Source organism: Primulina tabacum, chromosome 9 (assembly GCF_025594145.1).
Source record: "Primulina tabacum isolate GXHZ01 chromosome 9, ASM2559414v2, whole genome shotgun sequence".
Lineage (NCBI taxonomy): Eukaryota > Viridiplantae > Streptophyta > Magnoliopsida > Lamiales > Gesneriaceae > Primulina > Primulina tabacum.
The window spans coordinates 26,831,298-26,975,476 of NC_134558.1; the positions used below are offsets into that span (position 1 = coordinate 26,831,298).

Sequence of the window (144,179 nt, forward strand, 5' to 3'; positions counted from 1 at the left end):
AGTTGACGTTTCAGTTTCGATCTGTTAAGCTTCCCTACTTCATATGTGAACACCTATGTCAGTATCACATCGGCGTATATCAATATCATATCAAAAAATAATTAAAATTAAAAAAAAAAAAAGATAACAGACAAAGATGAATTTTAATAATATAGATTTTCAAAATATCAACTATTCAAATATAAAATATTAAAATGACAATTTTTATTAATATACAATATGGATAAATTTTAAAATTGAAAATTAAATAAACTGAGAGACAATTAACATGAACAAAATAATTCGATAATTATATATATATGTTTGTACAAATATACAGTATAAGAATGTAATTTTATTTTACTAATAAATAATGTAATTTTATATTTTCTTTAAAAACCATTTTAATATTTTTTTATTTTCTAAGCAAATAAAAATCTCAAATAAGCCGCTGTCAGCACTCAGGTGATAACCTAATTAGGATTTGATACAATAATATATTAACTTTTCTTCTGCAATTATATTCAAATTTATAACCAGAAGTGTAATTTGTTGGGCATGACTTATACTCATTTTCCGATAAACGAAATTAAAGAATTTAATTTTATTTAATTATACCCGTTTTTTGTTGTAGTTAATTAACTAATTGAGAATTATTAATAAACTTACTCAAAAAGAGCAATTCTACAAAGGGGGACAATTGTCAAATTATATTACAAAAATTAAAGGTGGAGTGCATTTAAGTTAAATTGGAGTATAATTATCATTCTTCTTATAAATATATTATTATCAATATGTATGTATCGTAGCAGTCAGGTTTAGACCTTTCTTAAATGACGCAATTTAATGCGGGGTCGAGTTTTAATCCGATCCATTATCATCCTAACAAAAACTCATGTCTCCATCAATATTATTAGGAGATTACAAAATAGATTCATTTGACTTGTTTCTTATGCTATTATTGATTTTTTTGTTGGTGAAAGGTTATTGAGTGCAATAATTATCTATGCTCGGTAGAGCGATCGAATCGTAGTGCTTGAGCTGCTGTGTGGTTTAAAGGATTCGAGCTGTACCATTACCACCAGCTATAGCTTTTGGTAAAACGACAAGCGCTCGGTCATATTATTGTGGCATCAGTTGAGCAGACCAATTGAGCTAGGGGTAGGCATCGGGTTTGGTTTCACGGGTTCGGGTAGTTCGGGTCGGATACCCAAAATTTTCGGGTAGCACATTTATGACCCGAACCCAAACTTTAATCGGTGCTATCCGATAGTTTGGGTACCCGATATTTTCTGGTATTGTCGGGTACCCGAAATTTATGTTAAAAATTTTGTTCTCTTTATCTCTCAATATATATATATATATAAATACATATTCTGCACAAAATAGCAAAACAACAATAATAAAAAGTTATAAGAAAACCATCAATCTAAATAAAACATATGACAATTAAAACAAAAGTAATTCAGCACAACAAAAAATCCATCACTTTAAACAATAATAACCCGATCACAAACGCCCACCCCTAAGTTGAGCAGACCAGAACTGACCTGGACCAGTTGAGCAGACCTGAACTGAACTCTGACAGCGAAACATCTGAAACTGAGAGCTCAAGCAGTTCAAGTGATGAAGAGGAGGTGAAACGACTCATAACTGATGATGATGAGCTGGAGTCCAGCAATGATCAGGTATTTGACTTTAGCTCAACTGATCTCACACGAGAAGAGCTTCTCTATACTGCATGATATGGTAAATGAGTACCGCAAGCTAGCTATCTCATTTGAGGAAGCTAAAGCTAAGCAAAATGATCCCTCAGCTGACACATCTGATAGTCTAAAATCAGTTGGGAGCTTAAATGTCAAAGAGGAGATTGCTAAGCTGATAGCTGAAAAGAGAGAAAGTAATCCGTTGAATCAGTAGCTGAGATTAGAAAACTCTAAAATGACTGAAGTAATTCAGGCTTGCAATAAATCGTCAGTTACACTGAATGAAATGCAAAGGTCGAAAAAACCAATTGAAGATAAAACTGGTATGGGCTTTAATGGTCAAAGATGAACCCTCAACCATTGGTACAATTACAAAACTTAATACGAGCAACGAAAAATATATTCACTTTGTTAAATCAGTAAGGGTACATGAGAATCCTAGTAAACGTTGTTGAAAAACCAGTTGAAAAATCATTTGAAAATATGAACAAAAGCGATATGGAATTGGGTACAGTCCCAAGAGTTCAACTGAATTGTGCAACTGGTCACCCAAGAAGTCCTGTCATGGTAAACGAAATTCAGTAAGAGGTTATTACAATTATTATAATAGAAAGCCTATTAAAAAACAATAGCAGATGAACAATAAGGATAAAAGAGCACAAACACATGTTATATCATCCTTACCGCACTCACATGTGACACCCAAATCTCAATATGTTAGTTGAAATGATTGTTTGTCCAAATTTTGTGATTATAAAAAAGGGGGAGGTTGTTTGAAAATTTGATTTTTGTAATCTTGATTTTGATGTTAACAAAACTTGTTATTTTGTTTTTAACATATTTACTCAAGTGTAAGTTACTAACTCAAGATGGAAGCTTAAACTCGAATCTAGCAAAACTAAAAATCTGGCAAGTTTCTGTATTTTAATGATATCTCACAACTCAGTAATACAAATGACCAGCTACCAAGACGACTGAATAGAAAACTCAATTTGGGACAAGTTGTATCACGTCTGTTGGGCTAAATCAAAAGTTATCTATGCCAAACTGATGGTTGAAAGACCAAATGAATTTCATGAAAACAGCAATCAGTTAGGCATGAGCAGTTGCAATATTTTGGTCAGCCTAATCAGCTCGGTTATCCAAACGAAACGATTCAGTGTGCGTTACGAAGCTAAGACCATGATCTATAAATCATATTCAAAAATAAAAGTCTGAATTGGAGTTTAAGATACTGTTAAATGATGACAAAACTACTGGTTCTGTGCAGGCTGAAATTCAGCATACCTAAAATAATAGAGTAATAAAAACGGTTCATAGCACCTGTTTTGTGAAAACCGATGTTAAAAATATTTAATATGACCAGTTTCTAAAATGCTCCTAATAGTGATATTAACAAGAGCAACTTGTAGCAGTAGTTTCTACAACCAATAATAAAAAGTATTCAGTAAGTATAATATTCAAATTAATCCTAAAAATAGAGCAATAAAAGCACTTCATAGCACCACTTTTTTGTAAATCATTGTTGAAAATATACAATACGAGCAGTTTCCAAAATGATCCTAATAGTTATATCAACAAGAACATTTTATAGCAGTGGTTAATAAAACCAAATGCTAAAAATATTTAATTGGTATAATTTTCAAACCAATCCAAAAAATAGAGCAGTAAAAGAGGTTCATAGAACCGGTTTTGTGAAAACGTTATTAAAAATATTCAATATGAGCAGTGTTCAAAATGCATTTAGTTGTTATAACAATAGGAGAGGTTTGTAGGAGAGTTTCATATAATCAATGCTAAAATTATTCAATAGGTACACTTTCTAAGCCTATCATAAAAAATAGAGCAATAAAAATCCACACACTGGTTCTGCGAAAGCCGTTATTACATTTCTTCAATATGAGCAGTTATAGAAGCGATTTATACAACCAATACTAAAAATATTCAATATGTATTGTTTTCAAACCAATCCTAAAAAATCAGAGCCATAAGAGTGGTCCACAACACTAGTTTTGTGAAAACCGCTGTTAAAAATATTCAATTAGAATAGTTTCCAAAATGCTCCTAATAATTAAATCAATAGGAGCAATTTATTGTAGTGGTTGATACAAATCGGTACTCAAAGTTGCGCAATGAAAGTGGTTATGAAACCTCTCATAATAGTAAGGCGATATAAATTGTATAAGTAAAATCGATTTTGTTATTCAATTTGCACGAGCAGTTTTAAAAGTTCTCTTAAAAATCGCTTCTAACAACACTTTTTGTAGTGTTAAATACTTAATAGGTCATAGAAACACACGATGCTAAATGTGAAGTAGATATTTAGAAATTTAGGAGGTCATATATTGTAATATCATTCATTCAAAGGTTCAATAGTTAAATTTTGTTAGAATATAAATCACTCTAAGTTTTAGAAATGACAATAACAACATCGAGCTATTTCTTGAGTTCAGCTTCCAATTTCTTTGTATCACAAGACTTCCGATCGCTGGACCAACTCAAGCTACTCAACATATTATCAAGAGCTCAAGCTGTAAAACATCATAAGATAATCTCAAAACTTGTTCAAATCAAACCACTTAAATGAACAATATCTAATCGTTCAAGTCTAAGTGGTTAGTCTTTAGCAGATCAAAGTGGATACTTTAACTCCAATCATTTAGAGACTACCAGTTAGAGTAATCAAAACATAAGTATCCGACCAACTCTCGATTGACAGAATATTTCCCAAAGTTTCAAAATTCAAATAAGCTTTTTCAGAAGCTGAGATCTAAAATTCTCAAAAACAAATAAGCATAAAGGAGAATTTAATGACGTCTACGATGATTGAAAGCGACAAAGAAATTTTGTAAGGAGATAGTACAGATGATAGTTGAAAAAAATTTCCGACCGTTGAAGCTTTTCTATTATAAATATGCAGACTCAAGACAGAAAATGTTTTAACAATTTTCAAGAATCAGCATGATTCCAGATATTCGAGTACTCTCAAACTATCATATATCAAGCTTTTAATCTAAGCACACACTTATGACATTATATCAGATCATCTAAGGATCAATTTTAATCACCCTACCAACTCAAGACATCAAAAGTTAACTGTTGGATTGCGTTGTTTTTTCTGGTGAATTGAAGGTTCTTAAATAGGCAGAACTTGTCATGTGACCACTAAGAGTTTTGAATTAGACAAGAATATGTCTTAGTTGAAGTAAGTTGTTAAAAAGTTATAAAACAAAGTATTTTAGTAAATTCTTTCCTAAGTTAAACAAAATGCGATGTAGGAGTATTAATCTCCGAACATCCATAAAATTATGTTTGTTTACCTTGCTCACTTTCTATTGCTTCCATGCATATCTAGTCGTTTTCTTCGACTAATTGTTGCTTACATCAAATATATTTTATCATTAGTTTAGCTAGACCGTTTACACATTTATTTATTTTTTGAGGTTTAGAAAAGTCTAACCATTCAAGAAAATTCCTTAAAAACTTAAAAATTGTTAAATAAAACTCGATTTTATCAAAAAATTTAAAAGAGTTTATTTCACACCCTTCTAAACTATGTTCCAATCCTGACAAATGGTATCAGAGCATATTTTCTTGGCTTTGAAATTTATATATTCATAATGGCATCTTTTAAAAACATTCAAATTTTTTCAAAAGTAGACATAATGATCGAAAAAGATGCATTCAGATACACTTAGTAGCTCAATATGATGACATGTGGTATTAATCAAAGACGGTCCAATGAAGATACTGATAGACAACATAAAAATCGCCATATTAGAGGATGTGCCTCAAAAGATTGAGAAGAACATATAAGAATGGACTACTGAGGATAAAAAAGAAAAAGAAAAAAGCATACTTAGATAACGTGGTCAATTACATTCAATACAATAACCTTGACAAGAACATGTTCAGCAAGATCAAGACATGTTCAACCACAAAAGAAATTTGAGAGAATTTGACCCAACTCTATGAGGGAAATTATCAAACCAAAGAAAACAAGCTTACTGTAGCTATCCAAAAGTTCTAGTAAAAAATATTCTCAACTAATATACATATTTAATAATTATCTTGTCATAGATAGTTTTATACTTACCCACAACCTTACATTTTGAGTTGTCTCCAAAATTGATTCTCGGTCCCTTCTCAGCTTGATATTGCATGTCATATGTCTAGAACATCCACTTTTCAAATATCAGACAAAATCTTTGAGAATCTTCTTCTTTGATACTTGCAGGCATTCAAATAAACCCTTTTGTGACCAACACTTGTATTAGCCTAACATGCTTACTAGTGTGTATATCCAACAGAGTGCGTGCTTGTGCAAAACCATGTGATGTGTAATGTTATCTCTCTCATAAGATGTTGTGCAAAACCATGTGATGTGTGATGTGTTATCTCTCTCATAAGATGTTGTTTAAGCCGTTCATCATTCCCATTCAGTATGTACCTCATTTGAACAAGTTTGTAGTTTTTGACAACGGCTAGATATTCCTTTTATTGAGTAATTTTTTGTTGGGCTTGACTTTTTGCGTGCAATTCGAGCCTGTGTAACGAGCTTCACTTTGTCTACACTTCAGCCATATCCGATTAGACTTAGAACTCTCCGGTTAAACATACCCGAGACTGCAATGCTTTGTCTTGTTTTCATAAGACACATTTCAGCTAGGTCGAATTTTTTGTCTTATAATGTTCATATATAGTCCTGAAATGAACGGAATTCATCATATTAGATTTGAACTTATCCAGACACAATTGAATGCAGGCATTAGAAGAATTGCACTCATTTTTTCCAAACCCTAAGCTAGTTTTGTCTCCGGTGATTTTTGCTACTCATGAATTTTTTCAATGGAAGCAGAAGTTTTATTATAAGAACTGAATAGATGGGCCAATCATTTATTTTCATTGATAGTGACCTGAAATACTCTAAGTGAGTCATCATTCTTTGTTGCTAAAAGATTCAATTTTACCCTCAGACTGACAAGTTCCTTTTATTGTGAGGAACTAGAGTTTCTTAAATTTTCTATTAGGCTTATGTTTTCTGCCTTCATTTCCTCGAATGACTGCGATAATATTTTAAACTCATCTACCATGTCATGCAGATATAGACAAGATCCTTTCGTGTGAATTCACTAGAGTTGAAGTCAAATACCAAGTCATCGGTAGTTTCCAGCTCAATTTATTCGGTTTCTGACTCAACATCCGCCATGAGGCACTGAACTTGTTCTTCTACACTCTCATTGAGAAGAAATCTCTTAGCTATAAGTTTCTGAATTTGTATTAGCTCATTCGCTCTTTCTTTTCTCAGCAACGAGCACCTTTTGGCCCTTCTTCTTATAATATCTTTTTTCATTTTTGGATAATCTCTTATCGAAGTTTTTTTTTAATCATATTTATGGGGGCCTATTGCAATCTATAATAAAATGCCCATTTTTCCCATAGTTAAAACAAGTCTGGTTATTATCAACTAGATCATTTTTGTGAAAAGAGTTAAATTTAGACTGATTTTTCCCATAAATTTGCTAAAAAAATTTAAAAAATAAAGACATGACATCATTGCTTATCTGATCAGTAAATTTCTTATTGGAAGATTCTTCACCAATAGTCAGAATTTTCTTCTTGGAAGCTTCTTCTCCCATATTTCTTTTATGGTTGAACAAACTTTGATCTTGCTGAATATGTTATTGTTGAGGGTTTTGTATATAATGTCCTTGGTCATGTTATCCCTAAACATGCTTCTTTTTGTGTGGTATAGCTCCGAACTTCAGTGTGAAACACAGTTTGCTTTCTTTTTTCCTCGACGGTCCACTCTGATATCTGCTTTTCAACCATTTGAGGCGCATACTCTGATATGGCTATTGCTATGTTGACTTTTAGTATCTTCATTGGACCTTCTTTGATGACATACAACATCATCATCTTGAACTGATAAGTGTTCCATATGTATATTTTGTATTCATCATAGTATTATTTTGAAAACATTTGAATCTTTCTTAACTATTAGAGTTCAAGAAAAACTCGCTTTGATACCACTTGTTTGTATTGGAACATAGTTTAGAAGGGGGTGAGTGTTGCGTATTTTTCGCTCGCAAGCGCACGGTTGTCAAGTTTTAATAAGTGAGAGTAAAGTACAGTTTCCACGAGTAGTGTGTATGTAAAAGTATACAGTGCATGTAATTAAAATAATCATGACTTTACTTATAAGAATCAATAAAAGATTTGGTCTATTTAACACGAATTAATTGCAAATAAATAGTAATCGAATCACCTAATTGTGAAATATCAATGAGAAAATATCTAGAGGAGTGATTTCACTAAGATTCCATGATAATTATTCCCGGTTGAATTTATATTCATGAATTCCAAGCATTTAATGGCCAAGAACACTTAATTTTTTTATTCCCCCTTTCCCAAATGACGAATAAATTGTATCATTCAACTTCGATCTAAACATTCCTAATAAAAATTTAAGTTTAAATGTTATATGCAAACGATGATCTTACCCAGGTCTCGCTAAAGTTATACGCCTTACGAACAATATAAACATTCAACGATGTGTCTCTAATGATCTATAATCCTAGTCTTTCCCTCGAGTTGTTGAATTAATCAGACAACAAACAACTTATGGCCAGTAAATTGCAGGCGACTAACAACAAAGAAACACAATTAAACCAAAAATAATTCAATCACATAAACAACCGAGTCAAATTATCGTATCAACGAAGCTACATCATCCTCTAGAATGTAAAATTAGTTCATAGCGGAATCTAACAAAAACAACGATTGTTCAAAGATTTAAACATCACAAACATAAGAAATTAAAGACGAAAGAATTAGATAACAAATCAGAAGTGGCGTCTCTGTCCCCATATTCGTTGTTCTTCGTCGTTGCTATCAATCCTTGCGCTCCAATTCTTCATCTAAGCGTTTTCTCCCTAAAACGGTCGTCCCCCCTCTGAAAACCTATTTTTCCTTTTATGCATCGTTAATCCCATGAGTTAAAGCTCATTTGTCTGATTCTCGCAGCCATTAGCGCCGCGGCGCTTGTTGTTCAGCGCCTAGTGCCCGTGTCTCGATTGTGTGGCACCACGGCGATTGTTGGTGAGCGCCTAGGCACTGCTGGTAAGTGCCTAGGCGCTTGTTACTTGGCATGATAGCGCTGCGGCGCCTGTCTCCCGCACACAGTAGCGCTATGGCTCTCGTCCATCAACCGTTCGACATCAAAATTTTCCCTAATCGTCATCAATCATCCAATAATGGTTTATCTCCTGCACAACACAAAAACAACAAATACCAAGCATAATTCTGTCTGAAACTAACCTAATTCAAATGGATTCTCATATAAATTAAGTGCAATTCTTGCATTTATCAGGGAATAAACTCTTTTAAAATATTTTCTAACGCCGAGCTTTCTTTAAACATTTGAAAGTAGTTAATGCATTTTCTTGAATGGCTAGACTTTGCTGAACCACTAAATATAAATAAGCGCATAAACGATCTAGCTAGACTAGTGATAAAATATATATTTGATGTAAGCAGCAGTTAATCAAAGAAAACGTTTAGATATGCAAGCAAGAAATAGAAAGTGTGTAAGGTAAGTAAGACGGAATTTTATTAATGTTTGGAGATTAATACTTTGTCGCCTCTTCTTCCACTTAGGAATAAATCCAATAAAAGACTTTGGTTTTACAACTTTCGTAACAACCCACTACGACTAGCACTTATCACTGTCTAAATCAAAATTCTTAGTGAACACACAACAACTTCTGGTTGTTTAAGAATCCTCAGCTCACCAAAAAAAAAAAAAAAAACAACACAATCTAACGGTTAGCTTTGATGACTTGAGTCAATAGAGTTGCACAAATTGATCCTTAGATTATATGATACAATCAGATAAGCGTGCTCTTAGATGAGCAATTTGACATATGATAGCTTGAAAGTGATAGAAGATCTTGGAATGATGCAAATTCTGAAATTGTTGTTTTTCTACTGTCTTGAGACTACATATTTATAATTGAAAATCTCCAACGATCAGAAATAATTTTCAACGTTCATTTGTACTCTCTCTCGATAGAATGATCTTGTCACTTTCAATCATCAGACATGTTAGGATCGGTTAAGGATAATGATGTGTTTAGAAGGGGGTGAATAAACACTTAGGTTTATGTAATCTTTTCGGATATAAATCAGTTCTTTAAGGAACTGTTTCAGAAATCTTGTGTGTCGATATCAATCAGTTAACTAATGATTTTAGCGCAGAAAAAAACTAAAAGATAGATTGAATATGTTTGGATAAGGTATTGAAAATAGAACGAATAGAATGATGAACACAAATAATTTATGGATGTTCGGAGTCTTCAACTGCTTCTACATCAATCCTTCTATCTCAAGGATATGATTTCACTAAAAGATTTTGATTGATTACAAAGATTTGTAATAACCCACTTCAGTTGGAGTTATACAATGACAAACTGAAACTCTTAGCTTATCTATTTACTTATCAGTCTGATAACTGAATAGTTCTTATAATTAGCCTGAATGCTACAACTACAACAATGAATCAAGAGTTAAATTGTTTGATTTGTAAACTGAATAAACTTGAAAGTAAATCGTAGATAATTGATAGTTGTTCTATAAATATTTCATTTCGTAACATTTATTCAACTGAACTCATCAGTTATAAATAGTTTTCGATTTCAATGGTCACACTGAATGCTTTTAATGGTTAACATTCAGTTGAATAGTTTTCTAGTCCATGTATACGACTTTATTTTGATAGAGGTACGATGTATCAGACTGTTCTGTTTCATCTGTTCTACTTTGGTATAGACTGTCAGTTTGTCTATTGAGTATTTCAAAATGCAGCTGATGACATGGCTAACTGATCAGGAGTCAAACTGGTCGACTGATCAATTCAGCTGGACCACATCAGTTATAACTGATGCCTTCTCAGTTTGAACACTTCAATTGAGTTAGGTCATTTCAGTTCATTTTTGAGAAGTCTTTGATAGGCTCGTAATAGTTTGCATTTTTGTTGTCATATCTCTCATTGTTACAACGTCCAACGTGCTTAATCGACATATTTTTTTGTAATTTTATTGTAGGAGAAAATTTTATGCGCTTGCGATAAATCTGGGCTAAAAATGGTGATTTTATATCAAAATTAAAGTTGCCGATATGATCTTAGTGAAAGAGTTGAAGCAGAAAAATTCAGAAGTGGCTTTTGGACAAGGCGTGATCACGCCTTGTGACAACTCTTCGGTTGCCTAGTGAGAAATAAGGAATTTTTATATCAAGAAATAAATAAAAGATAGAGTTTTTTAAGGAAAAAACTCTATATTCTTAGTAGATATTTCATGATATCTTTTAGGGATTATGTTTTTATTTTTAGATTAATGGGCTTTTCTCAAAATTGACCAAAAAAGAAAAAAGAAAAAAAGCCTACAACTCACGCGAATAAGGAAAGGAGGCGGAAGAATGAGATTTCTCAAAAGAAAATATCCTACCACCAAACACACGCACAATAGAAGAAACAAGAGGAGGAAAAGAAGCTCTCCTTTTCAACATGAAGAACAAGAAGAAGACCCAAGAATTTCTCATCTCCTCTCCACACCTTTAGGCTAAGTTTTATTTCTGATTTTGAGGATATTTTTACTATTTCAATTTATCACTGTGAGGACTTTTTGTGCTTCAATTTAATATTCGTGTTTTGTTCAAGTATTTGTTGATTTATATTTAATCCTATGAAAGCTATATCTCGGTTAATCTGACAATTTAATTCGGTATATAATTTTTATTGCTATCCATGAATTCAGTTATCTGTCATTGTCATGAATGATTGGTACATGAGTAGCGATAGATTATGTGTGTTGTGCTATCATAGCATATTTAATCTAAATAAATCAACGAAACTCGATCTATCAATTGCATCTATCTCGATTGTTAGATTTTATGATTAACTGTTTTCACAAAACGAAAATGATATTTTTAATTAATATGGAACGCTATCGTGCCCAGTTAGTTATTGATAAGTTTTGACTGGATGTTGAGTTTGGTCAATTAAATTAGGAAAACAAAAGGATTTTAGCGGCTATCCTTTAATTCTAAGGTTAATTACTTGTAACTGCATGAATAAATAATATGTTAGCCGATGAACAGTGACACAATTGAATAGTGAAAATCCCCTTGAATCAGAGTTTGGTAATTTAATTCTCGTTTAGATTTATTATTTTTTTATTGCTTTCTAATTTTAGTTGTAATATTTTATTTTGTTCTTATCCAAAATCCCCCGTGTATTTACATTTTACTCGAAAAAAATCATCATCTGTTCCCTGTGGATTCGACCTTGCTCACCATTACACTAACTTTATTTAGAGAGGGACTTTAAGTTTGGTGGCTCAACGACACAGCACACCAAATTTTGGCGCCGTTGCTGGGGAACTGTGCAAGGTTAGTTTTTTTTTGAATTTTGTTATTATTTTTTTTATGTCTCATTCTTCTTGTACATGTGATTTATCAAGAAAAGAAGAATTTGACAATTTTTTGTTGTGAATTACTTCGAGATGTTTCATCGACAAGTATTCACAAGTTTTGCCCAACAAACCGAAGAGCCATTCTACGCAGCATGGGAGAGATGCAATAATTTAGCAACAACATTCAGGAATCATGATTTTTCTAACTATGTTCTTATTCGAATTTTTCTTAAAGGTTTGGATGCAGTTACACTGAAGATGGGTATTTAATGGAGCTCTAACAGCTGGTAGTCCACCACTTAGTCGACGTGAAGACATTGTGATATATTTTCTAAATGATATGGCCGACTTTGACTACCATAAGTATTGGGATCCTTCGCTGCAGAGTTTGAGCCACCAATACACTCCAGAAATTAGCCAATCTAATTTTACAAACCAACCTTTTGAGCATCAAGAAGACGAGGGATATAGTCTTCAAATAATCATAAGTTGATTGAATGATATGGTAAACAAGCGCGTGACATTGAGTGAGGAAACTGTTGAGCCTCAGTCTGAAGAAGTTTTGGAAGAAATATCTAACGAATATGAGCCACTAATGAATTTGATAGATGAACAAGCTCCAGAGACTATCGATTTGAGCTCGTCAATAATATTATCATACATACATCTAGGAGATCCTTGTCTTTCTCCATTGTCAATTTCAACATATTTTGTTCTTCAAGATCCAACGATGATATTCTCATCACATGCTTATTATTTAAAGTCACGTTTTGTGAGGAGACGAGCTTACATTGCATACATCAAGCCAAACTTGAGGGCACATGGAACCAAGACCCATATGTGCTGTCATATGATACGTACTTTGGGCGTTAACCGCTCTTTGAATGAGTACTTTGAGAGTCAAGCTGACGACTAAAAATCAAGCGCTTTTGGAGGCAACCCAAATTTTTTGTTCTTATTATTTTTAATTTCTTTTATTTTTATTTTTTTTCAAATAGTACAATTTTTGTTACCTTTGTGCAGAAGATGTTTTCTAACAAGGCGTGATACGCCTTATAAGAAATCACTTCTGCATCCAAATTTTTTTCCCTAAACGCAGTAGATGTTTTCTAACAAGGCGTGATCATGCCTTGTGAGAAAACATCTTCTGATTTTGAAAATAAAAACAGAATTTACGTTTCTTTTATCTAACCTTATTTGTTCTCACTCTTTTCACATCTTCTCTCAGCCGCTTCCATCATCGATCCACCATTTCACCCGCCACAGCAATAGAAAGATTTACTCTACGATGCCCAACAAATTTCAGGGGAGTTCTCTAACTTCCCTCGCGTTTTTACTGTCGGCGTTGTGCATCTACTTTTTGTGTCATTGAGAATATTGCCACATATAGGTGTGGGGAGGGGGTACATAGCTTTATTTATAGTTTCAATTTCTATTTTCTCAATTTTTTGCATGTTTATTCGAAATTTTTTCTTAAGAAAAATTTTTTTTAAAAAAAAGGGAGAGAGAGTACCGATAGAGTGAAGTTGTTAGATCCATAAAGCATCTAGTGTTTATTCGTTATCTCTCTCATTTGAGTCTTGAATGTCTCTGATGCGAGTCTATCAAAAAACTGATGTTTTCTTTGTGTGGCAACTAATTTTGCATTCTTACTGCTACATTTATGAGTAGTTGCTCTTGATGATGTGTTGAAATGACAAGTGTAGGGGGTCTATAACACATACCGTTTTTCTTTGGTGAGCTTTGAGCCTATGAGCAATCATCATATCATGCTCCATTTCTTTGATTGTATGTTGGTCATGTATTGTTGGTTTTTCTAGAACTTGCATTGTTATACATTTCTTTGTTAACACCTTGTGATGGGTTAGGTGCACAAACAAAGTAAAGGGCATTAGGTTCAAACCGTTTTCTTTCGCATCATCAGTGCCGTTCTTTTGAGCCTACCCTGATTCATTTACCCCTAGTGAGCCAAGTTCGAGCCTGAGCCTATTCGTTGGAAAATAACCACATTACAAGCCATGATAAATCCATTTTTTGTTGGTTATCCCTCTATTTGAACCTTGAATTTGAGAATCATACAAACTTTTCGCATTTAGAATCGCTTTGAACCAAGAAAGTGCAAATTGTTAAGATCGAGTGATTCATGCTCGAAGTCGTTGTCTCAAAAACTTCTTATGCAAAAAAAAATTATGAAAAAAATATATATGAAAAAAAGAAAAAAAAGGGGAGTGAGAAGAAAAATAAGAGCAACGAAGAAGAAAAAATGTTCTTGTATGTTATAATAAGATTGAAAATGTTATTGTTAGCTGGATGCAATTGTCTTTGTGGAAAGTGTGTATGTGTTCTTCAGTTCCATAAAACATTGTTACTTCTTTCCTACCTTACCTCTAGCCACAGTAAAACCCATTTATAGCCCTTGTTTATGCATTTTAATTCATTCATTTGGTGGAGGATGTGATATATTTGCAAGCTTATGGAAAAAAATTTCAGTGTTTTGACATGAGAGCTCCTTGATACATACCTAGACACTTACGAGTGAAATGAGCGAATCCTGTGAGGAGTGTTTGAACCCGATGCATTTTTATTTCTACACATTTGGATGGAAGCAATTGCTCATGATGTTGGTAGTTAGATGCTTAACAATTAAATTGCTTTGGTGCATGAAAAAATATTTTACGGACAAGTAAATGAAGCATAAAGAGGATAATGAGTTGAGATAATGAATTGAGCTCTTTTATGATTGAGGACAAGCATGGTTTAGGTGTGAGAGATTTGATAGGCTCGTAATAGTTTGCATTTTTGTTGTCATATCTCTCATTATTACGACGTCCAACGTGCTTAATCGACACATTTTTGTGTGATTTTATTGTAGGAGGAAGTTTTCTGCGCTTGCGATAAATCTCGGCTAAAAAAGGTGATTTTATATCACAATTAAAGTTTTCGATATGATCTTAGTGGAAGAGTTGAAGTAGAAAAATTCTGAAGTGGTTTTTGGACTAGGTGTGATCACGCCTTGTGACTACTCTTCAGGCTGCCTAGTGAGAAATAAGGAATTTTTATATCAAGAATAAAAAAAAGATAGAGTTTTTTATGGAAAAAAACTCTATATTCTTAGTAGATATTTCATGATATCTTTTAGGGATTATGTTTTTATTTTTAGATTGATGTGCTTTTCTCAAAATTGACCAAAAAAGAAAAAAAATGCCTACAACTCACGTGAATAAGGAAAAGAGGCGGAAGAATGAGATTTCACAAAAGAAAATATCCTACCACCAAACGCACGCACAATAGAATTAAAAAGAGGAGGAAAAGAAGCTCTCCTTTTCAACAGTGAAGAACAAGAAGAAGACCCAAGAATTTTTCATCTTCTCTCCACACCTTTAGGCTAAGTTTTATTTCTGATTTTGAGAATATTTTCACTATTTCAATTTATCATTGTGAGGCTTTTTGTGCTTCAATTTAATATTCATGTTTTGTTTAAGTATTTGTTGATTTATATTTAATCCTATGAAAGCTGTATCTCGGTTAATCTGACAATTTAATTCGATATATAATTTTTATTGCTATCCATGAATTCAGTTATCCGTAATTGTCCTGAACGATTGGTACATGAGTAGCGATAGATTATGTGTGTTGTGATCTATCAATTGCATCTATTTCGGTTGTTAGATTTTATGATTAACTGTTTTCACAAAACAAAAATGCTATTTTTAATTAGTATGGAACGCTATCGTGCCCAGTTAGTTATTGATAAGTTTGACTGGATGCTGGGTTTGGTTAATTAAATTAGGAAAACACAGGATTTTAGCGGCTATCCCTATAATTCTAAGGTTAGTTACTTGTAACTGCATGAATAAATAATATGTTAGCCGATGAACAGTGACACGATTGAATAGTGAAAATCCCCTTAAGTCAGAGTTTGGTAATTTAATTCTCGTTTAGATTTATTATTTTTTATTGCTTTCTAATTTTAGTTTTAATATTTTATTTTGTTCTTATCTAAAATCTCCCGTGTATTTACATTTTACTCGAAAGAAATCATCATCCGTTCCCCGTGGATTCGACCTTGCTCACCATTACACTAACTTTATTTAGAGAGTAGGACTTTAAGTTTGGTAGCTCAACGACAGCACATCAGTCTTCAATTTTTATCTTCAATCTGTTTAACGAACTTCGAAACATCAATTTTAAGACTTATTTATTCTTATAAGAACTTTAGTCTAACAACTTCAGTTATTAATCCAATTAAGTCCAATAAGTCTTCTTTCAGTTATGGCCTCTCAGTTGCGTCAATTCAGTTTGGTTCTTCAGTTCTTTTCGAAATCTGAAACTCATAAATTTCAATAAACACATCATAAAATGTTCATTTAATGCTTCTTTGTTTTCGAGACTTTTAGCTCTTAGCTTATGAAAAAATCTAATTGAATTTAGATACTTGGGAGATATTCTACCAATTGAGAGTTGGTAAGATACAGTGTTGTAATATTTTAACTGATAGTCTCTGAATGATTGGAGTTAAAGTATCCACCTTGATCTACTAAAGTCTGACCGGTCGGATAAGTGTAAGTATTTGAATCATCTCAATGGTCCGGTCAGAGATAATGATATTATAAAGTTTCCAACTTGAATAACTGAAAATATGCTGATCAGCTTGAGTTGGTTCAACGTTCGGAAGTTGATATGAATCTGACCAGACATGATGTTTTAAATCTTGGAAGGATATTCAAACAACTGTGTTGTCTCGATCGTATAAACTTGATGATGATTAAAGATGAAGAATCAAACATATTCAAACGATTGAAGGAGCTCAAGAAAGCATTACACGAAGACAAATAAATTGTTGATGCTTAATGAGATATTATTATCATTTCGTGTCACTTATTATGTGATGAACGGTGAAATTGTTGATTACATGGAGAAAGAAACCATGGAGTTAGGGTTCCAAGTGGTGATGGAGCACGTAGATGATAGTACATACAGACTAGAGTTGGGAGATAAGCATGTTAATAATATAATCCTTGTTATTACTGACTTGCTTGGTTTTTATGTAGGTAGCCAAGATTTGAGGACAAATCTTTATGAAGAAGGAGAGTTTGATATGAATTTAACCGGACATGACGTGCTAAATCTTGGGAGGAGATTAAAACAACTGTGTTGTCTCGATCGTCCAAACTTGATGATGATTAAAGATGAAGAATCAAGCATATTCAAACGAGTTAAGGAGCTCAAAGAAGCATTCCATGAAGACGTGTCGAGCAACAAAGCATTCAAGTTCAAAATGACCCCTAAAGATAGTTGGAACGCGCCCCAGCGACTGAAAATCTCCGTTCCAGCGTGCCCCTGTACGAGGACAATACGTCCCAGTGGCGTGAAATTCCCGCCCCAACGCGCCGCAATGCAAAATATAATATGAAAACCCTAACTTGCAAGTTTTAATGAATCTTTACCATTCTTATATGTAAACAAGAGTTGTAAACTTGATAAAAGGAATTATTGAATAAATTTAGAGTTTTTCGCTTTACCAAAAGCTTTGGATTTGTTCTACACTTTGTGTAACGTACTGTATTTTGAACTTGAAATTTGCGGAAAAAATAAAAATTTTCTTAAATATAAAATAAACTTTCAAATTGTGATCATAAATAAACTGTCAACCAAAAGTATTTGCAATAAGATAGATCATATATAAAGTTTGCTAAAGAAAAATAATTGTTTAAACATCATAACCCAAAACGTAAAATAGGAGTAGTTGAAGCATCGCATAAAAACTTAAAAACATGGGTGGTCCTCGGGTTTAGCCTCCCGCTCAGTCCAAGCCAGCTCACTGGTCCCCACCTCTCGTCTCCTCAAATTCATCCTCACCTGCATCGATCATGTCTAGTGAGTCTAAAGACTCAATAAGTATAAACTGGGCATAACAAGTATTATGTAGTAAAACCACATCCAATCTTTAAAATAGAACGTACATACTTGAAACTTGAACATGCGTGTAAAAGCTTGAACTTACATACATAACATAGACGTGCTATAACGTGAAACTTTTCTGAAACATACTTGCAACATACATACTTGAACATACGTAAATTTCATCATTTTGCGTAGAGATATGTTTCAAAGCAAGTGACCCATACATAAATACGCTTGATCAGACTAAACCATAGTACTGGGCTGATAGGGAAGATCCACTGCCAAATACATGAGATCCCCGTTCATGCTTTAACGAGTGGATTTGTCCCTGGTCATGCATTACTACTTTCCAATCCTGATCTAAACCCGGTCATACATAATTTGGTCAAAAGACATTTAGCATACCTAAAAAACTTGAAATATTTTCTTTTGCACGTCGAACATACTTACTTACTTGGCGTTGAGGGATTCGTTGGATCTCGCTTGGGGTCACTGCTGCACATACTAACATGAGTTCAAATACTTACCTTGCATAAATTAGACATAATAGTCATGCTCACCCCCAAACTTGGTCATTTCCTTACGACGTCTAAATCTATCAGTGTCTCAACCTTGATTAATCATTGCACTAACTGAAGACCTCGAACCCCAAAGAAAACAATATATTAATTCCAAATATGCAAGACACGGACCCCGTGCACCCCTCGGGTCCGGGTCCGTGTAGGTACTGTATCTTCACTCTACGGAAATAACCAAGGCACGGACCCCGTGTAAGGGTCCGTCTACAGGTCCGTGTACCTATTGGATTTTGACACCTCAAAGAAACAAAGGCACGGACCCTGTGCCAGGGTCCGTGTACCTACTGTGAACGTAAACGAACGGGAATTCTTATACTCATGGCTTATTCCTCCTAACTTGATCATATCGACCGAGAACTGACACCTCGAGACCCATCCTAGGATACTATGGCACTGAATCGAGCCTATACCAACACCCCAAAACAACTATGCATCACAAACAACGCAAAAACCCGTGAACATGACAATTTACACCAAAGGCATTCCTACGACTTCTAATTCCACCCGGTGCCTAATGACACGAAACGAAACACCAACAATCATCCCAACATCATTCTCGACATACCTAAACACAGAAGCGATCACCCGTCGACCCCCAACGAAGCCTGCAACAATAAAACTTCAAGAACACATCAAGAACGTATTTTTCAGAAAACGCAGTTTGAGCAGTCCCACAAAAAATGGCCATAACTCACTCAATTCTTATCCAAATATTTTGAATTTTATATCAAATCGAAGGTATCAAAAAGTTCTACGTTTCATATGTTGAAAGTTTTCCAGAAAATCGACCGAAAAGTCGCAGTGATTAAAAAGACATCAAATTCGAGTTTTGAGATCCAAAAACCGTTTCAAAAGTGATCCAACCATATTTGCTCAAACTCTTACATAACATACACATGGTTTTCATACAATAAACATCAAAATATTTATTATGACAAGATCGATGCAGAAAAGAAAGAATATACATGCCTTTTGACGATTTGAAATACCGAAACGATGATACCGAAGCGGAAAGGATGCGAAAGACGATCCGGAACAACCGTGGAACGATTTTCTTGCAACAAAACCCACTAAAACTTGCTGGAAAAACGAAGGGAGAGGGGCGGCTGCTCTTTCTTTTCAAACCCTAGGTTTTCTCTCTCAAAAATCTGAAATAGAGTGTAAAGAATTGTGTGTGTGCAAATTGTATATGTGGTGTGTGTAAAAACATGTAAGTGTGTGTGAGTGTGTGTAACGTGTGTGTGTGATTAATTAGGGGTAATTAGATTGCTTAATGATAAGTAAAAATGTTAGTTAAAACTTAATCCCCTCTACTCTTACAAAATTCCCTAATTAACAAAATAAAATGCACAATGACTAAACTTTAAAAATTTTAAAATCTTAAAATCACCTAATAAATTAATTAGGCTTTTAAAATGCTAAAAATTAAATAAATAGTTTAAAATGCCCCAATCCTAACTTAAATAAAATACCGCGTTAAAATTGCCAAAATCGTCGCCGATCTCTTTTCCTCGATCCCGCATCTAATAATCGCCTGAAACTTGAAACTCAAGAAAACATTTAACGTGCATCACATAAACATAAATAATTAAAATAATGCGATTTAAATAGATCATGCATCGCTAAAAGTAAATTTTAAATTTAAATAAATGATTTAACAGTTAAATAAATGCATGAGATTTTACGTGTACTGATTTTGGGTTCTACAATTCCTCCCCCACTTATATAAATTTCGTCCTCGAAATTAAATCTTACCGAACAACTCCGTGTAGCGAATTCTCATATCTGCCTCGGTCTCCCAAGTGGCTTCCTCCACTGATTGATTTAAATACCGGACTTTGACCAGCTAGTTCACCTTGTTCTGAAGTCTCCGTTCCTATCGGTCTAGGATTTGGACAGGTCTTTCCTCATACGACAGATCTGGAGCAAGCTGCAATGGTCCATAGCTCAAAACATGCGAAGGATTCGCTAAGTACTTCCTTAGCATCGAGACGTGGAACACATTGTGTACACCAGCCAGATTCGACGGTAAGGCTACACGATAAGCTAGTGTCCCAACTCTGTCAAGAATCTCAAACGGTCCAATAAACCTCGGACTCAGTTTGCCTCTCTTCCCAAATCTCATAACACCCTTCATGGGTGCTATCTTCACGAAAACGTGATCGCCTACGGCAAACTCTAGATCCCTTCTCCTCTTGTCAGCATAGCTCTTTTGACGACTCTGGGCGGTCTTCATCCTGTCTCGGATCTTGACCACCACATCTGCAGTCTACTGAACACTCTCTGGTCCAAGTTCTGCTCTCTCACCGACTTCATCACAATGAATCGGCGATCTGCACTTCCTTCCATACAATGCCTCGTAGGGAGCCATACCTATAGATGATTGGAAACTATTGTTGTATGTAAACTCCACTAGAGGTAGCTTCGACTCCCAAGTTCCATGGAAGCCGATCATACAGGCTCGCAATAAATCCTCCAAAATCTGAATCACTCGCTCAGACTGGTCATCTGTCCTGAGGGTGAAAAGCTGTACTAAATAGCAACTTCGTCCCCATGGCTGCGTGCAAACTCTTCCAGAAGGACGATGTAAATCTCGTGTCCCTGTCGGACACAATAGAAATTGGGATCCCGTGTAATCGAACTATCTACCTGATATAGAGTTCCGCATACTGCGTCATGGAGAAAGTCGTCTTCATTGACAAGAAGTGTGCCGACTTAGTGAGTCGATCCACTATAACCCAAATAGCATTGGATCCTCTGACTGACATTGGCAAACCAACTACAAAGTCCATGCTGATATTCTCCCACTTCCACTCGGGGATAGGGAGTGGCTTAAGCATTCCTGCTGGTCTCTGATGCTCTGCCTTCACTTTTTGACAAGTGAGGCATTCAGACACAAATCGGCAGATGTCTCTCTTCATACCTGGCCACCAATATAGAACCTGCAAATCCTTGTACATCTTGGTACCTCCGGGATGGATAGAGTACGGAAATGCATGTGCCTCTGTCAGAATATCCTCTCTGATCGAATCAACACTAGGCACCCATATTCTACCTCTGTATCTCGCAATACCATCAGACACTGTGTAGAGTACACTGCCCTTGGCCTCATTCTTCAGTCTCCATTTCTGTAACTGCTCATCTGAAGACTGACCTGCTCGGATTCGGTCAAACAACGAAGACTGGATTGTCAGATTAGACAGCTTAGGAGCTATGCCCTTAGGATAAACCTCTAACCCAAATCTCTGAATCTCTGACTGAAGAGATTTCTATACTGACAGTTGTGCTACGACTGCAACTTTTCTGCTCAAGGCCTCTGCCACAACATTAGCTTTCTCCGGATGGTAGCTAATTTCACAATCGTAGTCTTTTACCAGCTCCAACCATCTTTTCTGTCTCATATTCAGCTCTTTCTGCGTGAAGAAATATTTTAGATTCTTGTGATCGGTAAATATCTGGCATTTCTCGCCGTACAAATAGTGTCTCCATATCTTCAACGCAAAGAAAACTGCAGCTAACTCAAGATCTTGAGTCGGGTAGTTCTTCTCATGCACTTTCAACTTCCTGGAGGTATAAGCTATAACCCGACCATGCTGCATCAACACTGCGCCTAACCCGAGCTTAGATGCATCGGTGTATAACACAAAATTTCCTTGCCCTGATGGCATGGCTAACACTGGCGCTGAAATGAGAGCTCGCTTCAAAGTATCAAAGCTCTTCTGGAACTCGCCACTCCAAATGAATTTCGCATTCTTATCGGTCAATGAAGTGAGTGGCACTGCTATTGAAGAAAATCCCTGAATAAATTTTCTGTAGTAGCCTGCTAAGATTAGGAAACTGCGGATCTCTGACGCATTCTTCGGCTCAACCCATTCCTTAACCGCTGCTACCTTAGCTGGATCCACCTCAATGCCACTGCTAGAAATTACACGACCCAAAAACGCTACCTTCCCCAACCAAAATTCACACTTACTGAATTTTGCAAACAACTTGTGTCTCTGCGAAATCTGCAACAGTTGTACTCAAATACTGAACGTGCTCCTCATGGCTCTTTGAGTAGATAAGAATGTCGTCAATGAACACTATGACGAACTGATCTAGGTAGGGCTGAAATACTCGGTTCATGAGGTCCATGAAAATTGCTCGAGCATTCGTCAGTCCGAACGGCATCACTAAGAACTCGGAATGCCCATATCTGGTTCTGAAGGTTGTCTTATGAACATCTGCATCTTTCACCTTCAGCTGGTGATACCCCGATCGAAGATCTATCTTAGAGAACATTGTAGCTCCCTGCAACTGATCGAACAAGTCCTCGATCCTTGGAAGTGGGTATTTATTCTTGATCGTTACCTTGTTCAGTTCTCAGTAATCGATACACAGCCTCATGCTCCCGTCTTTCTTCTTCACAAAGAGCACTGGTGCGCCCCATGGTGAGAAACTAGGGCGGATGAATTCTTTGTCTAGGATTTCCTGAATCTGCTGCTTGAGCTCTAACATCTCAGCTGGAGCTAACGGTACGGTGTCTTAGAGATTGGCACGGTGCTAGGTAAAAGATCAATTGAAAACTCCACCTCTCTCTCTGGTGGAAGTTCTGTGACGTCATCTGAAAAGACATCGGGAAAATCTCTGACCACTGGTACATCAGCCATTGGCGGAGTGGGTACGTCAGGTGCAGACACAATGCTGGCCAAGAAAGCCTGACAATCCTTGTGCACAAGTCTCCGCGCCTGCATGCACGAGATCATGTGAGGGAAACTCCTCCATCTAGCTAGGTCAAAGAGAAACTGCTCCATGCCCAAAGGCCTTACTAACACTGACCTTTTCTGAAAATCAATAAGAACTCTGTTCTTCGTCAGCCAGTCCATTGCCAAAATGATATCAAACTCTGGCATTGGCAGCACAATCAAATCAGCATACACTAGGTGGCCATGCAGTTCCAGATCGATGTCTCTGACAACACTAGTAGCTGATAATTCTTCCCCTGATGGGACTGTCACTGAATAGCTCACGTCGAATCCTAAAGACTTGACGTCCAGGTGACTAGCGAACGTCTCCGAAATAAAATAGTGGGTGGCCCCTGAATCTATCAAGGCCTTCGTGGCGACTTTTTTATAAAAATGTTCCCTGAGAGACATCAGCACCACACAAAACTTATATCCCAAAAATTCTAATCTTAACCTCAAGCACAATAGAAATTTATATCTCAAGTCACCAAAATATTAACTAGCACGCTAAAAATCCCAACATCAAATTCAAAACATGCATGGCAAAATAATACGGTACTTAACTAAATGAGTTTACCGGTCAATAATGTCGTGTCTGGGTTCGCCTCCTGAGCATGCATGGCGAATACCCTTTCCTGGGTCGGCTGCTTCCATTGTGGGCACTCCTTTAACATGTGATTGCTGGCTCCGCACTTAAAGCACTTGCCCGATCCATATAAACATTGTCCTGGATGCTGGAGGTGGCACTTCGGGCACACCGGGTACTCACCCAGCCTCTGGGAGCCTTCTGCTGTGGATCAGGACCCTTGCCCTTCGGTGGTCCCTGAAATAGCTTCTTCCCTGGCTTCCCCTGGAATGGCCTCTTGAACTGAGGTCGCTGCTGATGCTGTTGCGGCGGTGCCTGATAGGGCCTCTTGCCCTGCCTAGTCGATCTCAATGTTCTTTTGGTCCTGCTCTGCTGCCATGGCTCTAGATACTGTAACGGCATAAGTAGTCGGACCAGCAACCCTCACATCACGGCGCAGGATCGGCCGTAAACCGTCCATAAAATGCCTCAGCTTCCCTTGGGCATCATTAGCTATCAGGGCACAAAGTGACACCCCCTTTCAAACTTTCTGACAAAGTCTGTCACGCTACTGTCTCCCTGTCACAGAGTCATGAACCCTCTAGTCAAGATGGATCGTACTTCTTCAGTGAAGTACTTGGAGTAGAATACCTCTTTAAATCTATTCCATGTCAGTGTTTGCAAGTTCACTGACACCGATGCACTATCCCACCACAATCTGGCGTCCCCTGTCAGAAGGAATGTGGCACACCTGACCCAATCTTCATCTTGCAGCTCCATAAAAGCAAAAATCACCTCGATAGATTTAATCCATCCTTCAGCTGTCATCGGGTCAGTAGTCCCCGAGAACTCCTTAGGATTCATCCTCCTAAACCTTTCGTACACAGCCTCTGGTCTGGGCCTCGCCCCCGTGTCCACTGCCGCCTGGTTCCCCGCAAATTGTGTGAAGAACTGAGTCATACCTGCAAGCATCTGTGCCTGCATATCTGGCAGGTGGAGGAGGAGGAGCGTCACTCCCCTCCTCTCATCCCTCTCTGTCCTCATCCCTTGGTTCCCGGTTAATCATGCGTCTAGGAGGCATACTGTTCCAACAATTTTCCCAACACGTAAACCCAATGTGCATGAATATAATATCAATGGCATAAGATGCACGTAATTTGAACTTAAAACATGGACATGCTGAAATCATGACTTAATGCTTAATATATGGAATAATTCAAAACCTTAAAACTTACAGACTTGAGGTGTGGCTTCGTGAGCTTCTCGCAACTGGCAGTAGGCGTAACCCTTTACAAGAACACCGTTCTGATACCAACTGTAACGTACCGTATTTTGAACTACTTGAAATTTGCGGAAAAATAAAAATTTTCTTAAATATAAAATAAACTTTCAAATTGTGATCATAAATAAAATGTCCAACCAAAAGTATTTGCAATAAGACAGATCACATATAAAGTTTGCTAAAGAAAAATACTTGTTTAAACATTATAATCCAAAATGTAAAATCAGAGTAGTTGAAGCATCGCATAAAAACTTAAAAACATGGGTGGTCCTCGGGTTTAGCCTCCCGCTCAGTCCAAGCCAGCTCACTGGTCCCCACCTCTCGTCTCCTCAAATTCATCCTCACCTGCATCGATCAAGTCTATTGAGTCTAAATACTCAACATGTATAAACTAGGCATAACAAGTATTACGTAGTAAAACCACATCCAATCTTTAAAATATAACGTACATACTTGAAACGTGAACATGCGTGTAAAAGCTTGAACTTACATACATAACATAGACGTGCCTATAACGTGAAACTTTTCTGAAACATACTTGCAACATACATACTTGAACATATGTGAATTTCATCATTTTGCGTAGAGATATGTTTCAAAGCAAGTGACCCATACATAAATACGCATGATCAGACTAAACCACAGTACTATGCTGACAGGGAAGATCCACTGCCACATACATGAGATCCCCGTTCATGCTTTAACGGGTGGATTGGTCCCTGGTCATGCTTTACCGCTTTCCAATCCTGATCTAAATCCGGTCATGCTTTACCGGGGTGGATTGGTCTCTGGTCATGTTTTACCGCTTTCCAATCTCATACATAATTTGGTCACAGGACATTTAGCATACCTCAAAAACTTGAAATATTTTCTTTTGCATGTCGAACATACTTACTTACTTGGCGTTGAGGGATTCGTTGGATCTCGCTTGGGGTCACTGCTGCACATACTAACATGAGTTCAAATACTTACCTTGCATAACTTAGACATAATAGCCATGCTCACCCCCAAACTTGGTCATTTCCTTACAACGTCTAAATCTATCGTGTCTCGACCTTGATTAATCATCGCACTAACCGAAGACCTGGAACCCCAAAGCAAACAATATATTAATCCTCAAATATGTAAGACACGGACCCCGTGCACCCTTCCGGGTCCGGGTCCGTGTAGGTATTGTATCTTCACTCTACGGAAATAACCAAGGCACGCACCCCATGTAAGGGTCCATCTACAGGTTCGTGTACCTACTGGATTTTGACACCTCGAAGAAACAAAGGCACGGACCCCGTGCCAGGGTCCGTGTACCTACTGTGAACGTAAACGAACGGGAATTCTTATACTCATGGCTTATTCCTCCTAACTTGATCATATTGACCGAGAAATGACACCTCGAGACCCATCCTAGGATACCATGGCACTGAATCAAGCCTATAAAAACGCCCCAAAACAACTACGCATCACAAACAACGCAAAAACCCGTGAACACGACAATTTACACCAAAGGCATTCCTACGACTTCTAATTCCACCCGGTGCCTAATGACACGAAACGAAACACCAACAATCATCCCAACATCATTCTCGACATACCTAAACACAGAAGCGATCACCCGTCGACCCCCAACGAAGCCTGCAACAATAAAACTTCAAGAACACATCAAGAACGTATTTTTCAGAAAACGCAGTTTGAGCAGTCCCACAAAAAATGGCCATAACTCACTCAATTCTTATCCAAATATTTTGAATTTTATATCAAATCGAAGGCTATCAAAAAGTTCTACGTTTCATATGTTGAAAGTTTTCCAGAAAATCGACCGAAAAGTCGCAGTGATTAAAAAGACATCAAAATCGAGTTTTGAGATCCAAAAACCGTTTCAAAAGTGATCCAACCATATTTGCTCAAACTCTTACATAACATACACATGGTTTTCATACAATAAACATCAAAATATTTACTATGACAAGATCGATACAGAAACGAAAGAATATACATGCCTTTTGACGATTTGAAATACCGAAACGACGATACCGAAGCGGGAAGGATGCGAAAGACGATCCGGAACGACCGTGGAACGATTTTCTTGCAACAAAACCCACGAAAACTTGCTGGAAAAACGAAGGGAGAGGGGCGGCTGCTCTTTCTTTTAAAACCCTAGGTTTTCTCTCTCAAAAATCTGAAATAGAGTGTAAAGAATTGTGTGTGTGCAAATTGTATATGTGGTGTGTGTAAAAACATGTAAGTGTGTGTGAGTGTGTGTAACGTGTGTGTGTGATTAATTAGGGGTAATTAGATTGCTTAATGATAAGTAAAAATGTTAGTTAAAACTTAATCCCCTCTACTCTTACAAAATTCCCTAATTAACAAAATAAAATGCACAATGACTAAACTTTAAAAATTTTAAAATCTTAAAATCACCTAATAAATTAATTAGGCTTTTAAAATGCTAAAAATTAAATAAATCATTTAAAATGCCCCAATCCTAACTTAAATAAAATACCGCGTTAAAATTGCCAAAATCGTCGTCGGTCTCTTTTCCTCGATCCCGCATCGAATAATCGCCTGAAACTTGAAACTCAAGAAAACATTTAACGTGCATCACATAAACATAAATAATTAAAATAATGCGATTTAAATAGATCATGCATCGCTAAAAGTAAATTTTAAATTTAAATAAATGATTTAACAGTTAAATAAATGCATGAGATTTTACGTGTACTGATTTTGAGCACTACACTTTGTGTATCTTACAAAAATAAAACTTATCAAAGTTTAATTAATTTGTGGTGTTTGTCAATTGTTTTTCACTCGGATTGTCAAGGACAAGTTTTTGAAGACTTGTTTGATATAAATTTTTATTTATCATGTTAGTTATTACTAAAACACGTGATTTAGGGGTGAATACACGTTACTTGTTTTCAAATTTAAAGATCGAGGGTTAAAGAATCTTGTTGTTTATTGAATTCAGGACGCGACTGGTTTAGACCGTGTTTGACTTTTTTGCATAATCAGATGTAATACAAATAAATTGGCAGCTGGACTCCTGAAAACAACTCGATGCTCTTATTGTCATTACCAAAACTTAGAGTGATTTATATTCTTGGCAAAAACTTGTGTAAGACGATCTCACGGATCGTATTTTGTGAGCAAATCTATTATTTGGGTTATCCATGAAAAATATTACTTTTTATGCTAAGAGTATTACTTTTTATTGTGAATATCGGTAGGGTTAACCCGTCTCACAGATAAAGATTCGTGAAATCGTCTCACAAAAGACCTACTCTATATTCTTATAGTTACATTAATTGCAAATATTTTAGTGTACTTATTCTATACTTTTAGATACAAAGAATTTTCTAGTTTATTTTGTTGTTAGACATATTATAAAAAATCATGATATTTTTCATATAAAAATTTATTTAAATAAATGAAATTATTTTAGTTTTTATTATTTATTAATATTGAAAAATTATTGTTAAGCATTAATGAAAAATACTTGTTAATTAAATAAACATGTTAAATCGACATGAAGAATTGAAATTTAATTGTAATAAATTTAATATTTACTTATTTATCATTTTTTTAAATCAAATTGATAAGTTATTTATATTGATTGATGAAAATATTATAAATAAATAGAATTTTTTTCACGCTCAAGTGTCAGTTCAATGAAATAAATAAAAATTACATTCATAAATTACAAAATTCACAGAGTTTTATTAAAAAATGTATAAATATATATAAAAGTCTCACTAAATAAATCTTTAAGAGTTCGTGAAAATTTTTAGAATTTCGTGAGATTCTACAGACGTAAGTAAAAATCTAACAATTTCATAAAATTTTGTCATTTTAAAAAATCAACAAATTTTTATAATGAATACACCGTGACCCCTCCTAAAAGTCCACTGCAATTTTGGTTCAGTAGGTCTCGTATAAGATAAGTCGATCCGATCTATATTTACAACAAAAAATAATATTTTTGATAAAAAAAATCGAATCTGAGAACAATCTATGTAACACCGTAGTTTTCGTGACTTTGAATATTTTCAAACTCTTATAATATTTTTAAAGGTAATGATTGATTTTTTAAAATTTTAGTTTATTTTTTAATATCTATACTATTTTATTAAGTTTGAGACACTTAGAGTAACTAACTTTAATGTCATGGTCTGTTTTAATAATTATATATACTAAAAAAAGTTATATGTAGTTCAATGGATAGAGTTATTGTCTATTTTGGTTTATGTTATATGTTCAATTTTCAATGAAGTCATTTTTATTTTTTTATTTTTTAATTTATTTTTTTAATTAATTTTTTTAATTTATATATCAAAATTACAATGTAATTTTTATTATAATTATATTTTAATACTCATTTAAATATAAATCAAATAAATTATAAAAAATATTATACTAACGAATTATTATTATATAATGGTTGATTATTCAATCTTGATAATTTAAATACTTTCGTTCACTTTGGTAGAGCCGATGAATTCTCTCCAAAACTTTCCCTTTTCAATCAATTTTTCTCTGAAAATTTTACAGCGGAGATGATGGATGGCAGCCGAGGGAGAAGAGGACGGATCAATCCGCCGGTGCTGCCTTTACGCTCTTCCATTAGCCAACTCTCCAACACCGTCTCGTGCTGGTGAGTTAACCACACTAGCATTGATTTCGTTTACTTCTTGTAAATTTAACGCTGTTGTTTCTGATTATTTGATATTTTATAGGTATTGCGATTTCAAGTTTTTGATCCTCAATGACCCCCTTTTCCATTTCGGTCGACGATACTCTAGGTTGGAGTTGGGATTCTTTAATTTACGTTTCTTGAATGTTGTGTATTAATGCATGATATAAGTATTGTGATATAGAAATCGAGTCTCATTTTGGAATGGTGACAGGTGGTTTAGAGTGTGGTTCACCATGGGAATTGGGTTTGGTATAGCAACCCTTATTGGAGTTACAGTGGTCAGTGGCTTCAGCCTTCATTGCCCTACTTTGTTCTGGATACTTTTTCGTACTAATTACATGTAGTATATCTCATAATTGCTAAGAACTCCATCAATAAAAAAATATCTATTAACTCACGGTGTTTCAAATTTTGAGGACACAAGTCTTCATATTTTCAAATTTTGAGCACACATACCCTTGTCCGTAGTAGTTTTCAAGGATATGTGTTCTTAGGATTTGAAAAAGGAGGTAAAAGTAATAGAAGGTTTTCAACAATCTTGAGATAGGGGTAGAGTGTGTAATTAACCTTGCTTTTTTTTTTATGGTGAATTTTTATTTTCAGGTCCTTCTCTGTGAATTAGGTTCACTGCTTGTTTACCGAGGGAATACCTTCTTTGGACTTCCCTTTTTGGTCAGTACAGTGTTTTGCTTTGATCTCACCCTTTATTGCTTGTTGGTTCTAAGATAAAATATTGAGGTTACTACCATTTGTAGCTATGGTTGGGCATTGATATGATGCATGCCAACTCTTAAGTATGTGTTAATTTAATTGTAATAAGTTGGTGTATGAGTCGAAGAGCTGAGTTCCTTGTAGCGCATCCCAAATTGTGTGATTTGCAACTTGCGTGGTGCATTACAATGAGTGCCTTTGGATATAGAACTCTGATTGGGAAAAAACTATTTTCAGCAGAAGTGTTTTTTTTTTTAATTTTAAAATTCATGTTTTAATAAAGAATCTGTAATAAAAGAAGTGTTTCAAAAAGTTAAGCTAGAAAATGGGGCTCTTAGTGCTTAAGCTTAAGCTTCTCCTTAAGAAGCAAAATCGCATTTTGTTACTATTTTACTCAAACACATAGCTGCTTCCGCCTTTAGTTTTGGGAAAAAACACACCTGTAAGCTCTATGTAGTAAAAAAAAATGTAAGCTAAGTGGTATTTTATTCGAAGTATCAAATTAGTCCATGCAGCCGTTGAGATTATTGGCTATTGATGTTTCATATTCATAATTCATGGTTTTCCAAGAGGAATAGGGCCTGAAAAATGAATATCATGCTTTTGCTGTTGCTTTGACTATATGATGGTTATGTTACTTTCTTATTCTTGTGCAGTTTACAGGTCTGAACATTTCGTTTCCGAGCTTTGTGTACTTGTGTGTATCTTCAATTGTATCAGTTCTTGTCCATGAGTTTGGACATGCACTTGCTGCAGCAAGGTTAAAATTCCCCTCTTCCTCTTAACAGCATTACACCACCTTCATATGCCCACTAAATTTTAAGCAGTTAACTTTATCTACTAAAAGACATAGTTGACTTTGCTGTTACCATGCAATCTCCATTTACTATAAACGAAAATAACTCTAGGAGCGGCAATATCTCGATGCTGTAGTCATAGTGATATGATCACCGAATAGGTATTGTGTGAGTCTGTGAGATATGGCTTTGTGGCTTACAATATGGGATTTATTCCAGAGGGTGGGCTATATGTTGCTTCAATACACCATGCTAGCAGTATCCATGAAGGTTAATGTTTCATTGTGAGATTTCTTGGTATTCTTGTTGGCATTTATTATTTCACAATGCAAAATATATGTTCTGATTGTTACAGAAGTAGTTCAGTTCATGCACGACTTAGAGCCCCTGGGAATCTTTGTAGCTAGAAGGGCACTTGTGTTTGTTATCAGGCATTACTTACAAATGACAACATAAATGATGCAGACTCTGTTTCTGTAATGTTATTCTTCCGGCTGTCTTGTTATCCACATTCGTACCAGTTGATGTATTGATTGAATAATGAGATAGAGGATCAATCTCACAACAGTTAATGTAAGTGTGACTTCTTCTATGGGCTGCAGTGAGGGTGTACACACAGAGTATATTGCCATCTTTTTGGCAGTGTTTTTTCCAGGAGCAGTGGTGGCTTTCAATTATGCATCATTACAGGCATTACCTGCGGTGGCTTCCCTACGTATATACTGTGCTGGAATTTGGCACAATGCAGTGGTGAGTGCCGGAACCATATTTGTTTATAAATATTAGATTGATTTGTATTCGGGAAATAATATATGCTTCTTGACACTAATATACTGATATGCCTCACCATCATCTTGTGCAGTTTTGTGGAGTTTGCACCTTAGTGTTGTTCCTTCTTCCCTATATTTTGAGCCCATTTTACACTTATGGTGAACATCCCATGGTATGGTATCAAACACGAGTGATTTCTAGTTTCTCGCTCCATGGTTGTGTTTGTCAAACTGAATTTTACTTGTTAATTGTTTATAGGTCATGGACGTGGCTCTATATTCTCCGTTGTCCGGTTATCTTTCCCCTCGTGATGTAATAGTTTCTTTAGATGACACCCACATCCATACAACAGAAGAGTGGAAGCTCATCATTATGTCGCTGACTGAGCAGAATAAATTGCACAGCTCGGGGCAAGAAATAGTAGATGGCCATAAAGGGTACTGTGTTCCGCATTCTTTAATTCAAGAAAGCACTCGCTCTCTTGGCAAAGGGAACGAAACAAAATGTCCAAACGAACTTACCACATTTGTATCTACCCCATGTCTGGATTCGAGTGAATATGAAAATAATGAACCTGATATCAATCTTCCGAAAAGATGGGGAAGTTTTCAGTGTTTGGATGCTATGGATGTTTTAAAGTTTAAAAAATGTTCATACAATAAGATGACAACTCCAACAAATAAAAGTGGTTGTGTTTGTTCAGAGGTAAAATAAAATATCTCTCTTTACCTTAATTAACATGGGTTATATATAGTAGTTTTTATATATAATGTGTATATATGTCCTGTAAAACTTGTGGGAACAGGTTGAATCTTGCTTGGCTCCAGTGCAGCATCCTGGTCAGCAATGGGTCGAGCTCACATTTTCAAGCTTTGATTGTCAGAATGTTGGACGAAATTCAGATGCCACAGATTCTAGCATTCGAGAAGGAAGTTGCCTTCAAACCTATGTGTTTGTAGGTGATGTAATCTCCATGGCACACTCAATCCATCTGACTTCATACCAACCTCGGTGGTATGCCGAATTTGCTGCATATCTTCCAAATACATTGGAACGATTTTTCACATGCTCCTTCCACGTCTCTATGTTGCTCGCTCTTCTTAACAGCTTGCCGGTGTGTTCTTATGACTATATATATGTTTTTATATTTGATAATACATAACCACGGTTCATTTTCGGTCAGCAATTTTTCATTTTGATACATGCTACATATGGCTAGATAAGGAGTAACGACGAATCCGGTTTCATATATACCTTTAAGTCTTTGTTTCTTTGTGAAATTAATTTCAGGTGTATTTTCTTGATGGTGAATCTATCTTAGAAGGTATTATACACCACAGCTTCAATTCGCTGAATTTCAGTAAGAGGCGGTTAATTCTTCGGTATTGCCTTCTCGGATGGACAATTATCTCAGTAACTTTGCTCCTGCAAATGGTATTACATAGAGTAGTGTAGCCAATTCCTTTTTATCAGGTTGCGCTAGGATCAAGTATTATATCTTCTTCAACTGATTTAGTTCGACCTTGCTCTGATGTAAGCCAACATTTTGATGTCAATGTGATATCGCCCACATTATATTTGGTCATTGCGTGGTGGTGAACTACCAATGTTATCCTTCAAAATCAATATCGATCATTTTTTCATCAGTCATTATGTGAGAGAGAATGATTGATTGATAAATGATCGATATTGATTTTGGTGGAAGCCTGAAAGGTGTCGTTAGTTGTTCAGTACAGGCAATTACTAATATAATGTTGGTGGGTGAAGTGTAAAAAGCGCTAGTAGAAAGTGTATGTCCATCTAGTTGACTGGAAAAATATTCATATCGTGACTGATGACATTTTGTTTTAAATGTTTATAATTTTAGAGTAGATCTCGTATGAGACGGTCTCACAAATCTTTATCTATGAGATAGGTCAATCATACCAATATTCACAATAATAAGTAATACTTTTAGCATAAAAAGTAATATTTTTTCGTGGATGATCCACATAAGAGATATGTCTCACAAAATACGATCTGTGAGATCGTTTTTGTTATAATTTTATTATTATGATATTAAAATATATTTATTACTTTCTATATACTCCTTAATTTAATATTACTGATTTACTGCCAAACTTAATGCCATATATATCATGATTAATAATAAAAATTTAATTATATTTGTAAGTAAAAGTAAAAAAAAAAACATATAATGCAGTAACTTATAAAAGATTCATATGAGATGAAAATAAAATTGAATGATAATAAATCTATATATCAAAATTTTAGTAGATAAATCTTCATTATCGAACAAAATATTGCATATAATATTGATTCAAACATTTTTAAAACGTTAAATAATATTTTTAACGAAAAATATTTTATTAGATTTAGTCGGCCAAAACAACAATTTCAAATTTGTTTACTTAGGAATGCATGTGCTCACACACACAATATGTTTGCAATATAAAAATTATAAACAAAACTATTTTTATATATAGAAAGAAATTTAAATAAATTAAAATGATAATCAATTATATAAAATAATTTTTTTAAAAAAATTAACTATCATATTTTCTCAATAATATGATGAAAATATAGTTTTTTTTAAATATTTTTGGAGGGAAAAAAAAAAAAAAAAAAAAGATCCCCAATAAATTGATATAGTGAGGGTATAATCAAAATACTGTAAATTTAAATAAATCTTGATCAGATCAATTAGAAGATAGTAATATTAGCTTGCCAGACACACGCGTGGTGTGTGAAAAATAGTAAATAAATATTACAAAATGTATATGTGATAAATATTGAAATTGAAAGATAAATATAAGGAATTTAAGATACTTTTATGGGGAAAATTTCAAAAAATGAAGATTCTTACAAGTATCTAGCTATTTCTTTTTATATTTGAATTTGATGTTGAGAAAGATATTGAGCGGCAATAAATTGCCAAAAACAACGCAAGGAAGTTGAGAGATATTTTCGGGACTTTGTAAAGAGACTCACCAACACACCAAAGTAGTTAGTTTAAGGGATTTAACTTTAATATATATTCGTAACACACATAATAGATCTAATAGTTATTAAAAAAATTAAAGTTATCAATTTTTGAAATTGAAATTATAGAAGAGAAGAAATAAAATGGAAAAATATTTATAAAAATATGAAATTCATTGGTTAAATTACAATTTTGAAATTATGAAAAAACTTCACCAACATAAAAAAATTTGGTTAGTATGAGTTGTTTTAACATTAATTCATAGTATAAATATTAGTAATCATTGCCTTTGATTTCTACATGCTCAAATAATTTAATTATTTTAAGAGATAAATATTAAAAAAACTAAAAAGAGGAAAAAACTTGTGAGATTTGGCTTTTGAGTTGAAATTAAATATGAAGAAGTTTGAGAAGAAATGGGAAGAAAATGGAGAGAAATATGAAGAGTAAAAATAAGTTAACATCATTAAAGTCACATAAAAATTCATCTAGGGTTAAATTGGAAATAAATTTTAGTGTCATATCGATACACCAAAATGCTTACTATGAGATGAACTAATCAGGCACCTTACGGTTTTCATATCCGTGTTGTCTCCGATGAAGTCTGCCGACTTCATTATGCAGCATCTCAGGCCGGGATTTATTGGGAAGGAATAGGGTCTTGGGTTGCGGTTGGTAAAGGGTGGCTTAACGAGTTTTAAGGAAAACCAGAGTTCACTGGATACAGACCTGGTCTGGCTCGTGGTACTGATGTTAGATTAATTTTATATTATATGAATTTATATATGAATAATTATGTATTGTATGTTGTTTATTAATTTTAAACTCAAATTAAAATGATAGGTTAAAGTTTAAATTAATGGATTTTATTGTATATGATACATTGCGAATGTTAGTTTCAACATAAATTATATTCCTATTTTAAATTGCTCCAACTTCAAATCATGGCAAAAGAATTTTTTTTTATAGTTCTCGGAGTCATGGACTTAGACCTTGTGTTAATGGTTGATTCTCTTCTTGCGATTATGAATAAGAATACTTCTGATGAAAAGAAGAAATTCGAAAGACGGGAAATGTCGAATTGCACGTGTATGATGATCACAAAATGGACCATTCTGGAAACATACAGGGGCACAATGTCTAGTGACATTGTTACATCCAATGGAATTCTTTGTGTATCCCACAAATTAGCACAAATTGGCTTACTATCTAATTTGTCTCTCATTGTCTGCTTTACATAAACAAGACATGCCCACATTCTTAGTAAAGTATTTGGGTGGATTTTATCCATATCTCATATGGATTTTTATCCACTTCATTTGTATAGATTTGGTTCAACAACATACCCATAGTTTCAAGTGCAAATCCCCAAAAAGATATCGGCAATTCAGTGAATCTCATCATATATCGAACCATAGCCATCAATGTTCGATTACGTCTTTTGACACACCATTCATTTGGTGTGTGGCAAGTGGGGTCCACTGTGAGAAAATTTCATTTTTTAAGGTAGTCTTAAAATTCAGTACATAAGTATTCTTCAACTCGATCAGATCGAAGTGTAGCAATACTCTTTCATATTTGTTTCTCTACTTCAGCTCTGAATTCTTTGAACTTTTTAAAAGCTTCGGACTTGTATTTCGTTAATACACATACTCGTCCTTGAAAAGTTATCAGTAAAGGTAATGAAGTAGGATTGACCATATTTCAAGCTAACACTTAGCGGGACACATACATCAGTATGAATCAAATCCAATAGATTATCTGTATATTCCACTTTCCCTAGAAAATGGGCTTTAATCATCTTTCTTTTCAGACAGAACTCACATGTTTCAAAAGAGTTGATATCTAGCATGTCAAACATGCAATCTCCTATTAGCTTGTACATCCTTATTTGAGAAATATGTTATAGCCTTGCGTGCCATAAGTGTATTTGATGTAGACTGTCTTGTTTTCTTTTGTTTGTTGTTGATATTGTGTTTACTTGGATGTCTTTAATTGGAACATCTTTTATTCTTAACTTATTGATATCGTCGTTTTGTAATTTGTATGTTTCAATTAAACTCTAATTCTTGTAAATATTGTAAACAAATTTAGCAAATAAACAAGAAAATCATATTTATCAAGCAGAGAAATGGAAATAATGTTTTTAACAAAGTCAAGAACAATTGTAAACAAATTTAGCAAATAAACAAGAAAATCATATTTATCAAGCATAGAAATGGAAATAATGTTTTTAACAAAGTCAAGAACAAATAAAACATCTAATAAAAGTAACTTCAAATTATTGTTTAATACTAAATAAATGTCTCATACGACCCTCACAACAACTTTTGTTTCATTGCCCATACTCAGGAAGGTCTCACAATTCCTTAATCTTCTACTTCTTTTCATCATCTGCAATTCATTGAATAGATGAGATCCACATCCAGTATCTAATACCCAAGAAGTTGAATTAATTGAGACATGTACTTCAATATAAAACATACCATTGCCAGAACTCTTCCGCGCTAAATATTCCATGCAATTGCGCTTCCAATGTCTAGTTTTATTGCAATGGAAGCAAACATCTTCTGTCTTATCAAGCTTTGTGGGACCTTTAGAAGAGTTTGGAGATTGTTTCTTACTTGGTTTGTTTTCTTGGAAGGAGCAGAATGTTTCTTTCCCTTCTTTTTTAAGCCTTTCTTCGTCCTAGACGAGGAGCCCAGGGAAACATTTTTATACTTTTTTATGTGGCTTCATAGTTAGTAAGAATGTTGACCAACTCTTCAAAGCTGACCTCCAAGTTGTTCATATTGATGTTCATCACAAACTCATCAAAAGACGGCGGTAGTGACAACAATAGAATGTCTGTGGACAATTCATTTGGAATAACAAGGTCCAGGCCCACAAGTTTATCGATGAGCCCAATCATCCTCACACCATGCTCGTGGATGAGGCCCCTTCTCGTAAGCTCATTAACAATAGTGACGCGATTCTTCAAACACGAAAAGCAAACGCGCTCAAAAATCGGAGTCACGCCCTCGATTCGATGAAATAAAGAAACGGTTGTGTTGTCCCGATCTTTTTTAAACAAGTAATTGTGTAATATTCACCTCTAAATTACGAAGAATTTAACAACAAATATTAACGAGATAAACAATTGGAATTCAAAACGAACCTTCAAAAAACTCGTCTTTGACAATCCGAGTGAAGAACAATCGACAAATGTCACAAAGTATTAAACTTTGATAAGTTTGATTTAAGAAACACACGAATGTGTATACAAAGCCACGCTTTGAAAAAGTTGAGAGAAAAACTCAAAACTATATGATTAAACTCAATGAATAATTTGTTCTACAATGATGAATTTCAAGTATATATTGTTTACAAATAATAAAGATATCAAAAAGATAACTAGGTAACAAAATTTGAACCAAATCTGCGCCAAATCTTCGCGGATATCTTTAGGACACGGACCCCGTGTAGACCTCCGGGTACGGGTCCGTGTATACTCGGGAAAAATACTCTCCGGAAAACAATGGACACGGACCCCGTGTATGGGTCCGGAGCAGGGTCTGTGTAGGCTCGGGAATTCTCATCTTCGAGGATGATTGACATGAACCCCGTGTATAGGTCCGGGGTGGGGTCCGTGTAGACTCGGTCTTTTTAATTGTATTCGTTTGGCCTTCAAGCTCACTCACATGCATCCCATGCCTCACGACTCCTTCAAGGCTTGGAACCTTGCTTGCAAGCTCTTCTCGATCGCTCATGAGTCCATTCAATGCATCCTTGAATATTCTTCCAAACACTAGCACGTCATGCCTGGCTAGATTCATATCATACTCCCCTTTTTCAAAAAGATTTGTCCCCAAATCTTGTCCATCTACGCAAAAACGAAGTAAGTTAGTAATAAAAAGGATTAAATTATCAACATGCTTACCTTTAAACTCAAGTTTGTAGGTGCTATTGTTTGCTCGCTCCTTCAGCACTGGAATTCCCAACATCACGGTCGCCTTCCCTATGTATTCATACATTGCTCCATACGATAAATAATACATGACACAAAATGACATTAAGAAAATCTCATTAAGCATCACGAAAATTAAATTCCTCCCCTTCTTAGACCTAGTTAACAACACAAAAATTTCTAAACAAGTGCACAACCATAGTTCACTAGGAATAAGAATTACTTCATGCCACACATAAGAATTAAACTTAAGTGCCTTTTCCCTATATGCAATGCATCTTTCACTACACAACTTAACATACCTATTTATATGCAACCAACACATATAATCATGAATTATATCAACAATCAAACCACAGTTATGCGTCTCAAGAACAAGTCGATCATGAAATAAATATAGACCAAATAGTATATTCTCTCTAAACATAAATTCATCATGAATGAAGTAATTATCATGTCCAACCATCAACCTCTCAAAGCCATCACCAACCAAATATAAATCATGCAAATAGAACACACTAAATGTACTATCCATGTAATATCTCATCTCACTACAAAAATCTAAGTCTAATGTATATAAACCATTGTAGCAAGTAAACCACATCAACTTAGTAAATAATGAGACATCAAAATTCATAGTAGGTACATGCAATTCATCCATGGTCTCAAATTCAAAATAATCAAAGAATAACGGTAAATTTACACCCGACCCCTTAACCACCACATTTGCAACATGTTCTTCAAGCTCTTGGAAACGATACATCAAAGAATTAAGATAAGGACGGAAGTCATACCTCATGGTTGTTGCGTTGGCAACTAACCATATCTCACCTTGATTACTTCCAACATCATGTCGATCAACACGTGGCCATCCTCCACCAACAGTTCTTGCTCGCTTCCTCATCATGACATCTTCATAATCCGGCAAGAGTGAAATAACAATGCTCGGAATTGAACCGGCGATATCATTATAATGATAATAAACCACTGTGTACAAAGGTACATGAAGAGGTTTATGCAAAAACAAGTAACTCTCTACCTCAATCTTTTCACTCCTTTGGACCTTTAATTTATTTTTCTTTTCTTTTTCTTCTTCTTTGGCCTCTTTTTCTTTTTCATCTTTTCTCTCTTTTTTCTTTTCTACGGCCATCTCACTCTTTTGTTCACTCTTTCTTTCAGCCATTTTAAATTCTTTTTCACTCAATTCATGAAGTGTCAATTGAACCTCAAGGACTCCTTTTGGATTCAATTGAACAAGAGAATCACAAGTTCCTCCAAACATGTATTCAACATAATATTTCCTTGCCTACTCTCCTCCTCCATCGTAGACAACTTAGAAACCTCTTCACCACCTAATGATTCAGCTCCCACTGTACACAATTTAACAATATTCAACTTACCAACTAGCGGAATACCATCATCATCAAATCTAGCCTCAACTTCAGATTTAGATTTAACAGCACTCTCAGCCTCAACCTCAACCTCCATTTGAGATTTAAGCTCAACTGGTGATTTTACTACGGTCACCTCCTCACGTGGACATTGGCTAATTTCATGCCCAACGGCTAAACACCAACAACATATAATATCACAAGTACTAGAATGTGAGTTTTTACATGTACCTTGATATTCATATTTGCTAGCTTCACATCTCGACTCCTTCTTTGGCCTAGCACTGATTTTCTCTTCCAAGCTCGTCCTCCACGTGGGTGCCAACGACTCCCCATGCACACCATGTTCACCTCTTCTGCCTACTCCTCTATTATCCTCACATCGCCTATCATCATCTCAATCCAAATGCGACGCCCTATTCCATCCAAATCTACTACCTCGTCTATTCTCATCAACATGCCTATCATACATCTCCTCTTCTTCACACCTCCTATACCTCTCACGTAGAGGCTTAAACTCCTTCTCCCACATTCTATCCAACCCTCTTAACGTTGATTGAAATTGACGATCGTCAACCATTATACCTGCAAGAAAAGATTAGTATAAAACAATAAAAGAATAAAGTTTCCTCACCACGAATCCTCACTGGTCACTCCAATGAAAATTCACTCGACTCTCCTTTTTTTTCTCTCTTTTTTTTTGTCCTCACTACAAATACCTCACACTTCACTCCAAGAAATTAACACTCACACTCAAGTATTTCACTCGATTTTGAGAATTCTCTCGTAGGATATACTTTTCAGACTTTGTAGCTTGTGTGTATCAAACTCACAAGTTCAAACTTCACGACACTTGTAAACTGATAGACACGGACTGCTTAAAACAAGAAATTTGAAATATTTTTTTTTTTGATTTTGAGAGTCACTTGAATATGACTCACAACAGAAATAAGAACAAGATTCAATGCTAAATAATAGCACAATTTTTTTTATTGTGAAAGGCACTTGAATATGGCTCCCACAAGAGAATAGAACAAAATAGCAAAACCAATCTATGGAAAAATTTCGAAATTTTTGTACTCTTATTTTTTTTTTATTTTTTTATTTTTTTTCCTCTTGCACAAGGATTCTTTGTGCACTCGAAAAAAGAAAAAAAATCAGATAATTTCGAGAATCAAAAGACTCACGAAGACTAAGAACAAACGAATAAAACAGATCTGATAACAAACAAGGATAAATACAGATCTGAAAATAAAAAGGATAAACTTACTTGAATCAAAGGGAACCTAAAGCTCTGATACCAAATGACGCGATCCTTCGATCACGAAAAGCAAACGCGCTCAAAAAACGGAGTCACGCCCTCGATTCGATGAAATAAAGAAACGGTTGTGTTGTCCCGATCTTTTTGAAACAAGTAATTGTGTAATATTCACCTCTAAATCACGAAGAATTTAGCAACAAATATTAATGAGATAAAAAATTGGAATTCAAAACGAACCTTCAAAGAACTCGTCTTTGACAATCCGAGTGAAGAACAATCGACAAACGCCACAAAGTATTAAACTTTGATAAATTTGATTTATGAAACACACGAATGTGTATACAAAGCCACGCTTTGAAAAAGTTGAGAGAAAAACTCAAAACTATATGATTAAACTCAATGAATAATTTGTTCTACAATGATGAATTTCGAGTATATATTGTTTACAAATAATAAAAATATCAAAAAGATAAATAGGTAACAAAATCTGAACCAAATCTGCGCCAAATCTTCGCGGATATCTTTAGGACACGGACCCCGTGTAGACCTCCGGGTACAGGTCCGTGTATACTCGGGAAAAATACTCTCTGGAAAACAATGGACACGGACCCCGTGTTTGGGTCCGGAGCAGGGTCCGTGTAGGCTCCGGAATTCTCATCTTCGAGGATGACTGACACGGACCCCGTGTACAGGTCCGGGGTGGGGTCCATGTAGACTCGGTCTTTTTAATTGTATTCGTTTGGCCTTCAAGCTCACTCCCATGCATCCCATGCCTCACGACTCCTTCAAGGCTTGGAGCCTTGCTTGCAAGCTCTTCTCGATCGCTCATGAGTCCATTCAATGCATCCTTGAATATTCTTCCAAACACTAGCACGTCATGCCCAGCTAGATTCATATCAAGTAGCATGCCTTAGTGGATGTGTTTGTTCACCATACAACTCTTGTAGGTGACCATAAATGTTAGAAACATTTACAACTTCCTCAAACCGTTTTTGCAACTCATATGACATAGAAGCCAACATATATCTCCTAGCATGAAAATCATTGTCTTACCATTTCTCAAGCCTAGTCAGTTCCTCAGCAGGGGCAATGGAAACTTCCATTTTCGGAGGCGTTTTTGTGAGCTCATATGTTATTTTCTTAGAATTTAAAATAATTTTAAAATTCCTCAGACAGTCTAGGTAATTTGGTCCGATTATCTTGTTTTGATTGAGTATATCAGATAGTGGATTTTGAGATGACATCGTAAATATAATGAAAAAAATAGAATAAACGTTGCTAAATATTTTTGGTGGATCGGTTCTGACACCTGCGAAGGTGCTTCAGACACAATATTCTCAATGAGGTGCAATAGCTCGTGTTCTAAGAATGTAAAAACTAATGAATTAGATCGAGTTTGGTTTTAAACCAAGCAAAAAATACTCGAAATAATCATTTGTTAAGAAAGCTGATTAATTTGAAAGTCTATTACCTTGTGTGAACTAAATAACTGAAATGAGGGGGATCAGTTCTTGCTTGTATCGGTTCAGTTATGATGAGAACTAAACTGATATCAGCTCAAACTGATCAAATCAATTTAAAAACAATAGTTAAACAGTTAAGTACACAAGATATGTTTATGGATGTTCGAAGACTTCAACTACTCCTACGTTACCCCTTCTACCACATCGGGTAGGATCCACTAGAAGACTTTGATTTATACAGCACCATGTACAAACCCACTCAGCTTAAGACTTACGCTTCTGCCTAACTGAACTCTTAGCCTAGACTGAAGGCAGCACCTTCAAGCCAACACTTATTTAATGTCTATGTGTTAAAGACTACATACACAAGTTTAACGTCTTTGTGCATGACTCACTCAGCTATTCAATAAGCTTAACTCTTTGTATATGTGAATGATTGTGTGTAAGTGTGTGAGAACTGATCTATGAATACAACACGAATGTGTTCTCACACACTGAGGGAAATGTGCTTCTAATCTAAGTTGATAACACGTTGAAATGTTCCCTCAAATCTGGGCGGATTGCTTCTTGTAAGCTGATATATGATGAGTGTGCCCATCTTCTTTTCTTTGTTTTTCACACACACTTGTTTGTTGATGGTCTTGATCTTGTATTTATAGAGGCTTCGTGACCGTTCTTCAAGACTCATCAAATATGTCTGTTGCAGTTTGAATCTGTTCCTCGATATTTGTGTCTTGTCATTTCTGATAGCCATTCTGGAACGTATTGACTGTAAGCTCCGCTGCAACGTTCATTATTTTCCTTTTGACTGGACAATTGCCTTCCTTAATGCGCACGACTGGATTCCATTTAGATAAGCTTGTCGTGTTCTGCAAACTGGTCAGCTCCTAACTGATGCTCTGAACTGATCAGTTGAACTGGTCTTGAACTGGTGTGTTGAAATCAGTTGACTTGTCAGTTGAACTTATTTCACTGCTTCAGTTGAACTGGTCAGTTGGGCTCTTCATCAGTTGAACTCTTCATCAACTGGCCGGGCTTCTGAAGGTCTTCTGCTGAACTACCTATCAGCTGGACAATCAGTTAAACTGGTCTTTGATATATCAGTTGAACTGGTTCAATTTAGGAAATCAGTTGGCGCTTTCAGTTAGCGTCTCGATAACTTAAGTTTAGGCTCGTTAACTTTCTGCGCACTTAGGTAAATTCATTAAAAACAAAATAACAAGTTTTGTTAACGTCAAAATCAAGATTGCGAACATGAAATGTTCCAAAAATCTCTCCTTTTTTATGATCACAAAACTTGAGTAATTAAAGCAAATTTTTTTAAAAAAATTAATACTAACCCTCTTCCTTTCTGAGAATAAAAAACATTTAAGGCATTTAAGTGAAAAATAAATTTCACTTCGAGGTATAATTAATGAAAACTCCTCTTTAAGAAATGAATTAAAAACGAGTTTTAAATTTTTTTCAGTTCGAGGGATACGAAAGCTCCCCCTCAAAAACTGAACTAAAAACTCCCCCTTAAAAATATAATCATTTATGCGATTTAATGAAGTTTTAACATCTTTTAATCGTTCAATCAGTTTAAACAACAAATCTTAGGATAGCAGTTCATTTACATAGAAACTAACTAGATAAACATGATGTTTATTTAATCAAATACGCGTCCCTTGTCTCATACATTTAATCACACTACTACAGTAGCATATTTTAAACAACATCAAATATCAGTCAATTTATATATAATAGACCTGAATATACCAACAATCGGTTGCCTTGAATGCTTCGAATACTGCATCAATCTTGAGTTTCCTTGCCCGAAGAGCATTTACTTTGCCTTTGAATTGATCTCTTTGCTGGCTAACTGGTCTAGCTGACTCAAACTGGACTCAACTGATGTTAAACCACATTGATCATCTACTTTGATCTGATATGGCAATGAAGCAACGCTATCCTGCTGATGATTAAGCTCCTAATGATCCAACATTTCAGCATAGTTGGGTTTCATCTGTTGATCAGCTGAACTGGTACGCTGGCAACTGAAATCTCGTCCACTGATCAGTTTAGCTATTTTGCTGTCAGTTTGGACTCAAAATCCTGCAAGTTGCTTAAAACAACAAAATACAGATTCGAGAGAAGTGGCTCCAATGTTAGTTTAAGATCCAAAATCTTTTCTCTTCCCACGGTAAACTCATATAAAAATTTTAAGAGGATTTTGAAAACCATTTTAAATAACATTTTGAAACAAATTTAAAATATCAGTTTTCAAATGTTCTTCTTAGAACAGCTAGATCTGATACCAATTGATGGATCAGTTCTGACACCCGTGAGAGTGCTTCAAAATCAATATTCTCAATGAGCTGTAATAGCTCGTGTTCTAAGAATGTAAACACCGATAAACTAGATCGAGTTTGGTTTTAAACCAAGAGGAAAATACTTGAAATAATCATTCGTTAATAAAACTTATTAATTTGAAAGTCTATTACCTTGTGTGAACTGAATAATTGAAATGAGGGGGATCGGTTCTTGCTTGTACCAGTTCAGTTATGGTGAGAACTGAATTGATATAAGCTCGAACTGATCAAATCAATTTAAAAACAATAGTTAAATAGTTAAGTACACAAGATATGTTTATGGATGTTCGGAGACTTCAACTACTCCTACGTCACCCCTTATACCACCTCGGATAGGATCCAATAGAAGATTTTGATTTATACAACACTTTGTACAAACCCACTCAGCTTAGGAATTACGCTACTGCCTTACTGAACTTTTAGCCTTTACTGAAGACAGCGCCTTCTAGCCAACACTTGTTTAACGTCTACGTGTTAAAGACTACATAAACAATTTAACGTCTTTGTGCAAGACTCACTCAACTATTCAATAAGCTTAACTCTCTGTATAATACGTTGAAGTGTACCCTCAAATCTAGGCAGATTGTTTCTTGTAAGCTGATATACGTTAAGCGTGTCCTTCTTCTTTTCTGATGATTTTCACACACTTCTTTGTTGATGGTCTTGATATTGTTTTATAGAGGCTTCGTGACCGTTCTTCAAGACTCATCAAATATGTTCGTTGCAGTTTGAATATGTTCCTCGATATTTGTGTCTTGTTTTTTCAGACAGCCATTCTGGAACGTCTTGAATTTAAGCTCTGCTGCAAAGTTCATTATTGTCCTTTTGAATGGACAATTGCTTTCCTTAATGCGCACAACTGGATTCCATTTAGATAAACTTGTTGTATTATGCAAACTGGTTTGCTCCTAACTGATGTTCTGAACTGATCAGTTGAACTAGTCTTGAACTGGTGTGGTGAAATCAGTTGACTCGTCAGCTAAACTAATTTCACTGCTTTAGTTGAACTGGTCAGCTGTGCTCTTCATCAGTTGAGCTCTTCATCAGCTGGCCGAGCTTCTTAAGGTCTTCTGCTGAACTACCTATCAACTGGACAATTAGTTGAACTTGTTTTTTATACATTAGTTGAACTGGTTCAGTTTGGGCAATCAGTTAGCGCTTTCAGTTAGCGTCTCGATAGCTTCAGTTTAGGCTCGGTAACTTTCTGCGCACTTAGGTAAATTCATTAGAAACAAAATAATAATTTTTGTTAACAACAAAATAATAATTTTTGTTATCATCAAAATCAAGATTGCGAACATGAAATTTTCCAAAAATCTTAAAATATTTTGTAAGAAATAAAATATGAACTTTTGTTTTTGTGAATTTTTCATACTATTTTGACATTTTCACCATCTTCTAATGAAAATGAGAAATCTAATTTTCCTAGTGAGTAGACAAGGCTCAATAGCTAAATTATGATCCCTAATAATATCAGCTAAACACAATTTCCCAAAGGTAGAGCCAAATTGCAACCCTTACATATTTTTGCCATAATTTTGAAGAAAGCCCAATAATATGATTCATTTTCTCTTCATGTTTCGAGCTCGACCCATCAATACTGATTTTTAGTGGACGGTCGACATGAGATCCCCCATTAATATAAGCCTAAGTCATGGGAGTTTCATGTAATTCACATCAAATATGTTATTTGAAGTCACAACTTTCTGGCGTCCATGTCTCCCTAATAATAAGACTCAGACATTGACTGCAGACAGTGTTAATCATGCAACCACCGTTGATGGAAGACAATGAAATATTAAACTTGATTTTAGTTTTCTTTTTAATGATTGATTTAAATTTTGGATCTTATCTAAAATGAGGGATTTTAAATTTGTCTCATCGTTAGTTTTAAAATATCGTGTCATGTTTGTTTGTATGTTTGCCGGTCTTATGTAACTCTTGTTATTACATTAATAATAACGTCCATACTGATTATTTATAATATATGACATATATTATAAATAATAAAAGATTCTCGATAACAGTGAGCTAATTTGATCCATATAAGTCATATATGGATCTATATTCAAATATTAAGTAAATGCAGGGATGCAAATATAATATTACATAGGCTTCCAATATTTTAAATGCATTCAATCCTTAAAAAACTTAAGGATCTTAACCTACAATCTTCAAATCTTGATCTTCCACTAAATATAATTTTTATATTAGTTTTCTATGGCACCTCAGGATACAAATTTAGGGGGATGTAATCGGCCATAAACCAAACTCAATTTAAATAATTATCAAATAAGTAAAAACATAACATGCAAATTATCTTAACATACACCTAGCAAATTGATAATGATTTTCAATTATCATTTTATATAATATCAGATATTATATTTAAAACCATAATATCAAACATTATCAACAAATCACGCATCTTGTAAATTTATCACTAATCGTCATAATTAAAAATAAATTAATAATTTAAATAAACACCTTTATTTAACTTCAGTTAATTCATTAAAATTAAATTTCTTGTAAAATTTATTTTCCATAAATAATTAAAATAAAAATTTAATTATTTATTTCGTTAGAAAATTTCATGATTTAATCAATTTTTTTTCAAAGGTTAATTTGATTATTTTTTTGATAAATATCAATTTTCACCCAAAATTTTCAAAAAGTAAAAAATTGCACCGATGCCCAAAAAGAGTCCTTGTGATGGATGGCTTCTCGCGCCCCTTTCTTGCACTTACCGAGCTGTTCAGGTAGCGCAATTGCCCACTGTCCAAACAGTTTTGGCAGCACTCCTCGCGCCTTGCCCGCCCCCAAAATTTTTTTATTTAAAAATGTTCTTGGTAGACACCACTGCCGCCAAGAACCGTAGGGGCTGCCCGCGAGCATTCCTTGGGCACATGCGCTGATCGGAACAATCTGGGCAGCCACGATATAATTTTTTTGTTGTTGTTTTTGAAAAACGATTTTCCAAGGGCTTTAGTTTTCTGGAATTTTCAAATGTGGTTAGAAATAAATTATTAAACATGATTTAAACAACAAATATTATATGATTGAGAAAATAATGGCTCTAATACCATTACAAAATAAGGAAGCTATCGGAGCGATTTATTTGACTTATAGGCACGGTTTGCCACCGCTCCTACAAATATTGCAACGTTTTAACAAGCGCATTTGTTGCCACCGTTGCTAGGACCAATTAGAGCGGAAGAACAGACCGGTGGTAAATGTTGTCATCACCGCTCTAATAATTTAGTTGTTGCCCCGGTTCGACACCGCTGTAACATATGTTCTGTTGGTGCAGATGTTTAAACCGATCCGAATGCTTTATATCAAGTACGGGCAATACCCGATCTTGCAAGTGAGGATGTTGAATCGGTTGCCAACCGCTTTGGAAACATGGATATTGCCACGATGTTTAAGCCGATGCAAAAGGTGAATCCTAGGAGCAGTTTGCGAAACCGCTTCTGTTTGCAAGTATCAGGCGCAAAGACTAACCACTCCTAAATGTGGGCTCCAAGAGCGCTTCTCTTCACCGATTCTATATTGTGCATGGGAGCGGTTTCAAAACGGCTCTTGAAAATCATACTCCGAAGCGGTTTTTTTGACCACATTTGAATGTTATAATTTAGGAATAGTTAAACATTCGTTCCTACAAATCATGAATCCTAACCAACCGACCACTGCATTAGCTTTCAATTCAACACATTGATTATTTTCTATTCCAAAAATTTTATAATCAATACTTTTGATTTTTCATCCAATCCACTCGACATTGCAAATAGATTTTTTTTTTAAATAACCATTAATATTTCCTTCTAAAAGAAATCATTCCATAACTCAACATAATAAATAGATAAAATAAGTAATGTCATTTCATCAAAAAAAATCAATATATAATCCTAACGAACAATCATTATAAACGAAAATAACATAGCATTCAACTAAAAATATATATTATTTATTTCCAACCCTAATATAAATCCAAATATCCCATTCCAAAATTCTAAAAGCTACTATTCGTTTTCTCTGATGGAGGAGATCTACAGATACTTTCTTGAGCATTTGAAGGAATACTCATATCTTGTTGCATGATTTCTGACATCACACCTGCCATCTACAAAAGAAAACAAATTTTACGTCATGTCATAATACAAATAATTTTTAAAATCTCATTTGTTAATTTCAAACATGTTAATACCTGTCCTGGCAACGTTTCGAGCCCTCGAGATCCCCCAGAAGTTCCGACCATCATACTTTGCATGATACAGGTAAAATTTTGGAATCTCCATCTCAAATTGTCTTTGTGCTTCACATGCTTCCATTTCTGCCTGTAGTCGTGCTTCTCGCTCTGCTTCTTTTGCCTTTATTGCTTTCTCCCATTGTGCTTCTCTCGCTGCCTCCCTGGCTTCCATATCCTTTATTTTTTCTTCCATTTCCTTGAACTTTTCTGTAACATCCGAAGCAGTGTCATATCCTTGGCAATGGCTACGCTTATACTGCTCAGGATTTATAAATAAAAACAATAAATTTATTATTACTACCTCATTCTTCTTCCAATAGTCACATAAAGTTTCCCAAACCTTGGGTGTCAGCTTATGAGGGACAGGACGAATTTGCAAAAGCTCATCGAAAGGAATATTTGGGTCATAAGACGTTGCCTTGACTTCGGTCCTCCATCGCCTCCATGCAGCTCCCATGATTTGCATCACAATATTTCTGTGGCGAGTAGGGATACAAAAACGTGCCTACAAACAATAAAAATTATATTAATTTCAAATTCAAGTTTGGAACTAAAAGCTTCTCAACTTACAGTTACAGATCCCCATGCAAGATCCAAACGATTCTTAGGTATTTTCCTCCAATCTAGAAAACTAAGGAGCAACAAGTTTCCATTCCGAGCAATAGTTCCCACAAAATTTGAAAGCGTGGGTTGCATTTCTTCATAAGGTTGGCACCTTTCATTAAATTTACAACCAATAAGTCATTGGAACCTAATGAATGAACATTCCTCATCACTGTCCTATCACGCGTATTTTGGCTCCTTTGAGATGAATCTAAAAAAGAATTTAAAATATAATATAAGTTCATTAAAAAAAAATGTTACTTCATTGTTGCGAATTCAATCAGCTATTCTTAAAAAAAATTCCAACCTTCCTCGTTATGCTCAACATTGTGTTGTAACTCCAATTCAGTATTTGGTGTTTCCGATGGAGAGTGCGGAGGTGTTACAACTTGTGATTCATTTTCACCATTTAGCCCTCTATTACTTGATTCTGCTCTTCTAGATCTTCCTCTAGTATTTTGAAGCAACTTTTGAATTCTTTTGTTCACCATTTTCAAAGTGAAGCAATTCCTACAAGAAATAGACAAAAATTGTGATATTTTTCAAAATATTATAAAAGAATGATTTATTAACTGATTTTACTCAATATTTTCAAAACCAGACCGGTAATCGAACCGTCAATATTTCAAAAATGGTTCAACCGATCCGACCGATTGAATCAGATGGTCGGACTGGAATAATTTTATATTATATAATTTAATAATATAATATAGTATATAAAGTTTTGATATGTTGCACACCCACCGTGCATACTTATGTGAGCATCGATGAGGTGACATTCATCTATTGAATGTACAATTTTTCTGTGTTTCATCATATCTAATAGGTGATTGTCACCTTATCGAGTTTTTTTTAATTAATTTAAAAATAAAAAAATATTTTAAAATAATTCAAAATAAAATAATTTTACAAAATTAGTTTAATCCGTGATTAAAAAGCTACATATATTAATTAATAAATTATTTTGATTTAATTAAAACATTGTTTATAATTTCTAATTGCGCGATGAATGTATTCAATCTGACATACAATTACTCGACGGGAGCTTCATGTCAAATTGAAAATTATCTGTACAATTACGATTTAATTTAGTTAATTATTTAATATTACTTTTATTTGCATTTGTAAATCAAGTATATTCGATTTTGACGTTCTAAATTAAATTAGAAAATAGAATAATTTTCTCCCTTGTTGTGATGACTAATCATGACAAGTGTTACGTGGTGAAGTTTCAAACTCTAATTTAAGGTAACGCACGTGGTTCACGACTTTCTCATCTAAATTATGTAAATACACAATTTTATTTGTGAGTGTTTTTAGGGATGGGAAATTATATTATACAAATTTATATTTTAAAGTACAAAAAATGTATAATTATGATTGATATATTGTTGGTATATTAGGATTTTTTAACAATGAAAATCGATCTAGTGTTTCAATCTTGGTCCCGGCGGAATTAAAAATGAATCTGTTTGAAAACGGCTCTCATATTTCACGACGATAAGAGCGGTTTTGGATAACTGCAACTATATTTCATTACGATACGAGCGGTTTTGGTGAACCGTTGTTGCAAGTGCTCCGTCGAAGCGGTTCCACAAACGCTCCTACAATTCGAACCCATTACAAACGGTTCCGTGCCACCACTCTTGCTGCTACACTTATTTGGAGCGGTTAAGCAAACGCTCCTGGAAGACCGGTCTTAATACATTGTTTTTTTGTAGTATGCCACTGTTGGAGTTCTGTTTTCTTGCATCCACACACCCAAGGAACGTTTTGAACGTCAAGACAAATTTTTTTTAAAAAAGTTTCGTTTTCTTGCATCCAAGGTGATCGGGAAATTTTTTTAAAAAAATTGTCTTGACGTTCAAAATGTTCCTTGAACGTCGTATGATTTAAAACATTCATATAGTGTTTAGATCTTTTTACCTTTGTGTATTTAACGTTGGACACCAAACTAGCATGTGATTAGTTGATTTGGTTATTTTTGTAAATCCCCACGAATAGATCTTCCTCCTTCTTAGATCGTCAAATAAGGTCCACTATCACAAATTGGATTTTTTTTGTATAAACTGCACTAGAAATCTAAACGAAATTACATTAAGATTGGATCACCGGAATTTCAAAAATCCAAAAGCAATGCGGCGATGGAAGTGGACCAAATTTTCTTTAAAATTTTTTGTGGCGGCGGAAGAGAGGAATGCAAAAATTATCTTATTTCATATAACCCTTAATGAAATATTTTTTTACTCATATTAAAGAGCCTTGAAAATATTTATTGAAAAATATTTATTTTTGTCTTGGTTGTCCTCAATCTCTTTTCCTCTCGAATATTCGGGTAAAATCCCTCAATTTCATGAAATATGTCATATAATCATTTAATCATGCAATCATATCTTTAATCATTTAATAAATATTATGCAAACATTTAAAATCAATTAAATAATTCAAATAATTTGCATATACGTGGTTTACGTATGTTTGGTTTTTCGAACGTTACAATACGATGCTATTCCTAATGAGTTTCATAATCTTACGTTGCGAAGCACACCTCATAAACTTTTTTTATTATTATCTCAATACACATAAGAGCCTTATTTAAAAAAAAAACAAAACAAAACAAAACACACAATAAGTTTATTGACGGTAATTTCGTCTAATTTTAATTCCATCTATAATTTAATTGAGTATTTTATTGGATAGACAAAATATCGACAAGGCGTATCTACAAGAATGTGTGGATGTCCAAGAAATGACCTTATCTGGAGATGCCTGTGGTCGTGATCACATGGCCACACTCCCTTCATCTCTCGCCACTCTTCACACAAATACCAACTCCACCTTCAATCAATCCGCTCCCATGGCTTCCACCAGTACTACTCTGTCCCCAGTCACCACATCTCAGGTAATTGGCTGCGAAAAGCCATCCGACAATTCATTCTCATGCTTACTTTCGTACTGTACATGCGGGTTACTGCAGTTTTCCTCTCATCTTTTTCTATGATCAGTTGTGCTCCAGCAAGAACGGTTTGAGCTCGCCTTCGCATATGACCCTTTTGAAGTGCGTGAGAAACGGCGCTGCGGGGGGGAAGGGTCACCGGATGAAAGTCTCGTGCATGGCCACGAGCATTCCTGCGGATCGAGTGCCAGACATGGGGAAGAGGCAGCTGATGAATCTGCTGCTTCTGGGTGCTATTTCGCTGCCCTCCGTCGGGATGCTGTTGCCATATACATACTTCTTTGTTCCACCAGGGTAAACTGTTTGCCTTCTGATTAATTCTTTGTTTTTCTGCAGTTTTTTTTTTTTTTTTTTATGAATTCTTGACTGTTTAATTGTTCTAATGATTAAGAAAGTATCAGCTGTTTAAACTTTTCATTGGGTTAGCGAGGCTTGAATTAATAGTAGGGGGATATGTTTTTAGAGTACTTAGAGTTGTTCTGCCAATGTGTTGTTTTAAATCTTCCATTTGTTGTGGATGAATTTGGACTCTTGAGAAATATGTTACAATTCGCAAGTGTTGCTACATACATAATCAAGTTCTGTTTATTATATATTTATTTATTTCATGTTTAAACATAGCTAGTTAGAGGATTTATCAACGTTAACCTTCCTCTCTTCTTTTTTGTTGTACCAAGAGAGATTCTAGTATGTAAACTTTGCCCCCGTGGACGTAGGTCTTTTGGATCGAACTATGTTAAAAGTGTTTCTTGTACCAATAAAGATTCATTTTTATTTGTCGCGAAACAGAGTGGACAGTTTCGTTTTTCTTCACAATTAGTCACTCACCCGACTGATACTCTCTCATAATATTATTAAAGCTCATGGCCTCCTTCGACCACATATAGTCACACTTGGCAATCTTTAAAATTATTGAAAACTCTTTTATATACAACACATAATATCTATGATAGACATTATTCTTGTTCTGTATCTTTCAAGATAATGTCATCCAATATTTTCATTTTGTCTTCAACATATCTTCAATATTATCCTTTTATCTCCAAAAATCTTTAAATCAATACTTTAAATTTTCTTAAAAAATAATTTCAAATATAATGCCAATAAAAACTAACATATAACAATCTCCCTCTTAGGGCAAAAACTTGTGTGGGACGGTCTCACAGATCGTATTTTGGGAGACAGATCTCTTATTTGGGTCATCCATATAAAATTATTATTTTTTATGCTAAGAGTATTACTTTTTATTGTGAATATCAATAGGGTTGACCCGTCTCACATATAAATATTCGTGAAACCGTCTCACGATAGACCTAATCTTGATTTATTTTTGAAAAAAATATAAATCAGATAAGAAAATAACAAATATGTTAACTCTCTATATGACAAAAATAAACACAATTTCAAAAGTCAATCTGAGAGGTTCCAATTAGTTCTTCCCCTATCTTCGTGATGGATACAATGTTCCCCCTGATATATCAACTTGTGTATTTTTCATCATGTATCATATCATTACCTTCAAAATCCAAACTCAATATTAACTCTGGTACCACTTGTTGATCTGGTTATCTCTTATTTTTTTCTAGTTTTCATGATTAGTCCGGTTAATAAATAATACATAAAGCAAAATAAATAAACATGATATTTTAACATGGTTTGGTCCAAAAAACTCAAGTCCACGAGGCCATGCCTATCTAACAAGCAAATCCTCTAAATATAAACAGTTACACAATTATAAAAGGATTTGTTCAAACGAACACGTTCAGTAGACTTCACTTGACGAGTACCACTCGTTTTCAACTCCGCCTTGATCGAAAACCTTCGAAGTTACGGATTGTTCTCTACTGAGAACGTTCAACTTCCTCTCCTCAGGAATGAATAAGAGGCTCATCATATGTGTGTACCACCATAAATTGTAAAGGTCTCGAAATAGAATGATAAAATGGAATTGTTAGTAGCTTATTACAGCAGAAGTCGCAAAACAAAATGGACAGTTTTGTTTTTCTTCACATCTATTGATATTCTTTGAGAACAATATAATATGTAAAGCTGATGACCTCTCTCGACCACATATGGCCACACTCGGTAATCTTCAAAATGATTGATCACTCCTTTACGTAGAAGTACCCATCATATTCAAGATAGACATTATTTTTTTAAATATTGCATTATATGTTTCAAAATAATGTCATTCAGTATCTCCAACATATCACAAAACATATTAAAACAGTTAAAATTTTCATTTATCTCCTTGTCTCCAAATATTTCAAATCAATACTTTAAATTTTCTTGAAAAATAATCTAAAAAATGAAGTCAAACATAAATTAGATATAAGAGATTAGTTTACTATTTGATGTCTTTCAACTTCTACTTTTTTGTGTAATTACTTTGGACATATTCCAATTGATGTACAAAGAACAGGTCTGGAGGTGCTGGTGGCGGTGTTGTTGCCAAGGATGCATTAGGAAACGATGTTATTGCATCGGAATGGATCAAGACCCATGGACCCGGTGATCGTACTCTCACGCAGGGATTGAAGGTAACTAATGTTTCTTAACTTTGTAAGGGTCGGAGGATTTCGATGATAAGTTTTATTTCTTGAATATTTAAGGGCTGATTTGCTTTTCAAAATATTTTTTATATCCTTTTTTATCATGCTGCTGTGACAAAGAGGTAGTTGCTTTATCAATGAAAAAGTCCCGACCAACAAATCGGTCCGTCAGATTGGCAGTGCTGTGTATAATTTCTCTGAAAATCTGAGTATCATCAACTTACCCCCGAAAATACTCCATCTTTCCCCTGGAATGAAATTCTTGGTTTTCCCACTCACTAATGGATGCTAAAGTCCATTCTATGTGATGCAGGTTTGAAACTCGTTATTGTGGTTTTCAAGTAGCAAACATATGTAATATAAGCACAAGTTTATTAATCGTGATGTGGCCATGATCGAGATGTTTATATATTCCAATATTGATTGCTTCCTCTAGAATCATAGTGTCTTTTTAATGTAATGTTATGAAATGCTATGGAATAAGAATATGATAGTTTTGAAAATTTATTGGTTTTTTTGAACTTCAGGGCGACCCTACGTACCTCGTTGTGGAGAAGGATAAAACACTTGCGACTTATGGCATCAATGCTGTGTGTACCCACCTTGGTTGTGTCGTGCCATGGAATAAGGCTGAGAACAAGTTCATCTGCCCTTGCCATGGATCACAATACAACAATCAAGGAAGAGTTGTTAGAGGACCAGCTCCTTTGGTAAGTTGGACCAAATCATCATCCCAAAATCTAAAGTTCTCTGTATCATTCAGTTATCGTTGGCTTCCAAAATTTTGGCTTTACATGTTGAAACAATGGCCAAGTTAAAATAGAGAAAACAAAGATTTTACTTATTTTTGGTTCGTTGGATGACGAACAACGCAGTTCTGTTTACAATCGGGGGTGGTTAAACAATCTGAAGGAACGTGTTAGTTCTTTCTTTCATTCTCAAGATTTAGCTTGTGTTTAGGGATGGAGCCAAGAAATGGAAAGGAGGGGGGGCGACGGGAGCCACGGGAACTTGAAATCATAAGAAAAAACTAGACATAAGATTGAAAATAGTTTTTCAGGGGACCAACGCCCCCCAGGCCACACAACCCCTTCCCTGCCATGTACATCCCTACATGTTTGGACTATGAATGGAGTGACAGATAGAATTGCTTGCCTTCGACTGATTTTCCATTACTAGTACACTGCCTAATGACTGAGATTAAGACTAAAACTACCAGATCTTGCATAAGACTTTTTCTTCTATTCACGTGTACTCTGCTGCATGGGCCGTCTTTCTATTTTTGTTTACATTTCACGCTGCTGACTAGTTCACCTTACTTCTGCGTGCAGTCATTGGCCTTGGTACATGCTGATGTTGATGAAGGGAAGGTAGTGTTTGTTCCATGGGTTGAAACAGATTTTAGAACTGGCGAAAATCCGTGGTGGGCATAAATCTTGTGATTGTGTAGAGCATCGGATGTCTCCAAGAAAATCTTGAAGTCACAAGAATTTTAGCTAAAGAGCATTTCCTATTTAGTGGCATTTTGTGTTATACAATATATTCATGTATATCAGCGCATTTTTTAAAATCGCATTCTTCTGAAACACTATACAGATTCTTATATGGCTGTTCTACAGATTCAGTGTAAGGTCCTTCAAAACTATAACAATTGGGACAAAATACAGAGGTCGAGTCTCAATTATCTGTCAAACTAGCTAAATGCCAGTTTATTTTCTTTATTAAACTTGAAAGTTAAGACTTCAAAAAATGACTTTTGTAATTAATTAAGTAGTTATTTCATTTACCCATAAATATTTTGTCTGTATCAGATGGTTTTCTCTCATTCAAATTTTTACTTTCAACTACTTTAATTTATATGATGATAATCTACTAGTCTTTTCGTTGTTTTTTGAACTAAAAACTAAATTAAGAATATATATAGATGATTATTAGCTACATATGTCGACAAAGAATAGTCAAGAAAGGCAGCAAAACGTATATTAAATGTGTTATTTGGCAGAAGCTTAATAGAAGACGAAAGATGCGTTTTTAACGCGTCTTCACACGGACAAGAGACTCTATAAATAGAGCCCTCCCCTTCATTCTGAAATTATCTTTTCTTCGAATTTTCTCTCATCTTATAAGCATTTGAGTGCTTAGTTCTATAATATTTGTGAGGTGTTTTGTTTTCCTGTATTAAGAGAGTGTACTGTTCTCTTTGGAAACACAATGAGTGAGTTGTACACCACAAAATATTATAGTTGAAATCTTTTCATTTTGCCCGTGGTTTTTACCCTAATAATTTTTAGGGATTTTCCATTTAAATCTCGGTGTCCAGTTTATTCTTTATTTTCGGGTTTATTATCTCAAATTCCGCACGTGGGACCAACAAGTGGTATCAGAGCTTTGGTTTAAAATTTCTTAAAATTCTGAGTATGCTCTGTGGTTGCAGCCTAGACTGATCTTCCACGTCAGAAAAGATTTTTTGAGATTTTTTATTAAGGCGTGATTATTTTTTCCAGTCTACTTAAATTGTTGTAAACATAATGGTGGGCATGTACGAGATAATAAAGTTCAATGGAAGCAATTTTATGCTATGTAAAATAAAGATACAAGCTGTTTTAAGAAAGGAGAATTGCTTGGCAGCTATTGGAGATAGACCGGTGGAGATTACGGATGATGGAAAGTGAAATGAGATGAATGATAATGTCGTTGCCAATCTACACTTGGCTATAGCAGACGAAGTATTATCAAGTATCTCTGTGATAAAAATAGCAAAAGTTATCTGGGATACTCTGACAAAGATGTACGAGGTCAAGTCGCTACACAACATGATTTTCCTAAAGAGAAGGCTTTACATTCTTCGAGTGGCGGAATCTTTATCGATGATCGACAAAATCAACTTACTAAATACCCTATTTGCCCAAATCACTTCGATGGGGCATAAAATAGGGGAAAATGAACGTGCGGAGCTTCTACTTCAAAGTCTACCAGATTCACATGATCAACTTATCATCAACATTACCAACAATATTCTTATGGACTTTCTAAGATTCGACGATGTCTTAACTGCGGTTCTCGGAGAAGAAAGCCAGCGCAAGAATAAGAAAGATAGGTTGGTAACATCGAAGCAGGCAGAGGCTTTGCCGATGATAAGAGGAAGATTTATGGACCGTGACTCCAGTGGGAGTCAAAGACGAGGTAGATCAAAGTCGAGAAGTAAGAAGAAAAATATTTACTGCTTTAAATGTGGCAAGTAAAGGGCACTTCAAGAAAGAGTGTACAAGTATCGATAAAAGTTCTCAAGGAAATGTGACCAGTACTTCAGGCAGTGGTGAAATATTATTCAGCGAAGTGGCAACAGTTGCAGAAGGCAGGCACAAATTTTGTGACACATGGATTATGGATTCAGGAGCGACGTGGCACATGACGTCTCGGAGAGAATGATTTGATCATTATGAACCAGTCTCAGGAGGATCTGTATTCATGAGAAATGATCATGCCTTGGAAATCGCTAGGGTCGGTACTATCAAAATAAAGATGTTTGATGGCATCATTCGCACTATACAGGAGGTACGACATGTGAAAGGACTGACGAAGAATCTTTTGCCTTGGGGAAATTGGATGACATCGTGTGCAAAACTCGTATCGAGAACGGGATCATGAAAATTTTGAAGGGCGCGCTTGTGGTTATGAATGTGGAAAAAGTTGCTGCAAATCTGTATGTATTTTTGGGAAAAACACACAAAGAGGCAGAACTAGTTGTTGCATCAATTGGTTCATGAGAAGAATTAACAGTTTTTTGGCATAGAAAGCTCGGGCATATGTCAGAACGAGGGTTGAAAATTCTCTTAGAACGGAAGATGCTGCCAGGACTTACAAATGTGTCACTACCCTTTTGTGAGCATTGTGTTACCAGTAAACAACACAGATTAAAGTTTGGCACTTTCTACTGCCAGAAGCAAAAGTATATTGGAGCTGATTCATTCAGATGTTTGGCAAGCACCAGTTGTATCCCTAGGAGGAGCGAGATACTTTGTCTCGTTCATTGATGATATCTCTAGGAGATGTTGGGTGTATCCAATCAAGAAGAAATCAGATGTTTTCCAGATTTTCAAAGAATTCAAAGCGCGGGTTGAACTTGATTCTGAAAAGAAAATCAAGTATTTGAGGACTGATAATGGAGGAGAATATACCAATGACGAATTTGATGCTTATTGTCAACATGAGGGCATCAAAAGACAGTTTACGACGGCTTACACACCTCAACAGAATGGAGTGGCGGAGCGGATGAATTGAACCTTGTTGGACAGAACAAGAGCTATGTTGAGGACTGCGGGTCTAGACAAGTCATTTTGGGCGGAGGCAGTCAAAACCGCTTGTTATATTATCAATCGTTCTCCTTCAGTGGCGATTGATCTGAAGACTCCGATGAAGATGTGGACTGGGAAGCTGAAAGATTATTCTCATTAGCATACATTTGGAAGTCCTGTGTACGTTCTGCATAATGAGCAAGAAAGATCGAAGTTGGATTCGAAATCCAGAAAATGTATCTTCTTGGGTTATGCTGATGGAGTAAAGATGTTTCGCTTGTGGGATCCTACTGTTCACAAGCTTGTCATCAGCAGGGATGTTATCTTTGAGGAAGATAAAGTAAAGGGAGACAAAGGCACATTGAATTCAGAAACTACTATATTTCAGGTGGAAAATAAGATGGACGAAGGTCAAGTTTCTTGTGAAGCAGTACTAGAGCACGAAGAAAAAGAACATGTTGTGTCTAAAGTTTACAATGTGAGGCAGTCAACTCGAGACAGAAGACCACCAGGTTGGCTTTCAGATTATATCACTGAAAGCAATATTGCATATTGTCTATTATCATATGATGGTGAGCCATTGAGTTTCTACGAGTCTACTCAAAGCTCGGATGTATCCTTGTGGATGATAGCAATGCAAGAAGAATTGGAGGCATTGGACAAGAATAAAACTTGGGATCTTGTTACACTACCACGAGGGAGGAAAGTCATTGGAAACAGATGGGTCTATAAGATCAAGCGTGATGGCAATAACCAAGTGGAGCGGTATCATGCTAGATTGGCGGTAAAAGGGTATGCTCAGAAAGAAGGCATCGACTTCAATGAGATATTTTCTCATGTGGTTCGACTTACAACAGTCAGAGTAGTGTTGGCATTATGTGTGGTGTTTGACCTACATCTAGAACAGCTAGATGTGAAAACGACATTTCTTCATGGAGATCTTGAAGAAGAAATTATATGCTCCAACTAGAAGGTTTTGCAGAAAAAGACAAAGAGAACTTGGTTTGCAGGTTGAACAAATCTCTGTACGGTCTCAAACAGGTGCCGAGGTATTGGTACAAGAGATTTGATTCCTATATCATGAGCCTTGGATACAACAAGCTGAGTGCAGACCCTTGTACATATTTCAAGAGGTATGGTGATGATTATATCATTTTGTTGTTGTATGTGGACTGACATGTTTGTAGCAGCCACAACAAAGATCAGGTCCGAGAATTGAAGGCACAGTTGGCTAGGAAATTTGATATGAAGGACTTGGGATCAGCAAACAAGATTCTAGGGATGTAGCAAGTTCATCGAGACAGAAGTAACAGAAAGATTTGGCTTTCGCAGAAAAATTATTTGAAGAAAGTCTTGCCATGCAAGATAGCAAGCCAATATCGACCCCTCTTCCTGTTAACTTCAAGTTATCTTCCGAGATGTGTCCTAGCCGTGAAGCAGAGAGGATGGAGATGTCTCGAGTACCGTATGCATCAGCAGTGGGAAGTTTGATGTTCGCCATGATCTGTACAAGACCGGACACTGCTCAAGCAGTGAGAGCAGTTAGTCGGTATATGGAGAATCCTGGACGAGAGCATTGGAGCACTGTTAAGAGGATCCTAGATACATTAAGGGTACCTCGAATGCTGCATTATGTTATGGAGGATCAGATTTTACACTCAGGGGCTATGTTGATTCAGATTATGCTGGTGATCCTGATAAGAGAAAATCTACTACTGGTTATGTGTTTATACTTGCAGGGGGAGCAGTAAGCTGGGTTTCAAAACTGCAAACAGTCGTAGATTTATCTACCACGGAAGCAGAATATATGGAAGCTACTCAAGTTTGCAAGGAAGCAATTTGGGTTAGAAGGTTATTGGAGGAGATCGGGAACAAACCATAGAATATTCCTTTGTTTTGTGACAGTCAGAGTGCCTTGCACATCGCAAGGAATCCAGCCTTTCATTCTATGACGAAACACATTGGAGTTCAATTTCACTTTGTACGGGAAGTAGTCGAAGAAGGAAGCGTGGATATGCAGAAGATCCATACCAAGGATAACATAGCTGATTTTCTGTTCAAACCAGTGAACACTGATAAGTTTGAGTGGTGTAGATCCTCAAGTGGCCTAGCAGAAACATAAGCAGCAGAGAATGATAAGATTGAAAGGTTGTGTGAAGATGAGTTTCTCAATCAAATCTTCAAGTGAGAGAAATGTCAGCAAAGAATAGTCAAGAAAGGCAGCAAAACTTGTATTAAATGTGTTATTTGGCATAAGCTTAACAGAAGACGAAAGATGCATTTTTAACGCGTCTTCACACGGACAAGGGGATCTATAAATATAGCCCTCTCTTCATTCTGAAATTATCCATTCTTCGAGTTTTCTCTCATCTTATAAGCATTTGAGTGCTTAGTTCAATAACATTTCTGAGGTGTTTTGTTCTCCTGTATTAAGAGAGTGTGTGTTCTCTTTAGAAACACAGTGACTGAGTTGTACACCACAAAATATTATAGTGAAAATCTTTTCATCTTGCCCATGGTTTTTACCTTAATAATTTTTAGGGGTTTTCCACGTAAATCTCGGTGTCCTGTTTATTCTTTATTTTTGGGTTTTATTATCTCAAATTTCCGTACGTGGGACCATCAACATATTTATATAAACATACCTCATAGATCAGTCAGTTGGGCTAAGGTATTGTGTTGGAGATTTAATAAAATAAATCTATAAATCATGTGATTAAATCCATATATCACAACAGGGCAGGAATTCATGTCGAATTATCAGAAAATATAAATAATAGTAAACACATACCAGAATCCATTGATTGATATAGCGTCAGAGTTATGGATCTTCAAAGGCAACAGAGAATCGACCACTTTATTCTTGTCTTTGATGAGAGAAGGAGATTGATCTAAATATGAGCGCCGTATATATTCTGTGTTATATACGTTGTGCCTTGGGGACCATAACCTTATATAAACTTAGCAGTCTTCAACCCATCATAGAAGACCTAATTGGGCTGGGTTTCTACACATAAGGTGGACCATACCAATTTATTTAATACTTTGGAAACCCATAATTAATTAGATCACTTTATTGGGCCCTTTATTAGATAACTTGTCCATGTACAATTAATTAAATTATGTGAGCCCACAAAATAATTCCAACAATCTCCCACTTGGGCCAATAAGTTATCCGGATATTGTACATGCAAAAACAGGATTGAGCTCTTGTTTCTAAACCAAAATATTCCTTAACAATCTGGTCTATCAATTATACCAATATCGAACCAAAGCAGTCATCGCTACATTTAAAATCATTAAACCCATCAATGATCACAATATTAGCATAATCAATAACATAGATCAAGTATGGATGTGTAGCATGGAAATACATAAATGTGATCCCAAAATAAAACATGCATTTCCAACTGGCCGGTCCTCCTAATGACTCAAAGAGTCCAATAACAGACTTTCAACCAAATGCTAAACCGCAATGAAAGGCATCACTTTATTTTAGAGTAATTCAAATAAACCTTAGTCTGTAAAGAAACTTAAATCATGTCGAATGAGTCAATGCTCAAACCGAATACAAACTCTCACTATATAGGCATATCAACTATATGGACAACACCAATGTGTGTCACATGCCCAAAAAATCTTGGGTGGCCAACCCATGACAACCGCATCCGTAATTATAGAGTTTACAATAACATGCTCAATTGACACATAACCACTCTGAATTATTTCCTTCCAACTTGAAACCTCATGTCAATATGTTTTGACTTTGACAAGTTTCAGTTGTTCTTTAAGTATAATATAGCGGCTTTATTATCACAATTGATCCTCAATGGTTTCTTAGACCAATTATCATTACCGGTGATAAAATTACGCAACTTTATTCGGATTCCAAATATCCAACTATTTCCAAATGTCAGATTTTCGATGTGTGAGCATAAAATTCTTAGTTCACTTTATGTACCGCATAACCCGATTAATAATCCAATGTCGGGTTTCTTAAATATCTGCCCAATATTCTAATGATATTCAAAATATCTAAACAATGTTCTCTATAATCTTAATGAGATTACCACCTGATAAAATTTATACCACCACATATGTGGACATAAACATCAATATATTATTTTCAATGTTGACTTTTCAATTTATTCACTCCCACTAAAGTCAACATACGAAATTAATTTGCATTTAATTTCAAAATTTCATGCATGCATAATGTCAATGTCATTTAAAATATTGATGTTCAGTTTATCAAGCTTATCAATCAAAGAACTCATACTAAACATATTTGAATTTCGAAAAATTGAAAATACCACAGGGATAAAGTAAAAACTTGATTTGTTCAAACATGAAACTAAAATCAAATTTTGTTTTCAAATTCAAATGTCAGCAAAAAAAAAAACTCAGTTCCTAAATAAAGCTTTTTAAAAAAACACCAACAGTTTTATTGTCATTTTCATAAGATGTATCTTTCACCATCAGTTGGCAACTGGCTCCTTAGGCCACCCTTTCTTTGCACGCCAATTGGCGTATTTGGGACAGTTCTTCTTCACATGCCCATCAGTCCTTTTGCAAAAGAAACAAGTGATGACTTTATCTTGTTCCTGTTGCTCCATATGATGTGAATTCTCAGAGTTTCCTTCCTTATTGCTCAATTTCCTTTTCTTATTGATGCAATTACCTTGATAGTTATATGCCAAGTGAGCACTTTCAATCATATCTTGTTTCAATCTCTCCTCCTCCTGAACGCACTGCGCAATAAGCTCATTCAAAGTCCACTTTTCATTCGGGGTATTGTAACTTATTTTGAATTGATTAAATTGCGCAGGCAGAGAGATCATGACTAAATGCACGACTATGTCTTCCGACAATTCCAACTTGAATGCTTTTAGTCGAGTCACAAGATTTGACATTTCCATTATGTACTCCCTTATGTTTCCTTTCTCTTTGTACCGCATCGAGACAAGTTTATTCAGAACAGTACTTGTCTTGACCTTTTCGTTTGTAGCGAAACGATCTGCTATTTGAGTAAGGAACTTTTTAACATCATTTTCTTCAGGAATTGCACCCCTTATAGTATCTGGAATGGAATGTTTCATAATCATCAGACTCATGCGATTTGATCGCTCCCACTTTTTCAAAGAACCCTTTTGATCAGCAGTTCCTGAACTGGTCAAAAGTTCGTGGCGATCTTCCCTTAACGCATAGTCCAAATCCATGTAGCCGATCACTATCATAACATGCACTTTCCATTTCTTGAAGTTTGAGCCATTAAGTACTGGAATTTTGTTTATATTGGCAGATATAGAAGAAGCTATAACATAATAGAACAAAAAACTCACAATAAAATATTGTCCATGCATATATTTAAATTAAATAAATCACAAAATATAAGCATGTCGGTGGTGGTGGGCCCATAAAAAAAAGATTACCTAGCACAACATTGATATTTAGTCTTTGAACAAAATTAACAATTTATAAGTGGTACACTCAAATATCATGGTTATTAAATATTGATAATAAATCCGGCCAACAATATGTCTTTCTTTGGATCGACAATTGCATGCATGGATAAATCCAAAATTATCACATATTTAGTACCACATAGTGTGCAAAAATTTGGCCAGAAAATGACCTTCCTTTGGGCCGATCATTTTCCGCATAAATTTAACACAATTTAATATCATATAATATGTCTACGATCTGGCAAGAAAATAATCTTTCTTTGGGTCGATTAATTTCTGCATAGTTTTGACACGCTGTAAGACCACATAATTATGTGTTTATAATCTGGTCAAAAAATAATCTTCCTTTGGGCCGATTATTTTCTGCATAGATATAAAGACATTTTTTGTCACTTATTATGTCTACAATCTGGCCAAAAAATAGTCTTTCTTTGGGTCGACTATTTTTCGCATAGATATAAATGCACTTGAAAAAGAAATATTGAATCTAAAATTTGGCCAGAAAATAATCTTTCTTTGGGCCGATTATTTTCCGCATAGATCTAGATGCACTTTAAAATCATCTATTGTGTTTGGAATTTGGCCAAAAAATAGTCTTCTTTTGGGCCGACTATTTTTCGCATAAATTGAAATACAATTTATTTTGAACATGAACAATATCTACATATCTAAAAAAAATCACTTTATTAACATAATTTAAATTTAACCAAATTTGAGATACAAGATATCAACTTAACTAAAATTTTCACAAGAAAATTTAATTTACTTTAATTGGGTCAAATAAAGCATGAAGACCAAATTTGCAAGAAATAAAATATTTGCATTTAATAATTATTCATCCACAAATATTTTATCGAAATAAACAAAGACGATAAAATAATGAATAATTCCATATTAATTTTATTTCATGCAATTAAATTTTGAAATGTTCGAATTTAATTTTCACAAATCAGAATTGCGGAAGTCAAAATTTAATAAAAAATTAAAATTCTGGATTTCAAAATTTGGACAACCAAACAAGACCTTAAATTTACCAAATTCGAAACCCTAACCCAAAACCGGCGCCGCCACCTATTCCGACCAAACAAGTCGACGGCGACCATGACCCAGGGTCTCCTCACTACGGCCGACCATCTCCATATCATCCCCGACCACCTACTTGTCCAAAAACGATCGAAAACCTCAAAAAATGGACGGAAACCGCGCGACTTCATAGCAATTTTCCGACCATTTCGCCGGCTCTTTCCGACGTCCAGCGGTGGCATGGTGGTCGTCTCGACGTGGTGGATCGGCCTGAATCTTCAATTTCGGATTCAGATTCCTTATGGTGATAAATTTTAAGGATGGGGTTTGATTAATTATTTGTGGGGATTTTCGAATTTTTTTTTCTTCGACAATTAATCTGAATTTTAGATGTAAAATTCGAAAATACTAGATTCAAAGAACATAAATTTATTCAGACCCAAATTAAGAAAATTTTTAAAAAAAATCAGATCTGAAGCCAAAAAATTTATAGACAAGAAAATCGTCTCAGATATAAGAATTAAACATACTTTTCTGTTTCGATCCATCAATAAACAAAAATTATCATAATTCAACATGAACGTAACTCTGATACCACTTGTTGGAGATTTAATAAAATAAATCTATAAATCATGTGATTAAATCCATATATCACAACATGCCAGAAATTCATGTCGAATTATCAGAAAATATAAATAATAGTAAACACATACCAGAATCCATTGATTGATATAGCGTCAGAGTTATGGATCTTCCAAGGCAACATAGAATCGACAACTTTATTCTTGCATTTGATGAGAGAAGGAGAGAGATCTAGAATATGAGCACCGTATATATTATGTGTTATATTCGTTGTGCCTTGGGGACCATAACCTTATATAACCTTAGAAGTCTTCAACCCATCATAGAAGACCTAATTGGGCTGGGTTTCTACACATAAGGTGGATCATACCAATTTATTTAATGCTGCCAGAACTTACAAAAGTGTCACTACCCTTTTGTGAGCATTGTGTTACCAGTAAAAAACACAGATTAAAGTTTGACACTTATACTGTTAGAAGCAAAAGTATATTGGAGCTGATTCATTCGGATGTTTGGCAACCACCGGTTGTATCCTTAGGAGAAGCGAGATACTTTGTCTCGTTCATTGATGATTTCTCTAGGAAATGTTAGGGTGTATCCAATCAAGAAGAAATCAGATGTTTTCCAGATCTTCAAAGAATTCAAAGCGCGAGTTGAACTTGATTCTGAAAAGAAAATCAAGTGTTTGAGGACTGACAATGGAGGAGAATATACCAATGACGAATTTGATGCTTATTGTCAACATGAGGTCATCAAAAGACAGTATACAACGGCTTACACACCTCAACAGAATGGAGTGGCGGAGCGGATGAATAGAACCTTGTTGGACAGAACAAGAGCTATGTTGAGGACTGCGGGTCTAGACAAGTCATTTTGGGCGGAGACAGTCAAAACCGCTTGTTATATTATCAATCGTTCTCCTTCAGTGGCGATTGATCTGAAGACTCCGATGGAGATGTGGACTGGGAAGCCGACATATTATTCTCATTTGCATACATTTGGAAGTCCTGTGTACGTTCTGCACGATGAGCAAGAAAGATCGAAGTTGGATTCGAAATCCAGAAAATGTATCTTCTTGGGTTATGCTGATGGAGTAAAGAGGTTTCGCTTGTGGGATCCTACTGTTCACAAGCTTGTCATCAGCAGGGATGTTATCTTTGACGAAGATAAAGTAAAGGGAGATAAAGGCACATTGAATTCATAAACTACTATATTTCAGGTAGAAAATAAGACGGACGAAGGTCAAGCTTCTTGTTAAGCAGTACCAGAGCACGGAGAAAAAGAACATGTTGTGTAAAGTTTTCAATGTGAGGCAGTCAACTCGAGACAAAAGACCACCAGGTTGGCTTTCAGATTATATTACTGAAAGCAATATTGCATATTGTCGATTATCATAGGATGGTGAGCCATCGAGTTTCCACGAGGCTACTCAAAGCTCGGATGTATCCTTGTGGATGATAGCAATGGAAGAAGAATTGGAGGCATTGGACAAGAATAAAAATTTGGATCTTGTTACACTACCACGAGGGAGGAAAGTCATTGAAAACAGATGGGTCTATAAGATCAAGCGTGATGACAATAACCAAGTGGAGCTGTATCGTGCTAGATTGGTGGTAAAAGGGTATGCTCAGAAAGAAGGCATCGACTTCAATGAGATATTTTCTCCTGTGGTTCGACTTACAACAGTCAGAGTAGTTTTGGCATTGTGTGCGGTGTATGACCTACATCTAGACCAGCTAGATGTGAAAACGGCATTTCTTCATGGAGATCTTGAAGAAGAAATCTTTATGCTCCAGCAAAAAGGTTTTGCAAAAAAGACAAAGAGAACTTGGTTTGCAGGTTGAACAAATCTCTGTACGGTCTCAAACAGGTGCCGAGGTGTTGGTACAAGATATTTGATTCCTATATCATGAGCCTTGGATACAACAGACTGAGTGCAGACCCTTGTACATATTTCAAGAGGTATGGTGATGATTATATCATTTTTTTGTTGTATGTGGACGACATGTTGGTAGTAGGCCACAACAAAGATCAGGTCCGAGAATTGAAGGCACAGTTGGCTAAGGAATTTGATATGAAGGACTTGGGATCAGCAAACAAGATTCTAGGGATGCAAGTTCATCGAGACAGATGCAAGATTTGGCTTTCGCAGAAAAATTATTTGAAGAAAATCTTGCAACGCTTCAACATGCAAGATAGCAAGCCAATATCGACCCCTCTTCCTGTTAACTTCAAGTTATCTTCCGAGATGTGTCCTAGCAGTGAAGCAGAGAGGATGGAGATGTCTCGAGTACCGTATGCATCAGCAGTGAGAAGTTTGATGTTCGCCATGATCTGTACAAGACCGGACACTGCTCAAGCAGTGAGAGCAGTTAGTCGGTATATGGAGAATCCTGGACGAGAGCATTGGAGCACTGTTAAGAGGATCCTAGATACATTAAGGGTACCTCGAATTCTGCATTATGTTATGGAGAATCAGATTTTACACTCAGGGGCTATTTGATTCAGATTATGCTGGTGATCCTGATAAGAGAAAATCTACTACTGGTTATGTGTTTATACTTGCAGGGGGAGCAGTAAGCTGGGTTTCAAAACTGCAAACAGTCGTAGATTTATCTACCACGGAAGCAGAATATATGGCAGCTACTCAAGCTTGCAAGGAAGCAATTTGGGTTAGAAGGTTATTGGAGGAGATCGGGAACAAACCATAGAATATTCCTTTGTTTTGTGACAGTCAGAGTGCCTTGCACATCGCAAGGAATCCAGCCTTTCATTCTATGACGAAACACATTGGAGTTCAATTTCACTTTGTGCGAGAAGTAGTCGAAGAAGGAAGCGTGGATATGCAGAAGATCCATACCAAGGATAACATAGCTGATTTTCTGAGCAAACCAGTGAACACTGATAAGTTTGAGTGGTGTAGATCCTCAAGTGGCCTAGCAGAAACATAAGCAGCAGAGAATGATAAGATTGAAAGGTTGTGTGAAGATGTGTTTCTCAATCAAATCTTCAAGTGGGAGAAATGTCAGCAAAGAATAGTCAAGAAAGGCAGCAAAACTTGTATTAAATGTGTTATTTGGCATAAGCTTAACAGAAGACGAAAGATGCATTTTTAACGCGTCTTCACATGGACAAGGGGACTTATAAATAGAGCCCTCCCCTTCATTCTGAAATTATCTCTTCTTCGAGTTTTCTCTCATCTTATAAGCATTTGAGTGCTTAGTTCTATAATATTTGTGAGGTGTTTTGTTCTCCTGTATTAAGAGAGTGTGTGTTCTCTTTGGAAACACAGTGAGTGAGTTGTACACCACAAAATATTATAGTGGAAATCTTTTCATCTTGCCCATGGTTTTTACCCTATTAATTTTTAGGGGTTTTCCACGTAAATCTCGGTGTCCACTTTATTTTTGTTTTCTATAATTTTTTTCTCTTTGTGATTTTATTCATTTATATTGTCAAATTTCAACTTTAGTTAATCCGCTATCTGTTTTGTGTGTGCAGTTTTACTCTTTTTTCCTAGATACCGCTGATATGACAGCTTAGTGTCACATCATTTCTAATGAAGAAGATTAAAAATACCAAAAAAATAACTAAAACAGAATTTGACAATACTGAAAACCAAGTTCACAAAGAAACTAAGTTAAACGACCAAAAATGTTATTTTTCCTCAAGAATATGTAGGAACCACTAATCTTTTTCGATGACCAAGAGAGTTTAATCATTTCAATATAATAACACTAAGCATAAAGTCAATGACACTAAGCATAAAGTCACAAGATACTTGAGGAAAAAACATATATATGATAACTTTGATTTTCTTTAATTTCGTGAGTATTTTTGGAAAGAATTATAAGATGCTTGTTGAGTTAATTTCTCATAAACGAGCATTTTTTTGAAGAGCATAACTAATAACATTCCTCATATGGCGTCGAATTAAGGCATATTGAGCGCTTCTCTTTGCTTGATCTATGGTGTAACTGCGAATGCACCCATACTCAATAGAAGGAGATGACGGTCCATAAGTTGCCTTCAACATTGTTTGGGTACCATAGTTGGAGAATGGGCGGCCTTGCATAGCTGATGATAAGTTTAGTATTGTATCTTTTAATTTTTGACAATTCATTGAATCATTTTTGAAGGGAAATATATTTTCTCTAATTAATATGGTTTCGTAACTTAAAATAATTTCCCTAATATTATCACTTTCATGATTAATTTGATTTAATTAATATTTATTGTAATTTTATCTTTCTAGATAATATGGTATTTAATGAGATAAAATATTGACATGATATGGTATCAAAATTTAAAAAGAGTTTTGTTTCTATTAAACTCTTATTTTTCCTTGTTGAATAGGTTTTCTTGTTGAGATAAACTCTAGGAGAGAGAATATCTATAAATAAGAGAAACAAGGACTTTGTTGCGGCTTCTTGATCTCGACATTATACACGGACATTGTGAGTTTCAGAGAAAAGATCATAAACGTTGCTGCTGCTTTGGAGATTGCCGTCGGACGTGTTGCCATCGAATGTTGGAAACATCTGCAGACAACATCAGTGAAGAAGTTGGCTGAAGAGTGTTTCTGTGACTCCATGTTTTGGCACACGTTTCTTTTGCTTTCTTATTCACGTTTTAATATTGTTGGTTGTTTTTAGAAAGCTTTATTTTCTCAAAGTGTTGAGGAAATTGATTTTCGTAAAAATCACTAGTGATAGGTTTTTGTAAACGTTTTGGTTTTCTAGTGATTAATTTTTGCTCTGAGGCACCGCACAAGTAAATACTTGTGCATATTCAATCCTGTCCATCGCATTTATTTTAAGTAAATTTGTTACAAAATTTAATTTTCCGTTGCATGTTGTCCAAGATGTTGTAACATCTAACACAACATTTAATTCTGATAAAACATGAATTTGCATCTTATACTGATTTGGTTATATTAGATATATTTTATTATATGTCGAACAACACTATATCTAACAAGTGGTATCAGAGCCTTCGCTTGATATACTAAGTGCTGATTCTGGTTTTGGTTTTGTTTGACAGGAATTATTTAAATGGATGCATCACTCGCGAACACCGCACTTTGGCCACCAATCCTAGACGGAACCAACTATAGTCCATGGAAAGTTAAAATCAGATATTACATAAAATCCATAGATGAACGGGTTTGGCTGCGTGTTATCAATGGATGGACTCCGCCAAGAAGGGTAGATGAAGATGGTGATAGTTTGGTAAAACCGGAAAGTGACTGGACCATCGATGAAGTGCAAATTTCCAACTACAACTCAAAGGCCTTGAACGCGATCTTCTCATCGGTTGACATGAACATGTTTGGGTTGATTACAAATTGTATTTCTTCTAAGGATGCATGAGATATCCTCCAAAGACACTGTGAAGGTTCTGAGAGTGTGCGACGAACTAGACTAAGGATGCTTACTTCCAAGTTTGAAACTATGAGGATGAAAGAATCCGAGAACATATTGGATTATGATCGTCGCTTGCGAGAAATTGCTAATGAAGCGTTCAGTTTAGGGGACCCTATCTCTAATGAACGATTAGTTAGCAAGGTTTTCCCCTCTTTGTCTGAAAGGTTCAACGTAAAAATCTATGCAATAGACGAGGCTAAGGACACATCTCAGATGGCTTTGGAAGACCTGATTAGTTCCCTACGCACCTTTGAGATGAACATGGACATGCAGAAGAAAGAAAAGGGTAAGACGATTGCCTTCCAAGTCTCAAACGACTCTTATAATGATCTCTTTCAAATATCCCAAGAAGTTAATGAATCAGATCTTTGCGAGGACTCCATCGCCTATATCACAAAGAAATTCGGGGATTACTTGAAGAGAATCAGAGATAAAAAGAAGGATGCACAACCGCCTAGATTTCCTAGTCTACCCGCACCTGAAAGGACACAAAAGTCTCCTGTCCAACAACAATTTCGACCAAGGAATTAAGGCAAGGGACAATTTAATTCGAAGAAGTATGATTCAGTGCAGTGTAGAGAATGCCAAGGCTTCGGTCACTACGCCAATGAATGTGCCAACAGGTTATGAAAAAACAAAGGCTACAATGCTTCTCTAAGCGATGAGGAATCTGATGAGAAGGAGAAATCAAATGATGAAGCCGATCATACCTCCTTGACTGCATTATTGACCAAAAAACGTTGGCTGCAAGTGAATCCTTTAGGTTTTGCCACACCCGGACGCAACATCTGCGCAAAATCAGTCTGCCTTAAATCTACGTCTTCTGGAAATTTCAGTGAAAATGATGAGGAAGCTGAAAAAGAAGAAATTACTCTTGAAAACGTACATAAACTTTATGAAGAGCTGTTTGAAAATTGGACCAAAAGGAACAAGCTTAACTCAAATCTTATGAAAGAAAATACCGAACTGAAATCAGGTGGTGGCGAAACTTGAAGTCATTCTTTGCAAAAAGGATGTGGAACTAGGCAAGACCAAGGATGAACTTCAAAAGGCTACTGAAACCTTATCCAAGTTTAATTCAAGCACCTCCAAGCTTGAAACCATTCTTTCAATGGAAAGAGATGAAAAGAAGAGTTTAGAGTTCAAAGACAGTGTATTTGAATTTGGTGAGCCTTCAAAATCTACTGTTTTTGTGAATGGAAGGACTGAAACATTCACACCATCACAACCTACGCCTTCAACGAAAAGCTTTACTGTGAAAAGACAATCCACTGCACCTGTTCCTAAGAAGAGAAAACGAAGGTATGTATGCCATTACTGCTTTAAGCATGGACATATCAGGCCATATTGTTTTAAACTCAGGTACGACCGCATGAACCAAAAGTCAAGCCGAATGTTGCCTCAAATGTTGCACAACACTTTCCACAACACCTCCATAAATCAACCTACAGTAAGACAGGTTTGGGTACCAAAGGTAAAAATTCACTATAATGTTGTGTATACTTCATTAAAAACTAACACTGCAGGTTACTGGTACTTTGATAGTGGAAGCTCACGCCATATGACAGGGTCACGAGAATATCTCATTGATTATGTTGAACAAAAATGTGGTAGAGTAACCTATGGAGGGGGAGCTAAAGGAAAATTGTTGTAAAGGGAACTTTGAATGTCGAAGGACTACCAAAGCTCCACAATGTGCTCCATATTGAAGGACTAAACTCAAATTTGATAAGCATAAGTCAATTATGCGATGATAATTTGCATGTCAAGTTTAATAAGCATGCGTATGAAGTTTTTGATGAATCTAACATATGCATCATGACAGGTACAAGGTCTTCGGACAATTGCTACCAAATTGGTGAAGAATTGTCGTGCAAACAAGCACAAATCACTGAACTTGAGCTTTGGCATCAGAAACTTGGCCATGTAAACTTCAAAACCTTGAAGAATTTGAGTAAATACGAGGCAGTACGAAGTATGCCTAATCTTTCATCTGGAATTCCTTAGGTGTGCGGTGAGTGTCAAAAAGGAAAACAGATTCGAGTGTCACACCCGGTGTTGCCAACATCTGGGACAACATGCTATCTGGAGTTACTTCACATGAATCTTATGGGTCCTATGGAAGTCGAAAGCTTTGGAGGTAAAAAATATTCTTTTGTATGTGTTGATGATTTTTCACGATTTTCATGGATAAGTTTTATCAGGGAGAAATCAGACACGTTTGATGTGTTTAAACAATTGATCACAAGAATCACAAACTTCCACAGTTTGAAGGTTAGAAGGATCAGGACGGACCATGGTAAGGAGTTTGAAAATTCTTCATTCTCATCTTTTTGTGACAGGAAAGGAATTACTCATGAGTTCTCGGCACCAAAAACTCTACATCAGAATGGGATTGCCGAGCGTAAGAATAGAACACTTCAAGAAATGACAAAGGTGATGCTGACCTCAAAGAATATCTCAAAGCGATTTTTGGGCTGAGGCCTTAAATACGGCTTGTCATATCTCAAACAGAGTATACTTGAGAAGCGGCTCAACCATGACATCTTATGAGATAATCATGGGAAAAAAACCTAATCTCAAATATTTTCATATTTTTGGATTTGTTTGTTACACTATAAATGACAGGGATCAGCTTGCTAAATTCGATTCAAAGAGTGATAAGTGTCTGTTTTTAGGATATGCTACTAATAGTCGAGCCTATCTTATGTTTAATCTAAGAACTAGGACTATTATGGAATCGGTTAATGTTATTTTTGATGATTGTGCAGATCTCAAGAAGAAAACAACTGAGGATGACGTTGATGACCTGCTGGAAAACCCAATCATACTGGAAATTTAAGGTGTTGTCTCAGATGTTGCAACACCTAGCACAACACGTGACACTGAAGTCACTGAAGCTGAGGATGGAGCAAACAGTGAGGATTACGTAGTAGATGATGGACTGAATATACCGACTAAGATCCAGAAAAATCATCCATCATCTCAAATAATTGGAAGTGTGCAAGGAGAAGTCCAAACTCGAAAGAAAGATAAATTCGACTACCAAAAGATGGTTTGACTAGTATGCATGTGTACCATGTACTCACATGTTAGATTTTCATGTTTAGTATCTCAAATTGAACCTAAAAATGTTGTCGAAGCCTTAAAAGATGAATTTTGGATCAATGCTATGCATGATGAACTTGAAGAGTTCGTTCAAAATGATGTTTGAGATTTAGTTCCACCTCCTAACCATGGCAATATAATTGGAACAAAGTGGGTTTTTAAAAATAAAACTGATGAGTCAGGAAACATCATTCGAAACAAAGCAAGGTTGGTTGCTCAAGGATACACACATGTTGAAGGGGTTGACTTTGATGAGACCTTTACTCCTGTTGCCCGCATTGAGTCAATCCAACTTTTGCTAGCCATTGCATGCTACATGAAAATAAAATTGTTTCAAATGGACGTCAAAAGTGCATTTTTGAATGGTTTCTTGTGTGAGGAAGTACATGTTAGACAGCCTAAAGGATTCGAAGATCCACACAATCCAAATCATGTGTACAAGTTGAAAAAGGCTCTCTATGGTTTGAAGCAAGCACCACGTGCTTGGTATGGCATATTGACTGATTACCTACTTGATATTGGATTTAAACGAGGTGAGGTAGATAAAACGCTCTTTATTCAAAAATCCAAATGTGAGATTCTTATCTGTCAAATCTATGTCGATGATATCATTTTTGGTTCCTCATCCCAAAAACATGCTGATGACTTTGTTGAATGCATGTCTACTATCTTTGAAATGAGCATGGTTGGTGAATTACATTTTTTCTTGGTATGCAAATCAAACAAATGCATGATGACATCTTCTTGTGTCAAAGTAAGTATGCTAAGAATCTAGTAAAGAAATTTGCCAATGAAAACACCAAGCACATGAATACACCTATGGGATCAAATGAAAAATTATCCAAAGATGATGCGGCCGAAGATGTTGACAACACCTTATACCGCAGCATCATATGAGGTCTCCTGTACTGACTGCTAGCCGCCCAGACCTAATGTTTAGTGTTTGCTTGTGTGCTAGATACCAATCTAATCCTAAGATTTCTCACTTAAAAGCCGTAAAACGTATCCTACGATACATAGCCGGAACAATTGACTTAGGATTATGGTATACTCACGATACCAACTCAAATCTAGTTGGGTTTTTTGATGCCGATTGGGCAGGGGATTTGGATGATATAAAAAGCACCTCTGGAGACTGATTTTACCTTGGAAATAACTTGATATCATGGCATAATAGAAAACAGAACTGTGATTCACTTTCAACTGCTGAATCCGAATATGTGGCAGCAGGAAGTGGTTGCACTCAACTCTTGTGGATGAATCAAATGATAGAAGATTATGGACTTAAGAGTGAACCCTTAGTGGTGTACTGTGACAATTCTAGTGCAATAAACATTTAAAAAAATCCAATACAACACTCTCGTACTAAACACATTGACATTCGTCATCACTTTATTCGAGATCTAGTAGAGAAAGGATTGATTCGGATGGAATTTGTTGATACCAATAATCAATTGGCTGACATATTCATAAAAGCATTAGACTTTGAGAGGTTCTCCATCCTTAGGAAATCTCTCAACATGTGTTCTGTCTGATCATTTATAGATGTTGTCTGAGATGTTACAACATCTCGGACAACACCTAACATGCATGTGCATTTCTAAGCATTAGACATTCTGCATTTTCATGCATACTGTGATATGATATGTTGGAATGATGTTGCCTAATCTTCTGTTACACTTACAATTCCTTATTCGATCTTGCTTAACACACTTGGAAATGAAACATACTCTAATTGAGTCACTAAGTAATGAAGGATAATCTTGTATATCATGAGTTGTCCCATGAGAAAGGTTATTTGAGTAGACTGAAAATATTTATAAAACATGATCTGTATCAGAAGAAAAGATTGGAAAAAGCTACCTAAAAGAATCCAATGAAGACTGTGCTTTTGGTGTGGGAGCTACCTCTTCTGAATTCAATACAAAAATCAAAATAGAAGAAATTGGAAAAAGGTACCTAGAGGAGTCCAAAAGAAGACTGTTCTTCTAGTGTGAGAGCTACCACTTCTATGATCAATAGTTGCTAAGTGACCAAGTGTGGAGAAAAATCAAATTTTCTTTGGGAATTGTGCGTGTTGTCGGAAGATGTTGCCAACATTCGTGAGAACACTTCATCTGTAAACATATCTCATATTTGTTTTCATGCTTTTTATTTTTGTTACATCATGTTATTAGGCATAAAATAGGTCATGCATAAACATATCATCGTGAATATTGCTGTGCCTCTAGGACAAGCGTATTTCAACAAAGTAAAATTCGGTGAAAATCCAGACTTTGTGAAAAACTCTAATCTATGTGATCATTGGTGTCTAGTGGAGGTAAATTCGATGTGGGTTTATTTCTGGAAATTTTGAAAATATATTGTGCGAAAAATCATCCCAACAATCGCCTGACAGGATTAACGGTTCAATTTTAGCGTTTCATTTTCTTACCATTAGACTTAGGGTCGCTACAGATTTTTTTTACCGTTGTGCTGATTCTGCATAATTACCATTTAATTAACACTCATTTATCTCACAATCCCGATCATCGGCATTTCATTTACCTCCTTACAAACCCTAGAACCGTTCTCTGCATAATCTGCTCTCTGAAATTTCTATCCGCATTTTTTTTAAATCGTGCTATTTTCTCTGCAATTCTCGTAATTTTCTCTCTGATAAATTCACAAATGGCAGGAAAGGGTTTTGATTCCCAAGATATCTGAAGCGAAATGGGCCATACAGAGGATGTTACCTCACCTCCCGCAACATCTGCAACAACACCCTCTGTTCAGAACTTGCAGATCATTCCTGCTGTTCTAATGCCCGAGCCTCTAGAAGTCATTGCCCCCGGTGAGCCTGGAAATGCACTGGACATTGATAACCCACAAATCATCAGGATTTTCGATCCACCCTCTCTTCCTAAAAGACGATCAAAAAGGTAGGCAGTATATAATCTTAATCTTACGCCTGGGAAGCGTTTCCGTTACAAGGGCCAGCCATCCACTCGCCCGTCATTAATTGTTCCTAATAGCACCTCAGGGGATGACTCCGATGATGCGGATTTTGAGCTGGTTCCTCGCAAACGGCCCGTTCCTTTGGTTGCTGCTACTACTGGTAAGGCCACCGTATCTTCTTTTGAAAATGTCCCCATGACTCCACAGGAAACACACACTGCCTCTAAAGCAGATGAAGATGAGGTCTCGCTGGCCCAATTTATGGTCACACTGAAAAAAAACAAGAAATATGCTCAGCCCAAACCTCGCACTCCTCCAACTGTTTCCAGTGATGACGAGATAAGAGATGCCTCGGCAAGTCTCTCCCCTAGTACTGGGTCTAGTGGCTCCTCTCACCATACTGATGACTCTCTTGATGAGGTTGCCTCATCTGCTCCTGATGCTCTTGAAGGGTCCTCTGCTGAGGAAGATGTTGCAGAGGATGTTGATGGTCCTAGGCGTCGGGGATGAACGCTCCGCCAAGTATGGGAAAGTGTTTGTCAGAAACAGGGTCTATGATTTCAATCCTACCGTCATCAATCAGTTTTACCACACCCCAACATTGGACGTTGATGGCCTTTCCCACGACATTCTTCTGGCTACCTCCACACTCACTGAGGCATTATTACTCATTTCCCGGTCCATCTAAAGAAACTCTCAGCTGCAAATCTAACATCATTTTACTCCGTCCTTCACAAGCTGGCCATCCGTAATTGGACTCCTTCAACAAACACTACCATCGTCACACGAAACCAAGCCTTGGTTCTGTACTCCATTGGCACAGATGGAGTGTTTAATTTTGGGCAATTGGTCTTCAATACGGTGCTCCAGTATATGGCAGGAGGGCTCAAGGCATCCAAGCTCCCGTCTCCAAGTTTAATATATGGGATGCTGGTATCCCAGGGATTTGTTCGGGATATTACTGAGGGAATGTCTTACCCCAGTGAAACCTTCAAAATTGCCGCTGCCTTCTTCAAAGGAAACCACAAGATTGACCTCCCCTGGCATGAGAATGCCACTGCCCCTGATCCTGGCCTGTCTAAAGGCCTTGCTCCTACTCCTCGGGCCTTTGGTTTCATCAAGCTCACCACCACTGAGATACAGGTTCAGATGGAACATGCCATCACAAAGATTGCGTAGGCCAAAGCAGACATTGCTTACTATGAGGATCTTTTGACGAACTACAAGTTGCTGTTAGATGGGAGCCTCTTTCCTGAACAAAAAGGGGGAGAGGATGCTGATCAAACCACTACTGGTCCATCTGGGACTAGAGATTCGGAAGAAGCTGAGGATAATGCAGATGGAGGAAATGGAAATTAAGACTTGATTTGCTATGTTTGTTTTTGTTTGTTTGCTGATTTTTGTTTACCTTGGGTCTGTTTAATTTTTGCTACATTGCTGTCTCTGCTCTAATGTATTCTCTGCTCTGATGTACTGGTTTAAAACTGTTATGGTATGAAATAGTGCAGGTGTTACCCCAAGTGTTGCCAGCATATCTAACAACATCCGTGCTAACATTATTCTATTCAGGGGGAGAAAAATTCTCGAATTCAGGGGGAGATGATTTGAACTTAAAAGGATAAATGAGTTTGATCTCATTTTGTCCAGAAAGGCAAAAAGGGGGAGATTGAAGGGAAATATATTTTCTCTAATTAATATGATTTCGTAACTTAAAATAATTTCCCTAATATTATCTCTTCTATGATTAATTTTATTTGGTTAATATTGATTGTAATTTTGTCTTTCTAGATAATATGATATTTAATGAGATAATTATGCAGATATTGATATGATATGGTATCAAGATTTAAGAAGAGTTTTGTTTCTATTAAACTCTTATATTTCCTTGTTGAATATGTTTCTTTGTTGAGATAAACTCTAGGAGAGAGAGCTTTATAAATAAGAGAAACAAGGACTTTGTTGCGGCTTCTTGATCTCGACACTATACACGCACATTGTGAGTTTCAGAGAAAAGATCATAAACGTTGCTGCTGCTTTGGAGATTGCCGTCGGACGTGTTGCCATCGAATGTTGGAAACATCTGCAGACAACATCCGTGACGAAGTTGGCTGAAGAGTGTTTCTGTGACTCCAGTTTTTGGCACACGTTTCTTTTTCTTTCTTATTCACATTTTAATATTGTTGGTTGTTTTTAGAAAGCTTTATTTTCTCAAAGTGTTGAGGAAATTGATTTTCGTAAAAATCACTAGTGATAGGTTTTTGTAAATGTTTTGGTTTTCTAGTGATTAATTTTTGTCCTGAGGCACCGCACAAGTATTTATACTTGTGCATATTCAATCCTGTCTATCGCATTTATTTTAAGTAAATTTGTGTTGCAAACTTTAATTTTTCGCTGCATGTTGTCCGATATGTTGTAACATCTGACACAACATTGAATTCTGATAAAACATGAATTTGCATCTTATACTGATTTGGTTATATTAGATATATTTTATTATCTGTCGAACAACACTATATCTAACAATTTTTATCCGCATGATTTTAATTTTGATGTGATACTGCAACAAATCATGTCATGTCTACTTCATGCTGGTGTCGTATCGGTATTGTGTTAGCGTCACGTTATAAAATGACTAAAATTGCTACATTTAGAAAAAAATATATATAGTATAGTAAAACTGATATTGATAACATAGATAATCAAAATTGCAAAAAAAAATATAATATATTACCAAAATTGTAATTATCTCTTGTATTTACTGAATTGGGATAATGAACTGTTACAAAATAACAAAATAAAAAAATTTAAAAAGGGGGAAGTAAAAGGTATATATTTCCATTCTTTTGTCCTTTATATGCTTATGCAACGAAATGTTCAGTGTCGTTAGCCTTGGTATATGCAGGGGCGGCGCTAGGTGATTTAATGTTGGAGTCAAGAATTTTTTTTCTAAAAATAAGTGATTATTAATAAGAAAGTAAAAAGACAAGTAAAGTTTATAGAAAAAAACTTGTGTGAGACGGTCTCACGAGTCGTATTTTGTCTGACGGATCTCTTATTTGGGTCATCCATGAAAATTATTACTTTTTATGCTAAGATTATTACTTTTTATTTTGAATATCTGTAAGTTAACCTGTCTCACAGATAAATATTCGTGAGACCGTCTCACAAGAGACCTACTATAGTTTATAATATTTATTCAAATAACAATAAAAAATATTTACTATATCCAATTATTGAAAAAATTATTTCTAAAACATAATACTGATTTAAAATAATAAAATTGTAAAAGCTAAAAATGTTGATTCAAAATAAATCACCTAAAAATTAGAAGTAATTAGAATTGATGGAACACTAAATTTTGATATAAACAAAGAAATTCATAAATCAAAAGATTTGTCTCGAACACTCTGACGCTTCGAAGTTTCAAAGACTAATTTCTTTGTTTGAATCAAAACATAATTCATAAATCAAGAGATCTGTCTTGAACACTCAACGCTTCCATGTTTGAAAGACCAAAGTAGCAATAACCAATGATAATAGCCGTTGAGCACATATGACAAAAATATTCAAATATGGCTACATTCAAAGAAAAATGCATCACATTCAACAGACAACAACACGAATATCAAATATAATTGTGTAAAGATATCATTATAAAAAGGGGGATTTCTCGAAGAAAAAGAGAAGAGATCGAGAAGATGTAAAAGAATTTATCAGAATTATCATAACACACCAACATTCATGAATCACCATGGATGTCCATCTTCTAAAATTTGTATACACCTATAATCATGCTGACACTTCATGATCATTTCTGCTCAACAAAGGATCGTCTACATCAATCAATAAAAATCAATATGCTCATTCTGCAACAAATTCTTGTTGGACGCGCCAACTCTAACTTCAGACATGTTCCATTTAGAATATGAAGAAGAACAACTGTATAAGTGAGAGTTGATCTCCATAATTGTTGATCGGAAGATATATTTGTTAGAGTAGATGCCCTGCAAGCCAATGGTTGGCTAGGGAATTTATTGACTCAAGTGTAATAAACAACCTTTATTTTTATATAATTCAAATTTTTATGGTCTTGTTTTATCTGTATACCCATGCAATCAGCATAGATAAAGTCCTTGATTATACTTTAATACAAATGAATCGTAATTCGATGTTGAAACTCATTTTTAAACACTGTATAATCTAAATTCGTTCCTAGTCGATTCAGCCCCCTAAAACATGGATAAAGGTCGCTTGAGCTCGAGACTAACATTTATGATGTTGTGTACCGCGTTTCTTGGTAAGGACATAGAGATGTTCAAACATGCAGATGGGTAGTAATATGATGATTATACCGAACTACCCTCTCTCGAACTTTCCAAGTAGTTATCATTCATCGAAAGGATAAGTCTGTAGTTATGATTGTACATAGGGGTGGGCAATCGGGTCGGGTTTTTTCGGGTTCCACCCGACCCGGACCCGATCGGGTGCAATTTTCGGGTAAAATAGGGTACCCGAACCCGAGTATTTTTTAGTCGGATCGGGTTCGGGTATAGAGTTGGTACCCGATTTACCCGATCGGGTACCCGATTTTTTTTAAAAAAAAAAACATATGGGCTTCTAATGACCGGTCTACGTTAATAAATTGGAAAGGCCAAAGTCCAAAGGCCAAGCTTATAATTCTACGTTTCAGAATTCCAAATTCCAAAGGCCAAAGCCAAAGCACCTCGCGAGACTTCTACTTAGAACGAGGGTCGGTGATCCGTGATTGTGACTCTGTGAGCGGCTGGTGTTTTACTTACAGGTGTTTTACAGAATTCCAAAATCCAAAGTCCAAGCTCGAATCTTGGCTTCGGTCGGTATTTTACATTTGCTAGTATCGCTCAAATCTTGTTCACTACGTGTTTGCTGAATGCCTGTATCATACATTTATACTGAAAAGTGAAAACAATCGCATTTTGGATTTATTTGGGAAGAATATATGTAATATATACGATTTGTTTTTTTTAGATCATATGTTCATTTGGATTCGAGGCTTCAACTCTCCACCACCACTGTCCACTGCCATGTAGATCATATTAATAGATCATATATTAATTTTAGATCATATATTAATTACGATTTGTCCCACTCTTCACCACCACTGCCATGTAGCCGAGTGTTTTAGTTTCCCCAGTACTCATGTCATTTGGATTCGAGGATTCAACTTGAGCAACCCCGAAATTGTAGATCATATATTAATTGTGTGTCTTGTCTAGTAGAATTAATTGTATGTCTTGTCCAGTAGAATGTAGGCCAGTAGAATATTAATTTTAGATTGTGTGTAGAATTAATTGTGTGTCTTGTCCAGTAGAATGTAGGCTTCATTTTAGATCATATATTAATTGTGTGTCTTGTCCAGCAGAATGTTTTCTTGTCCAGTAGCATGTTTTCTTGTTTCTTGTCCAGTGCCATGTTTTCTTGTTTCTTGTCCAGTAGCATGTTTTCTGTTTTGATGTCATTGTGTTGCTGTCATTACTCATTGTAGTCACTTACAATTTGATTTTCTTGTTTGATGTAGCGATGGAATTTGGAGGAATATCTGAAACTCTTTCTTCGCCAAACATACAACCACAAAGTGACTTATACAAAGAGGTTAGTATGAACATTGATGATAAGGTTGATGAGAAGGATGATAAATTATGTGATTCCAAAAAACGTACTCGGACAGTTGTGTCTAGGTCACAATGGTGGGAACACTTTGAAAGGTTTTTTTGTGAAAATGAGAATGTTCAAAAAAGTAGATGCAAATATTGTTCAAGAGAGATTAAAGCTGATCCAAAAGTTCATGGCACTAAACCCCTTAAAAACAATTATGAATCATGCAAGAAGAAACCACATGAGGTTGAAACAAATCAAAATAGACTCTCGTTTCAATCAATTCATAAAAGTGATACAGATGCCTCTCTTGTTAACTGGAGATTTGAGCAACAAAAAGTTAGAGATGCATTGTGTTACATGTTGATTGTGGATGAACTCCCATTCAAGACGGTTGAGAACCCTGGTTTTAGACATTTTTTGTCGGTTGCATGTCCAATGTTTGATATTCCATCACGAAGGACAATAACAAGAGAAATTTACAAGTCCTATTTGAGTGAAAAGGCGAAATTACAGCAGTTCATAAAGGATAACTGTCAAAGGATGTGCATTACCACAGATACATGGACATCTATTCAGAAAGTTAACTACATGTGTCTTACTGCTCATTTTGTTGATGCAAATTGGAAATTACACAAAAGGATTTTGAACTTTTGCCCAATATCTGGTCATAAAGGTGAAGAAATAGGAAAATATATTGAGAGATGTTTACTTGATTGGAGTATAGGTACAATTTTTTCTATCACTGTGGATAATGCATCTTCGAATGATGGGGCAATTGTTTATTTGCAGAAGAAATTTGACAATTGGGGAAACAATATTTTGGGTGGGAAATATGCTCATGTAAGGTGTATTGCACATATTATTAATCTCATCGTGCAGGATGGTTTGAAAGGAAATGATGAGCATGTAGCTATTTCGCGTGTTAGGGGAGCTGTTAGGTACATACGGAGTTCTCCAGCCAGGTACAAAAGATTTCAAGAGTGTGTTCAGCTTGAAAAAATAGAAACAAATAAGTTGTTGGCTCTTGATGTGCCCACCAGATGGAACTCAACATACTTAATGTTAGAGTCGGCAATATGTCTTAAAAGAGCATTTGATGCGTATGATGAAGTTGATCTTGCTTTCCAAATTGATCTTTCAAAAAAGCCATATGATGGGGTTCCAAATGAGCATGATTGGGAAAGATCCAAGCTTGTGCTGAAATTTTTGAAACATTTTTATAAACTCACTTTGCGTATTTCTGGTTCTTTGTATGTTACATCGAACATTATGTTTAATGAGATTAGTGAGGTTGACATGCTCTTAAGCAATGGTTGGAGAGTACTGACTTTGAACTAAGTTTGATGGCAAAAAGAATGAAAGAAAAGTATGATAAGTATTGGGGATCAACTGAGAAAATGAATATGATTTTATATTATGCTGTGATCATTGATCCGCGACATAAGTTGGAGTTCGTTGAATTTTCTTTTGATAGAATGTATGGCAGTGTTGGGAAAAATGAGACCATGAAAGAACAAGTGAGACTTGGCCTTTACGAGTTGTTTGATGATTATAAACTAAGGCATTCCAATAAACTTCCAGACACTTCTAAAAGTTTAGGCTCTTCATCAAATAGTTCCACCCTTGGCTCGCAAGATATGTCTAAGAAACGCTTGTGTGAGGCAGACGATGAGTCTGAAATGGCTATTAGATTGTCGTTGAAGCAAGAGTTCAAGATGTATAAGAGTGGAGGAAAAGGTGAAGTAGTAAAGTCTGAGTTGGAGAAATATTTGGTTGAAGATGTTGAGGAGGAAAAAAAGAACTTTAATATAATGCAATGGTGGAAAGATAATAGTCCCAGGTTTCCCATTCTTTCTCGAATGGCTCGAGATATATTGGCAGTTCCAATTTCCACCGTTGCTTCAGAAGCTGCATTTAGCACCGGAGGGCGTGTACTTGATGCATTTAGGAGTTCTTTATCGCCCAAGATAGTTCAATCTCTCATTTGTGCTCAAGACTGGTTTCGACTGTGATTCAAAACCAATTAATATGGAGGAAGATTTGTGTGATGTTGAAATGATTGACAAAGGTATTTTAATTTAATTTTATTTACTTTAGATATATCTCAACATTTCGAAGTACTAACATTTTATTTTCTTTGTTTATTTTGCAGAGTTGACAAAATTGGGTGTTGATACATCTATTATTGATGTTTGATTGTCATAACTAATTCAACGGTAAAGGTGAAAAAAATGTAATCAATTCAAGGTTGGAAGTTTATGCATGTGAATCTTATTATTATTTATATTATGGATTTTGTTTCCTGCATTGATGAAAAACATGAATTGTTGGTACACTTTATTTTTTTTATGATGTTTATTTTTTTGTTAATAAATTTACATCTTTATGTAGGTGATGAAACATTCCAGATGATATTTTGAAAGTCAAACAAGAAGTTGATTCTGATTTTTTTTGGTGAAGATCAAAGTTGGATTTCAATAGTTTATGCTCGATTTAAAGATTTGTTAATTATAATACTCATTCTAAGTTTTGAGATAAATATTTGTTGTGTAACTTTTGTACACATTTACGAGACAATATTATTTTGATAAGCCTATTTTCTCGTCATATATTATTTGGTAGACACAAAATGATAAAATATTACTTTGTCAAAAAAAAAAAAAACCCGAACCCGACCCTTACCCGAACCCGAAAATTCGGGTAGTGGCCTGAATCGGATTGGGTTCGGGTAATTAAAATGCTACCCGAAAAAATCGGGTACCCGACCCGAACTACCGGAAACCCAAAAAACCCGACCCGTGCCCACCTCTAATTGTACACCATTAGTCCTTACGGCCCCGGACAACACTGAGGCTCTATATGATAGGGCTGTGCTTTGACTCGATTACCGACTCCAGGAGAGTCATCAGGTGGCGAGATTGGGTACAATTGCGACACATGTAGGAGCCAGTAATTGTAGTCGGGAATTCACCGCTCACTTGCAGGTGTGAAAATCCTATGTTATCTGATGAAATAATAGTGCATGAAATCTCTGACTAGAGTATGAAATGTACGTTAGAGAAAGAGTTCTCTGGTTGTACATGCGATGCCGCTATTTATTCTCAAATATGTGTCACATAGTTATCGAATTAGTATGAAACCATCGATGAACCAATGGTTGCAGATTCGATCGGGATATATGAGATGAATGGACCGTACTGTACGTTAATAATAACCGACTGGTTCTTGCAGGCACTATCAATGACACCTAAGGAATCAAAGGGCGATGCTACTAGACGCTCTTACCATGATTCGATGAGTTTAATCAGAAATATGATTTTTGACATTCTCATGATCAATTGTTGATACATAGAATGAGGCAAATTAGGGTAATCCCAAATAAAGGATTATGTCCTGAATCACAAAGAGTTGTGAACCCACGGCTAGCTGTATCCCTGAATAATTGAGGGTCACACAAACACTGGTTATTTGTTCTTGTTGAGATAATAATTCAATGAGTTAAATTTATAAGAAATAAATTTGATATGATTAATCGATAAGCTTATAAATAAAGTTTATAAAAGCTTATAGAAATTTTGAGAGCATGACTGCTAAAATAGTCAAAGAGAGTGCACTTGTCTTATTTGGATATTGGTGATCTCGAAGTTAAATTGTCCATCATAATAACAATAGTTTGAAATTGTCACATCGAGGATGTTGGATCGTCGATCGGGATTATGATGAAATTAATGTAATGAGAGCATGGATCATGGGCTTGTAAGAGCATAAGCTCATCATGCTAATTTATTAAAGTTCAAATGAGCTTTAATAATTAAATTATATTTTAATAATTTAAATATAGCCCATTAAGTTTTTATTAAATATGGTATTGATTTATATAATATGAAAATATTCATGCTACCATAATTTAAAAACTTACAAAAAAAAATATTTGATGATTAGTTGTGTGCCATTTTCGAGAGTCACCATGTTTGGATATGAATTAAAATAAAGATATTATTATTCTTAATTGGACAAGCATCATCCAAAAGCTTTTGGGCCTGGACGCCGGAAAGCTGTGACTTCCACCGGACATATGATGTGAACTGAGTGGAACTCCCATGACTTCGGCTCATATTATTGAGGGAACTTATGGCGATTGTCCACTACAATTCAATATTGATGGGTCGGTTTGACACGTGAAAATAAACGACGCCATATTATTGGGTCCTTATTAAACGTGAGACGAAACACGCGGAAGTTGCATATGGATGCAATTGGATTCTACCTTTTAGAAATTATAATTGAATGATATTATTCGGGAATATAATTGTCTAATTGAGCTCTACGTGCCCACTAAGGAAATACGATTTCTTTTTTCATCAAAGGGTGATGGAAATGTCAAAATAGAGGGAGGAAACTTTATAAAATAAAATCCATATTTTATATTTTAGAATTTTTTTAAAATAATCAACAATCATTATTCTGTTTCCATATCAGTATAGTTTCGATTTTGTCATGTAATCCATTTTTATTATTAACAACCTAATCGTCGAATCTAATTTTCAAGATTGGTTGGAAAATTGTTCTGAATTTGGAGAAAATAGCAAACACATTATTGTCAGTCCTGCTGAACTGACAAAACATGCAAGATGGTAGGACCATAGTATGCAAGCTAAAATGTAACATGCTCGCTTCTATGTCAAATGAACTGTATGAACAGTTTGAGAAAATTTTGAATGCTGCTGACATTCGAATGCACGTGCAAGAGTTGCATGGTGAATGAAACTCATACAATGATGCACATCACTTTCAAGGAGCTCATGACTACTCGCATACAAGATGGGGCTCTGGCCCATGAGCGTGGTGTACATATGACTAGGCTTATTGAGAATGTGGTGGGCCTGGAATATGTGATTTCTAACGAGTTACTTGACGATATCAATTTGTTGTCTCTCTCTTCCTCATTTGACGGGGTTATGGTGAACTTTAAATTGAGTAATATAGATGATAGCCTTGAAGAGCTAGTCAATACGCTTATGACTTATGAAAACACCATAAAACAGGAAAATAATGTTTTTCTAATGGGCCTCTTATTAGGACGAAAAATAGCCCATAAGGTAAGGGATAAAAATGTCCTGACCCTTACAAAGAAAACAAACCCAATAGGAGGCAAACTCTGAAGGACACTTAAAGGGCCTGCAAAGCCCGATAAGTCAAAACATATTTATTTCACTGCAAGAAGTCCGGACATAAGAAATTATAAGCGCCAAAAATGTTCTGGAAATGATAAGTGAATGTCCAAAGTAAACAGGATTTCAACAACAAACAAAAGAAAGTTAGATGATCAAAATCCCGCACAAATATGGCACGCTAGATTATTTCACATTTTCTAAAGAAGGATGCACAAACTAGTGAGAGAAGGCATGTTTGACTTGTCACACATAAATTCTCTACCTACTTGTAAGTCCTGTCTAAAAGGAAAAATGATCGAGACTCCGTTCGATGGAAACGTGGAACGTGTGCATGGTCTACTGGATTTGATCCACACAGACGTTTGTGGTTTGCTAAGTGTTAGTACAAAATATGGGCAATCCTACTTCATTACCTTTACTGACGACCATTCGAGGTATAATTATGTTTATTTGATGAAACACAAATTTGAAGCATTTGAAAAGTTCAAAGAATTCAGATCTGAAGTTGAAAACCAGCAAGAAAGAAGTATTAAGACATTTCGATCTGATCGATGTGGAGAATACTCGAGTGCTGAATTATTGGGTTATCTAAAAGAGAATGAGATTCTCTCACAGTGGACTCCATCAGCAACACCACAATTGAATGGGGTTTCTGAACGTCGTAATCGAACCTTGATGGACATGGTTCGATCCATGATGAGATTCACTGAATTGACTATGTCAATTTGGGGCTTTGCACTTGAAACTGCGGCAATGTTGTTGAATAATGTCCATACAAAAGCAGTAGATAAAACACCATATGAGATATGGATGGAAAAAACTTCCCAAATATTCTTATTTGAGAATATGGAGATGTCCTGCTTATGTGAAGCAGACAGTGGGAGACAAATTGAATAATAGATCTGTGGAGCCCATAACTCCTTATCGTTCTTATAATCCAATTTGATTAGTGTTAATTAATTACAACGGAAAATGAGTTTAAATTTTCTTTACAATGAGCCCAAAACATCTTATTTGAATACTAAAAATAGTATTTAATCTCACATCATAAAATATGCCCACACATAATCAAACCCAAATACAGACAAACAATCATATCCTCAGAAAGTGCCCCGGTATATAGATACATATACATATATACTGGGATAGACCACGAAACCTCAAATCAACCATGACTCCCTCCAGAAGTACCATCTCCGGTCTCCTGATAACCTGAAGTACCTGTCATTGTCAACATACAAAGACAACAACAGCCCCCTCTGAAGCGAACAAAGCCCAGTCTGAATCAACCACAATATATACCATGGATATCTAAACAATGATATATGGTATGCAATGCATGTATGTCGTGGAGGTATCAGGTCAAATGCCCATCCACTGAGCACATGTCGGAATCAAACGAACCGCTATCAAATCAATACTCGAGCTAGCACACCGACCTCAATCAGGAATATTCATATGATAAAGTCGACAAAGCGTCATCAAATCCCAAATCTCAATCAATCATCGGGGCCACAAATGACTATGCTTTAAGAGTCATGTAATACCAAACATAGCATCGTGTTCACAAACCCCATAATCAAATCAAATCATATCAGGGTATCAAAGGATCATAGCTCAATGTGCATGTCATGTATGCCACATAAACTCAACAAATAATGCATATAGACATGTATTCTCAATCCAATCAATCAAACATATATCATATGATACAGATACATGTCGTATGTTACTCGATCGCAACATACCTCAATTCTTCGTACCAGTCGATGTAGCTTGAAGATATCAGTATGATAATCTATCTACGTCAATAACATATTCATTTCAATCAATAACATCATTCAAATTCAATAATATAAGTTTCAAATATCTTTTGAAACTTTGAAATTTCATATCAAATTCAAATCATAGCATAATTCAATTCCGACTGTAAATCTTAATTTCTTATCGGTTATTCTACCGCATATATAATCAGAATATTCATTTCAACTAATAAATTCATTCAAATTCAATACTAATAGCGTATTTGAATGTATTAATTCGTTCTACGCTATTCAATTTAACATTTAAATTATTAGGAGAATTTATATTTTATTTGAACTATATATATATTTCCAATTTCATGCTATCACCTTTCCATATCACCACCACGTGGTTACAATGTTTCAATTTCACTATTTATGCGTCTATCACATAAAGATGATAAAAACTTATAATTGACATAATCATACCTCTTATTTCATCTCGTAGAACCAGAAGGCACTTATCACTTCAAATCTTTGCAATTGTGAAGGAAATATGTTACAGATGTATTTCAAAAGCTTGCTTATATGCTTAGTCATGCAAGCATCGGTCAATACAAGGAAGAGAATGGACATGTGTAATACCATTCCTAGGACACGTTACTACAGGGAAATGGAAGCAAAATTTTAAGTGTTTTATTAATTACAATTTTGCCACCATATCCTTAATTACAAATTTACCCTTATATTAAATTCATTATTTTTCAAATTAATTACAAAATTGCCATTAAAATAATTGAGTATTTTTCAATTTATTTACACAATTGCCATCAAATTTAAATCAAGTATTTTTCCAATTATTTACAAGTTTGCCATTCAAATACATAATGTTTCAAATAATTATGGAATATTTTCAACTTGTATAATTTATTTCCATTTGCATAGACTATGTCGACTCCATCTCCAAATACAATTATCTTATGAGTTGATTTACTACTCATAATCTACATAATCAGATCATGGGGTCTCACATTTCTCCCCAACTTAAAAGATTTCGTCCCGAAATCTCAAGCATCCATATATTCATAATGTTGGCACGTATATAATATATTATCAGTTATAGTACATATCAAAACTAAAATCAGTAAATGGATCATCATACATTGAATACAATGGAACGGGTTGAATAGAATCGAACAAGTGCGAATATGATTCTCGCATCTTGCTTTCCAATTCCCACATTGACTCATCCACACCATGTCGTGTCCATTGCACTCGAACTAGCGGAATCGATTTATTACGCAATACTTTCTCCTTCCGATCCATAATGCAAACAGGTTGTTCAACATAGGAAAGAGAAGGATCAAGTTCAACTTCATCAGGTGCAAGTGCATGTGATGGATCTGGTTCATACTTTCTCAACATAGAAATATGAAATACATCATGAATGGCAGATAAAGCCGGTGGAAATGCTAACCGATAATCAAGATCACCAACTCGATCAAGGATCTCGTATGGACCAACATATCGAGGAGATAATTTTCCTCGCAGGCCAAATCGAACAGTGCCTCTAAAGGGAGATATTTACAAAAACACTTTATCACCTTTCTGGAATTCCAAGGTTCGTCTTCGTTTGTTCGCATAACTCGTTTGACGATCCTGAGCAGCTTTCATTCGCTGTCGAATTAACTGAATCTTATCATGCATTTCCTGTATCATTTCAGGTCCAGACATTTGTCTTTCCCCAATTTCATCCCAAAATAACGGTGACCTACATCGTCTCCCGTATGGGGCTTCAAACGGTGCCATACCAATACTTGTTTGAAAGATATTATTATAAGAAAATTCAACCAATCGTAAGGCATCTTGCCATCCAATTCTGAAATCCATCACAATAGCACGTAACATATCCTCTAATATTTGAATTGTACGCTCAGTTTGGCCATCAGTTTGAGGATGATAAGCAGTACTCATAGTCAAACGCGTACCCATCGTTTTTTGGAAACTACCCCAGAATTTAGAAGCAAACCTGGGATCACGATCAGATACAATTTAGACTGGAACACCGTGCAGTCTCACAATATTCTCGATGTATAAACGGGCCATTCTCTTATAAGGATAAGTCCGCTCATACGGAATGAAATGTGCAGATTTCGAAAGCCGATCAATAATAACCCAAATAGCATCACAGCCCTTGGGCGAACGAGGTAAATGAGTCACAAAATCCATAGCAATATGTTCCCAATTCCATTTGGGATTTCAAGACTATGGAGTAACCCTACAGGTTTCATTCTCTCGGCTTTCACTTGCTGGCAAACAAGATATTTCGAAATAAATTCAGCAATGTCCTTCATACGTCTCCACCAGAATTGAGGTCTCAATGTCAAATACATCTTTCGGCCTCCAGGGTGAATACTATATTTGCTACAATGTGCTTCACGAAGAAGGGCAGATTTAAAATCAGAATTATCAGGGACTACCAGCCGACCATTAAGTCGTAAAAAATCATCAGAAGCAATCTAAAATCCAGAAGGATGTCCTGCAGATACAAGTTTTTTATAATTTTTGATCTGAGCATCGCTTCTTTGGGCCTTTCGTATTTTCGATATCAAGTTTGGCTCAATTTGCAATGCTGAGACAATGACAGAATTCCAATTCGAATGAAAATTCCAACCAGAAGTACATATATCCTCATGTACTTTGGCGACATTAACAGAAGCTAAAACAGAATCGTGAACCTTAGGACTAAGGGCATCCGCAGTAACATTCACTGATCCAAGGTGATATTGAATCTCACAATCAAAGTCCTTCAGGAGATCCATCCACCTGCGTTGCCTCATATTCAAATCAGATTGAGAAAAGAGATATTTCATATTCTTATGGTCCGAATAGATAACAAACTTTTCTCCATACAAGTAATGGCGCCAAATCTTCAAAGCAAACACAATGACAGCCAATTCAAGATCATGAACAGGATAACGAGTTTCATGAGATTTCAATTGACGAGACGCATAAGCAACCACTTTGTCATGTTGCATCAGAACACAGCCCAAACATTTACCAGACACATCTGTACACACTACAAATCCTCCGGTACCTGAGGAAATAGTAAGCACAGGTGCTGTGGTCAATCTCGTCTTCAATTCAAGAAAACTAGCTTCACATTCATCTGACCAAATGAATCGCTGATTCTTTTGTGTCAGTTGAGTGATAGGTTTAGCTATTTTCGAAAATCCTTCAATAAAACGACGATAATAACCCGCTAAACCCATGAAGCTTCGGATTTCAGGAACATTCGTAGGTCTCGGCCAATTTAATACAGCTTCAACCTTCGCAGGATCAACAGTTATTCCATGTCTCAAAATGACGTGGCCCAAAAATACTACCTTGTCCATCCAGAATTCACATTTGGACAATTTAGCATATAAATGGCTAGTACGAAGAGTTTGAAGTACCAGTCTCAAATATTCAGCATGCTCCTTTTTCGATTTCGAATAGACAAGAATATAATCAATAAAAACAATAACGAATCGGTCAAGAAAATTTCGAAAGAAACTATTCATTAGATCTATAAATACAGCAGGAGCATTCGTGAGACCGAAAGGCATAACCAAGAACTCATAGTGGCCATACCTGGTACGAAAAGCAGTTTTAGGCACATCTTCATCTCGAACTCGTACTTGATGATATCCAGATCGAAGATCAATCTTAGAATAAACAGAAGTACCCTGAAGCTGATAAAATAAATCATCAATACGAGGAAGTGGGTACTTGTTTTTCACAGTAGCCCGATTCAGTTGTCTATAGTCAATACACATTCGCATAGTACCATCTTTCTTTCGAACAAATAAAACTGGAGCTCCCCAAGGTGATACAATCGGTCGAATATATCCCTTATCGAGAAGATCCTGTAATTGCTCTTTCAATTCCTTCAATTCCAATTGTGCCATGCGATAAGGAGCTTTCGATATAGGCGCAGTTCCCGGCATAAGATCAATACTAAATTCAACTTCTCGATGAGGAGGAAGGTCAGGAATCTCATCGAGAAATACATCCTGGAATTCTTTCGCAACAGAAATCTCAGATAAAGAAGGCTCTTTCTTAGAGACATCAATAACGTAGATAAGATAACCCTCATCTCTGCTAAACAAAAGTCGGGACATTTCCAAAGAGGATACCAAAGGAATTTTGTCTTGGGAACCCTTGCCATAAAAATTCCACTTGGGTCCATCAATAGGTCGAAATCGAACCACCCCATGAAAACAATCGACAGTAGCTCAATTTGTTGTCAAGATATCCATGCCAACAATACAATCAAAGTCGTGCATTGAGATGACAATCAAATTCAAGAATATCACATTATCCTCGTACATCAATACACAATTATGAACAACTTGCTCAAACAAAATAATCTTTCCTACTTCTGGGACGCAGAGCAGGCTGCTGAACTGACACTTAAGGTGGAGAAACATACTGAGGACCTCCTCGCCTTAATGCAGCTTCGGCTGCTTTGGCTCGTTCAACTGACTCTGCGTAGCTCGTAGGCAAACCTGAAATGACAAAAGTATATATAGCATGATGCAATCCATTCACAAACCTGTTATATTTTGCTTTTGCATTCACAACTACGTGAGGTGCATACTTCAACAGAGTAGAAAACTTCGAAGGATATTCTTCAACAGTCATCGTTCCCTGCTGCAAACTATTAAATTAATTCTCATGAGCAATATAATACAAAGGAGGGGAATATTGCTCCAAAAACTGGGCCTTGAAGACATCCCAGATGACTTCAATCCCGGCCTCTTTCAGTCCAATCTCAGCGGCTTTACACCAAGATTTTCCTCGGTCCTTTAATTGATAAAGAGCAAGTTTCATTTGCCGAGTCTTAGAATATTCAACAATATTAAAAAAGTGCTAGATATCCTTTAACCAGGCCTCTGCTCTTTCAGCACTCTCAGTGCCAAAGAACCTCGGTGGTTTCAGATCCTGGAATCGAGCGATCACTAAGTCCATGGACATTCCTTCGAATTGTCTAACAATTCTCTCAGTACTACTACTTGCAGTTTCATTTGTGTGATCCATCTATAATTCAAAGGATGAATATCACAAAATAATATCAATTTCACATCATTATCATCTCATATCATCAATCTCATCAACAACTTACTCACATTAAATCAAGTAGGAGCAAGTAATACAATTAATTCATACACATACGCACACTTCATTTGTGCCTATTCTTGTGTACACAAGACTCAATCGAGCATTCCCAGCTATACTTGATATCACTCTGTGTGGGGCCCTTAACTCCTAATCGTTTTTACAATCCAATTTGATTAGGGTTAATTAATTACAGCGGAAAACGAGTTTAAATTTTCTTTACGATGAGCCCAAAACATCTTATTTGAATACTAAAAATAGTATTTCATCTCACATCATAAAATATGTCCACACATAATCAAACCCAAATACAGACAAACAATCATATCCTCGGAAAAATCCCCGGTATATAGATACATATACATATATACTGGGATAGACCACGAAACCTCAAATCAACCATGACTCCCTCCAGAAGTACCATCTCCAGTCTCCTGATAACCTGAAGTACCTGTCATTGTCAACATACAAAGACAACAACAGCCTCCTCTGGGGTGAGCAAAGCCCAGTCTGAAGCAACCACAATATATACCACAGATATCTAAACAATGATATATGGTATGCAAAGCATGTATGTCGTGGAGGTATCAGGTCAAATGCCAATCCACTAGGCACATGTCGGAATGAAACGAACCGCTATCAAATCAATGCTCGAGATGGCACACCGGCCTCAATCAGGAATATTCATATGATAAAGTCGACAAAGCGTCATCAAATCCCAAATCTCAATCAATCATCGGGGCCACAAATGACTATGCTTTAAGAGTCATGTAATACCAAACATAGCATCGTGTTCACAAACCCCATAATCAAATCAAATCAGGGTATCCAAGGATCATAGCTCAACGTGCATGTCATGTATGCCACATAAACTCAACAAATAATGCATATAGACATGTATTCTCAATCCAATTAATCAAACATATATCATATGATACAGATATCTGTCGTATGTTACTCGGTCGCAACATACCTCAATTCTTCGTACCAGTCAATGTAGCTTGAAGATATCAGTATGATAATCTATCTACATCAATAACATATCATTTCAATCAATAACATCATTCAAATTCAATAATATAAGTTTCAAATATCTTTTGAAACTTTGAAATTTCATATCAAAATCAAATCATAGCATAATTCAATTCCGACTGTAAAACTTAATTTCTTATCGGTTATTCTACCGCATATATAATCAGAATTTTCATTTCAACTAATAAATTCATTCAAATTCAACACTAATAGCGTATTTGAATGTATTAATTCATTCTACGCTATTCATTTAACATTTAAATTATTAGGAGAATTTATATTTTATTTGAACTATATATATATTTCAAATTTCATGCTATCACCTTTCCATATCACCACCAGAGCCGTACCTGTGGTTCACAGGGCTTGAGGCGATATGTTGAAAAAAAATCTTGTTGTGATAAATAACCGTAAAATTTAGTTTGAAAATTAAAAATAATCAAGCAATAGATATAAGGAAAATATAATTTACGAATTATATATTTATCTCTTTGGGATTTTTTTCTTCGTGCGCCACAATATCAACATGGCTCTAACATAATGCATTGTCATATGAACAATTATATTAGAAAAATATTGAAATTGGCAAACATTGTACTGTATGTTACTAAAATTGAAATTTATCAACATAAACTATCAAAATAACAAAATGATAAATATAATGAACCATTATTGTAAAAATATATAATTTGTTTTAAATAATGAATATAAGATTTTATTAAAGAAAACGGAAAATAAAGATATGTAAAATAGATAAGTATTACAATTTTTTGTGTTTTATTTTTTGAAATGAGTCCAATTACATAAATTCAAGAAAAGAGGCCAAATAATCGATAAGTAAAGTATAAAATTTTAACACATGAGTTGATACAAGATAAAATAATAAATATATTGGAAAAACATTATCATTTGATGCATACAAAATTTTTAAAAATTTAATTAAAGAGCCATGTAGCTTTATTGTTTGGGCTCTACATAATTTGATTAAATCCCCAATGAACACAATCAACATATTTAATCATGTTTTCAATGAGTCAATGTCCAATTTTTTTTAAAAAAATGTCCAATGCACATACTATTTAGGTACAGGCATCAACAACATGAGACCAACGATTTTTTTTTTGGCCCCCTGTGAGAGCCGGGCCCTGAGGCGATGGCCTCTCTCGCCTCACAGGAGGTACGGCCCTGATCACCACCACGTGGTTACAATGTTTCAATTTCACTATTTATGCGTCTATCATATAAAGATGATAAAAACTTATAATTGACATAATCATACCTCTTATTTCATCTCGTAGAACCAGAAGGCACTTATCACTTCAAATCGTTGCAATTGTGAAGGAAATATGTTACGGATGTATTTCAAAAGCTTGCTTATATGCTTAGTCATGCAAGCATCGGTCAATACAAGGAAGAGAATGGACATGTGTAATATCATTCCTAGGACACGTTACTACAGGTAAATGGAAGCAAAATTTTAAGTGTTTTATTAATTACAATTTTGCCACCATATCCTTAATTACAAATTTACCCTTATATTAAATTCATTATTTTTCAAATTAATTACAAAATGCCATTAAAATAATTTGAGTATTTTTCAATTTATTTACACAATTGCCATCAAATTTAAATCAAGTATTTTTCCAATTATTTACAAGTTTACCATTCAAATACATAATGTTTCAAATAATTATGGAATATTTTCAACTTGTATAATTTATTTCCATTTGCATAGACTATGTCGACTCCATCTCCAAATACAATTATCTTATGAGTTGATTACTACTCATAATCTACATAATCAGATCATGGGGTCTCACAAGATCCACTTTGTGCTACTTTGTAGGATATCCAAACAATTGTGTTAGATATTGTTTATATTGTCCCAATGAATAAAAAGTGTTTGTTTCAAGAAATGCCATTTTTTTGGAAAAGGAATTTCTATTAGTTAGAAAAAGGTAAGATGATAGAACTTGAAGAAATTCAAGATACTCCCTCAACTGTAGAAGTTGAATCTAATCCCCAACAACCAGTAGTTGAAGTACACACACCTAGAAGGTTTGATAGGGTTGTCAGATCACCTGCAAGATATACGCTTCTTCATGAACAAGGCCATGATGAGCCTTGTGTTGGATGTGATCCAATGAACTTCAAAGAAGCAATATCTGAAACTGATTCATCCAAATGGCTTGAAGCCACGCAATCTGAAATGGACTCTATGTATTCAAACCAAGTCTGGACATTAGTTGATCCATCTGAGGGAATCGTTCCCATAGGATGTAAATGGATCTACAAAAGAAAGCTTGGCGCGGATGGGAAGGTATTGACTTTCAAGGCAAGACTGGTTGAAAAGGTTATACTCAAAGGCAAGGAATTGACTATGAGAAAACTTTTTCACCAGTTGCTATGTTTAAGTCCATTAGAATACTACTAGCCATAGCAGGATGATATGAATATGAGATATGACAAATGGATGATCATTCCATAATGGAGACATCAATGAAGAAATTTATATGTCTCAACCTTAGGGATACACATCAGAAGGAAATGAGCATAAGTTATGCAAACTTCAGAGATCAATATATGATCTCAAGCAGGCGTCCAGAAGTTGGAACCTCAGATTTGACAACATTATCAAGGAATTTGGTTTTGCCAAGAATCCTGAGGAACCATACGTGTACAAGAAAGTTAGTGGGAGTGCAGTGACATTCCTGCTACTTTATGTTGATGATATCCTGCTCATTGAAAATGATATAGGATTACTGCAATCAACTAAAATATGGTTAGCAAGTAAATTCTCCATGAAAGACATGGGTGAAGCATCCTATGTATTGGGAATACAAATCTATAGAGATAGATCATAGAGGATGATGGGGCTCACTTAAGCCATTTATATCAATACCATTCTGAAGCGACTCTATAGAAGAATCCAAGAGAGGATACGTACCAATGCGTCATGGTGTTATTCTATCTAAAACTGCGTGTCCCAAAACTGATGAAGAGATAGAGATGATGACACATATTTCATATGCATCAGTCATTAGTAGTATCATGTATGGTATGATATCGACACGTCCTGATGTTGCTTAGCTCTGAGAGTTACAAGCAGATATCAGGCGAACCCTGGTCTAATGCATTGGAAGGCCGTGAAAGATATTCTTAAGTACTCGAGAAGGACTAAGAATTTATTCATGGTCTACAGTGTGGAGAATTGAAATGGGAAGGCTACACTGATTCTAGCTTCCAATGTGACGTAGATGATTCGAAATCGACCTCTGGTTTTGTATTCATGCTGAATGGTGCGGCTGTCTCTTGGAAAAGTTCCAAGAAAGACACCGTTGCGGATTCCACCACTGAAGCTGAATACATTGCTGCATCTGCTGTAGCATGCAGCCAAAGAGGCAGTTTGGATGAGGAATTTTGTCCAAGAGTTGAGCGTTATTCCTAATGGAGTTGATCCAGTTCTGGTGTACTGTGACAACATTGGTGCCGTTGCGCAAGCAAAGGAACCAAGGTCTCATCAGCAATCCAAACATATACTGAGGAAGTTCCACATCATCTGGAAGATTGTGGGAAGAGGAGATATATCAGTCGAAAGAGTCCCCTCTGCAGATAATGTTGCTGATCCACTTACAAAGCCCTTGCCAGAACCATTGTTTATGAAGCATCGCGAAGCAATGGGATTAAAGTTATGGGTAGTTGGCTCTGGGCAAGTTGGAGATTGTTAGAGTAGATGCCCTGCAAGCCAACGGTTGGCTATGGAATTTATTGACTCAAGTGTAATAAACAATCTTTATTTTTATATAATTCAAATTTTTATGGTCTTGTTTTATCTGTATACCCATGCAATCAGCATAGATAAAGTCCTTGAATATACTTTAATACAAATGAATCGTAATTCGATGTTGAAACTCATTTTTAAACACTGTATAATCTAAATTCGTTCCTAGTCGATTCAGCCCCCTAAAACACGGATAAAGGTCGTTTGAGCTCGAGACTAACATTTATGATGTTGTGTACCGCGTTTATTGGTAAGGACATAGAGATGTTCAAACATGCAGATGGGTAGTAATATGATGATTATACCGAACTACTCTTTCTCGAACTTTCCAAGTAGTTATCATTATCGAAAGGATAAGTCTGTAATTATGATTGTATACTATTAGTCCTTACGGCCCCGGACAACACTGAGGCTCTATATGACAGGGCTGTGCTTTGACTCGATTACCGACTTCAGGAGAGTCATCAGGTGGCGAGATTGAGTACAATTACGACACATGTAGGAGCCAGTATATTGTAGTCGGGAATTCACCGCTCACCTGCGGGTGTAGATATCCTATGTGATCTGATGAAATAATAGTGCATGAAATCTCTGGCCAGAGTATGAAATGTACGTTAGAGAAGGAATTCTCTAGTTGTACATGCGATGCCACTATTTATTCTCAAATATATGTCGCATAGTTATCAAATTATTATGCAATACTCGATGAACCAATGGTTGCAGATTCGATCGGGATATATGAGATGAAGGGATCGTACTGTACGTTAATCATAATCGACTGGTTCTTGCAGGCACTATCAGTGATACCTATGGAATCATGGGGCGATGCTACTAGACGCTCTTACCATGATTCGATGGGTTTAATCAGAAATATGATTTCTGACATTCTCATGATCAATTGTTGATACATAGAATGAGACAAATTAGGGTAAGCCTGAATAAAGGATTATGTCCTGAATCACAAAGAGTTGTGAACTAATGGTTAGCTGTATCCCTGAACAATTGAGGGTCACACAAGCGGTTTACTCGTTTCGTTGAGATAATAAATGCAATGAGTTGAATTTATAAGAAATAAGTTTGATATGATCAATCGATAAACTTATAAATAAAGTTTATAAATGATTATAGAAATTTTGAGAGCATGACTGCTAAAATAATCAAAGAGAGTGCACATGTCTTATTTGGACATTGGTGATCTCGAAGTTAAATTGTGCATCATAATAACAATAATTTGAAATTCACATCGATGATGTTAGATCGTCGATCGGGATTATGATGAGATTAATGTAATAGGAGCATGAATCATGGGCTTGTAAGAGTATAAGCCCATCATGATAATTTATTAAAGTTCAAATGAGCTTTAATAATTAAATTATATTTTAGTGAATTAAAATATAGCCATTAAGTTTTTTTTTAAAATGATATTGATTTATATAATATGAAAATATTCATGATACAATAATTTAAAAATTACACACAAAGAAAATAATATTGGATGATTAGTTGTGTGCCATTTTCGAGAGTCACCATGTTTGGATATGAATCAAGAATCTTTAATTAACTTAATTAATTGGATTAATTAAGTAAACAAAGATTAGTATTAAAATAAGGATATTATTATTCTTAATTAGACAAGCATCATCCGAAAGCTTTTGGGCATGGATTTTAGAATCTATAATTTACTTAATTAATTAGATTAATTAAGTAAATGATGGATTAAAGAAATAATTAGAATATTTTTTTCTAATTAATATACCATCATTCGAGACATGCGATATGATGCTTTCGGCTCTTCCCAATTCTCAAATATGCTCCCGAAATTCTTATGCAAGAAAAATTCGGCTTGTGCTAATTAATAGTATTGAGTCGATTTTATCTTGGCGTTCTATCTCTATGCAAATATCTTCTATACTTTCTAGTGCAAGTTATAAAATGAATAAATATTCCAGTCGTGGACCTGGATTAAAAGATTGAAGAAAGTTCGTAGGGATATACAACAAGAGCTACGTCCGCTTATATCGGAGTAGTTGGAGCAAAGAAAAAATTGTTCACTAAAGATAAAAATTTTAAACATCCTATGAATTTTTGTTCTTTAAAACCATACGAGTGCTCAAACAAATATTTTGATTGTCAAAATAAAATAAAAATTTTAAAACTTCCGCTGCATTTTGGATACGAGAAAACCGAGATCCAACAATATTGTATGTCAATAGGTCATGTCATCTTGATGAGTGAGAATGCTAGGAGTTCTAATTGAGTGTGACGTAAGTTGAATCAGATTTGCATAAAATATTGTATAAATCAAAGTTTTCTAGTAGAACTTTCTCGAAACGGATGGAGGAGAAATATAGAGGGATTTGATCCTCGAACTTTCAAAAACAAATTCGTATGTTAATTTATATGCTTTTTTTTTTCATATAATTGGTTATGACACACAACTTATGTTTCATGCGTTGTATCTGAGTCTGAACAAAATATTTGTTGTAACGCCCTTAACCAGAACACCTAGTATTAAACCGAAATGCATGCATAGTTAAAACTTAGCTAAACGTAATCCAACACTCATAATCATGATAGCAATGGAAAATATCTTAAACTGAAATTATTAAAAAAAAACCCATCATTGAGAAACATGAATAACTTAATCTATAAACAACCACAAAGAATAACGGAACATAAATCCAACTACCATCCAATTCAAACGTGTAACCCACCTCCTCGATAGAATGTAAAACTAACTAGATGCTTCCACCTCTTCTTGGCTCGTCCACCTGACATCTGTCTCGTGGGAATTAAATGTTCAAGATAGATGATACAACCAGAAACAGAAGAATAAAAAAAGTTTTCCAACCAAATTGGTGGATTATGTCGTGCAAATAAATAAGTGATAGTTATGCAAATAACTATTGAGGTGTAAAGTGCATTGGCATATGTGAATAATAGAATAGCAAAGAGTTATAAGGAGTGGGTAGTTGGTATCAAGATATAAATAGCTTTGTACGCTCATGATTGAGGGCAAGAAAGATATTAATAAAAATTTCTAAACCATTCTCTTCTCTATTCCCTTCTCTACTTCCTCTATGTTCTTAAGTTTCAGGAGGGCGGCTGCCTCGAACAAGCCTCATCTATCAAGGTGCTCTCGTTCTCGTTCTCATGGTATTTTCCGGCATGGCAGACGGAACACGGCAAGCCAAAATTGATGAGGTTCTCGCGAAACTAGCTACGATGCAGGACAATCAAGCTTCGAGCATTGATTTGATCTCCAATTCAATGAAGGATCTGTCAATTGGCTTGCAAACGCTAGATGCGAAAGTCGATCAGTACATTCGGCGACATGTTTTCCACGGTACGAAGGATTCACGGCAGTCACTGGTGCAAGTACAACCTGAGCAACACGGATCTGCAAATTGTTTGGATAACAATTTTCCCCTGCGATCTATGCGTCTCGAGGTTCCGCGTTTCGCTGGCAACAATCCTTCGGCGTGGATCTCTCGAATTCAGAGGTACTTTGATTTCTATAATACACCGGATTCCCAACGTTTGGTCATTGCCTCTTTTCATCTGGACGGAGATGCCCTAGATTGGTACGATTGGATGCATCGCAATCAGTTGTTGGATAATTGGTCGGCGTTTTTAGTGGCTGTTGAGAAACGTTTTGGACCTTCGGAATTTGAGGATTCATTTGGTAAGCTGTGCAAGCTGGTGCAATCAGGCTCTCTGTCGGAGTATCAGCACCTCTTTGAGCAATTGCCGAACAGGAGTTTGGGAGTTCCAAAACATGTTTTGACCAGTTGTTTCATTTCCGGTTTACGACATGATCTACGCAGGGAGATTCAGGTGTATAAGCCTCATACTCTGGTTCAGGCTATGGGGTTAGCACGTCTTTTCGAAGATAAGATCCTGGAAGTCAAGTCTCAAGGGCGAACAGGGGGTGATTTTTACAAACAGGTGCGATTTTCGCATCATTCTAAGCCTTCCACTGTTCCGCCTTTGTTACCAACTCCTTCATTACCTACTGCACCAGGGGGAGTTCGAGCAAAACCACCATTACTCATTAAGAAACTCTCCCCGGCTGAGATGGCTGCTCGCCGCGACAAAGGTCTTTGTTATAATTGTGATGATAAATACTCGTTCGGACATCGGTGTCAAGGCAAGTTGTTTTGTTTTCTGATTGATGATGAATTAGAGGACTCATTTCGGCCAGAAGAGGAAGAACCACATGATGATAATGTTGTTATACCTGAGATTAGCCTCCATGCCATGGCTGGGCAAGTATCTCCACGGACGGTGCGTTTCCGTGGACAGAATGGGAATTTCTGCGTCCAGACCTTGGTGGACGGTGGCAGCACACACAATTTTATACAGGAACGAGTTGTAAATTTCTTGAAAATCCCCATCCTCTCTTCCCCTAACTTCAACGTTTTAGTGGGGAATGGTGACACTCTCACGTGCATTGGCTATTGCCCGGGGGTCAAAATTCAGTTGGGACATGAGAATTTTCTCATTGATTTTTATGTTCTTCGACTTCAAGGGGCAGAAGTGGTATTGGGCGTCCAGTGGTTGGAGTTGCTTGGTAGAGTTACGGTGGATTATAAGGAGTTGTATATGGAGTTTTTCAGGGATGATAGGTTGGTGCGGTTGCAAGGGGGACCACTGTTACAATGGCAACATGTTCAGTTCAATCAGATTCGTCGGTTGTCATGTACAGAGGCTATTTCTAGCTGTTTCCAGCTATTTTCATTGGTGCCAGAGAAAGCTTCTCCAGTGGAGGTACTTCCTCATTCTCCAGAGCTTTCGCACTTGCTTGACCTGTTCAACGATGTATTTGCGGAACCGAAAGCACTATCTCCCTTTCGAGCCATTGACCATCACATTCAACTTAACCCACACTCTACCCCAATCAATGTTCGACCTTACCGATACCCCCACTCTCAAAAATCTGAGATCGAAAAACTAGTTTCCGAAATGCTTATGTCCGGGGTTATTCGCCCTAGTCAGAGCCCTTTTTCCTCGCCAGTTCTTTTGGTAAAAAAAAAGACGGAACATGGCGTTTTTGTGTCGACTATAGAGCCTTAAATTAGGTTACTATTAAGGATCGTTTTCCTATCCCAACCATAGATGAACTATTAGATGAACTTCATGGAGCCTCTATTTTTTCCAAAATCAATTTACGCTCGGGCTATCACCAAATACGAGTTCATCCCCGAGACGTCCACAAAACTGCTTTTCGCACTCATGAGGGCCATTATGAGTTTGTTGTTATGCCTTTCGGTCTTACCAATGCCCCCGCCACGTTTCAAGCTTCGATGAACTCCTTGTTCCAGCCTTTTCTTCGCAAATTTGTCATCGTTTTTTTCGATGACATCCTGGTTTTCAGCACCAACATTACTGATCACCTTAACCACTTACACTTGGTGTTGGATTGTCTACGACATCATTCATTCTTTGCCAAACGCTCTAAATGCTCTTTTGCACAACCTTCTATTGATTACTTGGGTCACATTGTTTCTGTAAAAGGAGTTGAAACAGATCCTAGCAAAATTTTAGCCATTAATCACTGGCCCACTCCATCTACTGTGAAAGCTCTTCGTGGCTTTTTTGGACTAACAGGGTTTTATAGGCGGTTTGTTAAGGGTTATGCCCACATTGCTTCTCCTCTCACCGATCTTCTAAAAAAAGATCAATTTTTATGGTCCTCTTTAGCCCAAGCCTCGTTTGACAATCTTAAGCTAGCCTTAACCCAAGCTCCAACTCTTGCTCTACCTGATTTTTCTGTTCCCTTCCAGCTCCAAACCGATGCATCAGGCAGTGGGATAGGGGCTGTTCTACTTCAGCATAATCATCCTATTGCTTATTTTAGTAAGAAACTCTCCCCCCGAATGGCTCGAGCCTCTACTTATGTTCGTGAGCTGTTTGCGGTCTCACAAGATGTTTCCAAATGGCGTCAATACCTTCTTGGCCATTATTTCACAATTATCACTGATCATCAAAGCTTGCGTGACATTCTCAACCAAGCTATCCACACACCAGAGCAAAAAAAATATTTGATCAAGCTTTTGGGTTTTGATTTTGATGTCCAATACAAACCAGGCAAAACTAATATTGTTGCGGATGCTTTGTCTCGTGAGTTTGGAGATACCCCAACAACTGAGTCTTTTCTTCTGGCCATCACTGCACCCCTATCTCACCTTACTACTGAACTCCGTTCGGAAGTTTCGGTCGATCCTTTTTATTCTACCTTACTCAAGAAAGCCCCTACTTCTTGCCCATATTCTGCCCTTTACCAGTACCATGATGGGTTGATTTACAGGAACCAGCGCCTTTGCCTTAATCCCAGCTTCCCTCTCAAACAAAAAGTTCTTTTCGAGTTCCATAATACTCCTTTGGCAGGTCATGCAGGTGTCAAAAAGACTCTGCCCAGATTGAGGCGTGATTTTTACTGGGAGAAAATGAATAAGGATGTTCGGACTTATGTTGCACACTGCCATACATGTCAACAAGTCAAGGATAATCCTTCTAAACCACAAGGATTATTGCAGCCTCTTCCGATTCCAAGTAATATATGGGAGGATGTCTCCATGGGTTCTCTGTTATTTTGGTGGTCGTGGATCGCTTGTCTAAGTATGCCCATTTTGGCCCCTTGCGAGTTGGTTTTACAGCCTTGCAGATAGCAGTGTTGTTTACAGATATTGTAGTTAAACATCATTCTTTTCCCAAGACCATTGTATCAGATCGCGATCCAGTGTTTTTAAGTCGTTTCTGGCAGGAATTATTTCGTAATAGCGGCACATCTTTACAAATGTCCAGTGCCTATCATCCGCAATCCGATGGTCAAACGGAAGTTTTGAACAGATGTCTTGAGCAGTACTTACGGGGTTTCGTTTCTGAACAGCCAAATCAGTGGGTGAAGTATTTGATTTGGGCTGAGCTCTGCTATAATACGAGCTATCATTCGGCCATTCGTATGTCCCCATTCGAAGTGGTTTTTGGTAAACCTCCGCCTTTGTTGCCTTCGTACATTGCTGGATTTTCAGAGGTTGAAGCGGTGGATCAATGGTTGATTGATCGCGATGCAGTATTGCAATCTGTTCGTACCAATCTACAGAGGGCTCAAGCTCGGATGAAAGCTTCAGCAGACAATCATCGCCGGGAGGTGCATTTTGCGGTTGGGCAGTGGTGCTACATTCGCTTGCAACCCCACCGGCAGGTTTCGGTGTCTGGGAGAAAGTTTACTAAGCTTAGTAAACGTTTCTATGGTCCATTTAAAATCATAAAGAAGATTGGACTTGTTGCTTATAAGCTTGAACTTCCGGAGTCCTGTAAAATCCATCCTGTCTTTCATGTTTCTGTTCTGAAACTCTGTCCCAACCCGGAGCAAGCTCCCACTCTGTCTCTTCCACCCTTGGCAGAGGACAACCAACCGGTGGTGACACCTTTAGCTATAGTGGGTTCTCACTATAGCTAAAGGTGTGCAGAATTTGGCCAAGCTTTATCCTATTTTTCACCTTGAGGACAAGGTGGTGCTTCGCCAGGAGGGTAATGATACAACCAGAAATAAAAGAATAAAAAGTTTTCCAACCAAATTGGTGGATTATGTAGTGCAAATAAATAAGTGATAGTTATGCAAATAACTATTGAGGTGTAAAGTGCATCGGCATATGTGAATAATAGAATAACAAAGAGTTATAAGGAGTGGGTAGTTGGTATCAAGATATAAATAGTTTTGTACCCTCATGATTTTGGGCAAGAAAGATATTAATAAAATTTCTAAACCATTCTCTTCTCTATTCCCTTCTCTACTTCCTCTGTGTTCTTAAGTTTCAGGAGGGCGGCTGCCTCGAACAAGCCTCATCTATCAATAGAAGTAAGGAGGTGAACAAACTAATCACCCAACACATAAAATACGAATATACAAATCTATATGAAACATGTGTATGTAGGTATGCTTCGATGATCGAGGGTCAAGACTAGAACCTCATGCTCAGTCTAGATGTACCTAATTGTGTAGCACTATGCTCCGAAGAACTAGTAGGTGGCTCTCACACTTGATCAGATATTGGACCTACAATTTTCTAGGTCATTGTAGCACTTTGCACTGTAGCACAAGAGGACGGATGTTGGTTCCCGATCGTCAAAAAAAAAAAAGGGTTAGGCGACCCTACTAATCAAGGATACCTCAAAGGATACAAAATAACGTGATATGCCACCATGCATCATACAACATGAAGATAAATCATGCATCATTTGACAAGTAAATATGTAACATAAAAGAAAGTAAACTTCGCTGTCCTGAACTGCATCGACCGCTACGTGTCATGCTCATTTTTTCATCTCATCGAGTGAGATTGGAAGCTCTGATTCTAGGTTTAGAAGCTTTGTGGTTTCACGTGTCGATGCTCATTGAAAGTGTATAAGTATTGTTACCCGGGTGGGTTCGGAATGTCCAAGTTGCCTTTGGAAGTTCCTATCTGAATTCGGAAGGTCCAAACATACTTCGGTGGTTCCAAACTTATCTCGTGCTTAATGAATTGCATTTTCTTAATAAATAAAATATTTAATCCCGTCCGAGTTGTTTACGCAATTTATGACAAAGTTACTCGACCATTCAATTTAGGTCAAGAATCGGCTATTAACCTAAGAATGAATCACCTTTTACAAGTTCCAAACCTACACTAAAAATTGGTATCAGAGATTATATTTTATTGAGCTTCAGCGTATTAAATCCGATCGATTATTTTGTAGTAGTAAAACTAAAACCTATGTACTGATTCAGACGCCAAAAGTTTTTTTTTTGTTGATAATCTTTTTTTTTTATTGCAGAAATTAAAATAGACACATATCAGTTCTAGAGTTTCGACCGACGTTCTTGAATCATGCAAATCTTTCAAACTCTTACCTCAAATTACCAGATCATTCTTGGGGATTTTACGAATCAATTTTGACATTTATGTTTCAAACGGTCCAAAGCTAGTTCCAACCATTTTGGGTCTTTTTCTGAAAATTTCCAACCAGTTCTCGGTCAATCAACACTACGAGGTCTGATTTTTCTAGATCAGTGGTCGGAGTGCCCAAATTGGAGATGAAAAATTGTCGAGATCGACGCTTAAATTTGCACATTTGAAAAGGGGTAACCGGTTCAGAGTGGGTTCAAGCTAGACTTCAAATTTCTTTGCAATTTTAGTTCAATGGAAAGCTTAGATTAGAAGGGTTCCAATTATATGATCCGTTTCAAGTTTCTGACGAAAATCAAAGGCGAAATCAGATGATAAAATTGCAGTGCAGTTCACGATTGAGGTTAGGGTTTTGAGCTTAATTTATGTGATTTTTGTACGAAATCTGAAAAATTGTTTGATGGGTTTGAAAGAGGGAGGTGGTATGCACACTTCCCGATAGTTACTCGGTCGTGACGTCGCTTTAATCGCTGGGCGAGTTCCGACATTCGGGATGAGTTCGATCTAGACTTCGAATTTCTTTGCAATTTTGATATAAGTGGAAAGTTGAAGTCAAAAGGATTCCAAATATGTGGTCAATTTCAGGTTTTGAATGCAAATAATTGGTGAATCAAATGATGAAGTCGCAAATATGAAAAATAAAGAAGGAAGAATGAGAAGGAAATAATGCATGTCATTTACAAAAAAATACATAAATACTTGCATAAACAACGCTTGTACTCACAACATTGGACGCATGCTTGTTGTGAGCCAAAACTTTAAAAGTTCAAGAACATATTAACATATTGATTTTTTTTATAGGGGTTTTTGTGACAATTAGGATTTCCACAGCGGGAACCATTGTCATTATCGTTAGTTCACTCTTTATTGATTGTATGTAGAAGAATGCTTGTTAGATTCATCTTTACTTTAAATAGTAGTTGATTTCAGGGAGAAATCATCGGTTTAGTATTTAATTCTGACTGACTTAAGAAACACTCTGAAAAGAAAGAAGCAAGCCTTGAATACCACTTGAAGTGACGTGGAATCTGAAAGTATTCAAGAAGAAGAAGATAACTACTTAAGCAATCATGTTGCATTAAATGCCTATAAAATCAACCCGATAAGGAATTTCTGGAAGACATCTACCTTGAACCTGTCGAACAGAATGTTGAAGCAGAAGCTAGAACAACGTTGAGATAATTGAACTTTGAGACATCAAGTGACTCAGATGAAGGTGAAGATAATGAGAAAGATTTGGATAAAAATAAAGTCTTGGAAGCATATGAAAATCTTTAAGATGTGGAAGATTGTATGTATAAATAAATCTGAATTGGAAGAGAAAGTGATGACTCTTGAAAGAGCGAAAAGATATCTAGAAAAATCAGCACACCACAATGAATTACATGTTGCAAAGTAAGAAGAAACTTGATGACACCTTAAATGAACTCAATCACTACAAGAACGAGTTAAGTTGTTTAATATAGGAACCACTAATCTTGATCATGTTTTGTCTTTGTAAAGATACAGTGGGGATTGAAATAGAATACAATTCGAAGGCAATCTCTTGATTTCAAAGACAATATTTGTGAGAGAAAGAGATGGAAAAATCACAAACTCAAATATGTACAATGTTCTTGAGGGAAAGAGAGAAGGAGAAACCGAAGCCTCAAAGACTTGTAGGTTCTTGAGAGATCATGGATGGTATAAGAAAGGTGGAGTTCATTATTCATTACCAATACATAATTAAAGGGAGATTCTGAAGTCCAACCGATGGTTAACATACCCATATTGCTATCGATTGATGTTTGTTCCTTTGTTTCGACACGAAGGAGTAAGTGAATTTTTTTTTGTTGTGTTCAAAACAAGTCAAAGGGTAAGATTGTTACTCTTTTATTTTAATTTGCTTGTTCTTATCTTTTTGGACTGTGATTATTCTGTTATGTTTTGATATTTTGATATGGTTGTTGATTTAAGTTCGTAGTTTTCTTTCGGTTATTTTTGGTGATATGATATGCTTCTTCGTGATATATTTTCAGTTCATGCCATTAGGTTTGATCAAGATTATCTTGATTTATATCTTTACTTATTGGTGACAAAACTCTAAATTCGATAATGATGAGATGAATGAAAGAGCTGATGAGATTTTCTGTAGATACATGTATGGTCATGAATATATTTTGTTGTGAAAGTATAAGTTGGAGGACACGACTTTGAAGAAAAAAATGCCTAATTGTTCATTCCATGTCGCGAAAACTGATACAAAAACGTTCTGTTAGAACCAATCTATTTTAATTTATAGTAGTGCACACATATTCAAAGATTCGAAATTCTTCCTCGTGAGAGGTTTTTTTCGTTATCTGCAATGAAAAATCATAGTACCGAAGATAATTCGATCGATGTGGATTTGAAGATGAGTTGTGCTTTCCAAGTGAAGTCTACTAAATATGTTAATCGTAAAGATGTTATAAGGAAATATGGAGTCTTTTATATTGTTTTTTTGTGGATGCAAGAGAGGGGGTAGCCCTTTTCTAACTAATTATTGTGCTACAATTCTTCTACGAGAATCCATTCAATATTGTCTTAATCAATGATATTTTGTAAGCCCACAGGAGGAGGCCATAGTTATGTAACCTCTACTGTATCTCAGTGCTTCGTCAGATAAATAATCCGATGCCCTATTTTATTCCCTATATGTGTGCTTGACTTCGGCTTCCCAATATCTAGCAATTAGATTTAAACAAATAGATATCAAGTTAAGAGTAGAGAAGCATGGCGTCCCTTTTTTAGTCAACTACCTTACCACTCACTATCTTTGTATAAATCCCAAGCAGAATCTTCTTATATCTTGAATTCCATGGTAGCTCCTACCCTTTGAAAGCAGCCCAAAGTTCTGCTTCCTCGATTGAGCACCAAACAATATACATGAAGCCACAAATCCAATCTCCAGTTTCGTTCCGCAATAGACCCCTCCGCACCGGCTTTCCTAACTTTATGCTTGCAGCTTCCATCCACATTAAGTGAGCTCCATCCACGAGGAGGGGGTAACCACCTAATTATACAGTTTCCATAAGCTACATTATTTGGCATTACCTTATTTGATGTGAAGGCTGACTTCATGACAGTGAGTTTGCTTTTTAATCCACACAATTTTGGCCCTTACATCCAGTCTCTTTCCATTGAACACAAGGTCGTTACTCCAACGCCAGATCCACCATATCACAATAGCAAAAAGGCCATTCCAATCCCTAGTCCTATCGTGCTTGTACCAGTGGCCCAAATTATCCATTAACCACTCGTCTAAGCTCAAATTTAGGTCCAATTGACATACCTTAGTCGCCATTAGTCTATTCCATATAGCTCTTTCTTCCTCACATTGCGGAAATAAGGTCCACGTCCTCCAGAGAGTCTTGGCACACTTCACATCTTCCATTAGTAGTAAGACCCCTTTTAGCTCTCTCTGCATTGCGCATAATCTTACCATGTCTAATTATCGAAATGAAAGTTCTTATACTGTAAGGCATTTCCAGCTTCTATATGGCTTCCCAAGATTTGTCACCCACCTTTTCGTTTATGTCTGTTATCAACTCACAAGCTGAGCTAATCGAGAGTTTACCATTGCTAGTGATACTGATGCGATTCTTCGACCACGAAAAGCAAACACGCTCAAAAACAGAGTCACGTCCTCGATTCGATGAAACGAAGAAATGGTTGTGTTGTCCCGACCTTTCTGACACAAGTAAGGTTGTAATATTCACCTCTAAATTACGAAGAATTTAGCAATAAATGTTAACGAAGATAACAATCGAAATTCAAACGAACCTTCAAAGAACTCGTATTTGACAATCTGAGTGAAGAACAATCGACAAACGCCACAAAGTATTAAACTTTAATAAGTTTGATTTAAGAAACACAAAAAAGTGTATACAAAGCAAAACTTTCAATTTCGGAGAAAAATCAAAAAATTTGATTAAAACTCAAGAATAATTGTTTACAATGAATAAAAATCGTCCATATATTGTTTACAAATGAAAAAGATACTCAAAATATAATTACCTAATTAACTAGGACTCTAAACTAGGTAAAGATCAAATCTTCCGCAGGTTGGCACGCTCGGGCGCGAGATTCTACCGGTCGGGCGCGAGGTCTTCTAGACAAGGCGCTCTCGGGCGGTAAGATGTTACTGCTCGGGCGCGGAGGGTTCTGGAACTCACGTGCTGGACAATGATTTTGGCGCTCGAGCGGTAGGATTTGACCGCTCGGGCGCGGAGGATTTTGTCTTTCTCTTCGTTTTAACACTTGCACAATGATCTTATGGCTCCCAAGAAAAATTTATTCTCTTTAGACATATATTCATCATGGATGAAGAAATTGTCATATCCAACCATCAATCTCTCAAGATAATCCCCTAACAAATTTAAACCATGCAAATAGAGCACACTAAATGTACTATCCATACAATCATTTAACATCTCACAACGGTTTAAGCCTAACGCATATACTTAATGGTCATGACTAAGTTTTATTTGAAAGCTTTTGAGAAATCAAAATCAATAACATTGGAGCTCAGCTCAATCAATGCCTCAACAATCTCACTTCCATGACTTCTAGAAAAAAAACGTTAGTTCACAGTTAGACACTTTAGACATCACATTTTCAACACGCACTCCAAATTCTTGAATACAACACAACAACGAGTTAAGATAAGGACGAAAGTCATACCTCATGGTTGTTGCATGAGCAACTAACCTTACATCATCACGACTACACTTGCATTCATGTAAGGTCTACTCATTTTTAGAAGTGCGAAAATATATTTTTTCAAAAGTTCGTATTTACAAAATAACATTTAAAATAATCGTATTTAATTGAATAGCGCAGTTTGAAATAACCATCGTCATCCAAGATCAAACGTAAACATAAACGAGTAAAAATCGTAATACATCGTATAAAAATGTTTAACTACTCTAAAAAACTCATAAATCAAATGCGGAAAAACGTGCGGCCCTCGGGTCGTGTCATCGCACCAGGGCTGCCTACTCAGAGTTCGGCACCTCCAGTCTCCTCAGTATCAAGCTCACCTGCATCATACACGCCTAGTGAGTTTAAAGACTCAACACACCTGTACCAGGAATAACAAGTACATATACATGACACACAACAGTGAAAAATATCATACTCAACATATCTTTCATGTACTTAAAAGCATAACACAAACGTGTCGTGTAAAATCATAACGTGTTAAAGCATGTCATCTCATGTTATCATATACGTATACATTTTCTTTTTAATTGAATTCAGTTCATTAGTTGTGACTTTCCTATCAGCTCTATTGTATCGGCTCTATTCGATGGATCCATCTACGTATAACCACGATACCGGGCGGTGGGGGCATCAGCGATATCATTACCCGTCCACTGAGCCTTGGCCTCAGCTCATCATATCTCATGTCATCGTATACATATACATCGTCAGTCACAACCAATTCTCATCCTTCAAAAAAATATCATCGTATTCACCACTGAGTAAAAACATGCATTTACGTAACTTTTTCCTTAAAAACAAGCATGCACCGTATTTAACATAATATCATAAAAATCATAAACATGATGTATAACCATTAAAAACATGATAAAATGTGCTCAGGGCGCTTTCAGTACCAAAATCTCACACCGGGTGCAAAATGATCATTTTTCCCTAGAAATCCAAAAATTACCGTTTTACCACTGGACTTCTAAAATTGACCCGAAGTTTACCAAAATCCTTAAAATGTCCCAAAACATATTTAAAAGTATTCCTAGACGTAAACTCGAGCCCATATTACAACTTAACCGGTTTATTTCAAAACTTGGACCAAGGTCTCGGTTTTAACCTGAATCGACTTGAAACTCAACAAAATTTTTCCCAACTCTTTACCACACCTTAGAAACACTTAATAGGCCCTAAACCCATCAAGACTCAGCCCTTAAACATTTCTGAATGGCCATAAATGTTGCTGGACAGTTCAGCTATTCCATCCCTTAAACTTTCCTTGCACTAGCCGAACTCTAGCACCCCTAGGCTCGCACCGGCTCGCACCGGCCACGAGCGAAGCCTTCTAGGACCTAGCCCAGACCCTAAAGAACCTACTGAGACCACGCCCCTGGCTCCATGCAGCCTACACATCGGAAACAAACACAAGAACCCGAAGTTTCCCCAACGTGAGCCCCTCTCCTCCACGCATGCGATCTGCTTACACAGGTGGTTCTAGCGCATGCCGAGCCCTTCTGAGCCTTGTCTCAGACCCACCAGAGTCTGGTCTAAGGCTCAGCTAGGTCCCTGCGTTGCTAGGAGACACCCGCACGCTGATGTCCCAAGAACCGAGCCATTCCCAAAAGGCGTTTCTCTCGGCCTTTCAACCTACAACCCCAACACGATTTCTACTCCTTAAAACAGCATCATGTCACCATTAACAACCTCTTAATAACACATCACAACAGCCCCTTGCACAGATCACCAAAGAAAACGTGAGCCACAAACAAAAATGAGAGAAACATAACAAAAATCGAGAGCTTTTACCTCCTCATGGCTGGATCGAAAAATATCATGCATAAACACATTCATCAGTATATAAAACATGTACGATGCGTAAAAAATGATACAAAGCATGCCTGGTACATATATATTCCGCAAGAAAATCGAAGAACGAGCATCGGGAATCAAGCCGAGGAATTTTTTTCTTGAGGGATAACTCCTTGGCCGAGGTAATCAGCTGCAATTCAAAAGGAAAAATGTTGCCGAGGGAGGGTGTCGGCGGCTGAACATATTATGTTTAGGTTTAGAGGTGTTTAGGTGGTAATTATATAGTAAACTAATAGATAATGGGCCCTAATTTGATAATTAAAAGTTTAAAAAGACAATTAAGCCCAATAAGCTTAAAAATAGGCCCATTAAATACACGCACACTTCCGAAAAATATTTTATGTTGAAAAGTTTTTGAAAATAATAGTCGAACTCTCAAAAAGTCTCTCGATTTTATAAAATTTACGTATCGTTAAAAATTAAAATCATGTGGGTAAAAATACCCAATAAATCTCATTTTTGAAAAATATACTTAAAAAAATATTAAAATAATTAAGAAAAATTAATCGTGTAGTAAAAATAATTTTCCTAAAAGTTCTCCGGTCTCCGTTCCTCGTTCGAGCTCGAATTGCATCTAGAACCTAATGCATGAATTTTTAAAATTTCATTAAATAGATCCTATCATGCATGAATTATGCATAAAATGCATAAAAATAATTACACATAATTAAAAATAAAATCTTAGATTACATGCATTCAGGTTACGTGATTTAAATTCCTGGACCTTACAACTCTCCCCTCCTTAAATAAAATTTCTTCCCCGAAATTTAGAACGTACCGAATAACTCCGGGTAGCGGCTCCTCACCTTGGTCTCTGTATCCCAAGTAGCCTCCTCATCGGAATGATTCAGTCACTTGACCCTGACCATCTGGATCATCTTATTCCAGAGCCTTTTCTCCTGCCTATCCAAAATCTGAGTGGGTTTCTCCTCAAATGATAGATGCGGTGTCAGCTGAAGTGGTTCATAGTTAAGCACATGCGAAGGATTCGACATGTACTTATGCAGCATGGAGACGTGGAACACATTATGAACTCCCACCAGATTCGGCGGTAAAGCGACTATGTAAGCGAGTGTCCCAACTTTCTCTAGGATCTCAAATGGTCCGATGAATCTAGGGTTGAGCTTGCCCTTCTTCCCGAACCTCATCACACCCTTCATCGGTGCGATCTTCTCAAACACATGATCCCCTACTACGAACTCAAGATCTCGATGCCTCTGATCAGCATAACTCTTCTGACGGCTCTGTGCGGTCTTCATCTTGACCCTAATCCTGACCACTAAATCCGCTGTCTGTCTGACAATATCCGGACCTAAATCTGCTCTCTCACCTACCTCATCCCAATAAACTGGCGACCTACACTTTCTCCCGTACAGTGCCTCATATGGAGCCATACCTGTCGATGCCTGATAATTGTTGTATGTGAACTCTACAAGAGGTAACTTCGGCTCCCAGTTGCCTTGGAAGTCAATCATGCATGCTCGAAGTAGGTCTTCCAGAATCTGAATCACCCTCTCTGTCTGTCCGTCTGTCTGAGGATGGAAGACAGTGCTGAACAATAGCTTAGTACCTAGCCCCTGGTGAAGACTCTTCCAGAATGCAGACGTGAACCTCGGATCCCTGTCTGACACGATGGACACTTGAATCTCGTGCAGTCTGACTATCTCTCTGATGTACAGCTCTGCGTACTGAGTCATGGTGAATGTCTTATTGATCAGTAAGAAATTAGCTGATTTAGAGTCGATCAACAATCACTCAGATGGCATTGAATCCTCCAGTAGTCCTCGGAAGCCCTGTCACGAAGTCCATAGTAATGTTATCCCATTTCCACTCGGGAATAGGGAGTGGTCTCGGCTTCCCTGCAAGTCGCTGATGCTCTGCCTTGACCTGCTGACACGTCAAACACTCGGAGACGAATTGTAGGATATCTCGCTTTATGCCCGGCCACCAATACAGAGTCTGTAGATCCTTATACATCTTCGTACTCCTTGGATGGATGGAGTACGGGGTGCTGTGAGCCTCGCTCAAGATATCTGCTCGAAGGGTATCACTGTCCAGAACCCATAGGCGGTCCCTATATCTGACTATGACGTCCACAACTGTATACAGTCTCTGGTTTCTTAGTCTCATCCCTCTGTCTCCACTTCTGTAACTGTTCGTCAGAAGTCTGCCCTGCTCGAATTTGGTCTCTCTGAGTCGGCTGTACCGTCAGAGTAGCAAGATTTGGGGCCTCGCCCCTGGCATAAACTGCGAGCTCAAATCTATGAATCTCAGCCTGTAGCGGTCTATACGCTGACAGATGAGCAATCACTGCGTGTTTTCTGCTCAAAGCGTCTGCAACCACATTAGCCTTACCTGTATGGTAGCTAATGTCACAATCATAGTCCTTCACCAGCTCAAGCCACCTCCTCTATTGCATATTCAGTTCCTTCTGTGTGAAGAAGTACTTCAAGCTCTTATGATCTGTAAAAATCCTACACTTCTTCCCATACATATAGTGTCTCCAAATCTTCAGGACAAATACCACTGCTGCTAGCTCGAGGTCATGAGTTAGATAGTTCTTCTCATGAACCTTCCGCTGTCTGGACGCGTAGGCTATCACTCTGTCATGCTGTAGAGGCCCGTATTTCGTATTCATAATTTTTCGGAATTATTAAAATTTTTCTAAATAAATAAATAACTTGCCCAATTTATAAAATAAACATGTAAATAACTTAACTTTAAAATAACAGCGGAAGTCAACACAGTATTTCAAACAGAAATTTAAAAATAATCCAACATGTTAAAATAGAGTTTGAATGATAAAATGTGCATAAACTAAATCATGAGGTCCTCGGGTTTACTACTGCTATCCCAAGCCAACTCACTGGTCTCCGCCCTCGGCCTCGACCTCATCAGTGCCTACAACAATCAAGTCTAGTGAGTCTAAAGACTCAACATGTATATATCGTGAATAACAAGTAAATATATCATAAAATCGCATGCAACGTAAAAATAAAGTAACGTAAAGCGTACGGTGAAAATCGTATCATGAATAATTATAAATACGTGCATATCTGAAAATCATACGTAAAAGCTTTGCTCAATAGAGCTCTGTCATAACATATCATAATTTTCCGGTAGAGATAATGTTTCTAAGCAAGTGGCCCATAACATAGCGTAAGCGCCTGATTAGACTAAACCACAGTTTACTGGGCGGTAGAGATCAATCGCAGCCCTTGGACTGGATGTCCGTACCCATACATAATCATAACCGGTCGTAAATCACCTGGCGGAGAGGTTCTCGGTTGCGCCTACCGACTTCCAAACCCATAAACATAAGGTGGCCACAAGACATATAGCATATATCTAAAAAATAAACATTTTATATTTTTATACACGTAATATAATTATAACCTTATTTTTACCGGATGAGTTGGATCACTCACAGGCTTGCTGCGACTTAATTCTAATATGTGACACATGAAATAAATCTTAACTTGACAAAAACTTAACGATCGAACTAAAAACGAGACGAATAGAACCAATAACTTGATTTTTAATCATGGCTTCGTACCAACCCGAAACAACATTAAACCGATGTTTAACCATGATTAAAAATACGCCAAACATACTGAAAAACATGCATAATGACTGTAAAACACGAAAATGGGTGAAGGAAATCCAAAAACATAAAACACTCTTTCGAGAGTCATTTTGGCACCTTTCACCGTAAATTCTCGTATGACCTCTAAACTCGACCAAATCACGAACGGCCAAAAACACGACTTTCCTAACTCAATAGGGTACTGTCCAGTCCAAGATCATGGGCTAAAAGCCAACCAAGAACTCAAAAGATCACCCAAAACCGTGACGCAAAGTTGCTGTCAAAAGTGCAGCAGTAGCAGCTTGCTTGTTTTGCTCAATTTATGAATCTCCTGGCCATTGGGGCTTGAACCACCGACCAGAGACCCTTACCAGCATTCTAAGGTATGGTTTGAACCATGGCTGAGGGCTAAAAGCCAACCACAACCCAAGCAAACACCTAGGACAACAGAAAATATCAACCGAGAGCACCAAATCTGTGCAGTGGAATGTATTGAGTTGTTTTACTGTCGTGGGTCGTTCCAGTGGCCATTTCATCGACCATGGCTCGATCTAGACATGATGGAGTGTTGTATGAACCATGGTTATGGGCTACAAGCCAACCATAATTCATCCAACCACCCAACAACCGAAACTCACTCACCCAAAAATTTATAACTTTGAAACTGTAGGACGTATGCTATGTTGCTGTAAAAATCTGCTGGGTCGTGAACCAAACTTGTAAAGACCAATTTGGTCACATCCTAGACATGTTAAGGGAGGGTTATAACCATGGCTATAGCCCCTAGGACAGCCAAGATTCGAACACCCATCTTAAACACCCAATGACAAAAACCGTAACTCCATTTCGGCACTTAAGGGGAATGTTGCTGTCATTCCCTTGTTTCTGAGTGTATGGACATAATCCAATGGACAAACAACCACCTAACACACTCTAAATGATGTGTGGATGCAGCTTTGATTGCCTGGGATCGAACAACCTTCTGAAACCACAAGAAACAACTCAAACGAAACATAAGCCAAGGCGAGAACCTGTTCAGATTTGTTTTTTTTTCCGAAAATGTTGCTGATTTATTTCGTTTTTCTCATAAACCTTGATCACATATTGATTTAAAATATCTATTATGACTTGATTGAGGAGCAAAGAACTAATATATACATGCCTGGAATTTGTTTTGACAAAAACAAATCAATACGACGAATACGAGCGGCGAAACGGAGTTGGATCTCTTTTCTTATTTCTGCTGATATTCTCTCGAATGTATGCTGCTGGTTCTCTGCTATTTTCGAAGCTTATGGTTGCAAGTTCTGTAGGTGAAGATTCAAGGGGTGTTAAATGGGTATTGAAGTGCATTAAGGTGGAAGTTACATGTCAAGAAGTGGAATGGATTTTGAAATGATTCCTTCCCTAGTTGCCGTTGGTTTTTGCTTCTTGTTCTTACTGCATGTGCACGTTAATTTGTTTAGGAAATGGCTTGAGGGAAATGATGTGGATTTTAGTATTTGAATTTACTTCTATTTAGTGAATTAAAAATAGGAAATGAATACACCATTAAGTGCAATTAGAGATGGTTTGAATTGAGAGTTACAAGTGAAAGCTTTTAATGGGAATTTGAAATGCTTCATTCCCTAGCTGGCCGAGGTTCTTGTTCTTATTCTTGTTGCATGTACACATTAATTTGTTAGGCTAATGGGTTGAAGAAGAATTAAGGTGAATTATGGTGTTAGAATTATCCTAATTAGTGAATTAAAAGATTAAAGAAATGAATATACCATGTAGCCCCATTAGAGGTGCTTTGAAAAGAAAAGTTACTACCCTTTGAAATGGCTTGACCGAAGGTTACTAATTTGTGCATGGTAAAATATTATTAAGTTTTTGTATTTTAAATTCTTAAGGTTTTAAATACTCATTATACATTTTAATGAATTACCACCTTAATTTAGAATAAGTTCTTGCATGACATGACATGGTTTATAATTTAAGTATTTAAATGTTATGTTTAATTTCTTGAATATATTATTTCTAGATTAATTCATCCTCATTTATTTGCACATTTTAATTTAAAGCTCTAATTAAATATGGAACCTAAAAGAATTTATTTAATAACTTAGCTCCCATTAATTTAATAAATCCTAAAACATTCTTTTTCTTTAAATTAAATTATTCCTTGACTTACTTAAATTTAGGAATATTTTCTTATTATTAATCTTATTTCTAATCTCCAAACTCCGGCCCGACCTCGCGTATTTATCCTGAAAAGATAAAACTAACCATCTACTCTTAAAATAAATAATCACGATTTAACAATTATAAAATGAATTAAACACTTCATATATTTATAAAAATTCATTTTTAATTTAAATATTAGCAATTATGCATGGCTTATACGTAATCTGATTTTCGGGTTCTACAACTCTACCTCCCTTAAAAGAAATTTTGTCCTCGAAATTCGCTTATCCTATCCCGCAATTCCTCATACTAGAGGTGGATGTCCAAATTTAACGCGCCTTACTTTCCTTATAATATACCCAAGATGTTCATTGACCTATTATATTCCAATATTGAAATCTTAACAGCATCCCTTCTTAACTTTATTGAATTCAAGATATGTTAAAGCTTCAAGTCCAAGTATTGGCATTCATGCAGTTCGACTTAGGAGGTCTTAGTAAAACACTTAAAAGTTTAAACCTTATCTCAACCCCCTAATAATATTAGACTAAGATCCTTGAATCGAATTTTTATCTTACCGCTCCAAACTTACATAACCTAACTATTTAGAAGTGCATCCCAATATAACGTTGTTGCAAATCTTAAGTTCGAGTGGTCTTAATCCATAAAACCCAAAATATACGATACCGATCTTCCACCCAAATAATAAAATTATTCTAGCACAAATTACATGCTTAAACTATTTCCTTATCAATTAGAATAAAGTTGAGACCTAAGACCCTGAGACTTTCCTTATTTAAGCGAACGTCGCACCCTTACGTATCCTTAATGCTTAATTAATACTAGCGTATAAAACTTATAAGTTAGCCCATGGTAGCATTAGATTAACTCTAATAAATCAATTTCACTTATAACCCATAGAATTCTAGAAACCCCATATCAAACTTTTAGATTCTTTACTTGATAAAAATCTTAATATTCATCAATTGATAACTTATATTGAACACAACTAATTCCCTTTTGTTTTATTTCACTCAAAATTTCCGTATGAACAAATATCCCATAAATTTGAAATTCAAACTTACCTAATCCAAATAGATTTGAATAAAATAATTCCAATACGCATATCCGTTTAGTCCCAAGTTTGTTAATGACTTCCAAAATTTACCTCACCTCTTACGTGCGTCTACCAATTATACTAACCATCATCGTACCCAACTTTCCTAAAAATTTTAAATTCTCACAAGGTATAATCTTAAATGTTAAGATCATGACTAAAACCTGTGACACATCAAACTTATGTTCCAAAAAATTTACTAACTCAATGTTTATCCTTATAACTTAACTAACCGATCAAATTTACCTTAAATCAGCATCACTTTAAATCCTTAATTCGCCACAACATGATTTCACTAACGCTTAAATTTTCATGCCTAAGATTGATTCATCCTACAATGTCCTTGGTTACCATTCATTACAACATTATAATCCAAATATCTAAATATTCTATATTTTCTTCGAGCCTAAGTAACCGAAAATTCCTACCATATAAACCGTTCAATTATCACTTACTACTAGATAAGTTCTCAAATTTCCTAAGATTTTAAAATTAATTCTTACTTTCCTCGAATATCATCCAATTTTTTCCTAAATCTCGAAAATTCCACAATTACCCATGAGTCCTCAGTATTCTCAATTTCATTTTATAGATTTCCCGTATCATAAGGTTCAATAGTCTTAAGTTTATTATACCCAAAATTAATTCCCATAACACGTCTTACATTTCTATAAATACTTAAAATCCCAAGTGTTCCTCAAAAATTCGCATTTAATCCTTAAAATTTTGAAAATTGCAACCTGACCCACAGTTCTCCCAATTTACATTTTGGCCCTACAACTCTTCGAAATTTGCATCATTGTCCCCATAAAATTTTTCATCTTTACCTCATTAAACTTTTAGATTCTCGAACTCGAAATTTAATCCCAAAATTTGGTAAATTCGAAAATAGTCCCTTAGAATTTTTTTTTGCACTTAGGTCCTCAAATTATTAGTTATTACAATTAGGTCGCTAAAATTCTCAATTCATGCAATTCCATCCTTAAATCTAACTAGGTAGAGCATGTATCCTAAATAAATTTTCATAATGAATCTTACATTTCTATAGGTACTTAAAATCTTCAAATTGTACATTTATAATCCTAAAGATTGTCGTAGTCTTCGAATCGCTATTGCTTATATGAAATCCTCAAAAATTTACTCGACTAGCAACCAAGAACCATTAGTAATTTCTTAGAAATTCTACAAGTCTCAAAAGCATTCATAATTTTCAAGATTAACTTATAACCCATAAGGAGGACATCAACACTACGGACCTAAAAACTAATATAGTCAAATCATTTTCAACCTCTCCTAAAGCCCAATATTCGAATTCTTTGACATTTCCAATTCCAAACGTACCAAACATGCATAATTTCATAATTTATTTTTTTTAATTTAAATAAACACTGTACAATTAAAATCTGAACATAAAAACATTTCATTAAAACATGCTGTTAAAATAATCCATGCTTTAAATAAAATGGGTAAATGTAAAACTTACAGACCGAAAACGTGACTTCATGAGCTTCTCGAGAGCAGTACTAGTACAACCCTTTACAAGATCATAGGCTCTGATACCAACTGTAGAGGCCCGTATTTCGTATTCATAATTTTTCGGAATTATTAAAATTTTTCTGAATAAATAAATAACTTGCCCAATTTATAAAATAAACATGTAAATAACTTAACTTTAAAATAACAGCGGAAGTCAACACAGTATTTCAAACAGAAATTTAAAAATAATCCAACATGTTAAAATAGAGTTTGAATGATAAAAGGTGCATAAACTAAATCATGAGGTCCTCGGGTTTACTACTGCTATCCCAAGCCAACTCACTGGTCTCCGCCCTCGGCCTCGACCTCATCAGTGCCTACAACAATCAAGTCTAGTGAGTCTAAAGACTCAACATGTATATATCGTGAATAACAAGTAAATATATCATAAAATCGCATGCAACGTAAAAATAAAGTAACGTAAAGCGTACAGTGAAAATCGTATCATGAATAATTATAAATACGTGCATATCTGAAAATCATACGTAAAAGCTTTGCTCAATAGAGCTCTGTCATAACATATCATAATTTTCTGGTAGAGATAATGTTTCTAAGCAAGTGACCCATAACATAGCGTAAGCGCCTGATCAGACTAAACCACAGTATACTGGGCGGTAGAGATCAATCATAGCCCTTGGACTGGATGTCCGTACCCATACATAATCATAACCGGTCAAGTCACCGGCTACCGACTTCCAAACCCAAAAACATAAGATGGCCACAAGACATATAGCATATATCTCAAAAATAAACATTTTATATTTTTATGCACGTATTATAATTATAACCTTATTTTTACCGGATGAGTTGGATCGCTCCCAAGCTTGCTGCGACTTAATTCTAATATGTGACACATGCAATAAATCTTAACTTGACAAAAACTTAAAAATCTAACTAAAAACGAGACGAATAGAACCAATAACTTGATTTTTAATCATGGCTTCGTACCAACCCGAACCAACATGAAACCGACGTTTAACCATGATTAAAAATACCCCAAACATACTGAAAAACATGCATAATGACTGTAAAACACGAAAATGGGTGAAAGAAATCCAAAAACATAAAACCTCCTTTCGAGAGTCATTTTGGCACCTTTCACCGTAAATTCTCGTATGACCTCTAAACTCGACCAAATCACGAACGGCCAAAAACACGACTTTCCTAACTCATTAAGGTACTGTCCAGTACAAGGCCATGGGCTAAAATCCAACCAAGAACCCAAACAATCACCCAAAACTGTGACTCAAAGTTGCTGTCAAAAGTGCAGCAGTAGCTGCTTGCTTGTTTTGCTCAATTTATGAATCTCCTGGCCATTGGGGCTTGAACCACCGACCAGAGACCCTTACCAGAATCCTAAGGTATGGTTTGAACCATGGCTAAGGGCTAAAAGCTAACCACAACCCAAGCAAACACCTAGGACGACAGAAAGTATGAACCGAGAGCACCAAATCTGTGCAGTGGAAAGTATTGAGTTGTTTTACTGTCGTGGGTCGTTCCAGTGGCCATTTCATCGACCATGGTTCGATCTAGACATGATGGAGTGTTGTATGAACCATGGTTATGGGCTACAAGCCAACCATAATTCATCCAACCACCCAACAACCGAAACTCACTCACCCAAAAATTTATAACTTTGAAACTGTAGGACGTATGCTATGTTGCTGTAAAAATCTGCTGGGTCGTGAACCAAACTTGTAAAGACCAATTTGGTCACATCCTAGACATGTTAAGGGAGGGTTATAACCATGGCTACAGCCCCTAGGACAGCCAAGATTCGAACACCCATCTTAAACACCCAATGACAAAAACCGTAACTCAATTTCGGCACTTAAGGGGAATGTTGCTGTCATTCCCTTGTTTCTGAGTATATGGACATAATCCAATGGACAAACAACCACCTAACACACTCTAAATGATGTCTGGATGCAGCTTTGATTGCCTGGGATCGAACAACCTTCTGAAACCACAAGAAACAACTCAAACGAAACATAAGCCAAGGCGAGAACCTGTTCAGATTTGTTTTTTTTCCGAAAATGTTGCTGATATATTTCGTTTTTCTCATAAACCTTTATCACATATTGATTTAAAATATCTATTATGACTTGATTGAGGAGCAAAGAACTAATATATACATGCCTGGAATTTGTTTTGACAAAAACAAATCAATACGACGAATACGAGCGGCGAAACGGAGTTGGATCTCTTTCCTTATTTATGCTGCTATTCTCTCGATTCTATGCTGCTGGTTCTATGCTATTTTCGAAGCTTATGGTTGTAAGTTCTGAAGGTGAAGATTCAAGGGGTGTTAAATGGGTATTGAAGTGCATTAAGGTGGAGGTTACAAGTCAAGAAGTGGAATGGATTTTGAAATGATTCCTTCCCTAGTTGCTGTTGGTTTTTGCTTCTTATTCTTACTGCATGTGCACGTTAATTTGTTTAGGAAATGGCTTGAGGGAAATGATGTGGATTTTAGTATTTGAATTTACTACTACTTAATGAATTAAAAATTGGAAATGAATACACCATGAAGTGCAATTAGAGATGGTTTGAATTGAGAGTTACAAGTGAAAGCTTTTAATGGGAATTTGAAATGCTTCATTCCCTAGCTGGCAGAGGTTCTTGTACTTATTCTTGTTGCATGTACACATTAATTTGTTAGGCTAATGGGTTGAAGAAGAATTATGGTGAATTATGGTGTTAGAATTATCCTAATTAGTGAATTAAAAGATTAAAGAAATGAATATACCATGTAGCCCCATTAGAGGTGCTTTGAAAAGAAAAGTTAATACCCTTAGAAATGGCTTGACCGAAGGTTACTAATTTGTGCATGGTAAAATATTATTAAATTCTTGTATTTTAAATTCTTAAGGTTTTAAATACTCATTATACATTTTAATGAATTACCACATTAATTTAGAATAAGTTCTTGCATGACATGGCATGGTTGATAATTTAAGTATTTAAATGTTATGTTTAATTTCTTGAATATATTATTTCTAGATTAATTCATCCTCATTTATTTGCACATTTTAATTTAAGGTTTAATTATATATGGAACCTAAAAGAATTTATTTAATAACTTAGCTCCCATTAATTTAATAAATCTTAAAACATTCTTTTTCTTTAAATTAAATTATTCCTTGACTTACTTAAATTTAGGAATATTTTTTTATTATTTATCTTAAAAGATAAAACTAACCATCTACTCTTAAAATAAATAATCATGATTTAACAATTATAAAATGAATTAAACACTTCATATATTTATAAAAATTCATTTTTAATTTAAATATTAGCAATTATGCATGGCTTATATGTAATCTGATTTTCGGGTTCTACACATGTTGCATCAGAACTGCGATCAGACCAAGCTTCGATGCATCTGTATAGACCACAAACTCTCCTTGTCCTAATGGCGTAGCCAGAACTGGTGCATTATTCAAAGCCTGCTTCAGTCGGTCAAAGTTCTCCTGGCACTCTGATCCCCAGATGAACTTGGCATTCTTCTTCGTCAAGGCGGTAATAGGCACCGCAATAGAAGAGAAGCCCTGGATAAACTTCTTGTTATAAACTGCCAATCCCAAGAAACTACGGATCTCTGTCACACTCTTAGGAACTGGCCAATCTCTGACTGCCTCTACCTTGCTGGGGTCGACTTCTATGCCATCCTGAGATATAATGTGACCCAAGAATGCCACCCTGTGAAACCAGAACTCACAATTACTGAACTTGGCATACAGTCGTCTATCCTGTAGAGTTTGCAATACTGTCCTCAGATGCTGACCGTGCTCCTCCCTGCTCTTCGAATAGATCAGAATATCGTCAATGAAAACTATGACGAACTGATCCAAGTATGGCTGAAACACGCGATTCATGAGATCCATGAAGATCGCTGGTGCATTCGTCAAACCGAAGGGCATCACCAAGAACTCATAGTGCCCGTAACGCGTTCGGAAGGCTGTCTTATGCACATCTGACTTCCTCACTTTCAGTTGATAATATCCGGATCGAATGTCTATCTTGGAGAACACTGATGCTCCCTGAAGCTGATCAAATAAGTCCTGGATCCTCGACAGCGGATACTTATTCTTAACTGTGACTGTGTTCAGCTCTCGGTAGTCAATACACAGTCGCATGCTGCCATCTTTCTTTTTAACAAATAGCACTGGAACGCCCCAAGGAGAAAAACTAGGGCGAATGAAACCCTTATCTAGCAGATTCTAAATCTGATCCTTGAGCTCCATCATCTTAGCAGGCGCTAAACAGTAGGGTACCTTAGATATCGGCACTGTCCCTGGCATAAGCTCAATAGGGAAATCCACCTCTCTGTCTGGTGGGATGCCTGAAACATCGTCAGTGAACACACTAGAGAACTCACTGACCACATCCACATCCTCCAGCCTCTGACTGACTGGCTCTGTCACTGATACAATGCTGGCTAAGAATGCCTGACAGCCTCTCTTGATAAGCTTCCTCGTACACATGCAGAAAATTACATGCGGCATCTGCTGATGTCTAGCTGCCTCGAAAACAAACGGCTTCCCACTGGGCGGTCTGACTAAAATTTACCTCTGTCGAAAATTTGTGACTGGACCGAGAGAAGATAGCCAGTTCATACCCAATATGATGTTAAACTCCGGTAATGGTAGCACTATCAAATCTGCGTGCACCGCATACTTCTGTAATCGGAGCTCCAATCTCTTCACTATCTGAGAGTTGAACATCTGATACCCGGATGGGATCGATACTCTGAACCCTGAACACATCGCTAATGGTAGGATTCCTAGTTGTTTCACGAAAGATTCGGATATAAACCAGTGTGTAGCCCTGAATCTAGCCGTGCATGCGTGGCTACACCTGAAATGTATATCCTCCTTGCGGCAAAACATACCATCAAATCTAATAATGTTGAATTTAAGGAATTCTTTATCGGCAATTAACCCTAAATCCTCGAAAAATCACTGAATTAACCCAAACATCATTTCCCAAAAATTCAAAATTGATCCTTAGAAAAATCGAAAATTGCAATTTAGCCCCCTTAAAGTTCGAAAATTACACTTTGGGTCCTTCAACTTTTCGAAAATTACAATTTGACCCCATAAAATCATTGGTTGGGAAATTTGTTTCTCAATCAAACAGTTACATTCTCAGTCTCAACTAGGTAGAGCATGCATCCTAAATCCTTCTAAGTTATCAATCCCAAAAAAAAAATCCTCAGGCAAGCATAAAATCCATGCAAGTATGCGATAAAGTGAAATCTTAAACAAAAGGGTTACCAGTAATCAACGTCGAGTCTGGCTCTGCCTCAGCTTCCTTGGTGTGCATCACATAAGCTCGGTCGATAGTGGGGCCCTTGTTCCTAGGGCAATCCGCTGCTTTATGGCCCTCCTGTCCGCACACAAAGCATTTGAAGGTTTCCCACCTGCTTTCACCGTAATGGAATCTGTTGCACTGGGGGCACGGCTGCCTGTCATCTGGCTGAGGCGCCGAGGTCTCTGCTGCTGCTGTTGCTGCGGCCTCCTAAACTGTCCTTGGGGCTTCTGCTGCCTCGGCGACCCAGTAAACTGCTTCTTCTGCGGCTGGGCACTGGACTCAGTCTACTGCCGTTTCCTATGCATCTCGAAGTCTATGTCCCTCAGTGCCTGCTCCGCCTGAAAAGCGCAGGAAGTGGCCTCATCATAACCTGCCAGCCTCATCAGCATGACGTCCTGGCGAAGGGTGGGTCTCAGTCCATCTAGGAAATGCCTCAGCTTCTGGGCGACATCTCCTACTATCATGGGCACAAAATGGCAGCCCCTGTCAAACTTGCGAATAAACTTCGCCACAGATAAGTCCCCCTGCCGGAGGCTCATGAACTCCCTCGTCAGGCGGCCCCTGACACCAGCTGGGAAATGCTTCCCGAAGAACATCTCTCTGAATCTGGCCCACGTGAGAGTAGCCACATCCACTGCATGTGCAGCCCCCTCCCACCATAGGGACGCATCATCCCTTAGCATATAAATGGCGCACCTGCTGGTCGTCATCCCTCATCTGTAGATACTCAAAATGTAACTCCAAAGACCTAATTCATCCCTCTGCAACGAATGGATCGGTGGTACCCCCGAACTCCTTCGGGTTGAGCCTATGGAACTGCTCAAAAACATCTGTTTGAGGACTAGGAGCCTGCTGTACCTGCTCCAGTAGCCTAGCCATACCCTCTAGAACTCAGGTGGCTGGGTCCCCTGGCGGTGGTGGTGGTGGGCCTCTGTCACCCCCTGGAATATAATCCTGTCTGTCAACGCTGGCATCGCGTCTGGGAGGCATGAATCTGAATACAGTCCAATTTATAAACGTAACCCATAATGCAATTAATCTAGTTTTTAAAATAATAAACCTTAAATCGTAAAAGCAGTTAAACAAGTACAGTAAATCATTTAAATCATTTAAAACATAAAAGCTACAGACTTGAGGCTTCAAGACTGAACGGCAGAAGCTGGCGGTGACACAACCTTATACAGGACCCTTGCTCTGATACCAACTGTAACGTCTACTCATTTTTAAAAGTGCGAAAATATTTTTTTTAAAAGCTCGTATTTACAAAATAACATTTAAAATAATCGTATTTAATTGACAATAAAAATAGCGCAGTTTGAAATAACCATCATCATTCAAGATCAAACGTAAACATAAACGAGTAAAAATCGTAATATCATCAACGTAATGTTTAACTCCTCTCAAAAACTCATAAATCAAATGCGGAAAAATGTGCGGTCCTCGGGTCATGTCACCGCACAAGGGCTGCCCACCTCCAGTCTCCTCAGCATCAAGCTCACCTGCATCACACACGCCTAGTGAGTCTAAAGACTCAACACAACTATACCAGGAATAACAAGTGCATATACATGGCACACAGCAGTGAAAAATATCATACTCAACATATCTTTCATTTACTTAAAAGCATAACACAAACGTGTCGTGTAAAATCATAACGTGTCAAAGCATGTCATCTCATGTCATCATATACGTATACATTTTTTTTTGATTGAGTTCAGTTCATTAGTTGTGACTTTCCTATCAACTCTATTCGATGGATTTATCAATGTATAACCACGGTACTGGGCGGCGGGGACATCAGCGACAGCATTACCTGTCCACTGAGCCTCGACCTCAGCTCATGATATCTCATGTCCTCGTATAAATATACATCGTCAGTCACAACTAATTCCCATCCTTCAAAAAAATATCATTGTATTCACCACTTAGTAAAAACATGCATTTACGTAACTTTTTCTTTAAAAACAAGAATGCCCCGTATTTATCATAATATCATAAAAATCATAAAAATGATGCATAATCATTAAAAACATGATAAAATGTGATCAGGGCGCTGTCAGTACCAAAATCTCACCCAGGGAGCAAAATGACCATTTTTCCCTAGAAACCCAAAATTTACCGTTTTACCTCTGGACCTCTAAAATTGACCAGAAGTTTACCAAACTCCTTAAAATGTCCCAAAACATATTTAAAAGCATTCCTAGACGTAAACTCGAGCCCATATTACAATTTAACCGATTCGTTTTAAACTTGGACTAAGGTCCCGGTTTTTATCCGAATCGACTCGAAACTCAACAAAATTTTTCCCAACTCTTTACCACACCTTAAAAACACTTTATAGGCCCTAAAACCATCAAGAATGAGCCCTTAAACATTTCTGAATGTCCCTAAACGTTGCTGGACTGTTCAGCTATTCCATCATCTAACCTTTTCTTGCACTACCCGAACTCTAGCACCCTTAGGCTCGCACCATCTCGCACCAGCCACGAGCCAAGCTTTCTAGGACCTAGCCCAGACCCTAAAGAACCTACTGAGACCACGCCCTCGGCTCCATGCAGCCTACACGTTGGAAACGAACACAAGAACCCAAAGTCTCCCCCACGCGAGCCCCTCTCCTCCACGCATGCGATCTACTTCCACAGGTGGTTCCAGCGCGTGTCGAGCCCTTACGAGCCTTGTCTCAAACCCACCAGATTCTGGTATAAGGCTCGGCAAGGTCCCTGCGTTGCTAGGAGATACCCGCACGCTGATGTCCCAAGAACTGAGCCACTCCCAAGAGGCGTTTCTCTCGGCCCTTCAACCTACAGCCCCAACACGATTTGTACTCCTTAGAACAGCATCGTGTCACCATTAACAGCCTCTTAATAACACATCACAGCAGCCCCTTGCATAGATCACCAAGGAATACGTGAGCCACAAACAAAAATGAGAGAAACATAACAAAAATCGAGAGCTTTTCCCTCCTCATGGATGGATCGAAAAATATCAGGCATAAACACATTCATCAGTATATAAAACATGTATGATGCGTAAAAAATGATATAAAGCATGCCTGGTAAATATATACTTCGCAAGAAAACCGAAGAACAAGCGTCGGGAATCAAGCCAGGGAATTTTTTTCTTGAGGGAGAACTCGTTGGCCGAGGTAATCAGTTGCACTTCACGAGGAAAAATGCTGTTGAGGGAGGGTGTCGGCTGCTGAACATATTAGGTTTAGGTTTAGAGGTGTTTAGGTGGTAATTATATAGTAAACTAATCGATAATGGACCATAATTTGATAATTAAAAGTTTAAAAAGACAAGTAAGCCCAATAATCTTAAAAGTAGACCCATTAAATTCAAACACACTATCGAAAAATATTTCGTGTTGGAAAGATTTTGAAAATAATAGCCTAACTCTCAAAAAGTCCCCCGATTCGATGAAATTTAGGTACCGTTAAAAATTAAAATCATGCAGGTAAAAATACATTATAAATCCCATTTTTGAAAAATACACTTAAATAAATATTAAAATAATTAATAAAAATTAATCGTGTAATAAAAATAATTTTTCTGAAAGTTCTATGGTCTCTGTTCCTCGTTCGAGTACGAATTGCATCTAGAACCTAATGCATGAATTTTTAAAATTTCATGAAATAGATCCTATCATGCATGAATTATGCATAAAATGCATATAAATAATTACACTTAATTAAAAATAAAATCTTTGATTGTATGCATTCAGGTTACGTGATTTAAATTTCTGGACCTTACAATTCATGTGGCTCATCCCATTGCATTGTTATACCATCAACATTTGCTCGCCTCTTCATCATGACTTCATCGAAATCTTGCAAAGGAGAAATAACAATGCTCGGGATTGAACCGGCTATATCATCACAATGATAATAAACCACTTTGTACAAAAGTACATGAAAGGGTTTATGCAAGAATAAACAACCATCTATCTCACTCTTTTGGGCCTTCAAATTATTATTTTTTATTTTTTTGGCCTCTTTTTCTTTTTCAACTTCTCCCTCCTTTTTCTTTTATATGGTCATCTCACTTTTTTACTTACTCTTTATTTCGGCCATTTCACATTTATTTTCACTAAATTCATGAAAAAATATCAATTGATCATCAAGAACATTTGGATTCAATTGAATCAATGAAACATTTTGTTCCTCAAGAAGTTGATGTACAATAGTTCCTCCTCGCCTACTCTCCTCCACCATAGTACACAAAATAGGCAATTCTCCTCCACCTAATGATTCAGCTTCCACTGTACATCGTTTAACATCATTCGACTCACCAACTAGTGGAATACTATCATCAACAACTTTATTAACCACAACCTCAGATTCAGGCTCAATTACAACTTCAACCACAATTTGAGTCTCAAGCTCAACGGACGATTCTACTTTGGTCACCTCCTCACGTGGACATTGGCTGATATTGAAACGTCTACTACAATTTTTTTAAAAATCTCATTTTACTAAAATTATATCTACAAGCATGAATGCCTTAAAATCTGAAAATTTCACATTTTAAAATCCATGATGGATGAAATTACCACAGCAAAAAAAATAGTTCGTCAATCCTCGACATACATTTTTAAAAATAAGACAAATAAGACGTGTAAGGTTCATGTCAACCATCAACATATAAAAACGATAGCGTATAAAAATATCCGAATCTCCTATCTCAAAAACATGATGTGCGGAAAATACGGTCCTTGGGTTCGCATGAGCACAACCAACCCTGTCTACTCAGTATTCGACACCTCCACCCTCCTGATCAAAATGCTCACTTGCATCATTCACACATAGTGAGTCTAAAGACTAAACACACCTGTAACGTTATAGGAAGTATATATACATAACAAGCAACAATGAAAAGTACTGTAATAAAAATAAATTTCATGATTGTAAAAGACGCATGCATAATCATCACCAGTCAAAACATAAATATTTTCGTAACATATCACATCATATCAGCATATACGTTTTTGTTTTTCTTAATTTGAATTCCGTTAATTAGTTGTGATTTTCGTATCATCGTGTCAGTCGATGGGTCCATCTACGAGTAACTGTGGTACCCGGCGGCGGGGACATCAGCAACAACATTACCCGTCCACTGAGCCTTGGCCTTACATGTCATTGTGCCATCGTATTAGTCACAACCAACTCCCATCCTTCAAAACATGTCATCATATTCATCACTTAATAAAACCATGCATATACGTAAACCTTTCTTTAAATCAAGCACGCGACGTATTTTTATCATAATTGCATAAAAATTCATATACGTGATAACGTGATCATATAAAACATGAAAAATCGTGTTTAGGGCGCAGCCATGACTAAAAAAACCCAAATCTGGTGCAAAATGACCATTTTGCTCCTGGAAATCCTAATTTACCATTTTACCTCTGGACCTCAGAATTTCGACCCGAATCCAACCAAACTCATTAAAACATCTAAAAACATACTTATAAACATTTCTTAGACGTAAACTCGAGCCCGTTTCAAAACTAATACGATTCGTTTTAAAACTTGGACAGGGGTCCCGGTTTTAACCGGAATCAATCTGAAACTTAACCAAAATTTTCCCAACTTAAACCATGACCCAACCGTACACTACCAGCCCCTAAAACACCTAAGGCCAGACCACCTAGGACCCTCGAACATCCCCGGAAACTTGCTAGAATTTTAGTGCACGTGTTCCCCTTCAACCTACTCTGGCCTTTAGCGCTAACCCTTCGACTCATGCCCCAAACCACCATAATCGGACCCCAGCTAGACACCCTAGGACCATGATCGACCACAAAGTACCCCCACTAGACTAACCCTAAGCACGCCGACACACCATGCACGCCCAAGGCTCGGATGTGTCAAGAAAACCCTAGCCGCCTCACTGCAACCCCTTGGCCTTCAACCCACACAACCATGTCTCGACTCCAGGCTAGTGACCTCTTCTTCCTCGACGTTAACAGCACACTAGGACCCTCACACGGCAGCCCCTTGCACCATGGTAACAAAAACGTGAGATATATCCGAAGCAATACGTAAAACATGATCAACCGAAGCCAAAAACGATTTAACATGCAAGGGCTGTGCAATCTTCATACACGGAACACATATCAATATATATATATACAGCATGAATGATGAGAAAAAGAAGATACATGGCGTACCTTAACGTTTATGTGCTCAAAAACCCGAAGATATGGGCGTAAGACATGCATCAGATAATCGGGGAAGAGTTTTCTTGAAAGCTATGGAGGATTTTCGAGACATGCTGCTGAAAACCTTCGAAAAGAGGCTACTGATGGAGGGAGGGGCGGCCGAACGTGTGTGCTAGGGTTAGGGTTTTATAATGGTGTGTTTAAAAACGTTTAAGCATAAATGGGCCTCTAATTAAAATTAATGAATTTAAAAGGGTTTTGGACCCACTAAGCACTAAAATAAATCGGTCCAAAACCCATCAAGCCCAAAAACACTTCCAAAAAATATTTTGCTTTGGTACGTTTCTGAAAATATTGTCTGAACCCTCAAAAAGTCATCTGAATCGTTCAAATTTGAATACTGGTTAAAAATATGATTCGGTGAGTAAAAATACCCAATTAAGGCTCATTTTCAAAAAGAATACTTAAATAAATCATATATTAAATAATTAAAAATATTTATTCAATAAAAAATATTTTTCCCGATTATCCGCGGTCATCGTTACTAGTTGGAACACGAAATGCAACTTAAAACCCTAATGCATGAACCTTTAACAACAAATGAAATACACACTTAACCATGCAATAATCATACAATAAATGCATAAAAATCGTAAATCACATATTTTAAATAAAAACCCTAGATTGCATGCATTCGGCTTACGTAGTTCGAATTTCCTAAACCATACAATTCTCTCCCCTTAAATTGAATTTCGTCCTCGAAATTTAAAATATACCGAATAACTCCAGGTAGCGACTCCTAATCTCGGTCTCTGTCTCCCAAGTAGCCTCCTCCTCGGAATGATTCTGCCACTTGACTTTGACCATGGGGATCACCTTGTTCCGGGGAAAGATTCCACAGGTACTTCCGTAGCATAGAGACATGGAACACATTATGAACTTCCGCGAGATTCGGCGGTAATGCAACTCTGTAAGCGAGTGTCCCAACTCTCTCCAGGATCTTAAACGGTCCTATATACCTAGGACTGAGATTTTCTTTCTTCCCAAATCTCATCACATCCTTCATCGGTGCGACCTTCATTAACACATGATCCCCTACGGTAAACTCAAGATCTCTGCGCCAATGATCTGCGTAACTCTTTTTCTGGCTTTGCGCGGTTCTCATTTTGTCCCTGATCTTGGTCTCTAACTCTGCTGTCTGACTGACAATATCCGGCCCCAGCTCAACCCTTTCTCCTACCTCATCCCAATACACTGGAGACCTACACTTCCTCCCATATAATGCTCATATGGAGCCATACCGATCGATGCCTGATAACTGTTGTTGTACGTGAACTCCACGAGAGGTAACTTCGGATCCCAATTGCCCTGGAAGTCGATCACACACGCTCTAAGTAGGTCCTCCAATACCTGAATCACCCTCTCTGACTGCCCGTCGGTTTGAGAATGAAAGGCAGTACTAAATAACAATTTGGTCCCCAATGCCTGATGCAGACTCTTCCAGAAGACAGACGTGAATATCGGATTCCTGTCGGACACGATGGAAACGGGAATCCCATGTAGCCTGACTATCTCTCTGATGTACGGCTCTGCGTACTAAGTCATGGTGAAAGTTTTCTTGATCGGTAGAAAATGTGCTGATCTAGTGAGCCGATCAACTATCATCCAAATGACGTTATATCCTTCAGTCGTCCTCGGAAACCCAGTCACAAAGTCTATGGTAATGTTCTCCCATTTTCACTCGGGAATAGGGAGTGGTCTCAGCATCCCTGCAGGTCGCTGATGCTCTGTCTTGACCTGTTGACATGTCAAACACTCGGAGACAAACCGCAGAATATCCCGCTTCATGCCCGGCCACTAATAAAGAGACTGAAGATCCTTATACATCCTCGTAATCCCTGGATGGATATAGTACGGGGTGATGTGGGCCTCACTCAAGATATATACTCTCAAGGAATCATTGTTCGGAACCCACAGTCGACCATGATATCTGAGTATGCCATCCACAAATGTATACAACCTTCGACCTTTAGCCTCATCCTTCTGTCTCAACTTCTGTAACTGCTCGTCAGAAGCCTGCCCTGCTCGGATCTTGTCCTTCAATGTCGACTGTACTGTAAGGGCAGAAAGACTAGGGGCCTCGCCCCTGTCATAGGCTCAAACCTCTGAATCTCTTCATGCAACGGTCTCTGTACTAACAACTGAGAGAAGCCATACCCGGATGGTAGTTAATTTCACAGTCATAATCCTTCACTAGCTCTAGCCACCTCCGCTGTCTCATGTTCATATCTTTCTGTGTGAAGAAGTACTTCAGGCTCTTGTGATCTGTGAAAATCCTGTACTTCTCCCCATATAGATAATGTCTCCAAATCTTTAGAACGAAAACCACTGCTGCTAACTTGAGTTCATGAGTCAGATAGTTCTTCTCATGAACCTTCAGCTATCTTGACGCGTACGCAATAACTCTGTCATGCTGTATCAGAATCGCGCCCAAATTGAGTTATGAAGGATCTGTATAAACCACGAACTCTCCTCGCCCTGATGGCATAGCTAGAACTGGTGTTGTGGTCAACGCCTGCTTCCGCCTGTCAAAACTCTCCTTGCACTCAGGTCCCCAAACAAACTTCACGTTCTTCTTCGTCAAGGCGGTCAATGGCACCGCGTTAGAAGAAAAACCCTGTATGAACTTCCGATAATACCCTGCGAGACCCAAGAAACTGTGGATCTATGTCACACTCTTAGGAACTGGACATTCTCGGACTGCCTCAACCTTGCTGAGATCGACTTCCACTCCGTCTTGGGATACAATATGGCCAATGAATGCCATTCTGTCTATTCGGAACTCGCACTTACTGAATTTGGCATACATTTGTCTGTCCTGTAAAGTATGTGGTACGGTACTCAGATGCTGACTGTGCTCCTCTCTGCTCTTCGAATAGATCAGGATGACGTCTATGAAAACTATGACGAACTGATCCAAATATGGCTGAAACACGGGATTCATGAGATCCATGAAGATCACTGGCGCGTTCGTCGAACCGAAGGGCATCACCAAAAACTCATAGTGCCCATAACATGTCCTGAAGGCCGTCTTATGCACGTCAGACTCTCTCACCTTCAGCTGGTGGTATAGTGATCGGAGATCTATCTTCGAGAATACTGATGCTTCCTGAAGCTGATCAAATAGATCCTCGATCCTAGGCAGTGGATACTTGTTCTTTATCGTGACTCTGTTCAGTTCCCCGTAATCAATGCAGAGCTTCATGCAACCTAATTTGTTCTATGTTCTCAAACCCATAAATTATAAACAATGCAATCAAAGCGACAAATTAAAATTCTTAAACATAAAGGTTACCGGTGATCAGTGTGGAGTCTGGATCCGCCTTTTCCTCCTCCGCGTGCATCACGTAGGCCCTGCTAGTAGTGGGGCCCTGATTCCTTGGGCAGTCAGTTGCTTTATGGCCATCTTCTTTGCATATAAAACACTTGAAGGTCCCCCACATACAATTGTCATAGTGAAGTTTGTTGCACTGTTTGTACGGCGGTCCTCCCTCCGGCTTAGGAGCTCCTGGTGCTTGAGGTGGCCGCTGCTGTCCAGGCCTCTTGAACTGATCTTGGGGCTTCTGCTGCACCTGTTACCTCGGTGGCCCTAAATATTTCTTTTTCTGCGGCTGAGTACTTTGTTGGGCCCGATGCCTCTTTCACTGCATCTCCATGTCGATATCTCTCAGAGCCCGCTCCGCCTGAAATGCACAAGTGGTGGCTTCATCATAGCTCGCCGACCTCATTAGCATCACATCTCGGCGTAAAGTGGGTCGGAGGCCATCCATGAAATGCCTCAGCTTCTGTGCAGCATCTCTCGCAATAAGGGGCACAAAGTGACAGCTCCGGTCGAACTTCCGGATAAATTCTGCTACAGACGAGTCCCCCTGTCGAAGACTCATAAACTCCCTCGTCATGCGACCCCTGACATCCCCTGAAAAATACTTGTTGAAGAAGATCTCCCTAAACTGAACAGTCTACTAGAAATTTTTTTTAAATGGCTCATTTTACTAAAATTATATCTATAAGCGTGCATACCTTAAAATTTTAAAATTTCACATTTTATAATCCATTGCAGATGAAATTACCAGAGTAAAAAAAAAAAGAAGTTCGTCAATCCTCGACATATGTTTTTAAAAATAAGAAAAATAAGAAACATGTAAAGTTCCTGTCAAACATCAACATATAAAAACGATAGCGTATAAAAATATCCGAATCACTCCTATCTCAAAAACATGATGTGTGGAAAATAAGGTCCTTGGGTTCGCATGCGCACAACCAACCCTGCCTACTCAGTCTTCGGCACCACCAACCTCCTGATCAAAATGCTCAAATGCATCATTCACACCTAGTGAGTCTAAGACTCAACACAACTGTAACGTTATAGCAAGTACATATACATAACAAGCAACAGTGAATAGCACTGTAATAATAATACATTTCATGATCGTAAAAGATGAATGCAAAATCATAACATATCGAATCATAAATATTTTCATAACATATCACATCATATCAGCATATACGTGTTCATTTTTCTTAATTTGAATTTCGTTCATTAGTTGTGACTTTTGTATCATCGTGGCAGTCGATGGATCCATCTACGTGTAACCGTGGTACCCGGCGGTGGGGACATCAGCGACAGCATTGCCCATCCACTGAGCCTTGGCCTTACATGTCATCGTGTCATCGTATTAATCACACCCAACTCCCATTCTCCAAAAAATGTCATCATTGATGCGAGCACGTATCGTCAAGCTCCAAGGAAAGCATGGGATCCTTTAGAGTTGCCGGAGGGACCAATCACGAGGGGACGACTGAAGAGGTTAAAGGAATCATTGCATGGGCTTATGAGCAAATGAGAAGGACTTACAAGCGAGGTGCATAGTGCGGAAGGCTTCGTGATGAATGGGAGTACGTTTGGAGACCAAAGGAACATTATTCAAGCAAAAATTGAGGAAGATTCCCGAATACCATACGCGTTCCAAGAAAGAGAAATCCAGAGCCTACACGGACCCGAGCAAACCTATACACGGGGTCCGTGTACCTTACAATCGAGCATGAGGAATCCAGAGCCTACACGGACCCGAGCACGGACCTGTACACGGGGTCCGTGTCCCTTACATTCGACAATGAGAAGTACAGTGTCTACACGGACCCCATTCCGGACCCAGACACGGGGTCCGTGTCCTTTGATTTATTTGGCGGAAATAAATCTATTTTTACCTTATTTTGTGCATGAGATAATTTGGGAACATTATCTTTTCATATCCTTTTGATTTGTTATGTATATTTGATGGATTTTTGAACATGGAACACAATTATTGAGTATTGAATTAATTTGTATTGAGTTTTCTCTCAAACAACAAAAGCTTTTTGCTTTGTATTTATCAAAATCAAACTTATCAAGGATTCGTTCTTGTGGCGTTTGTCGATTGATATCATATGGATTGTCAAGGACAAGTTCTTTGAAGGTTCGTCTGATTCTTCAATTGTTTCTGTCGTGATTATTTGTTGCTAAGTTTTATAGCTTAGAGGTGAGTATCACAAATTCATACTTGTTTCAAAAGATCGGGACAACATCGATCCTTGTTCGTTATTGAATCGAGGGCGCGATTTCAATTAATCATGTTTGCTATTCGTTCGTACGAGGACTCATATCTTTTGGTATCATAGCTTAGGTTCATTCAATTCAAGTAAGTTTATCTTGTTCTTAAATTTTCATATCTGTGTTATTTCTTCGTTCGTTTTCAGATCTGATTTTTGTTCTATCGTTTTATGTTTTTTCGTGAATCTGTGATTCTTGAAATTTTGTGATTCTTTTTTTTTTTTTGGAATTTTCGAGTTGTACTCGGCCCAAAAAAAAATACAAAAATTCTGAAATTCACCATTATTTCTTTTTGGTATCTTGTTCTATTTCTTTTAGAGAGACATATTCAATTACCTCCCACAGTCAAAAAAATTATATATTCAAATTGCTTATCTACGCAGTCTAAGTGAGTTGATCACAATTGTTCACAAGTTGAACTTGATTGTTTGATATATACAAATACAAAGCTTGAGCACCCTTTCGAGAGAACTATCAAATTCGAGTGAAAACACTTTGAGTGCGAGCGTTATTTATTTGGAGTGACTAGTGAGTATTTATTGTGAGAAAAAAAATAAGAGAGGAGAGGCGAGCGAATTTCTTTGGAGTGACCGTGAGCATTTGGGTGAGGAATATCTTTTGTTTTCTACTAACGCTTTTTTGTAGGTACAAATCTGAAAGTAAAATGGAGAGAGAGGTAGGAGATAGTTCAAACCAAGGGTTATCTAAGGTTCAAATGGAGGCGTTGTTTAGGCATTTCAATAGGATGATGAGGGTTGAGTTGGAGCCATTACATGAGAGGATGAGTAGGCTTGAAGTTAGTACTAGTGGAGATAAATCTAAGTCTAAAGATTTGGGTAGAGGGGAAGAAGAGGAAGAATATGATTTGGGAGGAGATGAGGAAAGCCAAAATGAGAATTGAGGTAGGAATGGACGAGGTAGAGGATTTGGGAAGAGGAAAAAGAGAAGCCATACGGGGTAGACATGATGAGAATAGGGAAGATGGTAACATGGATAGTATTAAGATGAAAATTTCATCATTCCATGGAAAATCTGACCCGGAGGCATATTTAGAATGGGAAAAGAGGGTAGAGTTTGTGTTTGAATGTCACCACTACTCCGAACAAAAGAAGATTAGGTTGGCGGTGGTTGAATTTCTAGACTATGCTCTCATTTGGTGGGATCAATTAGTGACCACTAGGAGGAGATATAATGAGAGACCCATTGAAACTTGAGATGAGATGAAGAGAGTCATGAGAAAAAGGTTTGTGCCCAAACATTACTATAGGGAGATGTTTAAAAAGTTGCAAAACTTGAAGCAGGGTACGGAGAGTGTTGAGGACTACTATAAGGAGTTAGAAATAGTCATGATCAGGACCAATATAGAGGAGGATATCGAGGCGACGATGGCACGATTTCTTTGTGGCTTGAACAGGGAAATTCAAGATCAAGTGGAGCTTAGGCACTACTTGGATCTAGAAGAGATGGTGCAAATGACCATAAAGGTGGAGCAACAAATAAAGAGGAAAGGAGTTGGCCGCGCCACCCAAGTGGGGAGTTCATCAACGTCTTGGCAATCCAACATTACACGTGAAGGCGGATCGATGGTGGTCAAGTCCAAAGCGGAAGTTAAACAAGAGACACCTGAACAAGGAGTGCAAGGTAAATCTGAAACTCCTATTAATCGTTCTAGAGATATCAAGTGTTTTAGGTGTCAAGGAGTTGGCCATATCGCTAGCCAATGTCCTAATAAGAGGGTAATGATAATGAATCTTATGGAGATTATGAATCTCAAAGTGATGGTGATGATGATA

The 144,179-nt window shown here is 36.6% G+C and overlaps 3 protein-coding genes and 2 long non-coding RNA genes across 6 annotated transcripts; 4 read left to right on the plus strand and 1 right to left on the minus strand.

Moving 5' to 3' along the window:
* The first annotated feature begins 29,697 nt into the window (after window positions 1-29,697).
* LOC142555058 (membrane-bound transcription factor site-2 protease homolog) lies at window positions 29,698-34,037 on the plus strand. 2 transcript variants are annotated; one of them, XM_075665706.1, is made up of 10 exons: window positions 29,698-29,858; window positions 29,941-30,006; window positions 30,112-30,178; window positions 30,504-30,572; window positions 31,268-31,371; window positions 32,011-32,158; window positions 32,271-32,351; window positions 32,438-32,884; window positions 32,985-33,293; window positions 33,470-34,036. In XM_075665706.1, exons 1-10 carry the CDS (start codon window positions 29,761-29,763, stop codon window positions 33,632-33,634), a joined length of 1,554 nt encoding a protein of 517 aa, XP_075521821.1. In that variant the 5' UTR covers window positions 29,698-29,760; the 3' UTR covers window positions 33,635-34,036. The 2 variants fall into 2 exon arrangements, with proteins under 2 accessions (XP_075521821.1, XP_075521822.1); XM_075665707.1 differs by having other exon boundaries at window positions 29,800-29,858; window positions 29,941-30,002; window positions 33,470-34,037.
* A 16,092-nt stretch (window positions 34,038-50,129) lies between these two features.
* On the minus strand, window positions 50,130-50,940 carry LOC142554976 (uncharacterized). The gene is made up of 3 exons (XR_012822289.1): window positions 50,734-50,940; window positions 50,394-50,637; window positions 50,130-50,328 (listed from the first exon to the last, which is right to left on the minus strand). It is a non-coding gene; the product is annotated as an uncharacterized LOC142554976 (long non-coding RNA).
* A 2,194-nt stretch (window positions 50,941-53,134) lies between these two features.
* On the plus strand, window positions 53,135-57,552 carry LOC142555059 (cytochrome b6-f complex iron-sulfur subunit 2, chloroplastic). Its single transcript, XM_075665708.1, has 5 exons — window positions 53,135-53,328; window positions 53,432-53,676; window positions 55,805-55,922; window positions 56,462-56,644; window positions 57,266-57,552. The coding sequence occupies exons 1-5, from the start codon at window positions 53,176-53,178 to the stop codon at window positions 57,365-57,367; spliced, it is 801 nt and encodes a 266-aa protein (XP_075521823.1). The 5' UTR covers window positions 53,135-53,175; the 3' UTR covers window positions 57,368-57,552.
* A 28,188-nt stretch (window positions 57,553-85,740) lies between these two features.
* LOC142556480 (zinc finger BED domain-containing protein RICESLEEPER 2-like) lies at window positions 85,741-86,656 on the plus strand. The gene is made up of 2 exons (XM_075667936.1): window positions 85,741-86,475; window positions 86,560-86,656. The coding sequence occupies exon 1, from the start codon at window positions 85,751-85,753 to the stop codon at window positions 86,417-86,419; it is 669 nt and encodes a 222-aa protein (XP_075524051.1). The 5' UTR covers window positions 85,741-85,750; the 3' UTR covers window positions 86,420-86,475; window positions 86,560-86,656.
* A 23,323-nt stretch (window positions 86,657-109,979) lies between these two features.
* Window positions 109,980-112,239, plus strand: LOC142556481 (uncharacterized). Its single transcript, XR_012822633.1, has 2 exons — window positions 109,980-110,590; window positions 111,751-112,239. It is a non-coding gene; the product is annotated as an uncharacterized LOC142556481 (long non-coding RNA).
* Window positions 112,240-144,179: the final 31,940 nt, after the last annotated feature.

Bases quoted from the DNA above. Each gene is read 5' to 3' on its own strand.
- LOC142555058 (XM_075665706.1), top strand. From the start codon at position 29,761: ATGATGGATGGCAGCCGAGGGAGAAGAGGACGGATCAATCCGCCGGTG. The intron at 30,573-31,267 runs GTCAGTACAGTG...ATTCTTGTGCAG, and splicing joins TCTTTGGACTTCCCTTTTTG to TTTACAGGTCTGAACATTTC. The intron at 32,159-32,270 runs GTGAGTGCCGGA...CATCTTGTGCAG, and splicing joins GAATTTGGCACAATGCAGTG to TTTTGTGGAGTTTGCACCTT.
- LOC142555059 (XM_075665708.1), top strand. From the start codon at position 53,176: ATGACCTTATCTGGAGATGCCTGTGGTCGTGATCACATGGCCACACTC. The intron at 53,677-55,804 runs GTAAACTGTTTG...TACAAAGAACAG, and splicing joins TACTTCTTTGTTCCACCAGG to GTCTGGAGGTGCTGGTGGCG. The intron at 56,645-57,265 runs GTAAGTTGGACC...TTCTGCGTGCAG, and splicing joins TTAGAGGACCAGCTCCTTTG to TCATTGGCCTTGGTACATGC.
- LOC142556480 (XM_075667936.1), top strand. From the start codon at position 85,751: ATGGCAAAAAGAATGAAAGAAAAGTATGATAAGTATTGGGGATCAACT.